Source organism: Chrysemys picta, chromosome 24, assembly GCF_011386835.1.
Source record: "Chrysemys picta bellii isolate R12L10 chromosome 24, ASM1138683v2, whole genome shotgun sequence".
Classification (NCBI taxonomy): domain Eukaryota; kingdom Metazoa; phylum Chordata; order Testudines; family Emydidae; genus Chrysemys; species Chrysemys picta.
The window spans coordinates 3422988-3562075 of record NC_088814.1 but is presented as its reverse complement, the minus strand read 5'-3'; the positions used below and the strand labels follow the sequence as shown (position 1 = coordinate 3562075).

Genomic DNA, 139088 nt, shown 5'->3' with positions numbered 1-139088 from the left:
ACTCCTCCCCCAAACCACCCTCTCCTCTGAGACAGAACTGTGGCAGCCCATTATAGCCCTGATGAGGACTTCCAGCCACGCAAGGAAATGAATGGAGGACTGCCAAATATAGGAAGTTCTGCCTATTAGTCTTCTGAGGCTGGGAACATGAATCAAGCACTAACTTCCTAGCAGTGGGATCCTGCCAGAAGTGCCAATACCTGCTCAGATTCAGATCGCACATGCTATCCAGAGATACATATACTCCTGGACACAATCCAACTGCCCCACTCTGGCATCTCCACTTAGGATATTAACAAGCAGACTCCCCACCCTGCACTGTTGGTTTAAGATATTGACTAGAAATACTCTCTTGTACTCAAGATATTGACCTCTGTTTAGAATCCAGAAAACGACAAAGAAAACTAGTTTCTTCTTAACAAGATACTTTCTCCTTCTCCAGGGCCTTTAATCCAGGGGCCTCAAGCTTCCAGAGCAATAAGTCTTGCAACCTCCCTTATTTAAGTGTTATTAAGCTATTTTAGAGCAGGGGAAAGTGAGAGAAGTAACCTGCCTGAGGTTACACAGCTGGGTTAGTGGCAGATCTAGGAACTAAACCTAGGTATCCTCTTTCCCAGACGCAGATCACTAGACCAACTTCTCTTTACTTATGATAGTGACTAGTTAGTCCCTTCCTCTTGGGATAGGTTCAGATCTAGCTCCAGGTGAACAGTGAATGGAAATTATCGCCATCCGATGGCTGTTTCGTGGCTTGTGTGAATGAATTTGGGGGCCTCAGCTAGGGATTATCTGAGAAAGAGGGTGTTTGTGGAAAATTGTAATGAAAACCATTTTTTTTCCATTTAACTTTTTCATGGTAAATTTAATCTATTTGGTAAAAAAACAAAAACACTTTTTTATTTGGAAATGCCACCATGGTGCCTCATGGGAGTTGTGATTTGCGTGCCTCATGCTCCCCTTTTGCTCTGCGGGCTAGACTTCATGGCTGGACTACATCTCCCATGTGGCCTACATTTCCCATGATGCATCACGGTCTCCTCTCCTGATCCACTGAGAGATGGGGTTGGGCACCCTCTGTGCAGTGGGTCCGAACCAAACTGTGCTGTGGTTCCCTGATGGATGGTGTGGCATTTTGAGGGAATCTTCCGCCTTCTGTATGAGGCAAGGATTCCCTCCCAGAGAAGATTTGAATTGACAACATCTCCTGCAGTGATGCTCTCCCAAGTTCCACCCTCAAACCAAATTCTGCTCATAGCTAAGTTCATGGAGGACAAGTCCATTAATGGCTATTAGCCAAGATGGTCAGGGACATAACCCCATGCTCCAGGTGCCCCTAAACCTCTGACTGATAGAAGCTGGGACTGGACAACAGGGATAGCTCACTCAAAATTGCCCTGTTCTGTTCATTCCCTCTGAAGCATCTGAAACTGGCCACTGTCAGAGACAGGATACTGTGTTAGATGGACCATTGGTCTGACCCAGCATGGCCATTGTTATGTTCTTTCTCTCATAACCCAAACTCCAGTCACTTTACTTCCAGCTCTGCATAGTCTCACTGTCTCTCTCCTTTCTCACATACCTAGATCAGCAGCAAAATGGTTAACAATGTTCACATGAAGTTATCATTAATGATCATTAGTTTTCAGAGTTAAAGGACACGGTTGAGGGCAGTTCACGCTATCGTTTCAGGCTGTCTACAGACTCAGGCACAGATCACTGTGGCTGCGCGCTCTGAGCTCAGCACCCTTATAAAGACGAGCAGGAGGCCAGAATTTCCAGGAGGGTTCTACCCCCACAATCAGGGCAGCTTTTCAAGGCAGGTGAGCCTCTACTTTGGCACAGAAAGATGCGGTCGGCTATTCAAACTGCACAGAACCCAACCACTCCTGCTGAAAGCCCTCTTGAAAACCCACCTGCTTGTTTAGGCGCCTGGAGAGTTGCACCCTTTTGGAGATTTGTCCCTAAATCCCAGAACCCCTGGGTAGCGGCTAATGCCCACCTCCCAATTCCCTTGATCTGGAGGGAGTTTCCCTGCTATGGAGTGGTTCTTAGAGCAGTTTGCAAGCCTGCCTTCTCCTAGGAGAGATTTTCCAATGTGTACACCTCAATCAACCCTTTTATTTTTTTGCTCTCGTCCTTTTTCTTGACATCTCTATTTACTCGGATCTGTCCCAGAGCAGCCCAGGCGGAGACCAAACAAAAAGAGGCCAAGAGGAAAAGTGAAATCCGAATGACCCTGCAGCAACAGGACAGCGAGAAGTGCTTTCCCAGGACTCAGGAGGCACACAATGGTCTTGGCATGCTACAAGGAGTGAGACTGCCTAGCCACTCCCAAGGGAGTTGGAATCCAGCTCGGGGGCGCGCGGCACGTCCCCGCCTCCCAGAGGAGGAAGTGCTGTGCACGAATAAAGTTGTGGATCTGGGAGTGCAAAGGAAGGGAAACCCACCCAAACTTTCTGGGAAGACCTCTCTCTGCAAGAAGCCATGGGTTGCTGTCTGCAATGAAAAAGATGATCCTTCCCAGCAGCTGGTGCTTCTGCATGGGGCTGTTTTTAGCCTCTTCCTTGCCAGGCTGTTGGAGCACAGAAGGTGGGTCAGATTTGAAAAAGAGAGAGAGAAAAGCAAGCTTGTGTGGGACGTTAGGAAAGAGAAACTTCAGATCAGGGAGAGAGATCTTAGGATGTGGGCGAAGAAAACTCCAAACAAGCACACACAGCCCCGGAAAAGAAAGGGGGGAGGGGGTGCAAACCCAAAACAAAAAACTTTGTCTGAAGTTTTGTGTAACTTGCATAAAGAAAGAGAGCTGACCTAGTTTAACAATCTTAGTGTCGTTACTCAAAGATCTACCGAGAACGCAGAAATTAATCATTCCACCCAGCAGAATGAGGTGTGAGGGGGAGTGGGGAGGGGAGTTTGTTAATTACTTTCGCGAGCATGACATTGACTGGGTCCCATGAGTCCTGGTTTAGCAAGGATTTAGCTGGAGCTTTCAGAGCAGGGCTGCCACTTCAGTGGGGAGCGTGTTTCTAGATGTTGTCGTTTTGTGTTGTTTTACACACGCAGGGAAAGGGACCTTTCCCAGGGACCATTACACCATCCAGACGTGACTAGAGAGGCAGAGAACTGCGGTTGCATCAGGAGCGTAGGGAGGGGGAGACTTGGCTGTTTTTTAAAATGGTTTCTTTCATTCCCTGTTCTCGTTGTTGCTGCTACAAGGAAAGAGTGGGTTTCAAACATAGGATCCATGGAGTTTGCTTAATAGTACAAAAGCAATCCCAGGCAGACCCTGAAGTTGCCTGCAGAGATCTGGAGTGAGTTGTATATCTAAGCACTGCGTTGTAAGGGAACAGAGTTACCCATCTGATTGTTGTGTACAGTAGTAGATGGCTGGATCAGACTTTACTCACTCTGAGATGTTGGATGAACTCTACGGGCTGAATTTTTCTCTTTATTTGCGTTTTGCTCTGTGTGCGAAATCACCTTTAAGGATGAATTTGAGTCCAGTAATAGTTTACCTGGGCAATTATTTTATAGCTCACTCACAAATTAAATAGTCTGGAAAGGAATTTATGTTAGGAATTTCAGAGGCTAGGATTCGAACCAATTTTTGTGATGGGGCTGGTTGAAGTGAATGCTTGTTTGGCGTGTTTCAAAATGTACAATGAGGAAATAAGTGAGGCCAAAAAGATTTTAGCCTTTTTGATTTATGCAGAAGGCAAGTTGTTTATTGAAAATGTTACCACCTCATCCATCTTGTCTGCTGTTTACAGTGTCGAGCTGTTTATTGTATTTGAATCCTGGGGGGTTGCAGCTTTATTGATGCAGTTACATTTTGTAGTTCATTGACTGTTGGGCAAGAGGACAGACAGGAAATTCTAGGTGCTGATTCCCAAGGGAGTTATCCAGTATGTCAGATTTAGGTAAATAATCCATAGCACCTTATGCACAAACCCAAATATTTACTAACTAGTAGTGTTTGTTTTCTGATGTCTTAGCTGAGTATGAATTGGACCTGCAAATTGGGCAGGTCTATGTTAAACCCATATCTAGGCCCTAGGGTCCCTGTAATACACTATATTTAGTGATAAGAGCTCCTGGGTAATGTGGCCCTCAGAGAACTGTATCTTATAAAGGACCTCTCATCCTGAAGTGCTTCAGAGACTTTACATATACAGGAGTAACTTCACTCACAAGATGAGATGCAGCCAGTTCTGGGGTGGAACACATCAGCTGCCTAACGGCACAGAGCAATACTATCCAACAGTTTGAGGGAGAAAGTGAAGGGGGAAACTCCTTCTATTGAATCTGCAGGAGTGAAGGGGGATATACAGTGGCAGAATGTATTTACTCAGATTGGAATTGGCAAAGACAGCCAGATTAACCCCCCCCTACTCCCAAGGGGAGAAAATCCCACAGGATCTTTAATTACTTTAGTTGATATTTCAGCCAAAAAACAGCACCAGTGTCCCCCTTACTGCCATGGTGGGACATTGGTTCAGAAAGATCATCACCTACTGACTTGGGAGCACTGCTTGGGTTTTCCTGTGGGCTTGTGTGTATCTGTCTGTCCCATATACATTCCATCTAGGCCCAACCCTGCTAAGCTGGTGAGATCCAAGCAGCAAGTGGGCACTGAATTCTGAAGCGCCTTTTCCAGTTCACATGCCAATAAGGTGCTTTGTGTTTGTCGGTATCAGAATATCTGAAAAAATGTTGAAGTTAATTGTTCTCCCTAATTTCCCAGGAAAGAGAACCTGTTCCTGGGAATGGGGACATCCTGGCAGGGCCTGAGTAACAATGTTCCAAAATAAATAGTGATGACACCCCGACATTAAAAAGAGTCACTGGGGATTGTTCACTTCTATATCCTAGTTTTGGGCTGCAGGGCTTTACAGGTGTGCATGCCCCAATCCCGCAAACACAGAAGCCCGTGCATAACTCGACACACATGTGCCTTCCCATTAACGTCAATGGGATGATTCATGTAGGTCAAGTTACACACATGCTCGAGTGTTTGCAGGACTCGCGCCTGTCAGGACTTGGTCCACTGGGTTACAGAGTCACTGTTGGTTACGGTAGAATTACCTTTGGACACTAAGAGAACCTGAGTCTGATAACATTTAGGGCACAAGGTCAGGCCCGTCTGTTTACACAACGGGTGATTTGCAAGGTTTATGTGCAGCTTTTCCCTGGGGTGAGTCTGTGTGTGTGTTGTTTGCGGATGTTTTGCGCGTGGTCCTGGAATCGGTGCATCTAAAAATCTAACTAAATTAACTATCTCCACCGTACTGGTCAGGCTATGGAATCGTCCAGGTTAGCAGTGGGCATAGCCCTGTTAAATCGCATCCTCCCCGCAGGTTCAGGATTGTTCTGTGGGTCTGTTCTCCCTGCTTATGCAGTCCTCCAGGTTTAAGCATCTGTAGAGATGGAGCATCCAGACTCTTCCTTAAGATCCGGTCCCACAGCCTAATGGATCCCTCCATTAGGAATCTTTACCCGTAGAGTCATCTCTTCAATTCACTCTCTCCAGACGCTGCTTAGATTTTTTTTTTTTAAATGGTGGCTGTTATTTTAATGTAGATAATAAATAATAGCACCGCCAGGCCCCACCTTAGATCAGGACCCCATTGTGCTTGGCGAGGCATAGCCCTAGAGTAAGACACAATCCCTGACCGAAGGGCTGATGCCAGGGATCACAGAATGTGCTCTGCTTTGTACCCCTCTGCAGACCTCTAGTGATAGGCCCATTTCACTCGAGGCGAAGTCCTGCGCCTGTGCCACTGGGTCCCGGGGTGATAGCACCCCTGTTTCTCCCCAGGGCTCCTGGAGCAGGAGGCTTCTCTCTCAGGAGCTGTGTAACCAGCTAATGTTTGCAGCCACACAGTTCAGCCTTTTCAAAACAAAGTATTACAGTATTTATTACTCAACAGGAACACAGTAGGGAGAGAATTGGGTTAAAACAACAAAGGCCAACACGCATGAACCTTACCTCCACTTCGTTCTTTCCTTGAAGGTTTGGGCAAGTTGCACTCAGCCCAGACACCCCTCCACCTGGCCTGGGAGAGCCAGACAGCTCACTCAGCATCCTCTCTGTGCATCTCTGTTAGAGATTCACCTCCTGCTCCTGCTGCCCACTCACCACCCTTCCTCTCTAGGCGGGGGGATTTTAATGGTTTAGCGTCCCTTTGATCCTAGGCTTGGGCCTGGGAAAACTAAATCTGCTAGCCGAGCTGGAGACAGGCAGATGGGCATTTCCCAATTAATAACGCCCCCATTTCCTCTGTCCCCACCATTGCTCCCTGGAAGACCCTTGGTATTCTCTCTGGAGGTACCTTCTCTCCATCATTGTTTAGTTTCCTGTCTGTTTCCCTTCCTCTGATTTAATGCCATGCGATCAGGGAAGATAATATTAAGCAGGTAAACTGAGGCACGCATAATTATTAATAGAAACAATACAGGAATCTCCCACGATCTCCACAGCGGGTCAATAGAATATAGAGGCTTTCATTGCTAAGTGGCCTGTTTGAATCCAGGCCAGTAGCAGTTACAATCTGATGGCTTTTTCAGTGGCAAATGTGTGATGAGTTTGTGACACCTCAGTCCAGTTTGCAGTGGAGACGTGTTAGCAGGGATTGAAAGCTAGACTCCCTGCTCTGCTGAAGAATTGTTCCCTCCAGGTCAGGTTTGAGAGTTGTTAGCAGAGTTTGATGCATGTTTGTGTGGGGAGCTCTCCCCACTGCTGCCCTGCTCTGTGGTTAAACAGAGGCTTTCTGTCTCCCAGGTTTTTAAACAGGTTCTGTGCACACGAGGCATTTAACAGCAGGATAAACAAGAGGCCCTTAGCCTCCCAGTGAAATGTCCAGTGCTGACTGAATGAGGAGCCTTTAATGATTGATAATTGACTAACCTTGCTGGGCGCCTGGGCGGTCTCACATTCCTATGCAACTTTAACAACCTGCACCCAACCCTCCTCCTTTGGCACCCGGCTCCCTTCAGATTCACTGCCAGGGGCGCAAAGCACAGCTGGGGAGACAGGAGACCGCCCCATCCCCCCACCTCCACCACTGCCCTCAGGCCAGCCTGGTGAAGCGGGAGGTAGCAGAGAAGGAGGGCGGGGAAAGGGACAATCTTCCTGTAATGGATGCCTGGATCTCAGCTTGGGACCTGGTCAAGGACGTTGCATCTCAGGCTGTGTAGGTGGGATGCACTCTCCCTGGAGTGCGCGTTGTACTTCTCCGTCCCCTGGTATGTGGGAGCATAGTCAGAGCATTGATTCCACCTCCTGAAACAGCAGGCTACATCCCCCCCTCCCCTCAGAGAGGACAGAGCAAGTAGGACAGGGCTCGGCATCTTCCTTTTCTAGTTTAACCGCTGGCTGGCCAGCCCTGGAGGCCAACGCTTCTTACCCTATCCCCAGAACGAGGACAGCCCAGAAACCAGCAGGGCGCCCTTTCCACGCCTTCCCTCCCTACACAGCATCCCCGCAACCTGTCTTGTGCCTGACCCCCAAGGGGAGTCTGGTCTCTCCACCTGCTTAGTCCTTGGCGGAGGCTACCACTAAAGGGATCCCCAGGTGCCGAGTGTGATGTTTCTCTGTGCTGTTCGGTTTCTTCAGTCCAGAAGCTGAGACTATCCTAAGAGAGTCAGGCACTCAGTGCCCACTGAATTTCCCTTAGGAAATGCCTCCCTCCCATAGGCTCCTTTGAACAACCCGCCCCTGGTTAACAAATGGCTGTAGAGGCAGGATGGGCCCAGCGGGTAGGCCACTAATCCGGGATTTAGGAGACTCGGGTTTAAGTCCCTGCTCTGTCACTGCACCCTGCATGACCCTCGGCAAGTCAGTTAACCTCTCCATGCCTTAGTTTCCCCATCTGCACAGTGGGGATAAGTACCTTGCCTCATGTGGCTGTGTGAGGATAAATGCAAAGATTGTGAGGTGTTCAGATGGGGTTCCTACCGTCAGATAAATAGAGTCAAAGGCACATTACAATGTACAAATCGTGTGGCTAGGCTATTGATTTTATATGGATCCGGACGGAGATAAAAGCTGCCCTGTCTTATTCTTAGGAGCACATGCAACAGCTTTGAAAAGAGAGGCCATGAAACTAAAGCCAGCCACTGCCCCACCAGCAGTCCCCCCACAAACCTCAGCTCCCTTTCCAGCATGGCACTGACCCTCTTCCAAAAGGCAGAGTAAACCGACTGGCCTTGCCTCATGCCAGGAGGGTCAACAGACCCTGCGGGGAGGGAAAGGAGAGGATTGGAGATGGGAGGGTGAGACTTGGAAGCCAAAGCTCATGGATTTTGGAAGCCCGATTCCATTTAATTGTTACTGGGCATCCAAATTCAGCTTTGGGAAACCTCCCCGGTAAAATGTACTCGTGCTCCTGGGGCCAGGTGGTGGTTGGTACAAGGCCAGCAGCTCCCACTGAACCCTTGTGAAAATCTGGCCCTGGCTGCAGGTGCTGGGCCCTTCTGGCCTTTGCCCCACCGAAAGCCCCACCTCAGCTGCCGCAGTTCATTGTTCTCTGGAATCCTACACCAATCTCTTGATTATCAGGTGGATTTAGACCTTGAGCTTTGGCTGCAGGTGATCGCTTGTTTTTGCTTTCTTGCCGTCTCTGGGAGATGGGACCCTTCCCCTCGAATGATTCCCCTTTACGTACTCTGTCCTGCTTTATGCACTGGGCACGCGCTTGGATCTGTTCTGGTCAAACGATGGTCCCCAGGACTGTTTGGTTGAATCCTCTAGGAAACAACACATACCTTCGAGAGCTCCACCTCCCTCTGCATAGCACCCGTGCTGCTCGAAGGGGAGAAATCCAAAAGGGAGTCCCACATCATGCTGCCCTCCGTGCGCTCAGTGGCGGGGTCGGGAAACTGGGGAACCCCTGTGATGGTGCAGGGCTGAGCCAGGAAGCTCACAAGGACGGATCAGCTCAGCCCTGGCATTAATGATTCTCTTTCCCTCTGGGGGATTCCTCTCTGTGCTAGCCTCGCATGAAATACAAATCTGCCCTGGCCCAGCTTGTTCGGACGGTGACCTTTAAACTCCTGCCACAGCAGGGATCCCCCACACTTGGTCCTCTCCTGAGCCTCTCTGAGTCCCAGCAGCAGCTGTTAAATGCCTGCTGGGCCCTGGGAAATGCAGCCAGTGGGGAGGGGCAGGGGCTACTCTGAGTAGTGGGGTGGGTAAGGAATGGATGGGGACAGGAAATGGGGGGGCCCAGCTAATGGGGCTGGAGATACCTGTATCGATGGATATGTGTTTGGTGCAGTGGTTCCACAGAGCGGCAGCCACCCTGGGGAGGGCTAGAGGGACTGAACCGAAGGGGTCAGACACCCTTCGGCTCACCAGAGTGCAGTCGCTGCTCCCGTCGGAGTCAGGTACTGCCCCAGAGCGCTGGCAGGGCAAGGTGACATTAGCAGCTGCACTCTGGCAGGCCGGAGGGGATGGCAGTGACGCCGCAGAGGTTGGCAGGAGGAAGGGGCAGAGGACACCGAGGAAGCTGAGACCAGGTTTAGCATGAGAGAAAGCTGCAGACAATGACATCCAGTTTAGGAGCCCGGGAGCTGGACAGCAGGTTGGAGCCCCCCAAGGGGATCAAGGAGACGGCTCCAAACTCAGCCCCCGGCTCAGCCCCTTTGTGCCAGGCCCGAACTCCTCGCCTTTTGACATTTAGCACAAACCTTTGCTGCCCATTTCCCGGGACAAGGGACCGCTCAGGAGAAGGCTGCGCAGACAGGTCCTGTGACCCAGAGCAGGCGGGAGGCGGCTGGCTTTACGCACGAGGCATGCCGTTGCTGGGCAGCTGCTTGGCCCCAGGCGAGCTGTCAGTCAGGCCGCATGGGGAGCCATCTGTTTGCTGTCCCAGCCCACAGGCCGAAGGCTGGGGAGGGTTGGTAATTTACTACTGCGGAGGTGGGGTAGGAACAAGGAGAGTTAGGAACCTCTCCCTGAAGTAACAGTGTGTCTGTGACAAAGAGAGAGGAGGCAAAACGGATCAGGTGTTTCCAACCTGGATTTAAAGTCCCCAAGCCTGCAGGCTTCCCAGCCCAGCCCAGGACAAATCCCTTATCCCTGCTGCTCAGTCACGTAGCCGACGCTGCCCGAGCTTTTCAGGAATCTGACAAATGGAATCCCGGCTCCCGTGATCTGTGGCGAGCAGCCAGTGAGCTTCTGCTGTAGGGTCACCGGGCCAAATGCCAGCACTGCTCTCCGGGGTGCATGACAAGGCAGTTTGCTTTTACTGTGAGGGACTTGGGGGGCACAGAGTGAACCTCAAAGGCTCAACAGCTGCTGCCCCTTTCCTTCCTGCCCACCCCCACCTCAGTAGCTGACAGAGAAATGTTTGCTCTCCCTCCTATTTTTTCCCATAATTCTGCATCCTTGAGAACAGCAGAATTAAACAAATCTACAAGGCTACTGAATGGGAGGTGAGAGCAAGGGGGGCTGGGGAGTGAGTCCGGACTCCTGGGTTCTGTTCCCAGGTCTGGGAGAGGGAAGTGTTTCCTACTGATTAGAGTGGGGCATCAGAACTCCTGGGTTCTATTTCTGGCTCTCCCCATGACCTCTTGTGTGACTTTGGGTCAGTCACGTCATCATTCTGTGCCTCAGTTTCCCTACCTGCCAAATGGTATAACTTCCTTATTCAGGACTTGACGACCCCCTGCTGCGCATACCTTAATTTAAGCTTAAATTCGTTAAAATGGGGATAATCAGCCTGGCGTCTGGGAGTGTGGACAAAGTTTGTTCATGTGCACGGGGCTTTGATCTGTACACATGAAAGGCAAAGGGACATGAATATAAAATTCCCCAGTGATCAGTCCTGGGGCTCGATACTCCAGCTAGTGGAAAGACTGGGGGGAGGGCAGGGGATACCAACCAAGCTGATTGAAGGGAAAGGACCAGGCTTGGGCGAACTAGTCTCTGTCCCTTAGTTTTCACTCCCTGCTCTTCCCATCCGATCCCCTGGATTTGCCAGCCTAGATGCTCTCCTGGGGAATCAGGCATGCGTCCATTTTACCTATGCAAAGTCACCACTTGCCTACACAGTCCAGACTGGGTGGGGTTAGGGGCGGGGTACTGTTTACAGACCCACTGGTGCAACAATAGATGTCGGGGGGAGGGATGCTGGGCTAGCTGCAAACCACCCCCCAGGAGACCAAGGGGGACAGATCCTGAGTGAAGACCCTCTGGATAACAGAGGTAGCACAGGGGCAGTGTGGTCCAGGGGTTATTGATTCCCAGCCATCTTGCTTCGGAGGCACAGTAGCCCCGTCTCTCGTGGCTGGGAATGGCCCAGGCTGTTTGCTGGCTGTTAATTTGAATCTGCCCTCTGCCCAAGCGCCAGATAAGAGCTCCAGAGTCAGGCCTCCCATTCAGCTGGGCCACATAGGCCTGAGGCCTACCACCGCCGGTTGCTAGGAGACTGGCTACCGACATCCAGAGAATGCCTGGCTGCCGGGAGTTGACTTTATTATAGGCCCTCGCGGGCCATTGTCCCCTGTAGAGACCCCGCTGCGGACTGAATGCTGGGAATGAGATGTCCTTAGCACGCCTGCCTCTTTGGGGGGGCGGATGGGAGAAGCCGAGGAGGAATGACGCGGTAGTGCCACCCCCCCGCCATTGTGGGGGCCAATGGCGAGGGTTGTCAGTTTTGGTTGGATGTATTCCTGGAGATTTCATCACGACTTAATCTTTAATTCCTGGAGACTCCAGGTCAACCCTCCCAAGGATATCCAGCAACTCAGCTGCTTCCCCAAGGGGAGACGCATGCCGCCAAAGGAGTTTTTCCTCTGTACTATCCTGATGGGCCACCCACCCAGCTGAGCCTAAGGGAAGACCCTGTTCCTCCAGTGCTTTCGTGTAGCCCATTGGTCAGTGCGTAGTACAGCCCCTCCCCGTGCCTGATCCACAGAGGATCTGTCTTGCTCAAACTTAGCTCTGGAGGTTCCCCAGGTCAATCGGCGGGGTGTTGGCCAAGATGGCGGCTGTCATAGAAGTGGGACCATATCCTGGATTTGAGCTGGAAGTATGGCGGGGGGTCAGGCTCAGAGGGGGACCAGTAACACACATGCACCTGTGGGTTACACCAGCATCTCTATGGGAATTGGGTCTCTCAGACCCCATCCCTTCAGGAATGCTCCTCTCATAGATATTGACCCATCAAACCCTAGTCTGGACAAGGAGGAAGATCTCCATGCTGCTTCCTCCCTTGAGATCACCATCCTCTTGTTACTCAGCCCCTCCCCTCTCTAAGATCTGATCCTTTCTCCAGTTCCTTGGGCAGAGTTCCCCCAAGTCCCCGAAGGGACTTGTCTGTCTGTCTGCAGCCCAGCAATGCAGGGCAGTTGCCTCTTGCTCTAGGGATGGTGCCCATCTTGGCCAACACACTGGGATTGAACTGGTGGCCTCCACTAGTGCATTGTGCTGCCCCGTGGACCAGATGTGTCTAGGAAAACATCCCACATTCCAGGACTTCAAACGGGACTTGGCTCTGAGTTTCTGGTGCCTGATTGTCTGTGTGTTTGTTGTATGCAGGCCCTGGCTCATCTTTCAGAAGTAAAATGCTCAATATTGCTTATCCTGTTGCAGCTATTTTACCCCAGTTTGGTTTTGATCACTTATAAATGTTGGGGCCCAAAATGGACATGGTGAAGAATCTTGGCTTGCCCTCCAGGTGGCACGCACTGCCCTGGGCAAGCAGAGTCAGGGCGATGGCCTGTCAAGCCCCCAGGCCTTCCCTGGCGGCCTGCGCCACCCTGGGCGAGCCGACAGCAGGCAGCTCGCAGCGTATGGTGACAGCTGCAGCAGTTGCAGGAGGCAGGGCTGGGGGAAGGCTGCGTCAGGGCAGGCGAGGCGGAGGTGTGTCGGGGCGGGGAAGCTTGGCTCCACAACATTGCGTCAGTCCTTTGCCTTTTTAAACACGCCCAACCTGAAAAAGCTGTTCCGTCAAAAACTGCAACAGCCCGGGGGTGACCTGCCGCCGCCGTCAATCGGGAGACAGGGTGAGGCAGAGCCTTGGTCGTACTGCTCTGCGAGGAGTCTGTGGTAGCGACTGGGGCCTCAGGTGGGAGCACTTGTGTCCCTGAGCCACCAGGTCCTGTGTTTCTGTCCCAATCCAGGGATTAGCATTGTCTAGAAATCGCCCTGCTCTAGCTCAACCCCAAGGTATGGGCTGGAGGCAGGAATTGCCAGGGCCAGTTTTCTGCAGGGGGTCAGGATGGGCCCTTCTGGTTTTAAACTCTGTGAATCTGCCCAAACCAAAGGGGCACCAAGGCCTCTGGTATCCTACGACCACAGCTCAGCAGAAGGAATGAAGAGCCCCAGCCTAGAGACTTATCTCCAGGTTGACCGTTCCCTCACGGGCGGCCCAGATGCAACAGACACCCTCCTGGCTGACACAATGGGGACTGAACTGGAAACCGCCCACCCTAAAAACAGGAATTGCTACAGCTAAAGCTAAAGATTCATAGCTGTCTAGGGGGAGGTTGTAACAACACATCTCATATCACTCATATCACTCCCTCAGGCATGAGTTGCTTGGGCAGAAACTGGGGTACAAGGGTCTCCCCTGTTCCCAGAGCGTCCCAGCAGGGAAAGCCACAGGTGGGGTTTCAGGGAGGGATAAAGACACACCCCTGTTTCTCTCCCTAAATGATCGACTGAATAGCTTAAAATATTGGCCTCCATGCGCAGCACGCCTTAAACCTGGGCCCAGAGCTGACCCCTTCCTAGGCTGCAGCCCTGTCTGGTGAGGGGAATGTTTTGTCTTAGGATAAATGCTAACAAGGGGGTAACTAGTAATTGCAGTGGTGTGTGAACGCTAGACAGCCTATTGGCCTTCATATCTTCCCCCCATCAACCCCAAGAACCAGACTGACTTGCTGCTACCGACGTTGCTCAGCACAGCGGGTGCAGAGACAGAGATGCTGGGGCGAGCACATTAATGGCCTAAGGGCTGTTTGCTGACCCCAGTGCAATGAGTTTGTTGGGTCTCTGCTGAGTTCCTATCGGGCAAACATCCACCTCACACAAAACCCACCACTTGGGATTAATTGACCTATGGCCTCTGTTACTGGAGCTCCTCACAGTCTTTTAATGTATTTGTCCTCACACCCCCGTGAGGCAAGGCCGTGCTATTATTCCCATTTTATAGATGGGGAAATGGAGGCAAGGAGAGGGTAAGTGACTTGCCCATGGTGACATAGGGAATCGAGGCCTGATCTCCTGAGGCCCAGACTAGAATCCTAACCACAGCATCAAGTTTCCCCTCATTTCATACAGTGGTGATAGAGATTGTCCCAACGCCCTTCGTCTTCCAGCTCCCCTCCTCCAGTGATCAGCGCAACCTCAGCTGGGGATGTCGGGCAACCGGGTGGGTGTGTATTAAAAGCTGATGTGTATGCTCAGTGACCCGAACCAGAACTCACAACCCTTTGGGGTCTGATCCTTATGGTTTGGGCCCATCTCTGCCATTGCCATTCCTCGGAGAAGCAACTGTTACTAGTTTTGTTTGTCTGGGGTGGGCTCTGACCAGCAGCTCTCTTCACAATTGGGTCTTTTTTTTCACCCCACTTGGACTCTAGGAGAAAATCCCACATCCCTCTAGCTCCCCCAGCCCCCTCACTGCACACTTAGCGCCAGCCACTGACACAGGGATTTGAGAGCCACCTGTGACATCAGAGTGAGCCACGGGAGTGAGTGTTTCTATGCTCTGAGGGACTGTGGGTGTCCCTCTCTGGATGTGATTAGAAATGGAGCCCTCGCGTGCCCCTCCGGTCCGGTGGCATCTTCCGGAACTGCCTGGGTTTTTTAAACCAGCGTCTGCTGGCTGGGCTTGGGTTACAAAACCCATGTCTCTGATTTCATGAGCTGCAGTTGGACAGAACTTGGGTTTAACTGCTTCAGTGCCTGGCGTGTGTGTGTGTGTGTGGGGCGGGAGTTAAGAGGGATTTGTGCAAAAATAATGTACCTCTGATACTGCACCGGGCACAGCCATATCCCGGGCACGACTGCCCCTCCAGCGCTGTGTGCTGCAATGCCCCATCCGCCAATGGCCCTCCATGCACAGCTTCCCCTCCAGTGCTGCAGCATGCCTGCCTGGGGGAAAACCTGCTCCTCCATAGCTTCCCCTTGCACCCCATCAAAGTGCAGCCGTTGTAATGGAGCACTGGCTATTTAGCAGAACTCTGGCAGCAAGGGGGTTAAAGTTACGTCGGCCGCTGCCTGTCTGCATTCACCCAGGTATCTGCACTTGTGTTGGAAAGAGAGGGGCCATAGGAACCATTCTACTGCCAACCTCCTCCCTCACGGACCAGGTTTGGAAGCCCTTCAGAAGTTCTGATAAATGCTTCAAAGTTTGGATACTTCTCCAAACACTCCAGGCTTGTGTCTGCAAAATCCAGGTGGAGACTAGGTAGGACAGATTCTGCACCAGTTTTGGTTCCTATCAGGCGACACTCTCCTGCCTCCCAGTATTTCAATGGCACGAGCTTGGAGACAGCCTGGAAGCAGGTGGAGAGCGAACACAACGGCCTCCCAAAGCGTTTCAACTTCCGTGGGAAGTTGGGGGTTCAGTTTGAGTCAGTGCGCCCGGTGGTTTCAATCCACATACGAGCCCCACTCTTGATTATCCAACTCCAACCAACCATCAGCATGGCTGTAATGATTGTTTATCAGGAGGCTTGCAGAGTCAATTTCCCGCCAAGGAGGCTTATCTGATCAAATGCCAGAGCGCCAGTGGCAGCGATCCCAGCTGGTGGGAGCCAGCCGCCTTTTCTCCCTGCCGGATGGCTGATCATGGCATTGCTTTCCCTGGGTGTCTGTCTGCAGGGAGGGACCGTGGGAGGGGAATACAGTACATGCAGCGCACGATGCTCTTCCTTTCTGCTGGCCAATCAGAAAAATGAGGTCTTGGATCACCTGCCCTAAGATGTGTTGTATAAGTGGTATTTCATTTGCTGGGTGCGCATTGGGGATCCAATAGGGGCAATGCTATAGGGGGATGTTGGGTGAGGCAACCAAAGCCAGCGTGAGAGTTCTCTTCCCACTGGCGTGTGGTCAGGTTTGTAGATGCAGCACCCTTGACTGGCGTTCGTTCTGCCCATGCCAACGCATCTTATGCTTGTAGGTGTAACCCATGCCCACGCGGTGTGATGCTCTGTCTCCCTCTAGTGGTGTCTGGGCAGGCAGACGCTCAAGCTAAGATCCGGCGGTCCCTTATCTGATCCCCGCAGCCGACAAACCACCAACGGGGATTGTGTTACATAGAACTGCAGCTCCCTGAACAAGTGTGAACAATAGGCCAGGACCCTTGCGCCAGAGGCTTGGAATTGGAGTCTGTATCCAGATCCCAGTTTTTCCCATGTTTGAGTTTTGGTAATAGAGAGAGGGGCTAGTTATTTAGTTAGGATCTGAAACCCCGCCCCAAAAGCGGGGTACCTTGTATTGGCAGGGTGTGGGGGCGCTGTTTAGTTCTATCTTTAGACTGTGAGCTCTCTGGGGAAGGGACTTTCTCTTGCTCTGTCTGTGCAGCACCTCGCACGATGGGGCCCTCATCTCGGCTGAGGCGTTACCCCAATACATGTACCAGTCTCACTGTTGAACCCCAAGCTGGTTTTGATGGTCTTGTTCTGACTCTGACTGAACCTCCTGCAGTAAGGGAAACTCACGGGGCTGATAAGTGTGTTCCGGGGCAAACAAGAGGTTTGCACAAACACTTGTGAGTCCAGACTCCTCGTTTGACTGGGATCGCACGGTGCACCGATCGCAGAGTCGTGAGTAGAGCCAGGAAATCCTGTACAAAGGCTCCTGCCACTCACCGGACTCTGCTGTCCACCCATCTGAGTCCCACCGGTCATGCAAGCCCAGTAGAGCCAGAATCACGTGTTGGTTTTCCAACGACCTCCAGCCGCCTGGAGCAACTGCCCCACAGCAGCGCTGTGCTTTTATCCCGGTTTGGAGTGTAGATCTGAACAGGGAACAAAGTCGAGGTGCAGGGTTCCTACCCTGGGCTCTTCTGGAGCCTGTTTCACCCCAAAAGACCTAGCTCCAAACCCGCTAACCTTGGAGGTATAGTGCCATAGGAGTAACACTCTCCAGTCCCTTCAGACATTCCGCTCAGCGCAACACCCGCGAGGACTGGATAGTCGGGCCTGTTCGGAATAGCTTGCTTGTTTGTCACCCTGTCTCTTTCCTTTCTCCCCCCTGCCTTCTAGGGGGCTCTTCTAGGGAGCACAGGATAGGAACTTACTCGGAATTGGAAGGCGGTTTGCTAAGGCCTTTTAGTTTGAACGCGTGCACACGCTTGGTCACACCTGCTGCTCTGGAGACCAAGCCAGAAGGAGGTGGAGATGCTGCGTGGGTTGGTGTTATTGTGTGTTTCTTCTCTCACAGGGCTGATTTCCTAGCCCAGCCCCAGCCAGCTCCACCCCAGCCCCGTTCCAGAGGAGACAGTAAAGCCGAGAGCTTTGAAGCCAGCGTAACTGGGTTACGTAATGCCCGGGGCCCTTGGAAACCTGGCTGGCATCCAGGCCGCAGCGGTTCGGGGTGCCCACCCCGTGCTGGCTGTGTGAATCAGGACTGTTCCATTTGGGGCAGCCGGGATTTTAGGAAACGTGGCGCAGAGGTGCCGAGCTGATGCCAATCCAGGGGTATGTGCACCTGTCCCTTAGCTGCGATTGAGGGGTAGCAATAGTGTGGCGCAACCCATCCTAACCTCCGCTTACCATCCTGGGGGGGGGGGACCCCATGGCATATAAACAAGGCGCATGACAGGAGCCGGGGATGGATACTCTGGGGTCGGAGGGGACGGCTCTAAACCAAGTGGTTCCCTGTGCCCCTGGGAGGAGCCATGGAGGCCCATCAGATGCTCTGTCCTCAGTTACCCTCAGTGGAGCAAAGGGCTCATGCCCACCAGTGATTCAAGCAGCAACATGGAAACATCCCCCCAGAAACAAACCCCCCACCCCGCCCCAGCCTGGGAAAGTGAAACTGACTCATCTGCCTGGACAGCCCCCGCAGGGCCAGGAGCAAAAGAGCAAGGCCAGCGGACAAGCAGCGTGGCTGGGGAACGGGAACTAGGGTTCTTTGAACCGAACACTTCAGTCTGACTCGCCTGGGAGGTTGTTCGGACCAGTGTGGTCTGGGGTGAAGGGGACGGGGGGGGGAATGAGACAGGACTCCTGGGAAGGGCGGGGTGTTAGTGGTTGGAGCTGAGGACTCGGAGGCCGGCTTTCTGGCTCTGAGAAGGGCGTGTGATCTCCTTGCTAAAACACAGGAGTGGGAACCAGGGCTCCTGAGTTTCTGTTCTCCAGCTGACTGGGTGACTTGGGGCGAGTGCCGAATTTCTCCCTCTGTGAAGTGGGGCGGACGGGACTCCCCTGCCCAGGGAGGGAGAAGAGTCACCCAGCATTCCTTACTGGTTGGAAGGCTTTGTGCGGAAGGCGCTTTGAGGGCATCCAGATAAAACTCTCCCTGCTGGAGTTCCATGTTGACAGCTTCTGTCTAATTAATTGACAGGAGCCTTTTGTTAGCTGATCACAATGGTGGGGGTGAGAGGTCCTGACACGCAGAAGCCATCAATCCATTTGGCCTCCCACCGGGGCCTCCCCCAGAGGAGCTTTTATCTGAGGCAGTGAGGGGGCTGAGAACGGGGGCTGGGACCAAACAAATTGCTCATTTACAGGGTTGTGGCTAAACCCCATTGTTCTGCCTTGTGGTGGGGAGAAGTCATACAGGAAGCCCATAGGAAGCTGTTGAAAGCCCTCCCGAGATAAATGGATGTTACTTTAGTCCATGGCATTTCCTGTGGAAAGTGACACTTCCTAAACACGTCCGGCGTCCAGACCGTGTGGGGAGTGAGTCCGTGACCGGAGGGTATTAACGCCAGCCTCACTACGCTTCCAGAAGTTGGGGGCGGGGGGGGAAATCCTGAACAGTCCCCACAGCTGAGGGGGTTTAAACTTGGCTTGGATACGGAGCCTCAGTGGCCAACCTGGTGGGCGTCTCTGCCTCTCTGTCAGATTTCTAGAGTTCAGCAGGGTTTGTCACAAACACGGGCACCGCGCACGGCTGTGCGACGCTCCTCACAATCCTCCTGCAACTTCGAACCTGCTCTGCATCCGCCCCAACCACGTCAAGATAAAAATAAACCCGGCACTTCGCCCGGATGCTCCATTGCACCGATTCCCATCGGACCCTTCCTCTCTGCCTGGCACAAGACCTACGCACCATCAACTGTTTCTCGAATCTCTGCTTTAAACGCAGCTTGACCCTGGCAAATGCTAGCAAAAGGATTTTTTTGGGGGTGGGAGTTGCTTGTAAATTTCTTTTTTGTAATCTCTCCCTCGGGGTTTCTGCAAGGCTTTAGACAGCCGCTGCCTGATTTACAACCACTCAGCAGTGGTTGGGTGTATGGGAAACCTTTGAAATGGATAAAGGGAACCTGCCTACGATGGGCAGAGTCTGCCCAAAGGGGGCTTCAGGAGGCAATAGAGAAGTCTGGGGATTTGCAGGCGGCTGTGTTTAAAAACCCCACTCCAGGCGCTTTTACCTGTTGAGACTTGAGTTCAGGGCCCTGTGTTTTCCTTGCAGCCACTGATGTGTAATAATCCCCTGGGGGTTTCTTCTGTGTATTTACGCTAGCATCTAGGGGGCGTAGCTGATTGGGGCTGAAGTGGCAGGTGCTGCTCCCACATGTGCCAACGGAATCCCAGCCCCAGGAATTTACGATCTAACTAGACCAGCCGGGAAGGCGCGTTGCTCCCATTTTACAGGTGGGGAACTGAGGCCCAGAGGCACACAATGGCTGGACTTGCTACAGAGCTCAGCAAGCCCTTTGGAAAACCTGCCGTTCTTTAGCTGCCTAAATGGCATCTGAGCTCCGCTGCAAATCTGGCCCCATAGGCGTGAGAACTAGGGGCCAGGCCCCCCTTCCTCCTTCTTGCCCTGCAGAAGGGCCAAGCGCCTGCTAGCTCTCCAGTCACAGCTCTGTGCCTGGGGGAAATGCCTGCAGAGTAAGGGGTGGGTGGGGGCTGGGCCCCGTTTAGCTGAACGCCCACAGCTGGGGTGGAGCAGCCTTTGGAGAAACGGTGCCGAGCATCTCTCTGAATGGCATCCATCGTCTCTGCCTCGTCCAGAGCTCTGACCACCACCCTTGCCCAGCCTCACCGGCTCTTCCTTTCCACCCCCCTGCAGTCTGCACGGGCACTGACATGAAGTTGCTGCATCCCTCCAGCCCAGAAAACCACTACGCCACCCTCAGCCGCCTCTACCAGAACTGCCAGGTGGTGCAGGGCAACCTGGAGATCACCTACCTGGGGCCAGACGCCGACATGTCCTTCCTCAAGGTGAGCAACTCGGCGGGGATGGGGGGAACCCTGACCCTGAGCTCAGCATCCTCCCTTCCACATCATACAGTGGGATGGGTAGATCTCCGGCTCTTCCCACAGAAAGTCTTCTCCATCTTCCCAGTGCTTGCTGCGTTCCCCTGGGCGCTCTGACCCCAGATAAGTGGCTGACCCTGAAGTGGGCTCTGCCAAGGTTGGCCCGTAGTTGTGGGCAGAGACGTGGGTGTTGCCCGTTAGCTCAGGCAGTAGCAGCTCCTGTGTTTAGCTCCAGGGCTCATAGGTTCTGCTCCCACTGACGGCCCAGCCTCAGCCGGATGGGTGCCCAGCCTCCCCCTGACCCTGCTCTCTGCCCCTCTAGGATATCAAGGAGGTCCAGGGCTACGTGCTGATTGCGCAGAACCAAGTGAGCCGCGTGCAGCTGGAGAACCTCCGCATCATCCGGGGCACCCAGCTCTACGAGGAGAAATACGCGCTGGCCGTTCTCGCCAACGCCGACCCCACCGGGACGGTGGGGCTGCAGGAGCTGGGCATGAGGCATCTGACAGGTGGGGAGGCTGGCCCCGGAGCCAATTGGGGGGCCCGGGCTCATCCCAGTGAACACTCAGAATTAGGGGGGATGCACCAGGGACCTGTTTAGAAGAGCTGATTGTCACTGGACCACTGTGCCAGAGCAAAGCAGTGGCCCATCTAGTGTAATATCTCTACTTTGTTGGACCAGTGATCCCCGTAGCCTGGTATCCAGGCCTCCATGCTGTGCCCGATCAGACCCCTGGTCCATGTGGTCCGGCATCCCCCTCACTGCACCGGATCAGACCCCTGGTCCATGTGGTCTGGCATCCCCCTCACTGCACCGGATCAGACCCCTGGTCCATGTGGTCCGGCATCCCCCTCACTGCACCGGATCAGACCCCTGGTCCATGTGGTCCGGCATCCCCCTCACTGCACCGGATCAGACTAGTGCCTGGTAATCCTGACCTCCCTGCCACACCAGTTCAGACCAGTAGGCCCAACCAGTCACACATCCCCCTTTCTCTGAGCGTGGCCAGTACCAGATACACAAGGCTCCTAGCGATGCAGTAGCCCAGCATTGGGGTTGGTGGGGGGAGATTCTTCCTGGCCCCCGTTAGAGCTGACTGATGCCCTGGAGCATGAGGGTCGACTGCCCTCACCGGTCGTGCTGCTGCAGATGCAGTTGTCAAGGTCAAAGGCCTTTCTGAGCATCCCTCAGCGCTTTGCCTGGCTAATGTCATTTCAAATAAGCTTGCGGCCCCCTCGACTGGGGGCTGGATTCCTCAGCCGCCAGGAGAATGTCACGTGGCTGGGTCATGGGGGAGCACCAGGGATCGCCGGGCTGGGACATCTGCTGGCCCGTGTCTCCCAGTCTCCCTCAGTGGCCGCGCGGGTGGGAAGCCCGTAGCTGTCCCTTCTGCTCTGCTTACTGTCCTGTTCTCCCCCCACTCCAGAGATCCTGAAGGGCGGGGTGCACATCGAGGGCAACCCCCAGCTGTGTTTCCAGGAGACCATCTTGTGGGGCGACATCTTCCACAAACACAACGACCTGGCCCAGCACCAGCAGATCAACAGCAGCAGGGAGAGGACGTGTACGTGCCCGGGTGGGGTCTCTCCGCGTGCGACCCGGCTCCCAGGGAGGGAGGGACCGTCCGCCTCCTTGGCGGGGCTGACAAGATGTCAGATCTGGCCTGTCCCATCTAGTGCCGGCCCACGGGCGAGTTCATTGGGCTCCGGCTCTGGAGAGGAGATGTGGGACTGTCCTGTGCCGGATGCCAGGAGTGGGGCCTGGTACAAGGGGCAGAGCCTCTACACCCTTCAGGAACCAAGCCTGCCCTCCCTCCCCCCCTCCGCCCCCGAGCCTGGCACACCCCAATAGACTGGTTTATGACTCTCCCAGGCTTGACACTCAGCCACTCCCGCGTCTGCCCCACAGTCCTTTGCTCCAGACTGGCCTGTCCAAGGGGGACAGGGGTGTGGTGCCTCAAGCCAGTCGTGGAGCGAGGGAGGTGGGGAATAGCAGCTGCTGCAGGGGCCTCCACCCCGGCTGGCTGCTCGAGGAGCCTGGGGAGGGGGTTTCCATGGGCAGGGGGGCGAGGCAGAGTCTCGGGCCTCCTCTAACGGCTTCGGTCTTCTCTCCATCCTGCCCAGGTGCTGACTGCCGACGCTTCTGTTCCCAAGGGCACTGCTGGGGGGAAGGGCCGCAGTACTGCCAGACACGTGAGCACCGGGCACGGGGGGGGAGTGCTGGACTCAGGTTTCTGCCCATGACCTGCAGTGGCACACGGGGCCAGCTCGCCCTCCATGCAGATAGGGCCCGGACCCTGCAAAGCCTGGCTGGGGGGGGGGGAGGGGGGCACCGTGCTATGGTGCCGGCTGTGTCGCCGGGAGGTGAAGCGAGCGTGTTGGTGCCCAGGAGAACTGTGTGGCTTTCTAACCGCCCCCCGAGCGAGGGGTGGGGCAGGTGCCGGGGGAGGATGGCAAAGGTGTGGCTGGGCGGATGGTGGAGATGCACGTTGGGGAAACGCAGGCTGTGGCTGGGGGGATGGGGAAAGGAGGCACAGACATTGGAGTGGGGCGGGATGAGGGGGAAATGGATCCATTGAACAGGAGAGATTTCAGGAAGCGCAGAGCCCCTGCCCTGGGAAAACCCCTGCGTGCTGGGGTGGGGGCAGTTGTTTGCTGTGGCCATCTGGGTTCCTGGCTCCGAGAGTTCCCAGCAGAGCTCCCCAGATGCCAAGAGCCTGTCACGCGGCCATAGCCAAACCTCCAGGTCCTCATGGTTCCTCCCCACTTCTCTCTCTGCCCCAGTGACCCAAAGCATCTGCGACGGGTGCCCCAGGTGCAAGGGCACGAAGCCCACGGACTGCTGCCATGAGCAGTGCGCGGCGGGCTGCACCGGGCCCAAGCACTCGGACTGCCTGGTGAGCGCCAGTGGGTGTGAGCGTGGCCAGGGGGTCAGCACAGTGGATGGGGTGGGTCAAGGGTTGGGGTGGGGGTTAGCGTGGTGGGAGTGGGAGGGTGGCAGGTGGGGGCATGGAGGGGGTAGGCACGGTGGGGATGGCTGGATCGGTGCAGAGAGGCTCACGTGGGGGATGGAATGGGGAGGTTGGTTGGAGCTGGTGGAGTTGGCATAGAGAGGGTTAGGGATTGGTGCGGAGGGGTGTCCTAGCTGCTCACTCTCTGGGCTGGCTCGCTCCCCCCCAGGCCTGCCTGCACGTCAACCGCAGCGGGATCTGCGAGCTGCACTGCCCGCCCCTCTTCATCTACAACTCGGACATCTTCCAGTCGGTGCCCAACCGGGACGGGCGCTACACCTTCGGAGCCAGCTGTGTCAGGAAGTGCCCCTGTAAGCACCCCTTCCTCCGGGGAGATCCCGGGGGGTGGGCTCTGTGGGGTGTCCCACTTCCTGCCAGCTGCGTATGCTGGGCTTTGGTCTTGCACCCCAGCCCTGTGGAGAGACCCCCAGGGCAACCCCCCCAGGGCTCCGTTTGCAAAGTGCCCCCTGCTGGCAGGGCAGGACGGTCGGAGGGGCTTCTATTGACGTTTGCCTGGCGCTTCCCAAAGTCGGGTCTGGCTCCTAGGGGGCCACAAACTCCCAGAGCTCCAAGGCCCATAGCACTCCCCCCACACACTCCAAAAACCCCACCACACACCATGCAATTCCCGTTAACCGGGCAGCCACATTGCAAACTAAGTCCTTCGTGTTGGAATGCAGCAGCCGAGGGGTTAATGGGGAGGGAGCTGAAGCAACGGGGCTTTGTCCTTAGCTGCAGGCAGTGGGGGTGGGGCCATTTCCCCCCCCCACCCAGGGTCAGAGTCTGGGGTCCGAGCGTTGTGACCAAAGTGAAGCCCCCAGATCGGACCCGGGCTCTGCGTGAGCTGGGCAGACTCGTGTATCTCGTCACTGTAGCCTCTGGGTGCCTCCCGCTCCTCGGTGCCATTTATCCCCCCGGCGAAGAGAGACCGAACCCCAGAGGGGTGAAGGGATTTGCCCAAGGTCCCACAGGCAGTCGGTGGCAGAGCAGGGAATCGACGGCACGTCTCCTGAGTCACAGGCTAATGCCCTAACCACGGGGCCATCTTTCCGCTCCATGTCTCCCCTTCCCACAGACAATTACCTGGCCACGGAGGTGGGCTCCTGCACGCTGGTGTGTCCCCAGGACAACCAGGAGGTGAGCACGGACAGCGTGCAGAAGTGCGAGAAGTGCAGCAAGCCCTGCCCGGAAGGTAACGTTCCCCCATCCCCTGTGCCCTGCCCTGGGGAGCCCCTCTCCTCTCCCGGAGGGACCAGGGGAGGCACATCCGGCAGTGTGGGATTCTCTGGATTTGAGGAGAGGGAGCCGCATGAAGGTCTGGGGGGCTGGAAGGGTGTCTCTGTACTGAGGCTCGATGGGTGGAATGGAAGCACATGGGTGGTCGGCGCAGGGTTATTCCACACCAGGGTTCCCTCTCAGCCCCTGCCCTGCTCTCTCCTAGGCTGCTACGGGCTGGGTGTGGATTTCTTGAAGGGCGTCCGAGCCGTCAACGCCTCCAACATCCAGCACTTTGCCCACTGCACCAAGATCTTTGGCAGCCTGGCCTTCCTGCCCGAGACCTTCATGGGGTGAGTAGCGGTGCCCGGTGCCCCCATCTCCGCTGCCGTTGTCCAGCCCAGGCAAGCTCAGCACAGCTCCTGCTGGCTCGCCCTGGGGGAGCTACTGGCTCTGTGGGTGGGAGGGCCCAGCTCTGGACTCAGATGTCCTGGGTGAAGGAGGTGCGTGTGTGGCATGTCGGAGCACTGTGTGGGGGCACCAGGAGCTGGCTAACTCCTGCTCAGCTATCTGGCCACTAGGGGAGTCTCTGCTCCAAAGCCCAAGCCCTTAATGCATGAGCCAAAGGGGAATCACCATTAGCAGTGTAGGGCCTATGCCACACAGTTGAATGGTTCTGATTCTCTCCAGGAGGGGGCAGCAGTGCACACACCAGCCAGTCCATTACAGTCCTGTCTAGATCGGGCCTTTTTGGAAACTGATACCTCCCTTGGGCCTTAGTCGTGCAGGCCCGAGGCGAGTGTGCACGTGAGCGGGTCACGGAGCGTGAAGCGGGTGTGAGCGGGGGCTTCCCCCCGGAGCGTCCGTTTACTCTTCCAAAATCTCCAGCTGGGCCTTGCAGATATTGTAGCCCATCAGGCCGGGCAGCCCCTGTGACTGCATGGCCGCAGGGCAGCCACCGCCTCCCGTGTCCGTGGTCCCAAGGGCTTACGCCTCTAAGGATCCCCCTCCCCGACCGTGTTCCTTCTCCAACAGGGATCCCGCCACCAACACTGCCCCCTTGGAGCCGGAGCAGCTCAAGAGCTTTAGGAGCCTGGAGGAGCTGACAGGTGGGTGAGGGACTGCTCAGCGCCCGGGCTCACTCATCCCCGTCTCCTGCCAGTGCCCACCGAGAGCGGGATGCAGCCTCCATCTGTGATGTGCCAACGACTCCTGTTTCCATGTCGCTCGCTGGCAAAGTCGCTGGATGGGGCTCGGCAGCCCCCCAGGGTGGGGCTTTGGCTAAAGGTCACACACTGCTGCCCTGGAAATTTAAGCCACCTTGTTTAGCCTGGGGGGGACACGCCATAGGAGGCGGGCCTGGGCCCTGCACCTATCAGTCACCGAGGAGTTTGGGAGACCGACCCACCACCAGCTGGTGGGAGGCCGCTGCTCGCATGAATAAGGACGCGCCTTCCTGCTCCATTTCACAGGCTTCTTATACATCGAGTCCTGGCCAGAGACCTTCCCAGACCTGAGCATCTTCCAGAACCTCCGGATCATCCGAGGCCGAGTGCTTCACAAGTGAGCGTGCACAGGCAGGGACGCGGGGTGGGGAGGAACAGGCCCTCGGACGGGGTCCGGAGAACGGATGGGCCTCGCAAGCCAGTTGGGGATGTGCCCAGTTCTCTTGGTCACAGGAGGGGGAGTGGTACTAGCCAGCTGTCCTCTGATCTTCCCCAAGGGCAGTGGTGATGGGGCCTTTCAGGATGGAAGCCTAGAGACGAACCCAGTGGCTGGGATTTGGCAGATGTGGAATGAGCTTGGTGTATCTCAGCCCAGAGGCCAGCTCACAAAAGCCACCCTCAGGGTTTGTGGTTCAGAGGGAGCACATGGGAGGATGTGACCCAGTTCCAGAGCCCCCTAGAGTGTGGGGCTGGCAGGGACCCTCTGACTCCTGCTTCGTTGTCCTACCCCTCCTGGCTCACCCCGTGCCTGTCGACGTCTCTCTGCAGCGGTGCCTACTCCCTGACGCTGCAGAACCTGTCCATCGTCTCGCTGGGCCTGCGCTCCCTGCAGGAGATCAGCAGCGGGATGGTGCTGGTCCACCAGAACCCCAACCTCTGCTTCCTCCAGAAGGTGCCCTGGAAAGCCATCTTCAGGAACCGGCGCCAGACGCTGTTCCAGACTGACAACAAGCCGGTGAAGCAGTGTGGTAAGGGGTGGGGGCCTCTGCCAGGGCTCTGTCCGGCTCTCTGCCCCACCCAGGGACTCCTCCTATGCCCAACTCACCTGGGCTTTGAGTGGCACTGCCATGTTAGATGGGTGCCGATGGGTGCTCTCTGCTGGCTGGTGCACAGCCCCCCAGTGCCACATGGTACCATGTGTCCCTGGCTGTCACTCTGACACCAAATGCCGTGCTGACATCCACGGCGGGCCTGTGCCCGGTGGAGGCTGCGTTCCCCCCGGGAAAGGCCTTTGGTCTGGCTGCCACAGGGGACGGCGGGGACAGGCTGGGTTCCAAGTGCTAACTGTGGCATCCTCCCCCCAGAGAGTGAGGGGCTGGTGTGCTTCCGCCTCTGTGCCAAGGGGCAGTGCTGGGGGCCGGGCCCGACGCAGTGCGTGGCCTGCGAGCAGTTCCTGCGCGGGCAGGAGTGCGTGGAGTCCTGCAACCTTCTGGACGGGTAAGCGGGGATCTGAGCGGCTGGGCTCGCTGCGTGTCTGTGCCCAGCAAGCCTCCTGGGGGGGGATCCGGGTGAGAGGGAGAAGGGGGAGGCTTTGGTACTGTGGCTGGATGCGATGGGGGCAGAGGATGCCACCAAGTCCCTGGGCCATCCGCCCAGCCGTGGCCAGGCCCCTTCTCCTTTGGCACGGATAGCGTGGCCCTGCTTGGGTTTGGGGTGAGGATAGAGGAGGGGAGGAAAGTCCCTGGGTATCTCCCCTAGGGAGGATCTTGCTAATCAGGGTGCAGCGGGGCGGGAGATGGGGTGCTGGAGCTGCTGCCCAGCGGCCTGTGCCTGGTGGGAGCAGGGGGCAGGTTAGGAGCCACCCCCAACCTGCCCCCCCGCCCCATCATACCCTCCCTCTCTGGCGTGGGGATGGGGCCCAGATCATGCAGGGTCTTGAGTGGCAGCCAGGTCCTTTACCAATGCAGGGAACGACCCTGCTGGGCACTGCCCCGATCCCAGCCCCGCCCACAATGCGGTGCCGTGGGGAAGGACGCGGGCGAGCTCTGGCATGGCTGTGAGAGGTCAGCCTATGGGACAGCGGGCAGAGCCTCCCACGTGAGGCACCACATTCCAGCCCTGAGTTTAGGGATCTGAAGCTGGGCCCCTGGTCGCAGAGGCGGCTGTGTCAGCCCTGGGGGGAAAGGGGGGAAGGGGCACGTCTCTGCTTTCCCACTGCTGCCTGCTCCTCGGCTGGGCTGGGCTGGGGCAGGGGCTGGGTCCTGCCCCATCAGCGGGCACCGCGGGGTGAGGGCAAAATGTGCCTTAGTGCAGCGACTGACTCAGGCTCTTTCTCCCGGCAGGGCCGTCCGGGAACACGTCAACGGGACCCGCTGCCTCTCCTGCCACCCCGAGTGCCTGTCCCAGAACGGCACGGAGACCTGCCACGGATCGGTGAGGAGCATGCCCGGGGGTGGGCAGACTGCGTGAAAGCCCCTTTAGGATGGGGGAGGGGATCTGCATTCCCAACCAGTTTCTACTATGGCTCAAGGCTTTGGGCTGACCCCGGATTAGTGGGTTCTTCATCCTCTCCCCCCCCAAATGCACACGGTGCTCACTCTGTATCCTTCCTGGCAGGAGGCGGACCAGTGCGTGGCCTGCGCCCATTACAGAGATGCCCAATACTGTGTGGAGAGGTGCCCGAGCGGGGTGAAGGCCGATTCCTCCTTTGTGCCCATCTGGAAGTATCCGGATGAACATGGCATCTGCCAACTGTGCCCCTCGAACTGCAGCCACTCGTGAGTCTGGGCGCTGGCTGGCACGGAGCATCGCTCTTTGCTTGCAGCATTCAGCGCATCCCAAGGGCCAAGTCTGGCCTAGGAGGGGACAGCAAAGTGGGGCGAAGCGGGTGGGGATGGGCAGAGGTTTGCAGGTGGGGGAAAACCGGCATTGGGGGCCCATGGGACACAGCCCGGCAGGATGCCCTACTGCTTGGCAGTGAAACCAAGGCTGTGGGAGGATTTTCTATGGCGCGTCTGCCTCCCGTCGAGTAACAAAGCAACATCTCTGGGTCCTTCCCCAGGTGCACGATCCGGGATGAAGACGGCTGCCCCATGGATCAGAAGCCGAGGTACTGCACCCCCATCTGCCCAGCCCCCTCTGTGCCAACTTCCCAGGCAGGCGGCACCCTGGGCAGTAGCCAGGGTCCACCTCTCCCTGGGGGGGAGCTGATGCCATCTGCCTTCTGCTCAGCATCTCCCTACCCCCTACGCACCTGCAGCCCCCTTGCGCTCTGCCAGGCACCACCCTCTGGCCAGGAAGCGCCAGAGGGGAATGCCTTCTGCCGCTGATTGGCAGGGGACCAGGCTTGGCCAATGGGGCCAGATGCTCTGTCCCCCTCGCAGCCTTCCCAGCCCCAGGGGCTGTTTCTAGGCAGACCATTTAACCACCCGGCCACCAAGGAGCCATGAGTCACGGCTTCCAAATGAGCCACCCGTGGGGGCTCGTTTCTGGAGAAGGCCCTGGATTTTACACCCTGCCCCCCATCAAACGTTCCTGTCCCCCGTTCCCCCATAGAGAGCCAATCCCGCAGGTTAGACTGGCCTCCACAGTGGAACCAGCCCATCCAGCAGCCTCCCCCTTTTCCCAGCCAGGTGACGTCCATCATAGCCGGCGTGGTTGGCGCCCTCCTGGCCCTGGTCTTGATCCTGATCATCGTCGTGTGCATCAAGCGGAAGCGGCAGCAGGAGCGGAAGCACGCCATGCGGCGCCTCCTGCAGGAGACCGAGGTACGGACGGCACCACAAGCCCAAGGACCTGCCCTGCACACTCAGGGAGGCTTCCAGTGGCACTCGTGGTGGTGCCCGGTAATGTGGCAAGGCCTCCCCGGGCACCTGAGTGGCCAGAGGATCCCAGATGAGCCAAGGGAGGCCCTGGGCAGGAGTGACTGGTGGGGAGAGGAGGTGGGGGGGTTACTGTGGAGGGATGGAGGATGTTGACCACCCTGGGTGTCCCTCATGACCGGTGCCCAGGTTGGGCCCATGCGAAGTGTGCAGGTGATTTAGAAAGGCAAGCGTGTGCTGTCCCCATACCCCACAGCCACTCCTCCTGCCATCCTCCAGTGGGGACAGCCCAGACGCTCCCCCTCCGCCCACAGGAGAGACAGCTGCCCCACGGTGAGCTCTGGGGCAAGGCCTGAAGGTGCCACGCAGAGGGGTCAATCCTGGGTTCTGAGTCTCCATGTCGCCTGGGGGCTGCAGCGGGGAGCCCGTGGGCCTGAGGCTCTCCAGCTCACGCCCTCGCTGACACAGGACCCTCCTCCCCACCCCTCGCAGCTGGTGGAGCCGCTGACGCCCAGCGGGGCCCTCCCCAATCAAGCCCAGATGCGGATCCTGAAGGAGACCGAGCTGAAGAAGGTGAAAGTGTTGGGCTCTGGGGCCTTCGGCACCGTGTATAAGGTGAGGCGGGGACAGGCGGAGCCGGGGGTGGGCAGCGGGTAACTGGGGCCAGGCTGCTGCTCCGCAGGACCTAGGAGAGGGATGGGGAGCTGGCTGGGGGTGAGGCAGCACTGAGAGACTCTAAAGGACACAGCTGGACAGCGTCTCTACCCTCCCTCCCGAGTGTCCGGCCCCACGGCTGCATCCTCGCTTGGAGCCCTCAGCCCTCCTTAGCGCTGCCTGTGCACCACCCATTCGAGCCGTGAGGTGCCGCCCCGGCGAGTGCCCTCACCATCCCTCCCTCCCCTCAGGGCATCTGGATCCCCGACGGCGAGAGCGTGAAGATCCCCGTGGCCATTAAAGTCTTGAGAGAGAACACGTCGCCCAAGGCCAACAAGGAGATCCTGGACGTGAGTGGGAGACGGGCGCTGTGGCGGGCACACCTGCCCTGGGGGCACACATGCCAGCACTGCGCAGGTGCAGAAGGGCACTGACCCAGTCTGCCAGGCTCAGCCGTGCCCCGGCCACCAGATGTGGCTTCGCTCAAAGTTACTGAGCTGCCGGGTCCCTCCTAGTCTGACACACGTTGGGTTTGCTCCCATCCGTGGCTGTAGGTAGCGGGTACAAACTCTCCGGCCCAGGGCACTTTCCCCGCTAAGCTACCAAAGTCGGTGCCTACGCGTATTACCCTGCCTCCATATGCCACTCCCGCCCCCAAACTGGGCCTGTGCATCCCAGCATGTCCATTTGCTGGAGAGGGACAGGCTGTCGTGTGACCCACTGTTGCAGAATCATTACTTGTGGCAGGGGGAGCAAGGGACCCATCTCGTCTGCCGTCATTTCCTTGCAGCTCTGCAATTTGATCTCCCCGCTGCAAGGCCCCAGACTTGGCTGGATCATGCTGTGGAAATCGAAACCCAGCTGGCAGGAGCAGCTGGGCAGGGCCACGAGACTGCCCCATGGACCCACACGTGGCCTTTCTGTGGTGCAGGGGGGTGGGAAGCCAGCTCTCGGGTCTGGGCTCCTGGCAGGATCTCCCCTGTGATGCCCAAGTCGAGTCCTGCCGGGGTTGATTTTGCTCTAAGCCAGTTTCTCTCCTCCCCAGGAGGCCTATGTGATGGCAGGCGTGGGCAGCCCCTACGTCTCCCGCCTTCTGGGCATCTGCCTCACCTCCACGGTGCAGCTGGTCACCCAGCTCATGCCCTACGGCTGCCTGCTGGACTATGTGCGGGAGAACAAGGACCGCATCGGCTCCCAGGACCTGCTCAACTGGTGTGTGCAGATCGCAAAGGTAGGAGGAGCCCCAGGGTTGGGTGAGGGGGTTCAGGTGCTGCTCTCCTGCCAGAGAGGCCGGGGGGACGACCAGCATCAGGCGCCTTCCTGCCACCCACAAATCACAGGTTCACATTCCAGCAGGGCCGACTCCGCCGTCCCACTGGGGAGAATTCCCAGGCTCTTTGGGCCCTGGGGTCCCCTCTGCTCTGCGGGGGTGTTAAAGACCCCGTGGCCAGGCTTGTAAGCATGGAGCTGGGAAGGGGATTGCCGCAGGAGCCTGAGGCCAAAAACCTCTCCTTGAAATTGCACAGTGTGCTGGTCGTTCACGCTGCCCCCCACTCCCCAGAGGTGGCTGCATTAGCCCTGTAGGCGCATCGTTCGTCAAGCCCGTTTGGCTCTTTCAGGCTGAAAGGTGCTGCGCAAACATAGGAAGCGATCAATATCAAAGCCCAGCTGCTGTTTCCTACCCCACCCATGATACACGGCCACAGCAGCGGCTTCGCCAGCTCTAGGGCCGTAGGGGGCAGGCTGCTTCCAGCACACGGGGGTAGTATACAAGCGGAGGATGGCCAGCCATAAATGAAGGGGGAGTATTGATTAGCGATTAGAGCAGGTGGGTGGGCATCAGGACCCCTGTGTTCTGTACCCGGCTATGCCACTAACTCACTGGATGGCCTTAGGCAAGTCTCTTTCCTGCTCTGTGCCTCAGCTTCCCCATCTATAAAATGGGGCTAATGTCTGTAAAGTGCTTTCAGATCTTCTGAGGCGCAGAGCACTACTAGCGGGGGGAGGGGTGGAGGGGGTGTGGCTCAAACCAGCTGGGTCCCGAGAACTCCACCATGGGGCTGAGGTGCTCCATGCTGGTTCCTCCCCCCCTCTCCCCCCCCCCCAAGGGGATGAGCTACCTGGAGGACGTGCGGCTGGTGCACCGGGACCTGGCTGCTCGCAACGTCCTGGTGAAAAGCCCCAACCACGTGAAAATCACGGACTTCGGCCTGGCCCGGCTGCTGGACATCGATGAAACAGAGTACCACGCGGACGGGGGGAAGGTGAGCCAGGTGGGGGGGTACCAGGGAACTGGACTGGGAGAAGCCAGCGGCACTGGGGCGGGGCCCAGACCCCAACCCTTTACTCAGAGACACCCTGTGCCACACTTCCCCACAGCAATGGCTCCCTGGCATCACGTGGCAACCATGAGCTGCCAGTGCTGGCCGGGCTGAGAGCCTCCTGCATTAACTCCATCCCATCCCACCCCCCAGCAAGGGGCAGCTAACCAAACCAGGGCCATGTCAGGGCCCCCCTGGGGTGCACAGATTTGGGAGGGGCCGTCACTGTAATGTATTACTTGGGTGCTAACGCCTGCGGCCTCTTTGCCATTCGGTGTCCCTCTAATCGGTCATCAGAAGCAGCGAGTGAGCCGAGCGTCTGGCTGTGCTGGATGAGGGGGATGCTGACTCCATGCACCGTTCCAGCTCATTCTGCAATTCAGAGGCCTGGCAGCAAACTGACGCACCCACAAGCCCTTGTAGGTCCAGTCTTGTCCATCTGGACAGGCCAGGTCAGGGGTACACCTTGCAGTCAAAACCCTGCTGGAATTAGCCTGGTACATGTCTGAGCTGCGTTCAGTGGCCGTACGCCATTGGTTCTCAAACGTTTGTACTGGTGATCCCCATCACACAGCAAGCCTCTGAGTGCGACCCCTCCCCCTTATACATTAAAAACACTTTTTTATATTTAACCCCATCATAAATGCTGGAGGTGAAGCGGGGTTTGGGTGGAGGTTGACAGCTTGCGAGCCCCCAGTTTGAGAAGCCCTGCCGTACACGGACCTAGCAGCTCTCTGCTACCTCCCTCCTGGCATCGGGTCCTGCCGGACATTTTGCTGTTGAGTGCCGACAAGGCCTGTGATGGATGGCCGAGCTCTTGGCTGAGACTGGTTCAAAACCTCAAATTCTTAGCACAAAATCTAAATCCAAAATATTTTGGCCCAACCCCGAAATTCCTCCATTCCTAAATGCGACCGTGGGCCTCACAGCAGCTATAATTTGGGTCCCTACAGCATCCATTCTCCGCTATGCACCAGGCTCTTCCCATGATGCACCATGTTCCCGCACCCAGAGGGGACTGGTGTATCATGGGTGATGTAGTCTGATTAGGGAGCCTGGCCCATATCTGCAGGCAGCTCTTAGTACCCGTCCTGTTTCTCCCTGCTCCTGAACACATGACAAGGCAAGGATGAAATGAACAGGTTCAGTCTGCTCTGTGTTTTTCCGGCCCCAGGTTCCCATCAAGTGGATGGCTCTGGAGTCCATCCTGCGCAGGAGATTCACGCACCAGAGCGACGTCTGGAGCTACGGTACGTTGCGTTGTCTCGGGGATCCCTAGCTGCAAGGGACATGGGATGAAAGTCCCATTGCTCCTGGTCCTGAAGAGCCTGTCTTTCCAGGAGTGACCGTCTGGGAGCTGATGACCTTTGGTGCCAAGCCGTACGACGGGATCCCGGCCCGAGAGATCCCCGACCTCCTGGAGAAGGGAGAGCGGCTGCCCCAGCCTCCCATCTGCACCATCGACGTCTACATGATCATGGTGAAATGTACGGAGGACCCTAACCGTCACGGGCATCCGCTAGCCACCCCCCACCATTCTCCACTTCTGGGTTGTACTGGCGGGAGGCAAGTTTGGGTCTTGGAGGCTCAGAAGAAAAGGCTCCAGAGTTCAGAGGATGGGGTTCCTCTTGCTACTACGTAACCGAGGCTTGCGGGTGAATTTGTTGGGTAAAGACCCTGGGGCCTAGCCTCTGGGATGGGTAATAGCCAGCTCTGTTCAACCAGTCCCAGAGGGCAGGGCGTCTTTGCAGGAAAGGCCAACATTTGGCTTGTGTCATGGGCGGGTGAGCTCGGCTACCTTCTGGGCACAGGGACTGGGGCTTTGCCTACTCTAATTGGGACAGAGGGTAAATAGGCGAGATGGACCCCACCACACGCTAAAAAGTCCTTCAAGCCAGCCTTGGTGGTGCAGCCTCCTGGGGTCGAGGTGACGTTCAGGCATGTGTTCCGAGGAGAGCGTCACAAGTAAGGGCTGGGAGGTGTCTCTTCACCAGGCCCCTAGCACTAGTCCCTGCTCCTGTATCGGTGAGCACAGTCTCACACGTGCGGCACGTGCCTTGGGCTCACTGGCACCTTGCTCTCTGCCCGAAGGTTGGATGATCGACTCGGAGTGTCGCCCCAGGTTCCGGGAGCTGGTCACAGAGTTCTCCCGTATGGCGAGGGACCCACAGCGCTTTGTGGTCATCCAGGTACGTGGAAACAGCTTAGGTCACTACAAAGCTCTTGGCAGGGAGCAGGGGGTGTCTCTGTCTCTCAGTGAGAGGCCCGGGCAGCAGCCATCTCCCTCCCCACCGCTTGGTTCCCAAAACCTTTCAGTCTTTGGCCTGCTGTGGGGGCACCAGTAGGGGACTCGCACCCCAACCCAGACAGTAAGTGTGCTGGCTTCACCCACCCCATTCAGCTCCTCAGCAAGTCCAGGACTTGGGATTCTTCTCTGCCAGCTGGGAAGCTAAAGTGGGGTGTAGGGCAGGGAACTACAAGCCAGCACTCCTGGGTTCTATCCCTGACTCTGATTCACTGGGCGGCCTCTGGCGAGTCACGTTGCTGTAGGTCACGTTCCCCTGCTGTAGCGGCAGGATAATGCTGACCTACTCCCAGGGGCATAGGGAGAATGAACGTCCATCCCGTGCTTGGGGATCTTGTGATGGAACATGCCAGAGAAGCACAAAGAATAGTTCCAACCTTCAAGGGACGTCCTTTTGGGGCCGTTAATCACCCCTGCACAGAAGGACTGGCAGCTCAAGGGCTAATTTCCCAACAGTATTGTCCTGCCTGCCCACTTGCCCTGGAGTTGTGATCCCATCCTGGGGAGTCCTTGGTGCTTTGTAGAGCATGAGAACGAGGTGAAATGCCCTAAACTCCCCTCCTCTGCCCCCCCATAGAATGACGACATGATGGGGCCAGCCAGTCCCATAGACAGCACCTTCTACCGTGCCCTGCTGGAAGAGGAGGACATGCAGGACTTGGTGGACGCTGAGGAGTACCTGGTCCCTCACCAGGGTTTCTTCAATGCAGACCCCTCCGCCAGCTACCGCAGCCGGATCCCTTCCACCAGGGTAAGCGCAGCGCACTCTGCCGCGGGGCCTTCACTTATCCAGACCGGGCTGCGGGCGGGTGAGAATTCACAAGGTGAGAGCAGGTCAGGACTGCCTGGGAGAACGGCAAGTGCTGCGGAGGGGGGCGCTGGTGACCCAGGAACTGCCTTCCCTCTAGGCTGGCTCTGACCCCAGCCGGCCCGGCTGCTAATGCTGCCTTCATTCACCTGAGGGGTAAAAGCCACTCCTCTCCCTGGGGCTTGTTGGGTACCTGAATCCCAGCTTCACCAGAGGAGGGTCCTCAGCACTCATCCCCCCCCGCTTTGTTCTCCTCCCACTCCCTAGAGCACCACAGAGACCCAGGTGGACGCGGAGGAGGCAGAGGACTCGGCCCACTACCCGTACCTGGGCCCGGCTCTCTTGGAGCAGTCGGAGGGCCCCACTCCCGACACATTTGACAGGGACTCCGTGGCGAGCAAAGCCCTTCAGAGCCCGCCCGCGCTGGAGGCCAGCACCCTCCAGCGGTACAGCGAGGACCCCACCAGCGTCTCAAGTGACAAGAACGAGGGGCCGGAAGCGGAGAGTCACATCAGCCCGGCCTCCTGCAGCATAGCTCCAGGTATGGAGGTCGGGCCCAGCCCTCCACTGCGGAAACTGCCCTTTTCTGGCCAGGGACTAAGCTGAGCATCAACAGGGGAGGTGTTCTTAGGGCAAATGCACAGAACTGGGACTCAGCTGATGGGCATCCCTACCCAGCGCTGCCACCAACACACTGGGTGACCTCAGGCAAGTCCCCTGCCCCTCTCTGCCTCAGTTTCCCCCTCTGAAATGAGGATAGCTGGCTCTCAGGAGCTTTCGAGACCAAATTCATGAATACTTGGAAAGTGCTGTCTATCTCCAGTATTTCCATCAGAGTGAGCGACGGCCATGTAATTATCCTCACAACCCCCTGGGAGGCACAGATGGGGAACTGAGGCACAGAGAACTAAGTGACTTGCCCAAGGTCTCAGGGCAAGGGGGGAGGTGTGATGGAGCAGGAAATTGACCCTGTGTCTCCGACCGCTCAGGCCAGTCCCCTAAGCACTGGTTCAGCTGTTCTTTGGGAGCTCAGCAAAGGGCAGAGCATTAGACAGAAACACTCCAGCCTCAAGCAATTTCTGATCGTGGCCTAAGGAAGGAGTAGGAGAGAGCATGATACAGGGCGGTTGTGATTTTAAAGACCGTGCCAACTGGGTGGAACCATCCAGCACTAGATAAGCGGCTCCTGCGGCTCAACGTCGGTCACTCCAACCCCACAGCCCCGGCCTGAGACTCTTGCAAAGATGCCTGCGCCCTGCGCTAGAGATGCTGTGTTGGCGTCGCCTACATTTTTGTTGCTTTATAGCTTTGGAGTTAGGCCATTTGTCTGAGTTTCCAGGCTGGGCCCGGAGGGGGGATGTTGGGGGGGAGGGGAAAGGAGGGCACTAAAACGAGCTGTTCTGCAGGTTCCACTGGGGGAAAAAAGTGATGAAAAGGTAAAACAATGAAAAACGGGGCAGACGGAGCATGAGCTTAGGAAGACTGGCAGCAAGGGAGATAGTCAAAGTATAAAATCTCACCTCCCGAACCACTAAGGGACCCACCCACCCACCGAAATCTAAAGCATGTGAACCTCCAGGAGGAACCATTTAGTGTCACACAGCTGGGAGCAAGAGGATGAAATGAAGCAAGGGCAAATTCAGACTGAACAGCAGGGGAAGTTTGATCTGTCCAGAATACAGGACTTTCCAGACAATTTGAGCCACCCAGCCCCCTGGCCTGTCTAAGGGTAATGGCCAGTAGAGGAAGCTGCAAAGGAAAGCAGAATAAAGCTACCTGGTTGTGGGAAAGTGGTGGAATGATTTAAAAGCTAGGCTTTGCAAAGTACTAAGAGTGAACGGGCCGGAGTAGTCCTGTGTCATCCCCAGGGCTCCAAGCTGCGTGGGGCGTTGGGAAAGGAGGCCCAGTTTCTGTGATTCATGAGACGTTTTGTCTCCCATTTGTAGAGTACGTGAACCAGATGGAGGATTGCCTCTCGCCTAGCAAGCACCAAAGATCCCAGGTGTCCACGCTTGAGAAGCCAAAGGGACACCTGGGAAAGAACGGGCTAATCAAGGAACCAAAGAACCCTTTCCAAGGCAGCTTCACCAATGCAGTGGAGAATCCGGAGTACCTGACCCCACACAACCTTTCCTTGGCGAGTGCTTTCACACAGGCCTTTGACAACCCTTACTACTGGAACCAGGACCCTTCCAAAGTCAACCCTGCTGAACCGGTCTCCACAACCAATGGCTTCACCACGACTCCGACTGCCGAGAATCCAGAGTACCTCGGCCTCACTGTGTCCATCACGCCGCCCAAGGACACATCAGATTAACAGCCGGGCCTGGTCAGCAGAGGAAGCTATTTCAGCCAAGGCAGCTTGGATATGTATCAGTGTATGAATGGTAACAATTCATCTATGCGGCGTGCGGGACTCCTGTAATGAAGAATAGCACCAAGGCCCGTAACTACTGCTCAAAGGCAGCTCTGCCAGTCCTCTTCAAACTAGATCTGGTTGAAGCTTGGAGATGACCTGGAAGGACTGAACAGGGCTGGTCCACGTCTCGTTCCAGCGAGCATGTAGGGACTGAGCACCGCTTTCAACAAGCCGGTCCTTCATTTATCTATGCAACCGGATTCATTTTGACAAATACCTTTGGTGTCTATGGAAAACATGGGACCTACGGGGTCTCTTCCATCTCCACCTTCTCTGTGCAGGGATTGTCAGACCCCTCCACTTCCACGTGCCAACCAATGGGCCGCTTGGCTTAAAAAAGCCAGAACCGGGACAATGGTGGGGTTGAAATTCAAGGGCTTTAATCGGAGTGATTCTGACTGACTGGCAAAATGTGAAACGAAGCCTACAAGGGTGGCAAACCACTGGCATCTCTTTTCCTTGCTCAGTCATTAACAGAAAGGGTGGGGGACAGGCCTTCATTCCCCTGGGGTACCGATAAGGCTGGATGTGCTCTCACAGCCTGAAGGGGGTGACCAGTAATGTTTTTTTAAGACACCCATGGAAAAGCTTTAACAGGACAAGGTTGAAAAGTGGTGGAGGATCGGAGCTGACTGCAACAGTGAGCAGCCCTTCCCTGCCCCTAAACAATTCAGAGCTGCTCATGCCGACAGAACTAGGGTGAAGCATGCAGCAGGCACTGTAGTTCAGAGCGTTCTCTGTAATAAGTAATCCAGAGCAGCAAGGGAGGAGGTATGACCAGACCACTATTAGCACAGGTACTGGCCAAGGACAGGACAGCTCAGCTGTCCGATTCAGCACCCATGCTGAAGAACAGGATGGGAACGAGAGACAAGGAACGGAGATCAGGGTACCGGTCCGTTCCCGTTGTGTCCAGCAGCGACAGCAACCTACTTAACAGACCTTCATTCCAACTGCCCATGGAGCTGGGAACCAGGCCTCTGTCCAAGCTCTGTGAAACGTGGGGGGTGGAGACAGGTATTGCTTTGCCACGATACAACCTCTCACACCATGAGATCACCCACTGAGCTGGCCACCCTTGCTTTGACTTCCTGTTTTAAGACAATGAACTAAAAGACAGGAGCACAGCCTGTTCCCACTGGAGTGGCACTGTCCACACAAATGTGATGGCTTCCTCATCACTCTACCTGTATTTATTTTTTTTAAATCGGCAGTCACTCATTGCCCCTCCAAATTATTCAAGAGGGCCACATATTACACTAAATAGCAATAATCCACTTCCAAAACTGGCTTGGGTCTTCCAGTGTGGCAATCCCGCAGAGAGACTTCCGTGAAAGCCTCAATCTCTCCCTCTATCCGTTTAGGTTTACATTGGTTTGTCATGCAATGCCCTAGATAACATTCAACAGAGGGTCCTGTGGCACCTTTAAGACTAACAGAAGTATTGGGAGCATAAGTTTGAGGTTCTTGCATCTGAAGAAGTGAGGTTCTTACCCACAAAAGCTTATGCTCCCAATACTTCTGTTAGTCTTAAAGGTGCCACAGGACCCTCTGTTGCTTTTTACAGATTCAGACTAACACGGCTACCCCTCTGATACTAGATAACATTCAAACCCTCCACCTGTGCTTCAGTTCAAACCTTCCCAGACCTACATGTGCAAGAGAGAAGTTTGCTCTTACAAAACTTCTCAGGGGGATGAGTTGACTTGTGATAAGACATCCCCAGATCCTGTTTTAAAATGTTGGTTTTATGCGTTGTACGAGGTGACTGATGGATTGTTTTTAATCATCTGTATCAAAACTATTTGTATATTTGATTGTACATTGTTTTTCTACTCTATTTGTCTGAAGTGTTTTTCCCCCCAGAGTGCACATCCCCTTTCGACTCTGAGGCAGATGTGTTTGCTGTTTACTTCAGCAAACATTAGAAGTAGGAATATTGAGCATTCAGCATCCACAGGAGATTGTAACACCTAGCACTGCTGTAGCATCCTCCTGTGCAGGGGAGCAAAGGGATGTAACCCTGTTACCTACCCCTCAGGGGTGGGATCTAGCTTAAATCATTTGTTATATAGGCTGGAAAACTGAGGCAGATACATGGCAAAGGCCTACTTTAAAATCTGTTTGATGTTAAACGATGATTACGATAATTCAATTCAATTTAGCCATCTGATGGGGAGAAAGGAGATCTGAAGCCTCCAGTCCCTGCCAGTCTTCATTCAGAGATGACTAATGTCTCCTACTAAGAGGGCAGGTTCACCTGCATTACCTGAAAAGACCTCCACCTTTCTGACTCACTGCTGGAAAAAGTGAAGGTAACCAACAGCATTTCTCAACCTGGAATCTTTCAATGAATGGTTTGATTAGAATTGGCCAACTGCTCCGTTTAACCTTGATTATAAACTCCTCAGGGCCAATGAGGTGCTTAGATATCGTGGTGGGGAGCACAGTAGAACAACAAAGATAGAACAGAAATGTTTATTCTCTCTGAACCAGCATTTCTGAGCCTGATAGCCAGTCAAACTAGACACCATCCTCATTAAGATGGAAAACATACCAAAGGGGAGAGTAAAGTCATTTTTTTCTGGCCACTAAAGCAAAATCTACCTGAGAAGAAATACTTCTGCCCAATTTGCTGAACTAGGAATCCTATGCAGGTCTCCAGCCAAGCTATCTGAGGGAGACAGTCTCAAATTTCTTTGCCAATGTTGTTTTCACTAGAGAGAAAGAGGATTTTGTGATATATGGCCCATCGTGTCAGCTCTGTCTTCTGTATATTCCAGCAGCCGTTATGCTTTGAGCCAAGGAGCTTGTTAGCTGTGACATTAACACATCTGAGCTGTTCACCTTCTATCTTTTAACTCATTTGCTTTTATAACCAGGGAACCTCTACTGGCATTGAAATACTCAGAGCCTAACCTTCCTGTGTATGCACAATTTCTAAACACTAATGTAGGGCTGGTCTACACTAGAAAATTAGGTTGGTTTAACAACGTCGGTCAGGGTGTTAAGCCGACCCAAGTCTCTGTGTAGACAGTGCTGCTTCCTCTTGGAGAGCTGGATTACCTAAAACGATGGGACAACTCCTCCCGTCAGCGTAGGTAGTGTCTACACTGAAGCACGCAAGTGTACACTTAGAGTGTAGACAAGGCCTAATCCTTCCACCCACAAGGAAAATCTCCTTTGAGTATCTGCTGCAAAAACAGCGCGGTTGTACGTTGAGATAGCAAACGATGTAAAATGCTAGTGAAGACAAAGGCAGAGGGAGTTTTTACCTGTATGGAGCTAGACCAGGTCAACCCCAGGGGGTCCTGGGATTGACCTCATCTAGCTGTATACAGGTAACAAATTCCCTATGCCTTTTGTCTCCCCTAGGATTTCACATCATTCGCTATCTCAATGCGCAAACACACACGTTTTGTTGGCAGCGAAGACAGCTTTATTTTAGGAAGAGAGAACCTGAGGCAAAAGACCAAGGGACTGCCTTGAATGCAGATGCACAGATGAAACGCACAAGTGCTAATTATTCATCTAGCATAAGGCACTCACAAGCGCAAATGTAACTGTTTTCTCTGAACGAAAGGTACGTACCTTTCTAATCAAATGGGTTGCAACCCACAAGCGACACATTTTGGGCAACCCAGAGTTCCAGATGACTGAAATCCATAAACAATATTCACCCTGAGCGCTACTGTCACCACAGCTAGAGTTTCAAAGCTTTCATAGCCAAGTGCACTGTATCCCTATCTTATAACACAGCGATAATCTCCCCGGTCATTTATACTCCCTGACAAATTAAAAAGAAGCAAGGTTTTACTGTGATTTTATTTACTACTGGCTATTTTTTTTAATACACAGTCTATAATAAATAGAATTACCCCCCTTAAAGCATAAATTAGACACTGGGTAGCCAGAATTTCATTGGCACTGCCAGGTCCTTATCTTTAACACCAGCATTCTCTTAAGTCACTTAGCACTTTATCCTTTAGCTCATTCACCCCCTTGGCATTCAGTGTCAAAGGGCAAAGTCATGACAATAGAAAGTGAAAATTGGGTGTTAAACAGGAGGGGTGGGGTGGAGGGGGAAGTTTTCTGCAGGGAGCAGATGGGCAATTAGAAGTCAGTCACTAATTATGGTTCTCGCAGGAGGAGAGGAAATAAGAAAGGGATTTTACTATCCAAAAACTGATGTCTAATTGATCCTGCTTTAGCACTGGTTTAAACAGTGACAAGGGTTTTTTTTAAATGATTAACAATACTATTTAGCATTTAAGAACAATTCAGTTCTTCTCTAAAACCTTCTGATCCAAATCACCAGGTCTTCATAACCACTGTGGTCAGTTCTCTGCCCCAAAACACTGACTCTCTCATTTCCATATCACCACAGTGCTAAGCAAAACAGGCAGAGCTTTCTCAGTGCACTTAGAACTCCTGGTCTCTCATAGACTCCACCCAACCTACCAGGATTTTAAAGGAAGGTGGCAGCAAGCCAATTAGTTGCCCTTGTATGTGCTACAGAAATAGGAGAAACAGGGACATTTATGGAGTGAGTGGAAGAGGGGTAGAAAATGATGGCGTGGGGACGCTCTCCTCCTCCTTGGGGCTTGGGTGGCTGTCTGGGATTAGATGGCATGCACAAAGTAGTACCAAAGTTTAGTCATTCCTACCCAACAGCAAGTTAGCTCTCAGCTAACCCATCCCTGGTCCCAAGTCACCTGATGTGATGCCATTCCCCACAAGCCTCTTTGTACAGCAATGTTAGCGATTCAGGTTACCTTGATGTCTCTTCCACACATGACGCTGCCTGGCCATAGAGTAAGATAATTAAGCCAGAAGGCAGAGAGGAGCAAAGCAGCAAGGTAATGAGATTTAAGAGTGGATGGGCAGAGTTGAAGGTGATCAGAACAGAAGGCCTGTAGTGACGAGGAGGGTGCTGCCGGGGCTACAGGATGACACAGGGGGGACGGCTGTTGGTGATTTTTTCTAGCGGTTCCCCATTTCTGGCTCTTCTTATTGCTTCAATGAGCTAGAGAACAAGAGACAGAATGGAAAGGCATTAATCCCTCCATCAAAGATTCTCCCACAGGTCTCTAATGGAGAAGATTAACTGAGCCCTCTCCACACGGATGGGCCAAGATCGCAGAAGCTCAGCCTGAAAGAGTTTCAAGGGCCGGACTTTCCGAAGATGCTATGCACTCCCCTTCTGAAAAATCAAGATACCTTAAAAGGTGTCTCAAGCCAGGCATCCAAAATCACTACTCGTTTTTGAAAACGCTGGCCAGCGTTTCTAAGCTAAGTAATATTAGAGGCAGGCAACAGTTTGTGGTTTAAGCGGCATTAAAGCATTTTGGGCAACCCAGAGTTCAGGATGGTGTCTGAATTCTTGTTACAGGCAGCAGGGTTCTGATTGTAATAACATGCCCTTCAGCTTGAAACGTGCCTTGATACACTGTCAGGAGAGTAGCAAAGCCCTAGGATGATGAAATGCCTTTGAAAAGCATGTCACTTCCAAAAATAGAAAGCTTCTCGGTCAGAAGGGGGTTGTTGTAACAGGAGCGTCCCTATAGGCACATTCCACACAGGCTGATGCAAGGGTCAAGCTGGGATCTGGATACTTACATCCTTCTCATAAGGAAAGCCACCATTCTCTAGTTTGGAGAAGACAAGCTGCCCATTGATTTCAATTTCAAAGGTACCTTAAAAACAGTAAACACAACCGAGCTGTAACAATCCACAGACACTTCCAAACTACATTTTTAATTCACTGATCAGTCCCACAGGATCACTTACTCAAGGCTGAAGATCAGGGCATTCAGTCAGTTTAAGCATACAGACAGCAAACAAGGAATAACATCTCTAACTGAAGCTATGTTATAAGCCTATGCTAGGCCTGTCTTAAAATACGTGCTTTTAATCCAAGGATCTCAAAGAGCTGCATAAAATGTCCTACACCTCACCATGAGGTCAGGAACTATTATCCTTGCTTTACAGAAGAGGAAAACAAGCCACGTGACTTGACCCTGGTCACCCAAAAGGCATGACATTCAGATACAGAACCTAGGAATCCTGCTGTATTCGATTACACAGCTTCAAATTTGCAGTGAAGGATCAGTTTCCTTGTGCAATAATATCCCAACATCCTCGTACAACTGAACCAACCTGAATAATGTTAAGTATCCTCTCCCCCATTAAGATTACTGCCCACATCACTTGGTCTGAGGCAGTGACCTTATCAGACACAATGTGCTAAGCAGGGACAGACTGGACTGGGTCGTATGCATGTGTGGTGCAGAGTCCCTTGTGATAAGACAAGACAGGTCTGTAGTGTAGCAAACACAAAGGTGATTCTTCATATGCACAGAGCTGTGTCCTGCCCAGGGCCCTAGAAGATGCAGATTCCAGCGGGTCGCTGGTGAAAGGGCTTTCCATAGCCATGAATCTCAATCAAAAAAGCCCTGCCCCACCCAGGCTCCTGATGGTTTCAAACTGAGATCCAGCACTCGCTGCATTCCTGTTGACTCCTATATTCTCAGTTGGCTGCAGAAAGAGGTAGTTCTTGTGGTTAGCAGATCCTGGCCCAATGAGTTACATATCCAATAGGAAAACCATGTGTATGGCACCAAAGCTGTCTCCTCTCTTCTCCCACTTACTTTTAACCCCTTTCACCCTTGAATTATTTGCCAACACACAAGACGTGTCACCTAGGTGCCCTTTAGAGGACAAAGCTTTGAGGCTGCAAGGTTGGCATGGTAGCACCTAAGTACTTACGAAAGTTTGGTGGAAAATCCTACCTTTCCCCCCGAGCCTGGATTCAATTTCTATATCTGGGTACTCTTCTTTCACTGCACTTGCCAATTCCAGGTATGTGGACTCAAACCCACAGGGCTCACTGATAAGAAAGGAAGAAAAACAGATGGTCGGAAAAGGCACACACAGGGTAAAGCTTTGGAGATGCGACTGGAGATGCTGAGAGGCTAACACGGGGGAAGACGAATTTCAGTGCCATTGCTATGCAGAGCAGAGATCTAGTGGGAGCTGAACGGCAGAGCAACATGCAAAGAGGTTGGAATGGATATGGGGCATCCCCCAAAGACCATCACCCCATCATATTCCCACTGAACCCCACATCCCCCTATGCATCCATTACACTACAGTCCCCGCTCTGTGAACTGCCAATAACTCCCATCTGCCTAATTTAGCCCACCACTAAACACTCCCCCACCATATTCCCTCCATGACAAGATCCCCTCTGCAGCCCACACAACCCCCAATGCTCCCAAGAGCCCACACAGCCCCCCAACGCTCCCAACAGCCCCCTAGAGCCCACACAGCCCCCAACGCTCCCAACAGCCCCCTAGAGCCCACACAGCCCCCCAACGCTCCCAACAGCCCCCACTGCTCCCAACAGCCCCCTAGAGCCCACACAGCCCCCGCTGCTCCCAACAGCCCCCTAGAGCCCACAGCCCCCGCTGCTCCCAACAGCCCCCTAGAGCCCACACAGCCCCCTAGAGCCCACACAGCCCCCGCTGCTCCCAACAGCCCCCTAGAGCCCACACAGCCCCCCAACGCTCCCAACAGCCCCCTAGAGCCCACACAGCCCCCAACGCTCCCAACAGCCCCCTAGAGCCCACACAGCCCCCCAACGCTCCCAACAGCCCCCACTGCTCCCAACAGCCCCCTAGAGCCCACACAGCCCCCCAACGCTCCCAACAGCCCCCTAGAGCCCACACAGCCCCCGCTGCTCCCAACAGCCCCCTAGAGCCCACAGCCCCCGCTGCTCCCAACAGCCCCCTAGAGCCCACACAGCCCCCCAACGCTCCCAACAGCCCCCACTGCTCCCAACAGCCCCCTAGAGCCCACACAGCCCCCAACAGCCCCCACAACCCCCGCTGCTCCCAACAGCCCCCTAGAGCCCACACAGCCCCCCAACGCTCCCAACAGCCCCCTAGAGCCCACACAGCTCCCAACAGCCCCCTAGAGCCCACACAGCCCCCCAACGCTCCCAACAGCCCCCACTGCTCCCAACAGCCCCCTAGAGCCCACACAGCCCCCGCTGCTCCCAACAGCCCCCTAGAGCCCACACAGCCCCCTAGAGCCCCGTATCCCCGGGGCCGGGCTCTCACCAATACTCCACCACGATGCGGACCCCGGCGGGCGCCGCCGGCTCCGACCCTTCGCTCATCGCGGCCCCACAGCCAGCGGCCCCGGCTCCTCCCCGCTCAGCGCTTCCGGGTTCCCTGGTCACGTGCAGGAGGCGCTTCCGGGATCCGCCTCTCCCTCCGCCGGCCCCGCGCTCTAGCGGCCTCTGGAGGCGGGGCGGGGAACTGCAGCCGTCGCGACGCGCGCCTGCGGGGCGGGGCGAGCCCCCCCCCCCCCCCCCCACGGGGCTCGCCCCGCCCCCAGCCCCCGCAGGGGGCCCGCGGGGTCCGATCCCCCCACCCAGGGGCGCCCCCCCCGGACTGACTCCCCCCTCCCGCCTAGACACATCTGTCTCTTGTTTGTTTTGGGGAGACCCCCCCACACCCCAACCCCTTGCCTCAACCCACAGCCCCCGCCCACATTCCCAATCCCTCGGCCCCACCCCCCAGCTTGGAGACCCCTCCTGCACCCCCAACCCCTCCTCCCCAGCCCCACCCCAGAGCCCGCACCCCAGCCAGAGCCCTCACCCCCTCCTGCACCCCAACCCCCTGCTCCACCCTAGAGCCCCCTCCTGCACCCCCAACCCCTCCTTCCCAGCCCCACCCCAGAGCCCGCACCCCCAGCCAGAGCCCTCACCCCCTCCTGCACCCCAACCCCCTGCTCCACCCTAGAGGCCCCTCCTGCACCCCCAACCCCTCCTTCCCAGCCCCACCCCAGAGCCCGCACCCCCAGCCAGAGCCCTCACCCCCTCCTGCACCCCAACCCCCTGCTCCACCCTAGAGACCCCTCCTGCACCCCTAACCCCTCCTCCCCAGCCCCACCCCAGAGCCTGCACCACAGCCAGAGCCCTCACCCCCTCCTGCACCCCAACCCCCTGCTCCACCCTAGAGCCCCCTCCTGGACCCCTAACCCCTCCTCCCCAGCCCCACCCCAGAGCCCGCACCCCCCTCCTGCACCCCAACCCCCTGCTCCAGCCCAGAGCCCCCTCCCACACCTTGAACCCCTCATTTCTGGCCCCACCCCAGAGCCCACACCCCCAGCCAGAGACCTCACCCCCTCCCGCACCCCAACCCCCTGCCCCAGCCCAGTGAAAGTCAGTGAGAGTGGGGGAGAGCGAGCCACTGAGGGAGGGGGAATGTAGTGAGTAGGGGGCGGGGCCTCAGGGAAGAGGCGGTGAAGGGGGCGAGGCCTTGGGGAAGGGGCGGGGCTAGGATGTTCGGTTTTGTGCGATTAGAAAGTTGGCAACCATACCAAATTGTCCCGTCTTTTCAAGAACCATTTTTTCCATGACAAACTTTCACCCACTTGTAGCCCCTCCGGTAGGGACGTGCACTGGCGTGAGTGCGTCCACCTCAGGACATCCATCTGAATTTCCCTAATGCATACAAGCCCCAGGAAATATTTTGCTACCTCCAGCAATGACATTAGCCTGGCCATTGGTTGCGATTTTACAGTATTTGGTGGTTTTTCTTCAAGTCCCAGCTCCTAGAGTCAACTGATACTGCGAGAATCTCAGCTTTCAGTTAAAAAAAAAAAGAGTATGTTTCTAGCCCCCGTGGCTGTGGAGAGCAGCTAAACATGGCCCCTAAAGGCCACGCTGCTGGAAGAGAGATTAAACAACACCCAAAGTTGTTTTGTTTTAAATCTCGTGCTTTTTAAACCAATCTCATCATCTCTGGGGGCCTGATTCAGGATCCTGGAATCTGTCAGGTCGGCGATACCACCACAAGCTCATCTGTCACATCAGGACAGAGATTGGGGACAGGGGGCTAGGGGACATCACTGCAGATGACGCAGGGATCCTACTCACACCCCAAACCCCACACAAATGAAACACTCCCAGATGTCACAGAGCTGCACTTAGTTTATTTCTCCTCTTTCCTTTCAGTGATTTGATACCTTCACTTCATAGTTTACTTCTCAGCCAATCCAGACCCCCCATTTGCTTAGGGAACCAGGGTGGCAGAGGTCTCTTTGCCAGCTCTCCCTCTCCCTGCTCTAATTGCACACCCGGAGAGGCTCATAGTCCTGCTCGGTCAGCACCAGGCCGGGGCAGAAGAAAGGGTGCAACGGCTCCTGGAAGTTGCCCCGGAGGGTGCAGATCTCTGCCATGGACTCGGCGTCATAAAACCCAACCCTGCCACTCTCATAGTCCAGGCAAATGCCCACCTTCGTGGGGCTGGAATCCAGGGTCAGGAGGGCTGGGGGTGAGGACAGGGCATAGTAACGGTTGCCTGATATCTTCCGAAGGGCCCAGTACCCATTTTCAGGGTTGAGATCTTCCGTTGCCTTGCGGTTGACACAGTGGCTGGCTACCCCAATCACCCAGTTGCTTTTGCCCCCAACGCTCACCTCCCAGTAGTGCCTGCCTGAGTGGAAATCCTGAGAGCAGAGGACATAAAGACATGGCTCAAAGCGCTGGGGGCTCTCCAGGACAGCCTGGGTGCAGGGTCCCAGTTTTGCCGATTTCAGGTCCTCAGAGAGCTGCAGGTGCGAATGGGCTGTCTTAGGGTCCAGGGTGAGGCACTCCAGTGCAGACTGCATCACATACCCCAGCATCCTTCTGCAAACCACGTACGTCAGAGAAGGGCTGGAGAGGACCGTGGGCCTAAAGTGTCTCAGCTCCTTGTGGTGCCTGGTCAGTTCTGTCTTTAGATGATCCACCTGGCTATCAGCCATACCCATTAGGTGCCCATCATGGTCCTCCACCTCACTCAGGTAATCCATTAGCTCCAGAACACAAGCTGCCCTCTTGGTGATCTCCGTCACCCTGGCCTCCAGGCCGCTGAGTACCTGCTTCTCTTCTTGGCCAATCTTGGCCATCACAGATCGCTCCTCAGCATACAGGAAGCTGTGCATCTTCCGGAAGTCCTCCATCACCTCCTCCTGAAGGGACTGCAGGTCACTCTGAGTAGCCTGGATCCTTTTCTTGTAGGAGCAACGGAGCTTTTCCACACCCTCCTGAGCTTCCAGGAAGTTACAGACCACGTCTTCCATTTCTTTGCCACCACTCTGCTCCACTGGGTGCCTCTGAGGAGCCTGCATGGCAGAGCCACTGCCCTCCTTCCCTCTGCTGCTTCAGCTGCACTGATGGGAATTTAGCGGTGGTGTTTCCCCACAACTGGATCTGCCAGCACTCCAGCAGGGTTGCACTTCCTCAAGACAACAGCTGTCCGAGCTGCACAGGAAGCAACGTACTGCAAAGCCCAGCCCCACTGGCGCTGGGACAAGTCCTGGTTCCCAGTTCTTCCCTGCAAAGAGCTTAAGTTTCAGTTTCCCCTGAATGCAGTGGGAGGAGCCCAGTCAGGTACTTCTTGCTTGTGAAATCTGCTGGTGTTTGCCAAAGGCTGGCGACCTCTCCCTATCTACAGTACAAAGTTTGTTGTGGAATAAAGGCTGAGTTTGAAATGCCCACCAGGCCTGCCATCTGAGCACATCTGGATTCTCTTACTGTGACATTCTATACCACGGGGAGTGCCCTGTAACCCCCCTAGTCCTCATTTATATATAATTGTGATCTTGCATATAAAGCAGGCTGTGTGAGGTATCAGGGGAAAGGTTACGATCGGCTGAAACCTATTGTTCCATCTAAATATGTATATCATCAATTCATGAGGTTATGAGAATGTCCTGTATGGTTTTCACTAAAATATGCTGTGGGTTTGGGAGGTACCCAGATACTAGCTCTCCAGAGACAATGACAAGGGAGGTAACCCACTGAACAGAAATCACCAGCCATTGTCCAGCAAGGGAGCTACAATGCAATGACTCACCTGCATAAGGCCACATCAGTGGAATTCCTCAACCTTGCCTGGCCCACAAGCAAGGCCCACAAGACGTGCCCGAACTTGTGTTCTCCAAGCACGTGAACTAAGATCATAAAACAGAACACATTGGCACTGGCCACATGCTGGACCTTTCTCCTGCCCCCCACCTATGCCGCAAGCTACAAAGATACTGAGAAGACTGAAGACTGCAACAGAGGAGACTGGCCCAGGTTTAAGGGACAAACCTGTATATTAAGGACTGCAATATCCAGTGGGTGAGAAAAACTGCTTAATCTAGATGTTGCCCAGTTTAACAGGGTTGAGAGTTTAGACTGCGTGTGCTTATATTTTATTTATTTTGGCAACTAACTCTGACTTTTTGCCTATCCCATATAATCACTTAAAATCTACCTTTTTGGGGGGCAATAAACTTCTTGTACTATTTATCTTTACCAGTGAGTTTGTATGAAGTGTGTGGCAAACCTGCTCAGGTTTTCCGAAGGCTGGTGTATATCCACTTTCCATTGATGAAGTGGTGAACCAATTAATAAATTTGCACTGCTTGTCTTGAGCAGTGCAGGTCGGTATATTCCTGAGATACAGGGCTGGGAGCTGGGGGGATTTGGCTGGTGCCTTTCTCTGTGTGTTTCATGAGTGGCTCTGGCAGCATTCATGCCATCTAGCTGGGTGTGGAGCTCCACATGCGGTTGTTCTGAGTGATCCCAGCGCCTGACGGGGTTTGCTGCTGTCACTAGCAAAGCATTGTGAAAAACAGCCAAGGGTGAAGCATTAAGGGGACATAGAGGACCGACGGTCCCAGGCTGCATCCCGGGGATCCCCGTCACACTCACCTCTCTCTCACCCTAATGCCTCCTGTTCTGTGGGTGCGTGAAATCTCCACAGCAAGGCAGCATCGAGGCCAGATTTATTTTGCACTAAACATAGGTTCTGCTGGGTGTGGGACGAAGCTGCCTCAAATAGCAATTGTGCACAATGCAAAAGGCGGAAGGTAAGGAGGAATCCAGCTAAACTTTTAAAACCAGCGGCCAGGGGCAGATTCTTCAAGCCACAGGCTGCCTCCGCTGGCCTGCCGTTTGCCTCTGGAGTAGGTGGAGTTGTGTTACAACAGGCCGAAGATACCCTGCTCTGTGCAGATGGTCTCCACACCCATACAGGGTGTGGAGACAGTGACATTGTCCAAAGGTGCATAGATCTGAAAGCCAGAAGGGACCGTTTGATCATCTCGTCTGACCCCTGCATAAGAGAGGCCAGAGAATTTCACCCAGTTACCCCTAAACTGAGCCCAATCATTTGGCTAAACACCTTCCAGAAAGGCATCCAGTGTGGAATTGGAAGTGCCATGGGATGGAGAATCCACCCCTCTCTCGCCCTGCAGGTTGGTAAATCTGTGGTGGCACCTGGAATTGCAGATCCAGCTCTGAGATTATAAAGCCAGAGGAGAGAAAACAGCAAATCAGTGGCCCTGGTGTTTCTCACCCATGGCACCAGAGGCAGCAGAGCTTGTCAGGGACGGGGCTGGAACAATTTGTATGGTGCGGCTGCTGAAAGCCACTGAACAAAACCCTAACCCCTGTACATGGCGGGAGCCCCGCATTCGGTTGCTACTCTTACTTGAAACCAGAGGGTGCTGCTGTACCCCGCAGTCCCCCCCATGCTCCCAGGCCCAGGCCCCAGATTTTACACCTCACTTGAGCAGGTGGAGGGACGGGAAGTGTCAAGGGAGGCCTTGCCCCTCCCCGAGAGTGAGGGGAATGAGCTATGCTGCTGGCCCACTGCACTTGGGTTTCACCATGATCTCCAGGGTTTAGATCAACCCTACGTGAGACCTTGATCTGCTGGTCCCTGGGTCTATCCTGAGCCAGGATCAGCATCCTGCAAAGCCAAGGTATAAACCAGTGAGCACCCCCCGAGCTTACCCCAGCTCCCCCGCACCCTGTGTCAGCACAATGGCTGGAGGGGGCCACCCCACTGGAGTGCAGCTGCCCTTGGTATAAATGAAAGCCCCACGCAGGACAGGGTGAGGTACCAGAGGAGAGTGGTGATGCCATTAACCCTTTCCTTGCCACAGCGTTCTGTAGAAGGCAGCGCTGGCAGGCAATATGTTCGGCAGCAGGCTGAAGGTGCCAGGAGGCCCTTGGGTCCAGGGTGCTGAAAAAACCAGGCTGACACTGATTGGTAGCCCCACATGCAAGCAGCAGGGTGCCCTATGGTGCCTCCCTGCCCCCACTGCTCTTCAATGTGCCACTTCCAGTCCGCGGCAGAGTCCAGGGTTTCCTGCCAGCGAGGAATACCTGAGTGCTTACGTCCTGCCTCCCTTCGCCCTCCGGCGGACAGAAATAGCTCATGACATGGCTTGGCACCAGGTGGAGTCTGCGGATCCGGGGGTAAGTGCTGCTCCACACGTCAGCACATGGGAATTCCAGCGTGCAACAGAACAACTGGCTTCTCCTTTATTCTGGTTGTGAAGGGAGAAGGAAGGGAGCCCAAGGGCAGGCAGGTGCGGAGGGCGGCGAGCCGGAGCGGGGGGAGGTCCCGGCTCAGCGCTGGTCTTGTCACTATTTGAAACATCCAGCCCTGTCATCACACAAGTGTGAAGTGTACGGGGCCCTCGCTGCGGCTGCGTGTGTGCAGGGCTGGAAGGGAGCTGCCCGCTCGGCTGCCAGCTGAGTCATTTCGGAACTGGGACTGGAGCTGGGCGGATGGCAGTAAAGCCTGGGCCCCCGGAGCCCGCCCTTGTTAATGGGGCCGTTTGCCAATTAAAGAGGGGAAGAGGAAAGGAGGGGGGAGGCAGCCTGTGAAAGCCACGTGGAGGGCATTGGGATTTAGCCCAAGAGCTGCAGGAACGGGGTGGGGGAACCCTGGGAAGGCGTCGGGTGGAAGCCACGGAAGAGCATTGGCTCCGGGAGAGATGAATCGGGTTATGCAAGACAGCAGGCTGCTCCACTGGAAGAAGGCCGTGGGGGTGGTCTTCTGCTGCGCCTGTCTCGGCAAGCGGAGCCCCCCAGGGAAGGCGCAGGCGTACCCTGAGCAGAATAGGACACTCAGCCTGACCTCCCACCGCAAGGTAATTGCTCCCTCCCCAAGGGGCCATCTCCTCTCTGCAGCGCAGAGTCCCACCTGCTCCTAGACACTCACAACACCACAGGGGCAGCGCAAAGGACAGCCTTGGGAGCTTCTGGGCCTGCTGCCTGCCGGCCTGGGGACCCAGCCCTGCCAGCGTGTAAGCCAGCGTGTAAATCTTTTGCATGTGCACATGGCTGTGCATGCATGCACAAATATGTGTGCCTGGGCGTGCGCACGGATGCATGTGCCCGTGTGGAGGTGCACGCATGCACTAATGTGTGTGCGTGCATGTATGCATGCAAATATGTACACACTTGTGTACATCCTTATGCACCCACACAGCGACTGGCACGTGAAGGTGCAGAGGTGTGGGCTGAGCCCTGGGCTGGGAGCCAGGAGTTCTAATCCCACCTCGGACACCTGCGTTGGGCAAATCTTCTCTGTGCCTCAGTTTCTCCACTTGTACAATGGAGGGATGTGGGGATCAAGTGGTTCACACGGGCCCAGTCTGTCCCTGAATTCAGGACAGTTGCTCGAAAGTTCTTTGTAGCTCGATGGGGCCATAGACTAAGTGCGTGTGTGCACGGGCCTGCCCACACCACAGCAGTTCTAGCGCCACATCAGCAGGGCTCTCACAGCTCCAGCCAGTTCCTGGTGTCATCAGTAGCACCCTCTCCTCCCTTCTCCATGGAGTCCAGCGGGAGCAGGATCTCCACGGCAAGGCACTGGCTACGCAGCCTCAGCAGGTCCGTGTGGAGACTAGTTAGCAGCCACCAGCGGTGCTGGCACACCAGGATGCAAGCCCAGATTCAGCATAGCAACAATCCCCACCTCAGAACCAAATCTCAAACCCTCTCCAGCTCCCTGCCCCTCCGGAGGCGGCTGGAGCCCCTTGAATTTAGCCCCACCTCCCATCACAAGAGGCGGCTCCTTCATGAGCTCCCAGAATTCAGACGCAGGTGTCCCAGGCATAATGTCAGCCCAGCTCCCAGCCCCCTGGCCTCCTTCCAGCCTCTCTGCATCCCTTCCTCCTCGCCTCTCCCTCTGCTGCCTGCCATGGGATCCACTGTCTGGCCCCTCCAGGGTTGTCGCCTCTGGCCGTCTCGCCCAGTGGTGCGTTGGTCCCACACGGCTGCGGCTTTGGGCAGACGCCTGGAGTCCCTCGCACTCTGGGGCAGAACTCACGGGTGTGTGTACACGGACGGGGGTTCAGTGCATGGAGGAGGGGCAACAGGCGTGCATGGTGCTGAGGGGAACGGCTAGGCATAGGGTTGTTGTCCTGGCTGCTAGCGGGAGCGCTGTGGCCTGCTCTTGTTTGGCCCAGGAACATGGGGCCCCAGGCTGTAGGAGCTGGGACCCAGAGATGCGTGGGAGTGGGTCTGCACAGGGCCCAGAGGCGGCCTGTGGAGTACAGACATCCCGGGGAGGCTCTGGCCAGGCCTGCCCTCCGCCTGGCAGGGCCGGTGGTAACGGCACATTGTGCTGCTGATTTACTGACCTCTGTCAGGGGTTTCTCAGAGCTGCCCAGTGCAGCAGATCAGCCGCGGAGCCGAAGCCGGTAACCCAGGCTCCCTTTCTCTCTCCTGCCCCGTGCCCACCTATGGCATCGACCCTCGCTGCCAGCTCACTCCGCTGCGGCAGCAGGCTGCTGCCGTCCTCCTCACCCGGCGCCCTTGTCCATGGTCTCTGATGGCCCTGCGCCCTCCCCTCCAGGCATCAAAGAGCCGCCGTCCTAGGCCCGGTCCAGAGAGCAGCCCAGAGCCCATTCCCACAAGCCACACCGACCACGGGGGCCAAAGCCGGCGGCAGGCCCCACATTACCAAGCCCCAGCTCCCCCCGGTCCCCGCATGGTCCAGCCGGATTGCTGATGACCAGGGGGACTGCGCGATTGCTGCCAGCAGACCCACGTGGAGGGGGTGTCTACCCCACAGAAACAAGGGGTTTTATCTCAGGTTAAAGCAGCAGTGAGGATGCGGCACTGCAGTTTTGAATCGGGATTAGCAGCTTGTTCAACCCCAGGCTGCCCTCCGGGCTTTAACCTGAGCTGACAGCGTCTGCTCTGCTATTTTAACCAGTGTTAAGAACACCCCTCTTTTTCCAGTGTAGACAAACCCACAGAGCCCCTGCTCCTGGGCATGACGGGGGACAATACAACGCAAAGCCAGCCAAACATGGCTGCTCTCGGAGCCGGCGGACTCGGGCTAAGAAGCCCATGTGGCCCCGTCTCGCAGGCCCCTTAGCGGGAGTGGGTGGGGCGGGGAAGAGAGGCGAAAGAACAGCCTCGGTCTGATGCACTGCGGCCCCTGCTCGCCAGGCCTGGCCCATGGCTGCTCCCGGCCCCGGGGGATTGGCGCTCCATGCTGCTGTGTCCTGTCGGGTTTTTCCCCGGGTGGCCGGGCTTGTGAAGGCGCCTGAAAATGCTGCTATCCTGAACATTCCTGGAAAGCAGTTTTCTGTTCCTGGAAACCTAAGCTCAGCCTCTGTGGTGCGCGGGGATGGGAGGCGGCAGCAGCCAAGCCAGCGCTGTAATTGTACAACTATAAACGGCTTTTTCTTTCCTCGGGATGCCAGGACTGACTTTCCCTGCTGGACAGAGCAGGCTGGCAGGCACCAGCCTCCAAAGCAACCCAGATCTCACTGCTGCTTTGCCAGCGGGACCATTCGCCTGGGAGTCTTGGGAGAGTAAAATGTCTCCTGTCAATCCAAACCACTGGGGCCCTTGGGGGAGGAGGACTGTAGTGATGGAGGAACCCCACTCTGATCAATTTGGGGTGACCCCTGCCCCCTTCTGGGGATTGTAGGAAACCTCCTCATTCATCATCACTGCTCCAATCCAGCCTCAGTCCTGATTGTGCCCCCATCTACTGGTCCAGCCAGGTCTCTTCTGCTTGGGCAGGACTTTGGGACAGGGAGAGAGTCATAGATTTCCTCTCATTTCAGCCTGTTTGAATCCCGCCTGGATGCCAGCACCGCTCGGATGCACATGGCACTGCTTTTTAGAGCATGTGATGTTTGGTCGGGGTAATTGGACAGTCAGTGAAATTAGAAGGCAGCAAATTTAAAACTGATTTAAGGAAATACTTTTTCAGATGAAGTATGATTAGCCGGTGGGACTCCCTGCCACATGATATCAATGAGCTTAGCAGGATTTAAAAAAGGGACTGGGCACTTACATAGAGAACAAGTATATCCAGCATTAGAACAGAAAGGAGTAAAAATAACCAGGAGGAAACTTTGAATGGGAAATAAACCTGCTGGCTTCAGGGTCCAAGACACCCTCTAACTCATTGGTTCTCAAACTTTTTTTTACTGGTGACCCCTTTCACATTGCAAGCCTCTGAGTGCGACCCCCCCTTATAAATTAAAAACACATTTTTATATATTTAACACCATTATAAATGCTGGAGGCAAAGCGGGGTTTGGGGTGGAGGCTAACAGCTCGCGACCCCCCCCCGTGTAATAACCTTGCAACCCTCTGAGGGGTCCAGACCCCCAGTTTGAGGACCCCTGCTCTAACTGATGGGGGTTATTCCATAAGTGACCACTGGGGGGGTTCTCACTCCTGATGTTGGGCCCTGTTGGAGCCGGGATACTGAATTAACCGGACCCTGGTCTGATCCAGTCTGACAAACCCCGTTCTGCAAATTAACTCCATGCAAGAGCCCGGCTCCAAGTGGCAACCCTGGCTCTGAAATTCCTCCTCCCAAATATTAAGTTAGCCCTGGTGAAACTAAAGGCTCCCTGGAGACTGGGGGGCCTTAATTATCCACAGAACTTCCTCCAGGCCCTGCCCTGGGCTCATTTGAACCTTGACCTCTCTACTGAGACTCTCCAGTAGGCGGGTGACAAGGACTGGGATGCGGACGCCGGCCCACCTGGGAACGGAGCTGAACCCTGCCGCAGCTCATGTCATGCTGACCACCGAGGAACTTTTTACTCCACCTCCCCATGCCTGATTCTCAGGGACTTTCCGCCCCCCTCTGAAAGGACCTATACACCCCTCTTCTCCCTTAGCATCAGGCTGGCTAATCTAGTCAGGTTCTTATCCCGCCCCCATCACCGGTACCTGAGCACCCTCCACCTGTGCATGAAGCGACACGGCTAACATCCGTCCCATGTGGTTCCTTCGCTTTTCCCCGCTGCCTGGGGGTGGCTTGGGCCTGGCATGGCTTGTTTGGGCAGGCTTTGGGTGGGGAACGTCCATGCTGCTCTGTGCAGAGATCAGCGAGTGCAGCTCACAGAGGAGTGCCTGCTGCACCGGGAGCCGAAGGCGGGGAGATCTGGGATGGCTCTTGGCTCCCACGGGAGTTTGTTCCAGTCTGAGACTGGCCCCCAAGAAAGCTCTGCTGCCTGCACAGACAAGCTCCTACCGGCCTTCTCGCCAGCGCCCTGGGCCCTTAGGTAGGACACCTGGGTGCAGGCCCTGTTTGGCCTCTTGCTCTGCTGAGCTGGGAGTGGAGGCAGCTGTCTCCTTGCAGAGCAGAGAACCTTATGTTGTTCTACAGCACTCTCTGGTGGACTTTCCTGACAGTGTCAGACGTCTGCCAGGGGGCTTCAAGCCCACAGGGAAGCAGAGATGAGGTGACACTTGTAGCGTGGGTGGGTGGGATGTTCGGACAGGGACCCTAGCCTGGGAACAGGCAGTCACAAATCATTGGGTCATTAACCCCGAGTTCCTAGCCCTACAAGTCTGTGTGAATTGGCCTCTATAAAAGTCAGGGCTGGTACTCACAGACAGTTAACGACCACAGTCCCTTGCTAGGCAGGCAGGTAAATACCCTCAGCCCCAGTTTAAAAATGGGGAAACTGAGGCACAAAGGCGTAGGGGAAGAGATTTGCCCAAGATCCACATCAGAAAGTCAGTGATGGGGCCAGGAATGGAACCAATCTCTCCCCACCTGATGGCTGCAGGGTTAACATACAAGGAGGAGGCATGACAGGGAAACCAACCTGAGACCCACAGCTAAAGAGACCACCTTATGGACCCCACAGCCTTCCCAGTGCCTTTTATCAGCTGCCTACTAAAACCAGCTGACTGACTTTAAAGAAAGAAAGAAAATCCAGCTCCTCCCCCCTGGACGCTCTTGGTGCTTTTCCTAATCAGAGGGGTTTGCTCCTGCGTTCTTCGCCAAGCTATTCTCTCCCCATCGCTACTTTTCGCCCCACCTCCCCAGAGGTGGCTGCATCTTCACTTGTTCTGTATACAACCTGTGATGCGGACTGTGATTTTTCGCAGTGAAAGGCACTGCACAAATATTAACATTTAGGTTCCAATCTGGTCCCCAGCAGGGAACAAACGTGAGATTTTGCAGGATTAGCTAAAACCTTATTAGCTTCCTAGGAAAAACTCACAGAGTTAAATTAACTCATTGCTTAAAATGGAATTTATTATAGGCTGACTTTACTGCTCCTTTTTGCTCTGGCTGGGGGCCTGCATGCTGGATGGAGTATAATCTAGTGAGAGCAGGTGACTAGGAACCAGGACTCCTAGGATCTATTCCCAGCTATGTGAGGGAGTGTTGCCAAGTGAGGTGGAAGGTCACAGGTTTGGCTGGCAGAATTTCTGCCGTTCCCAGGTCTGCCACTAACTCACTTTGTGGCCACACGCAAGTCACTTCAGTGTGCCGTGCCTCAGTTTACCCCGCTACAAAGTGAAGATACTGATCTCAGCCTCAAAGGATGGGCAGGCTTTGAGGCTGGATTCATTCACGGTCAATAAGCAAGATGAGATTCTCTGATTAAAGATATTCGTTGGTGGTTAAAACACGTGTCCTCGCTGGGGGTCTAGAAAGACGTGTGCTCCAGCTCACAGCAGAAAACGCAGGGGGCACCTCAAGAGCTTGTGGGTGCTGGTAGGGGGTGTGTGTGGGGGGGGGTTGCTGCGCAAAGGATCCCTCTTCTTCAGTCTCTCTTTCCCCTTCTGCACAAAGCCAGCAGCAGCAGCGAGCTATAGCTGGGAAATTACAGTAAAGCAAGAGCCCAGATAAGGCTCCCAGCTGGGGCCGGTGGTTTGGAACAGAAATGGTCATAACTGCTAGGAGAGGACAAGAGGACGCGGAAGGGGAGCGCTAGGAAGTGGGCACCATGGGCGAGGTAGGGTGGGCTCATTGCCCCCAACGGATGGGGGATTCTAGTCTCTCACTTTACTGCTAATTCTCTTTGTGGGGGGCTGGTCAGTGAGTCCCTCAGGCCCACCCTTGGGGGTCCTGGCACTGATTTCAGGGTCATTGCTGTTTATAGATGATTGGCACCAGGGAGGGAAAAGGGGGGTCACATACAATGCCATAGCCAACACCATGGCTGAGGGCTGGGGGGGAGCCAGAGCCTTTCACCGGCAGGGCCTGGTGGGATGCAGTGACGGTCTAAGAGCAATGCCCAGACACCATGGTGATGGGTGCAGTATAAGAATCTAGACAGCCAGAGGGGGGCCTCCACTCAGTTCCCATGGCGCTCCCCCGTCGCTGGCACTAACCACTCCCCTCACTGGTAGTGAAGCTGAGAGCTGCATGGGCCATAGAGAAGCTCTGGGCTCATGAGGGTTGGGGGAGCTGTTCGCACCGCTGTTCGCACTTGGTGGTTCTCCCTCTGGGTGCCCGGTGTTCTCCCAGCGCCCCGGGTGCGGCTGTGTGTGCTGGGACTGAGGGACCCTTCCTGTCCTCTCCCACAGGAGAATGTGGAGCTGGGGATGTCGGGGCGCAGGATTTGGGCCTGGATCCGAGGGAGATCGCTCCGCCTCGCCGCTCAGAGCCAGGGGAAAGGTAGGGAACGCCCCGCCGCACGTGGCCAGGGCCGGATTTCCAATTAGGCACAGTAGGCACGTGCCTCGGGGCACCTAAAAGTTAAAAGTGGGTTAAAAGTTTAATTTTTTTATGGAAAATACAGAAGTCAGCTATAGGCGGAGGGGGGGGGGGCGCTGAAATGGCGCCTAGGGCGTAAATCCAGCCCTGCATGTGGCTTGTGACAAACCCACAGGAGCCGAGAGACCCTCCCGCGAAACAGGGTCCCAAGGAGCCTCACAACCCCGCCGCGTGGCAGCTCACCATCACCTTCCCTGCCCCACACGGGGAAACGGGGCTGGGGATAGAACCCAGGTGTCCTGGCTCCCTGCCCTGGGCTCTAGCCCCAGCCCCCCACAAGCGCTGTGTTCTCCCTGGAGTGCACCGGACGCTGCCCCCTGCCATCCCCGCCGGCCAGCCCAGCTCCTGGCCCAGGGCACTGCAATCCCACAGCCTGGCCAGGCGACTCTGCCCCATCCGTGAGGGACTGTTGCTAAGAGACGGCTCAGGAGCGTTTCAAACAGCGCTGAGGCAGAGGCCGTCCTCGGAGAGCTGCTGGTTGGGGGCAGCGCCGGGGTCCGAAACTCCAAGAACGTGAAAAGGTGCCTACAGGCCTAGTGATAATCCACAGCGAGAGGGACAGAGCTACCCAGAGAAATATCTGTCTCTACGCCCCTGGCCACACCAATCCACTCAAGTGATTGATTTCTAAGGCTCCCAGCGTGCCAGTCACCACCATCTTACTGTTCTGACGCCAACAGCCACAATCTCTCATCGCTCACGTTTCGACGGCTTCGGTCTCTTCCGTCCCCGTGGGTCCCAAAGCCCTTTGCACCCACGGGAATCGCTTGGCCTACCAGTGGGCTGGTGGGGGGACAAGACAGCTGTTCAACCGCGCACTGTCGCAGTGAGGACGTGAGGACAAACAGATCGGGGTGAGGTACCTTGGCAGAGCTGGGTAGATAGGGGAAGCAGGAGGACAGGACAGCTGTGTGCATGTATCTGGGAAGGAGCGCAGCATGCAGGGGCTGCTTGCACCGCGATCGGATTAAACTCCGTCGAACCTGGTGCAGCCACTCTGCCCAGCCAAGGCTGCAGCGACAGGGGACGGAGGGGAACTTTGGTCACCCCATCGCACTCCCTGCTGGGGACCCCGCTTTCCAACGCCCAGTTAGTGATCTAATCCAGCCCCCCTGCTGGGCGCAGGCCTCTGTCGAGTCCGGTGCCACCTGGCGGGAAGTCTGTGTGATTGCAACCCTTGGGTAAAAGAAAGAGGAGGCTGTTTATAGACAGGAATCACGTCTGACACTAACCCCGGGCCACAGATGGCTTCACGGCCATCAGTGCACTGCCCGCCACTGCCATGCAGACCAGCAGGACAATGGTTAGAGGCAGAACCCAGAACCTCTTGCTCCACAGCTCCAGCCTCCTCCCACGGGTGCTAAAGGAGCACACCAGTGCGGCTGCACGGGAGACCCCCGTGGAGTGAGTGCGGAGCTGGGCTGTCCTGGGTTCTAATCCCAGCTCAGGACTGAGAGCCAGGACTCCTGGGTTCTATTCCCAACTCTGTGACGTGGGACACGCCTCTTCTGCCTCAGTTTCCCCACCTGTGAAAGGGGGATCAATGTCCTGACTCCACTCCCAGCGAGAGGGGCCGGGGGTTAACATGTGCAAAGCTCTTTGGGATCATCGGAGGGGCGGGGGAGCAGGCCAAAGGCAGCCTGGGCGAATGGGAGAGGCAGAATGAATGAGGGATGGGGAGTTTACAGGGCTTGTTCCCTTCCCCTCCTGGTGGGAGCCCCAACACCCTCAGGGGAGGGGGAAGCTGCAGCAGATGCTGGATTGCAGCTGATTTATTGAGCAGAGGGGTCTGCTTGAGTTCTGGGAGTATTACACTAGTGCTTAGAGACTGCTGGGTGGAGCAGCTACATGGGACAGTCCCTTCCCCCAAAGAGCTAACTAAGCAAGAAGATCATTATCCCCCTTTCAATGGGGGAGGGGGGGAAACTGAGGCACTGAGCGGGGACATGACTCGCCCAAGGTCTCACAAGGCATCTGGAGCAGAACGAGGAATTGAACCGAGGTTTCCAGAGTCCCAGCCTCGGGCTGTAACCCGCAGCAGGACGTCCGAGGGCCAAGCCTGGGATGCCGACTCAGCACCTGGCAGGCGGCACTGGCTGGTCAGGCTGATTGACTAATTCCTTCCCACCCTGCATCTTCTCAGCAAGCCATTTCTCAGCCTGGTGGAGTAGCCTCAACCCCAACCGACGATGAGGGTGGAGGGGGGGGGTGGAACGCACCCACACGGGCTGGGTTTAGCTGATCTCTGGGGCTTGCGTCCAGGGGAAGGGGGCAGACGTTGAGGTAAGGCAGGTGCCCTGGGTATGGTCACTGGGCTGGGCAGAACGGCCAGTGCTGGGAGAGTCCCAAACTGGCTGAATGTAGGGCTGACTGTTTCTCGGAAGAAGGGATGGTGGTTTGTGGTTAAGGGCCAGCACTGAGCCTCCAGACTCCAGGCTCTATTCCTAGCTAGCTCTGGAAAGTCAGCGGTTCCTAGCACATCGGAGCAGGGGACTGTGAGTCCAGGACTTCTAGGATTTCTGACTTAGCTACAGCTTCTCTGTGGCCAAGTCACCTGGCCTGGGAAGTAGGACACCTGGGTTCTATTGCCAGTTCTCTGTGCTAGGTCCCTTATTGTTAATTATTTGAATTGAGGTTGCAGCTAGGAGCCCCGGTAATGGGACAGGTGCATATCCGTGCCTCGGTTTCCTTATCTATAAAATAATGAACAGCATGACCCTCCCCTCTTTCCCAGCAGAAGGCAGAATAATGCTTGTAAAGTGCTAAGAGATCCTGCCACAGAAGAGTCAATTATTACCTCTAGACTAGAGGCTCTGCTCTCCTGCCGAAGGGGGAAAGTACCGCCAGCTGCTGTCGTTAGGCCACTGGTCTCGCCTAAGCACTGCTTTCCAGGCTATGCTTCTCCCCAGCAGGGCGTTGGCGCAGAGAGCCGAGAGATTGCTCGCTTGAGGCTGTGTGTGCTGGCAGATCGCCCAGGGAGGGTTAGTATGCTGTCCTCGGTGCTCCGGACAGGGGCTTCGTTGGAAGGGACGTTCCGGACTCAGAAAGGGGCGTCAGCGTGGACCCATCTGCGCAGGGACCAGCGAGGCATCCTGACCTACTCCCCACACTCGAAAGGGCAGCACTGAGCAACTGCCCCAGTGCAATATGGGCAACTCCCCCCTCCTCTCCTGGCTCAGGCTTCTGCAGGAGCAGGGTGCCAGGCCTCATGGTGCTGCAGGAGCAGCAGTACCAGGCGGGATGGAGCAGCGCTTGGAGCCAGCATGGCTGCGGGGGACAGGACTCTGCGTTAGGTTCCTGCCAGGAAATCCGGCTGCTAGAGTCCAGCTCCGTATCCACTGGGTGCCACGATTTGTGGAGCGTTTTGTCGAGGGAGCTGGCCAGCTCGGAGTGCTCTGAGCCCTCTTGTCGCCAGGGGTCTAGACACCAGCTCCCCATGCCCCTCAGAATGGGTTTAATGGATGATTGTTTATTATTCGTGTTGCAGCAGCACACGGAGTATCCAGCTGCATAGCCAGGCACTGCACAGATGCCCAGGGTGAGACAGTCCCTGTCCCAAACTGCGGACGGTCTGAACAGACCAGGCAGACACAGGGCGGGAGGGGAAACTGAGGCACTGACTTCTGCATTGTCATGGATTGTCCAGGCATTGCACAGAATTAACAGACAAAGCCCGAGTCCCTGTCCCCATTTTGCTGTCCTGATCCCCAGTGCAGGGGAAACCGAGGCACAGAGTAGAAAAGTGACTTGCCTGAGGCAAGATTGAGGGGGGCAAAGCCAGGATCAGCACTGAACACCCCGACGGGCTTAGCCCGCAGAGCTGGGGCCAGGTGTTGGGCAACAGACACGCAGGGGATGGGGCCTCCTCTCCCCCGCCCAATGAAGGACGACGGCTGCTTCAACAGCATCCCCTGTCCCCACCCAAGCCCTCTCCTCCAGCTGCAGAGGGAGAAGTGAGGAATGTGTGCTGCAAAGCCATGGGTGAGTGGGTGGGGGTCTTTTTTAGCTCTGACGTCTCCCCATCCGTCACAGTTGTTTCTTCCACGGCCGGGGTTGAGAGAGGACGGCGCGGGGGAGGGCACTGATTGTGTTTTGAATTTTGAACATTAATCCCTGCACGTTGCACAAGAGTCTGGTGGAAAATGCTGTCCCAGCACTTTGTCAGGATTTACAACTCTGCTGCTGCTGCTGGCTGGGCACACACAAAAAATCTCTCTGTTAAGAGCACCAGCTACCTGGAGGGGGCACCACTGCAGCAGCAAAGGCACCTGGGCAGGAGCATGTGTGGGCCCAAACAGGCCGTCGGCATGCAAGCCAATATGATGTGTGCCCACAATGCACGCTCACCGTGCGCCAGTGTACACCACACATACTCAGACCTGCACTCTGCACAGTCATCCTGCACAAGACTATAGCAGGGCTCAGAAAAGAACTAGATAAGTTCATGCAGGATAGGTCCATCAGGTGTCCCTGGCCTCTGTTTGCCAGAAGCTGGGAATGGGCGACAGGGGATGGATCACTTGATGATTCCCTGTTCTGTTCATTCCCTCTGGGGCACTGGGCGTTGTCTGCTGTCAGAGACAGGACACTGGGCTAGATGGACCATTGGTCTGACTGCTCTTAATCGTCTTATGTACCAACCTGCAATACGCAGCCAACCCTGAACTCAGACATGGACTACGCACACCCACCACTGAGGACGTGGGCAGTCATGCCCAGTGGTTAGAGCAGAAGTCAGCAATCAGAGCCAATGGTTAGGACTGGGTTAGCTAGAGTAAGGCAAGGCTGGATTGAAGGCAGGAGCAGGGCTGCAGGCACTGTCACAGCCAGGGGCGGCTCCAGGCACCAGCGCACCAAGCATGTGCCTGGGGCGGCAAGCCGCGGGGGGCGGCCTGCCGGTTGCTGTGGGGGGCGGCAGTCAGGGAGCCTTCGGCGGAATGCCTGCGGGAGGTGCCAGCCAGCCCAGACGTTAGTCAGGCACAGCTGGAAGACGAATATGAACAGTCACAGAACAGAATGCCCGCGGCTTCGGCGGTAATTCGGCGGCGGCGGCTATGCCGAAGCCGCGGGACCGGTGGACCTCCTGCAGGCATGCTGCCGAATCCACGTTACCAGCGGCCCTCCCGTGCTGCTGAAAGCCACCTGCCTGCCGTGCTTTGGACGTCCAAAAACATAGAGCTGCCCCGATCACAGCCGTGAATAAATTATTCCAGCAGGTGAAGCAAGCAGTGACCTGTGTCTGCTGCTGGCTTAAGAACAGTTCGCTGACTCTCCCAACCAGTCAGGCAGCTTATAGACCAGCTACCCTGGTTAGATCGCCTGAGTCAGCCACTGCAGTAGGCCCCTGATTCCTGACCCTGCACACAAACATGTGCTATGCACAGTCACTGTGCACATAGCTGCACTATGCACAACCACCGTGTGCAAAGCTGCGCCATGCACCTACGCGGTACACAAGCGCACACTGTGCATACACCCAAGCACAAGTACCTGTGCCACAGATGGGCAGATAAGCTCAGCAGGACAAAGCCCAACACCGCGCTGTCAGGTCACGCAGGGGACTCCCAGCCCCTTTGCTGTGCAAAGGGATCAGCCCGGACCCCGGAAGGGGGCTGTGTATGGAGAGGGACACCCCTGGAGGCAGTACAGAGGCCCGACACACAAGGCAACCCTTGCCCCTGCCCTGAGATTTCCCCCACTGATAACAAGTTGGAGCCTGCACTTAGGGGCAGCTCTATTCTGTGACTGTTCAAATTCGTCTTCCAGCTGTGCCTGACTAACGTCTGGGCTGGCTGGCACCTCCCAGCCCTCTCTCCGTACCCAGGCAGGGTAATAAACACCCTGGAGTGTGCTAGGCCCGGACACGGCTGCTCTCGTTCTGCCCGTTTCCCCGGTGAGCCCTGAACGGTGCAGGTCAGACATATGTTGCTCTTGGCCAGGGGCCAGGCAGTGACAGGGCCCTCTGTGAGTTATGAAATCTATAATGAGAGTACTGAGTAACAGGCTGCCGGCCCCGCCTGGCACCCGCCCGCGAGTTCAAAGGGGCACGGAGAGTCCCGGACAGGGGAAAGACAGATCAGACCAAGAGAATGGCGCACAGGGGGTACTGGACACAACAGAGCCTCCATTGCGTGGGGCTCCCAGAGTTGGAGCGGCAGGAGGGCAGTGGGTTGAGATCGAGGGGCAGGCAGAGTTGTTATGGGGGGAAGCCCAGGGCTGGAATAGCCAGGGGGCTGCGGGCTGGCGTTGAGGGGCATCAGCCAGCCACGTGAGGGAATATTGCAGAGCATCTGTCCACGCTAGGCCTGGCCTTCTTTGTCTTTCCTCGTCACCCCGCAAGCGCCCCTGGACCCAGGAGACTCCAGATTTGCCGACCACCTTGGAATCCCTGGAACTGCCCCTTGTAAGCAGGTGCCGCTCCAGGCCTGGGTGGGTGCCTGGCATCTCAAGTCCTGGCAGGTGGCACACGCCCCTGGGGTCGGGGCGCTGCGTTGGGGAGGGGTGGCATGGAAAGACATTCGCCTGCCTGGGGGACTCGAGGACACAGACCCCCCCAGGGAAGCTGCAGAGCTGGAGGGGGTTGGCAGTAAAGCTGCTTCCACATCCAGGGCTGCTCTAAGGGTCGGTCCATAAAGCCAGGGAAAGGCCTAGGATGGGGGACCCACCTCAACGCATCCCCACCGACAGGCTGTGCCTCTCCCCAGCTCCCCTTACACCCGCCAATCAGTCAGGAGGGGTTCATAATGCCGGGGGCGGGGGAGGAGTGCTCTTAGACGCACCCAGCCGGGCAGGGAGGGGGAGGCACTAACCACGCCGGCTGCCATAGGGCATGGGCACCCTGCCCCAGCACAATGGGCCCATTGATTCGGGGCAGGGCGAGGAGGTGCAGGAGTCTCGTCTGGGCCAGGGAGGGGCCCGTCGGCACCTGGCTGGTGCCAGGGAACATTCCTGCCAGCGAGGGCGACGGGGCTTGGAGCAGGGTCGATTCTGTGCAATGCGGAAGCCTGATGCGCCCCAGAGGTGGTTTGCAGGCCCGGCTCGTCCTTCGGGACGTCGGAGCCCCAATGCCTGTGTTTGGTGAGGGGCAACAGCCTGGATTTATGTTCCTTGGTGACCGGGCAGAGCCTGCCCTGGGTGGGATCCAGAACGGGGCCCGTTTCTTGGCCAGGGTGAATGGCCCCAAAAGGGGAGACTTCGGGTGGGCGGGGAGGGAGAGCAAACATGGCAGCGGCTCGGAGCAATGGGCCTTCCGGGGGGTACTGCTCCCCTTCCTCCCACCCAACCCCCCCTGCCCCGGCTGCTCAGGGCAGCTTGCGGCCCCCGAAATGCCCGCAAAGGGTCGAGAGGCAGGTTGGCACCCCCAGAGGGCAGGGCCTGCCGCAGAGAGGTCTGTTCCCCGGGGGGCACACACAGCCTGCTAAGAAAGTCCTGAAGAATTAAGCCTGTGACGGGGGAGAGGGGGAGACTGGCCCAAGGTCACACAGGGCGAACCCCGCTCTCCTGGCTGCTAGCCACTAGGTCAGCCTCCCTCTCCAGGGCTGTGGTGATCACAGGCTCTTTCACGGCCTCACGGGCTGAGTGAAACCACGGCTCTGTCTCCCTCCTGGTCCAGCATTCCCCTGTTCCCCTGAGGTTGGGACAAAGCCTGATGCAAACAGCGGGACCATGGGGTGCGTGGGGATAGTTGGCATCTCCTAGTTCCCGGCTATGCCGAATCCTAGAGGCTCGGCTAAGGAGAAGGGGCCGGGCATGTGCGTGTGCACGGGGGGAGTTATCAACAAAGCTACTGAGTTACAAAGTTAATAGCAAAGCAGGCAGCCGCAGCGGGGCCCTGCACCTGCCACGGGGCCTTTTGTTGATCCTGCTGGGCCGGTGAAGCTGTTTTTCCTCTCCCCGGCGTGATGTCAAGCAGGGGGCGTGTGCTGCCAGCCGCCAGCGAGGCAGGTAGATAAAGGATTAGAGCGAAACAGGAATCCCCAGTTTTTCCGTCAAGCCAGCAGAGACGGAGTGTCTCCCCACCTCTGGGGCCAGGTAAGCGGCTGGTTTGCTCCCCCCACACACTAGTCTGGACGCGGGGCACGGTTTGTAACGCGGGGGCGAGGGCAGGTGTGTGACCCCATGCTCCTCCGGCCGGCAGGGCTCTGGGGCAATATCCCTAGTTTCAGACTAACGCGCTTTCTCTTCCGCCATGGCTCTTCTCTCGCTTCGTCGGTTCTTTGTTCCACCCTCCCCTTCCTCGCCTTCTTCCTTCCTCCATTCCTACCTTTCTTCCCTTCATTTCTCTCCCCCATCCCGCTTTTCCCACCTGCTCCTGCCGCTCCGGCCCAGCCAAGTGAGATGGGAACCGGGCAGAGGAGACGCCCTCGGGGCAGGAGAGCCGGGGCCCGTGCGGTGCCTTGCTCCTGGGGTGTCTGCAGAGGCAGGTGATAGGTGGGAACGGGACCCCCGTCGGCCATCGGGAAGGGAGTAGCCACAGGAAGGGATTCCCGGGGAGCACCTGTTTCTGGCTGCAGCAACTGCAGGGCAGACCCTAACGAAGCCAGGGCCTCCAGCGACGTGGTCACCTAGGGAACAAACTCTTCCCTGCAGGGCCAGGAGACTGATCGTGAGTCTCGGGAGCGAACCTGGAAGCCCGGAGTCCAGCACCTGACTGTGTGCTGGGTTTATTATCTCAGCGGCTGAGGGGGCCCCCCCCGGCCTCTGTCTTTGTGCTCCATCGATCGTCTCCAGCTGCCTGGGTTACGCGCGGATCTGGCACCTCCGCGATGTGGGACTTGCTCCAGGATGCTGGAAAGTGCTTGCAGGGGCAGGCGATGGTCAGGCCGTATTAGGGGTACCCAGGGCAAACAGGCACCATTGACGCTAGCGAGCGCTGACCTGATGCCACGGTGATGGGCAGGGGGTAAGGACCTAGTTAGGCCCGACTAGGAAATACAATAGAGTAGGATGGGAGGAGGCTTCTAGCGGGAGCGGCTTCTCCCCAGGAATATCCCAGGGGGCCAGGTTACCAAGGAGAACGGCGATGGCTGGAGGACCTTTCTGAGGGCCAGATTTTGAGCTCACAAAGAGGAAGGGCACAGAAGCCGGGGGACGAGGGAAGCCCTTCTTTACTCCTGCCCCAAGCTGGGTCTCTCGTTACCCTGCTGAGAGACAGGGCAACGGACGAGCGAGACATGGCACACATGGAAGCCCTCTACAGTGTAGCCAGTGGGGGCCAGCCGAGCCAGCCCGCCTGGGACCGTGACTGAGCCCTGCTGGGACAAATGTGCTTTGGCCTCTTCCCGGGTCATTTCCTCTGCTGCGGAGCCTGTGTCCAAGGACGTCAGCAAAGGGCCCACATCCTTCCTGCATCCCAGCAGGGCTTTGTCCCCAAAGCCAATCATCCCTGTCCCTCCCATTAACCCTTCGAGTGCTGCCCGCCCACTTGGGGACCGCTCAGGGACGGCAGGACCCTACGTACATGTCCGTGCCCCACCCCACCCCGCCCCCGAGGTCCGTGAACCGGAGTCTGGCTATCCACTCGGCTGCCAAGCGAAGAGTTCTGCTCCTGCTGAGGTGGGGAGACTTCCCGGCCTCTCCCAGCCAGTGCCCTTCAGTCCTGTGGTCGAAATCACACCGACCCCTGCTGGGCCATGTGGCCTGGCACGGCTTGGAAGTTGCTTGCACATGAAATGCAGGCCGACAGCCTTTCTATGAGACGCTTTAATGGCTGAGCTGGGAGGTGGCGGGCAGGTGAGGGCGTAGGTTACTGATTAAAGCCCTTGGTTTGTGTTTGCTGGGGGGGCCGGCAGTGCTGGATGGTCTCTCAGCGGGTGGCAGGGACAGAACATCCAATGAATTAAGCTCCGGGGCACCCGTCTTCCCCACCCGCAGCCCATCAGCTCAGCCAGGCACGGCTGTCCTGAGCTCACCAGCAGGTCTGCAGAGCACTGGGGCATTCAGGGCAGGGATGAAAGAAGCAGCGCGTCCGTGAGCCAAGAAATGCTGCGCTCTGGCTGGTTGTTGCTGGTGCTTTGTCAACCATCACTAAGGCCTGTACGGGCAGGCTGGGCGGCTGCTCTAGTCGTGTTTAAACTTTAAACAGCTTTCATGGGCACGGTTGGATTTTAAAAGGTTCGAAATCCAAGAGCCTGGGAGGTTCTAAAAGGACCAAGCTCCTTGAGCCCATGAAGTTATTGATATATAACTGTGTTTTGATAAATGCCAGCCGTGCACAAAGCGCTCCAAGTCATGGGGCCAGAGCATCGGCCAATGTAAACTGGCCTGCACCCATCGCACTCTGCTGATTTAGACAAGCTGAGAATTCGGCCTGTTGTCCCTGCCCCAAAGTGCTGACAGTCCAAAAGAAAGTTCTTAAGGGTTCTAAAATCCAGAACCCACCGAGGTTTAAGGCGGTCTCCATTGTAGAACCCAGGAAGTTCTAAATGGTTCTCAGTTTGAAAACCCACAAAGTTCAAAAAGTTTGAAGTTCTAGAGCCTGTACTATCCTGAGAGATTCTTTGTTTTGGTTAGAAACTTAGAAAGTCAAAGAACCCGCCCGTGTAAGGCACATACTCTAGAACCCAGGATGTTGTCAGTGGTTGGTTGGGGGCTTCCCACCTGTCCAGTTCTGTGCTCTCAGCCATCTCAGTCTTGGAACCCCTGTTTCCCTGGGAGGTCCCGGGGGCAGCGTCTTACAGGAGGTGGTTGTGATAATGGGCTGAGTTTCAGGCATGGCATCCAGGTTGCTTGGAGCATCAGACAGTGTTTCTCTGTGAGGTTAAGGAAGCGCCTTCGTGCTTTGGTTTGGCTTCGTTTGATTCCAATATACCAGTACATTTCCCCACTTCGAGCCCTCCCATCAGATTCTCCATTTGCAGAGCTCTGATCCGTCACCGTCTTTCCGCCTTGTCGTTTTGTCAAGGATAAGCTGTTTCCACACCGGGATGCCGCTCTATAATCTGCACTTGCCCGTTGCAGCAAGAGTCTGGGGAGGATGCCGACTCGAGGGCCGTCTTCTCAAACTATTTGGATCAGGTGTCTCTACCCATTTTTGTGGCCCCTGTCTCTCCTTCTTGTTTGTGGACAGCTTGGAATTCACAGAATTCATGAATCTGAAGATTTGTGATGATCAGCGCAAATCGTCACGAGCTCGCTGGGTTTCAGGGGAGATGTAAAACTGAGGTCCCACCCACTTGTGGCCATATAATTTTGCTCATGCTTCGCATTATAGGCCTGTATTCTAGCCCAATTCCAGCTCTGCCTCCTTAAATTCTCCTTCATGTTTCAACTGGATGCGGCAATCGTCACTTCAACTCTTGTGTAGCGTAGCGGCGACTGTTAAAACAGCTGCTGTGTTTCACCCTAGAGGTGGCTGCATTCAATGGAAAGTGAGCGGAATCCTGCACTTAGAAAACCAGGCTCAAACCTCAGTTTGGCTTGCGTTAAATCCACAGTAAGTGGGGGCCACTCTAGCTTTCCACCGGCGAAACCGAGCTCTGAACCTAGTTTTTTGGAAAGCCGCTTCGCAACGTCAGGCCTTGAAATTGCTCCCCCCTCCAGCGGCACGTGTGAACTTTCCAAGCACAAACACCTTGGGAAGTTGCTCTTGACAGAGCATGAGCCTGGGACCTTGACCAGAGACAGATAATGGACTCTGAGCTTCCTGCCCTACCAGGCAGGCAGCGACCTGCAAAGGGCTGGGGAGAGACAAATATGCCCCCCTCCCTGGGGACTGTAAATAATAAATGAATGATTAAACCCTGAGATCAATAAGCCTCTCGCCTTGGCCTGTTGAACAAATTAAACTTTAAATGGGGCTGCTTTCTCCAGGACGTGCTGTTGTTGGCCGTGTACAGATTTCATCAGGGTTGGTTTTTTTAGAGAGGGGTGTGTGTGCGTGCAGGTGCGTGCGTGTGGTCGGTCTGTGTGTGCGCATGTGTCGGTGTGCTAATGGTCTGTGTGTGGGTGTGTGTCTGTATGGGTCTCCTTTTATTTATGCATCTCTCTCTCTCTGTGTGGGAGGGTGTGGGTATGTGTTTTGCATCCTAGCCAGTGGCTTTGCCGTTAGCCAGGAAGTTGTTTTCCAGGAGTAGGCTCCCAGGCAGAGAGCAGAATACGTAGTTTGCAAATGTAGGAGTGGGCGGCAAGTGGCCCAACTTCCTGCTACACTTTATGCCTGGGCCTCTCAGCTGCCCTTTGTAGAGGTGATCGGAGATCAAAGAAACAGACTTTTCGATGGAGTATTCGGGTACCTGGCTTTCCGAGGTGCAGTTGAGATTCTGGAAGCATTGATGTCTCCGAGTGTCTATCCGTTTGCAGTGTTGTTGTAGCCATGTTGGTCCCAGGATGTTAGACAGACAAGAGATATTACCTCACCCACCTTATCTGTCTGTCTATCTATGCTCTTTACAGAGTGCTTCTTCTGGTGGTGTCTCTCCCAGGTCGGCACCCGCCTCCTTTCACCGGAACACATTCGGTTACTTCAACCCTGTTTTGCCAGGTTGGAGAGTGACATCCTTGCCCCACCCCCATGAGCATCACGTAAAGTAACGCTTTGGGGCAGGTCCCCTGGGTGAGGGGTGGAAGGAATCGGGCCTGGGACTCGGCAGGCAGACCCTACGAATCCGCATCCACATTAAAAGGGAATTAAATGGTCTACACTTAAAACTTGGGTCAGCGCCTAGCAACCCCCTGACCGACACAGCTGGGCCGCCTTAATCCCCAGGGTAGACGCTGCTATGGGGGCAGAAGAATGTTTCCGTTGATGTAACTAGAATCGTTCTGGGAGGTGATGTTCCTCCACCGATAGAAGACCCCTTCTGCCGGTGTAGGTGGCGTCTACACTATGGGGTTATGCCGCCATAGCAACGCCAGCAGAGCTGTGCCGATATAGTCTCCGGAGTGTAGACACAATGTAAGTGGCTGCATTCAGCTCTGCATGCACAGCAGGGCTTATGGTGTCTTCAGAGCGCTGGAACCATGGGCCCCCAGCCTCCCCATTTTGAACCTGTAACCAAAGAACCAGCTGGTTAATTTCAGCCCTTCGCTGGTTTTGTTTGGCATGGTGGCTCAGCACAACTTCAGGCCCCAGGAATTTATTTCATGGTAAGAAGTCCCGGGCCACCAGGACACTGTCATGCTTCAGGTTACAAACCCCTCACCCAACTGGGGGCCAGGAAGGAAATGTCCCCTGTTGGACTGTATGGATCAGGGAGGAGCATTATTGTGCAGGGTTGGACTTCTGTGATCTGTGGGACCTCATCCTCCTCTCTCACCGCAGTTTGATGCTGGCCTAGCTCTGTTGGTCAATGGAGTTATTCCTGTTTATACCCGTGTGAGAGAACTTGTATTCCCCTGTGTCCATGCAATACATTGGTACAATGGTTGCTCTAACACTTAGAAAGGACCAGATCCGGCATTGTGTAAAGGATAAAAGCAGGATCAGGACCTGAGAGGTGACAAAGAACATCGGCTGAGGCAGCAAAGTGTTACCAAAAGTCCTTGTGCCGGTGCTTATGTCAAAACAAGAAACGGGTAGAGGAATGAAGAGCCAAAGTTACTGGGAGACGGCAAAGCTGTAAATTGCTGGAGACCAATGATGACGGGCTGCTGACCTTGAGGCTTTTGGGGGCTTGGTGCTCGTTATAAGTAGTAACTTCTCCTGGGCTATACAGTACATACTGGGCAGGTGCATTCTTGGTATTTCCATGTGTGCCATGTTTAGATGAGGAAGATAGGTCATATTTTAGAAAAAATGTTAACTAGGGAGGATGCTGGGGGTCCTCGCAACCAGCCACCAGGTTCTTAAAGGCGTTAACCCTTTTCTACACTCCTGCATAAAACTGTATAGCAGACATGCCGTTGGACACGAGCTATTTTTCTACCTAGCTACAGGGTGTCTGTCACGGAGGCACTGGAGCATCGGTGCAAGCAATACTGCATTCCTACTCGCACCCCGTGTGAGGCAGGGCAGGTCTATTGTCCCCGGTTACACACAGGAAACTGAGATGCAAAGAGACTAAAGGCCACGTGGTTATAGGTATTTAGGCACCTGCTGGGGAGCCTCTCTGCATCTTTAGGTACCTAAATACCTTAGGAATCTGGTCCTAAGTGGCTTGCCCACAGGGTCACACAGGATGTCTGTGGCAGAGACAGGGCACTGAATCCAATTCTCCAGCTCTTTAACCGCTAAATTACCCTTCCTCCCTGTAGCCTTTGCTATGTCTCTAGTGCACTGATCTGAGCCCAAGCCCCCCTTTCTGTGCACACATAAATCAGTCTGACAGGTCAGCGAGCACTCAGCACCCAGGTCCTCAGACCCTGCTGGGGGCTGGGTCATCAGAGCCCGAGTCCCACTGCGACTTGGGTCCCTGCCCTATCATTGTGCAGTGTGGACGCCTTAGCGCGGCTGTAAGTCCCAGGTCCAGCAATTGTAAACCCAGGTTTAAAATGCAATGTTAACGCTCAAGCGCGGGCTTGGAATTACCTGGATTCACAATGCAGTGTAAACATAGGGTCATTCCTCAGCTTTGGGGTCATTGTTTTAGCCCTCAGCAGGACTCTAGTCTCATATGACACTAGGGTTGTATCGTCGCTGGTAGCTACTGGATTGGCAGTCTAGTCAACAGTCAAACTTTAGACTCAAACATTTCCTGTACACTTGTGCAAATCCCTTAGAAGTTTGTGTAAACAACTAATAAAACTGAAGCAGTTTACGTGATTGGCTCACACTCACATAACATTTTTATTATAAACATCTTGAAAGTACCTGTGATTATGGCACCCAGGTGCTGATAGACATCTGGGGTGGGGTTTTCAAAAGCCCCTTAAGTGACTTAGGAGCACAAGTCTCATTGCAGGTCAATAAGGCTTGTGCTTCTAAATCACTTAAGCTGTTTTGAAAATCATATCTGTAAAGTGTAATACAGTTAATGTATCAGGTATTTCGGGCGTGGAAGAGTTAAAATGCTGTGTGGTGTTTCATGCACGATGCTATGTGTGATATGCAACAGAGGGTCCTGTGGCACCTTTGAGACTAACAGAAGTATTGGGAGCATAAGCTTTCGTGGGTAAGAACCTCACTTCTTCAGATGCAAGATGTGTGATATGACATCAGAGAAACTTAGCTACCTTGCTTTGCGCTTCTATCGCAGTTTCATCCCTGAAAATTACAGTGCTTAACAATCCAGGGTCAGTATCTTCACCTGCATTTTACAGCTGGGGAAAATGAGTTAGAGAGAAGGGAGGGGACTCACCCAGTGTGCCAGAGGCAGAGGCCTGTCTAGAGCCCAGGAGTCCTGACCACCAGTCTTAGGGTGACCAGACAGCAAATGTGAAAAATCGGGACCGCGGGGCAGGGGGGGTTAATAGGAGCCTATATAAGAAAAAGACCCCAAAATCGGGACTGTCCCTATAAAATCGGGACATCTGGTCATCCTAAGCAGTCTCCTGCTCCAAGCGTATATGTATGCTGTATCCAGACCTGTAGATGCGTCTATGGGGAGAATGTTTTTCCCTCTGTGGAAATTCTGCTGCGTTTGCAGCCTCTGGCTCCTCAGAGGACTTTAACCCCAGGGCTCTGTCTGCCTCTCGGCCCCTCGTGGGTTCTGTTCTAATCCAGCTCATACGTTTCTCTCGCGCTGCAGTACGGTATGTGCTAGCGGGGAGGTTTACGAAGCAGCTGCTGTGCTGGGCTGAGTTCCACACACAGATGCGTCTCCACGCATCCCCCTAATCTTCTAAACATGCCCCCGTGTGACTCTAGTCTGGCTCCAGGATTCCTTCCTTTTCCCAGATCCCCCCAGTGCCACAATCAGGGCAGAGAGTAGATTCCAGGCGCCTGCCATGAACCTCAGCCTCGGGATGTTTCATGCTTTGCTGGGCGCTGCCAGCATGCAGGGCGCTGCACAAACGGGCAGCCCCTTCTCCAGGGACGTGAGGATCTAGCGCAGGGACAGACCCACTGGACCACATTCAGAACCAGCATAAACAGGCAAAGCCCTGATCCCTCATTGCCCTAGCTAGGGGGCCGCTGGGCGCAGGAGCGGTGAGGTGGGGTGGGGAACGGCCAGAGATTATCTGCACTCTGCTGGTCCTCTACCCCTGGCAAAGCCCCATAGAAGCCTTGAAACAAGGGCACAATTCAGGGCTGGCCGAGCCAGCCCAGAGAACCTGCAGACCCTGCAGAGGAGAGCTGGCATCTCTGTTTACAAGTGCCTGCTGTTCCTCATCAAACTGAAGTTGCTTTTTTGCGACCTTGGGACTTCCCAGAAACGCACTCGACCGTAGAAAAGGGTTCTTAAACCGGAGCCAAGGAATCAAGCCAATTGGATTACATCCCTCAGCAGGTTTATTACCGTGGCAGCTACAGGATTTGTTCCAGCCGGAGCTAATGGCTGGGCTTGGGCGTCTCCCTCCTGAGTCTGAGCCGGCGGCTGTTCATTTTCACCTGCATCCATGCGGCATGAGGCGCTATCTGAATAAGCCTGGCACCTACCAGGATACAATCGCGAGAGGTATCGATCCTCATGCAGCAGGGCACAAAGCGACGGCTAGTTACAGGGGTCAGGAAGGAACCTGCCCTCCTGGGACAGTATTGCAGAGCTCGGTGTGCTGCATGTGGGTGGAAGGAAAACTGCACCTTCCTCTGACTCATCCAGCTTTAGTCACCATCTGAGGCAAGTTACTGGACCAGCTGGGCCCACTGGTCTGCCTGGCTGTGGCAGATCAGGTGTGATGCAGGGCTAGATGGGCAGCAGGGAACAGGGGATAGCAGACTGGATGGAGCCAGTGGGCTCACCCAGCACTCCAGATTAGGGGGATGATGCTGGGCCAGATGGACTTCTGGACTGATAGTCCCTTTGATTTCTCTCATTCACCCCTTAGTCCTGTGCCGCGTGAAGCAGTATGGCCTTGTGTAGCCGGGTTCTCCCCCTTGACAAAGGCTCAGGACCACACAGCGCCCTCGTTATGACCCAGTGTCTGAACGTCCCAGCCAGCTGGATGTCCCAGATACCAAGGGGGTGAGCTGTAGTAGGGAAGGGCCAGCAGTTCATCATGCTGGGGAGGTCCAGCTGCAGAACTGGTTTATCCAGAAGCAGGGAGGCGTATGGGCTGCGGGGTAGGGGGAAGAGGTGATCAGCTCCAGTAGGCTGTGTTAAGCAGTGTCCTACCTGCACTGCATGTACCGCTCATGTGCTATGCAAAAATCTCCAAGCACACTCAGGCTGGTACTTTGCTGGTGGTTCCAGGGGGAATCCACTCCTGAGCAGAGGGGTCTAAGCACCACCTAAATATTGGAGGCAAAACCCATTGCTCTGCCTTGGGGAGGTTTTATGATCAATTAGTTTAAATCCATAGAATTTGTTGCCTACTAAAGGATCCCACGTTTAGCAGATTGATTGTGATTGGGAATCATGTCCTCTTTTCCCCAAATGCAGCCACCTTTGGAGTAGAAGGTCACAGCTGTTTGTAACAGCTCACAGCAACACTATATAACAGGTGCAGTCAGAACACGAAGGAGAATTTTGCACCCCGTTGAATCTCTGGGGTGGAATGTAGGTCAGCAGAACCCAGTTACCCTAGACTGGAATTTTGCCAGGATACTGAGGTGAACACCTGGATTCCAGTACAAGGTACAACAGGATTTAATCACTACAAGGGCCTCAGATTTGCATCACATCCATGTGATGGGGACAACGGGGAAAATGTTCACAAGCGCCCGAATGATTTAGGATTGAAGGCCCCTGGACTTTCAGTGCTGAAGGCCATGCCTTCCTCGCTTACTGGAGAGTCACCCTGTGCCTGCGTGCGAAGAGTGCCGTTTTCCAGATCGCCAGCACGCTTTCTCCCACAGGATCAGCACAAGCACAAACCCAGTATAATACTGCTTAGCTTGGACCTCAGCGGCAAGCATAATAAACAGTTGTAAAATTAGCTGGCTCCCAAGCCCTTGTGCTGAGCCTGTGTATGGGGCTAAGTCATATCCACTGTGTGCTGATTCCCCCCTCTCTGGGCAGGTTCCATTTGGGCCCTATGTTGATACAATTAATAACTTGGCACCTGTCTCATCTTTAGGCACCAAAGTACCTTTAAAATCTGACCCTCAATCCTTACTGGACAGGGTCCATTCCCGGCGGGTGCAGAAATCCTAGCCAGGATTTACTGATGATCTTGCCAGGGAAAAAGTTTTCTCCCAGGACGCCTAGGAGCCAGGCATGGGGAGGGCACCTGCTACCTGTGAGCTTGCTGCAAAGTCAGGGGCGGATCCCTTTTCCCACTGGGAAGGGGCTCTGGATGCAGGCTAGCAACTGGAGTGGGATCGCTGGACCCAGTCCAGCACCGGCGACTGACGCTGCTTGGAGGGTGTTAGATGAATGGGGGACTCCTGCCACCAGCTGAGTGGTTCCACCTCTCGGTGGTTCCCAGTCCCCCAGCCCCTACAGAGGGAGCACCGCACCCCATTTCCTGTAGGTGCCCTAGGGATCAAGGTGGGGCCCTGCAGCCATCCCTAGTGCACCCTGCTCTGACATGGTGGCTCCTTTGAAACCAGACAGCAAAGGGGGAGATCGGTCACTCCCTCCCTTCACACCTCCCGTCCCATTCCCTCCCCAACACTCCTCTTCTGTCCAAGGCAAGTCAAAGGCCTGGGATTTGCCACCCACTGCCCATTACACTCCCCTGCCCCCTCCCCCTGGGCAGCGGGAGCAAATGCCTGGCGTGGTTGGGTGGGTTGTGGTCCCACGCCCAGTGTCTCGGTGGTGCCTGGCAGTGCCCGTTGCGCAATCCGCCTGGCGATCGCTGCTTTGTTTTGCAGTTTGTCTGGGGTGGGTGGATGTTTTCGAGCGGGATATAAAAGGCAGGAAGCTGTGAGGGTGAATCACAGCTCAGGGCCCGCCTTAAAGGAACCCTGCCTCATTCCCTTCGGGCCAGGGTGGCTTGAGTCAGAGCAGTGCGGGGGAGGGAAGGAAACAGCAAGAAGTTGCCAAGCTGAGAATCCAGGTGCCCCCTTCCCGTGCCCACATCTGATGCTCCCTCCTCCTTCCGGCCCAGACCCCCTGCTGGATGGACAACATTGCTGTGGCTGGAGATGTTGGTGTCGGGAGGGCTCTTACCAGCCTAACATTGCAGGGGGGGTGCCAGGGTGGCAGGGGAAGTGTCCTTTGCCGCTCCCCCACCCCCCCGTCATGCCCATGGAGCCGCAGACGCCTCAACTTTAATACTTCAGTGATTTTAATGACGTTCTCCCAGGCCCATAAAACCTGTTTGTGTAGTGACACTGGGCAGAGGGGGGGCTGTTTATCTCCCCAAAACTGCGTCAGCTGCAGCCGCAGCCAGAATTAGTTGGGCTTGTTGTGCCTTCCCTTCCGTGCCCCCGGCAACGGGGTGTGAGCAGAGCTAGCTTGTAGACAGCATCCCCCCAGCGCAGTGCGAGAAGGGTTAACTCAGGGGCCAGAGGCCGGCTTATGTGCGGCCACCCCCCGCCCTTGGAGTCCCCTACTATCCCCACTGGAGATTATCCTGCCCTGGAGAGACAACGGGGCTGACTGTGGTGGTGCAGGCCCCCAGACTCATAGCAGGCCTGGGCTGCTGGATGACAGCATCCGGCTACCACTCACCGGAGCAGGGATCCAAACTGGTGACGGGCTCTGTGACCCACAGCCAGCCCCCTGGAGCCATTCGGTCCCCATGGAGAGCTAGAGGGCAAGTCTGCTCTGGCAGGCAGGACACTGGCTTGAGCACTGGGGTCGATTCTCAGCTCTGTTACAGACTCCCGGGACAAGTCACTTGGCCACTCTGTTTCTCAGTACCCCACCTGTACTCTGGGGATAAAGCCCTCCCCTGCGGCACAGGGTGCTGTGATGAAAGGCCGCACAAAACCCACCAAACACCCTATTCTCTCTCCTGTCATCTCTCTGAGTGGGGCAGGCTAGCTCCTGCTGATCACGCCTCCCTTGTCTTTACTCCCCTGGCACCACGCTCTGGCTTCACCTGCCCTGGGAGCCAGGAGAGGTCACGTAGGTAATTAGCAACCGAAGATGCCAGCGATCCTGTTTCCTCCGGATCGATCCCTCCAGCGCAGGGCCCTGCGAATTATTGCAAGCATCCCCGGGTCGGTCGGCAGTGCTGAGACACCAGGGAGTGCTGTGGGTGGGAGAGGGAGTCCCCTCTCGCAGGGGGCACAGCCTGCAAACAGGGGTCCCGGGGTGTGAGGGAAAGAAGAGGAGGCGGCTGAGCTGATAGGAGCAGCGGTGTCATGGGAGCCTGGAACGGGTCGCGTCCTGCTCTCAGCTGGGTTGGCATGAATCCTGTGAAGTCAGGGGAGTAACAGAGATCAGAATCTGGCCCCGGAGCCCACAGGACTGGCCTCATTATCCAACCCACCCAGTGTCTGTTTCACACTCCTGCTCACCGGGGCCGGGCCTAGTGGAGAATCCGGCTGCCCCAGCTTGTCTGACTCCATCACAACTTCTCCAGCTCAACCCCGCGTCTCACCACAGCGCCCGGACCCAGACGGAAGGAGGCAGACGCAACATCACAGCAACACAGACAAATCCAGAAAGCTGCTTTTCTAACCTATCCGTGGCTCTTTGGAGCCCAGCCACCACGGTGATGGGCACCTTAGGAAAACTGAGAGTCATCAGGCCAGCTGGAAGGGCCTGGCAGCAGCCCAGGAGTGGCCAGTGGGGATCATCTGGACATCGCAGTCCAGGCTGCTAGCCAGTTTGACCACTGGCCCCTTCAGCAACCAACTAGATGGAGCATGTTGTGTATTTGGTTGCCCCCAAGGACATAACAGAGCAGCTAACTGGCTGCCTCTGCGTCTGTGGGTCAGCCTGGGCAGAGGCGCCCGGTCCGGAGCTGGTAGGCTGGGCCATGCCCACCCCAGTAGCAGAGTGTGTGGGCAATGCCTGCCCTGACCTCCGCAGCCAACACAAACCTCTGGGCAAGGTGGAAAGGGACCCAGTACAGAGGAAACACGAATGCTGCCTCCGACCTGGCTCTAGATCCCACCAGCCTCTAGCCAGGCCGCCTGCAAACAAGCGCATGGAAGAGGTCTGCAGTGGGAAGGGCGGGGCTGTGTTGTGTCACCTGCCCACATGCTGACTCATCCCTTCGTTGTGGATCAAGGGAAAACCATGGGCCAAGGGAGCTGCCAAGGGCAGGCTTGGGAGCCGGTGCCCCGTGGAGGCCAGCTGCCGGATTGTGGCCAAAGGGGCCAGATGCCAGCACCCCCTGCCTCTGATTCTGGCTTTGCAGTTCTTCCTTCTGACGCCCGGCACATTGGGGTGTAGCCAGATGGGCTCTAGCTCGTGCCAGCAGTGTAGCTGCTCTTGCCGAAACGCAGACAACTGGAGAGCTGAGCCTGGTGCAGCCTGCAGGGTGAGTCAGTGATTGACACCCAGCATGGGCTGCCAGACTGGGAGATTGGCACCTGTAAAAATCTGGTCCAGGCTGCCCGAGAAAGCAGGCACGGAGCAGGCGAGACGGAAGGGTAACCGCTCACGCTCAGAGGGGACACTGGTCAGTTTCTGGAGGTGCCAGGGAGCATGACACCCGTCCTCAGCAAATGTTTCTTTAGGCTAAACCAAATTTGGTGCTGATGGGCTGAGATGGCAGCAACTCCACGTGCAACCAGCCGAGTGACACGTGCGTGAGACTGGTGCACGCTTAGTGCGAGTGCACGGAGTCCATGTGCAATTAGCCGACTGACTTGTGCAATCGGGATAACTGTGCCCAGAAGACCTGCCTGATTGCTTAAAATTCCTGGCCAAGGCCCCAGGTGCACCCACCGAGCCTGCTGGGACAGCACCGAAGGCGGTGGAAGGTTCCTGAACAAGCCACCTTGCCCATGTGGCTCAGCAGGGCCTCTTACCACTGGACTTCTCCAGCCCTTGCCTGCTAGACCCCGTCCCACTATCTTGGTTCAACACAGGCCTCTGGCCAAGCCGGCCTCCTCTGGGACCATCATTCTACCCGAGTCATCTGACCCAGTTCAATAAGGGGGCTGTTGGATGTGGCCCGGGGCTGTGGTGATAGCAGGGGAGAGGTTGCACCCCTTCGCACCGCAGGGATGAGCTAACAGGAATCCAGCCCCAGTTCAGGGCACACTCCAGGGCCGGGAGGGGTTCTGGCAGGTTTGGGTACTTCGTGCTTTGCCGCAGATGGGGCTTTCTCTTTGTTAGGGCCAGAATCTGCTCTGAGCCACGCCGGCGCCCAGCCAGAGGGACCCCACTGACTAGAGTAGCCGGTGGTAATGTAAGTTGCAGCTTTCAGAGCGATGAAGTGTCAGCTTGGCTCTTTGGGGCGCAGGCACCGTGGGGACGGGGCGATCGCTGCCCTGCCCAGTGCCGCCGATTCTGCACCCAGGTCACAGATGGTCACCTGGGGGTGGGAGGTTGGAGAGAGGGAATCCCCCACTGTTTGGCTGGTGCCCGGGTGCTTCCTGCCAGCTGCCTCTCCCTGGTGTCGCTAGGTGCCCAACCTTCCTATGGGCGCTTAGGCCTCATTCGCCAGCGTGGCCCGTTCCTGCCGCAGGGCAGCGCTCTTTGCCCCAGGCTGGAGGAGAGGGGCATGCGCCTCAGTGCAGCTCCCCGTGGCAGGAGATCCAGCGGCAGCGCGGGGTGTGGGTGAAGGTACATCCAGCCCTCTTCTGTGTGGAGCAGGGGTGCCCCCTCCCCAAACGGCCCAGCGGGACCCAGGCTATGGCTGAGTCTGGCGCGCGGCATGGCGGGCAGGGAAGGCGCAGTGGTTGGAAGGAAGTCACAGAGGCAGGAGTAACCATCCCAGTCTCCTCTCTTCTCTCTGCAGATAATGCCATGGACCTGGCAGCGCTGCGGAACGACCTGCCCACCACCTTGGACAACCTGTACCAGGGCCACCTGGAGCAGGACCGACCCCGGAGCCTGCCCAATGGCCATGCCTTCCCCACCGGCGAGCAGGACAAGGCCGGGCTGCTGGCCGGCGGCGACATGAAGCGCTCACAGCCACTGGTCATCCAAGTCAACAGGTTGGGAGCAGGGCATTGTGGGAAACTCCATCTTTCCCTCAACAACAGGGTCCCATGATTTTCCCAGCAGTGTGTCTGGCCTGCCCACTCGGGTGGGGCGGAGAGCGAGTGTCTCGGTCCCCTTGTGGAGCTGTGATTCCCTCACCACCATTAGCCCCCAAGCCACATGGTCCTGGAAGGTTGATCATGTTAAAGCACAAGACTGGGAGTCAGGACTCCTGGGCTCTAGTCCCAACTCTGCCACTGACTGGCTGTGTGACCTTGGGTGAGTCTCTTCCCCTCTTCATACCTCAGTTTCCTCCTCTGCAAAATGGAGGCTTGTGCCACAACCCTCCCCCACCGGGAGGGAGGGGAGCATCAGCTAGTGGAGGGATCCAGCAGGAGGAGACAGGGGTGCAGCCTGCAAGGAGGGTGTGCTTGTTACAAGGCAACCAAATCACTCCACATGAACAGAAAAGACACCAGAATCTCCCAGCCCCCGGGCTTGGGCCTCGCCCCGGCACTGGCCCCCGACCGTCCCATACACCTTTACTTCCCAAGAAGTCAATGTACAGCCCCTGTGTGGCATTAACCCCCTACTCACTGGGATCCGGTAGTGCTGCAGCCCCTGGGATGGGGAAATGGACGTTTGTGGAGGCACCTTCCCCGCCTTTGAGCCTGGATGAACAGCACTAGGGAGAGCCAAGGGGTTTAGGGTTAATTATTAACTTGCCCGCCCGCCTCTAGTGCTCGGAGTCCCTTTAAGAGCAGAGTGAAATCACCACGCTGCTGCTGCTGCCTGGGGTGCAGGGCCGGCTCTAGCGTTTTTGACGCCCCAAGCAGCAAAAAAATAAATAAATAAATCCGCGATCACGATCGGCGGCAGCTCTACCACCACTTCATTCTACAGCGGCAATTCGACGGCAGGTCCTTCGCTCCCCTCTTCGTTGGCCGCCCCAGGCACCTGCTTGCTATGCTGGTGCCTGGAGCCAGTCCTGCTGGGGTGGGGGGTAGCTTTTGTTGGCACAGCCGTCAATCCCTGGGGAGGGGCGTTTGCCTTCAGGCTCTGGCTACTTTGGGCCCGATCCTCCGCCCTTTGTGCTGTTGTTTGCATCGGAAGGTTGTGTGACTCATGTGATCTCAGGGTGGCTCACATGTCTCTTACATGGGGGTCTGTGTGGCTCCCATGGGTTTGCTTTACCCTCTAACTGGGCCAAACACCGTGCTGCGCAGGGCAGGGCCGTGGCAGGCTGGGCGTGGAGAGCCAGGCCCCTGCACCGTCCGCGCCCTCACCCCAAACCTCTCCTTTCTGGCAGGAAGCTGAAGGAGGAGGAGCCGCGAGCCTCGTCGCTGCCGTCCATCCCCAACCCCTTCCCCGAGCTCTGCAGCCCCTCCAAGTCGCCCATCCTCAGCAGCCCCTCGGCAGGGCAAGGCCCGCAGCACGAAAGCGGCCCCCACGTAAGTGCACCTGATCAGAGGCTGGGAGGGCACGGCAGCTCCTGGACGGGTTTGCTGCGTTGGCCACAGCGGTGGTTGGACACATGGGGAATGATTGGGCCTGCGTGCCAGGACACCTGGGTTCTCTCCCTAGTTCTGGCAGGGGGCGGAGTCTAGTGGTTGGGGCAGTGGGGTTGGGTGTCAGGACTCCTGGGTCCTATTCCCAGCTCTGCCGCTGACCTGCTGTTTGACCCTGGGTGGGTCATTTCCCCCATCGTGTTACTCAAGTACCAATGGTGCTAGTGCCCCATTGAACTCCCGAGCTGGGTCAGTCTGGGATGTGCAGGGCAGCTGGGCATGACGGGGCTTGACGAGGCAGGCAGTTGGTTTCCATAGGGATGGTCGGCATGGATCCCGGTGTGTTTCGACCCGCAAGCTTGTAATTATAGGTGGGACAGTTTCCAGGCACCCTTGGAAACCTTCCAGCACTTCCCACCTGACACCTCCCCAGGCAATCACCTGCCTCCTAGCTGGGTCCAGCACAACCGCTTAACCCCTGGTGTGCCGAACAATGCACCCTGAAAACATCAGGCACCCCAACACGGTGTGGCCCGCCCAGTGCCCCCGCCCCTGCTGGAGACCTGGATCAGTGCCCCCTTGTGCAGAGACTTTGATGGGCTGGTACTGGGGGCGGGGAAAAGGACTGGCAGCCCCACGTGGGAGATGGGTCCTGTAACATTGTGGCACGGGATAATGAAATTCACTGATGCCACTCAACCAGGAGCAGTGAGGGCTGGGAAATAACCCCGAGAGAGAGACTGGATGGTTACTATTATTTAACCTCTGTGTCACTGTAGTGGTTAGCGATCAGGGCCCCACCGGGCTGAGTGCTGTATAAACCATCCCTGCCCCAAAGACCCCCCCCGTCAAGCCAGGTGGATGAGACGGGTTGGAGCAGCCCAGGAGAGCCAGGGAACAGTTGGGAAATGCAGCAGGTTCTCGGCGGGAGCAGATGAGCTGAACCACAAGGGAGGGAAGTGGCTGCTCTTTCTAGGCTCAATTCCCTTTCCCTGGCAAATCTGCTTGGCTTTGCTCTCTGATCCCCGGAACTTGTTCTTCTCAAGATCTGGACCAATCTTGGTCACTGAAGATTTCACGGCACCTTTCGCGAGAAGCCAGGGTGTTAACTCCCGGCTTTCTGGCCAAATCCCAATTTGGAAATCTCCATTCCCCCTTGCTAAACTCCCCCTACAGATCAGTACCTTTCTTCACTCCCTGCCCTAAAGTATTAGGCAGTGTTGCTGAGGCCTTGCTCAAAGTGCTGACATGTTCCACCCCAGAAGTGGCTGCATTTCAACAGGTTGGGACAGCGGACTCTATTTCTTCTATGTGAACAAAGTGCTTTGGGATCCTTTTGGATGAGAAGCCCTGTAGACATGTCAGTCTCTGGCCATGTGTCGGTCTTTGGCTGTTCCTTCAGGTTCGGAGGGACAACTGGACATAGCACAGGGACTCTGTGGGTTTTGATGCTGGCAGCTACCCCGGGTGGGGTGGGCAGAGTGGGATTATGTGTCTGCCCCTGGAAGAGTCGCTGGACGTCTCTTGGAGGTCTGTGTGTCTCGACGTGCTCAGATCTCGCAGCCAATTTACTGACTCACCGGCAAGGAATAAGATTACAATTAAGGGCTTTGGAGAATAATAACTATAAAGGTTCCCTTGCCTTTCATCTGGGGCGTGGGTGCTGCTGGGTGAGCAGGAGGGGGCACTGGAGTGCTCTAATCCCCGGGGGATTTGATCACAGTCAGGAGGAGCAGTGGTGGGGCGAGAAGCAGACGGCCAGTGGGAGGGGATCGCATAGCCACGGACGGGTCACTTTCCCACAGGGTCACCCTGGTGCCGGCCCCGTCCCTTCCCATTGCCCCCAGGGGTGTTGTCTCCTCTAGGGAGCATCTCACCTGCCCGCAGTGCAGGTCGCAGGTGTCAGGGTGGTTCTGGGGAGCCCTTGGGCCCCCTCCCCTGGAAACTCAACGAGCCTTAAATCAACCCACGGCTGCCGCAAGACCCGAATCTTCCCTGGGACGGTGATGGGGTCGGCAGCGTCCCAGCGCCACGGGGTCGGGGTTTGGGGCTCGGGTGCGGCCCTTCGCCCCCAGGGCTGGGTTAGAGGGTGGGAGCTGGTGTCCCTCCGACACACACTGGGAGGTCCTGCTGAGAGGCCAGTGCAGCCATCCCGACAGGCTGTGGAGGCCACAAGCCAGTGGGACGGAGACCTGCAGCATGAGGTGACAGTCTCCTCCCACCATCAGCAGCTCAGAGGCTTCAGTACAATCCCAGCTGGGCAGCGCCCTCCCCCCAAGATGAGTCCTACCACACAGGGGCCTTGCTGGCCTGACTGTAAATCGATCCCCTTTTGGCAGCACCCCTTCCCCCCCCCCGGTATTTCATCCCCCCCCCCAGCTCCAATAGCCCTGGGAGACCAGTCAGGGCCATTCCCAGGAAGCCCACGTCACTGTTACCATTGCAACCCTCTGCCAAGGACAGGCTGCCCCCGGGCTGTGAGCTCGGGGGCAGATGGTTCCCAAGGCCTCTCCGGCAGAGGGGACGAGCAAGCAGGACCCTTGTTCCCTGGGGTCGGCAGCCTCGGAGCAGCCAGAGCCCAAGAAGCCAAGTGCCTTTGGCTTTGATTTGGCCTGGCTGCTGGATGAGGAACCTCTGGAAATTCAGCACTTCCCGGAGGGAAGCAGATGAGCCATCATCGGAGGGAAGGAAGGAGAGGCGGGCATGGGATGTTCATGGGTTTTCTACCCCTTGCTTCTCTCTGGGCCAGAAAGCTCCAGTGGTGCCGGGTGGGTAATGCCCATGGCAGGCCGCGCAGGGGCCGTCGGGGGGCACAGAGCAAAGGGTCCGTGGCACACGTAGCCAAAACACGTCCTGGAGACAGCAGGGATCAGCGCCTGGACTGGTTCATGCCAGGCAACGGCCGCTGGATAGAGATAAAAGGAGCCACCCAGCGGGTGTCACGCGGGGCCAGCCCAGGAACTGCTTTATTGCAGCCCTAACGGCCGTCTGCCCCCTCCGTGTGCAGACGCTCAGGGGGTGGCTGGCGTCTGCAAGGAGCAACTCAGGTGGCTGGTAGAGAGCAGCCAACCATAGAAAGAGCCTTCCCCCCCCCCCCCCCCCGCCCCTAGCAGGTAGAACCAGCTGGGGAGAGAGGAGAAAGGTACTGAAGGAAACCTGAACCCTCCCTGCAAAGGTCACAAACTTCATGGCACATGGGAAGGGGGAGCCTGTGGCTTCAGGACAGTGGCTGGCAGCCTCCCTAGCCACCCATGGCCTGGGCTGCCTCCTGCCCCTCCCCGCTGGGGTCTGGGTGTTCAGAGCAGGGCAGCTCCCTGTCGCCCTGCCCCCTTGCATGGTCATTTGCACCAGTGCAGAGTTGGGCGCGCTCCCATGAGAGCTTTGCACTGGCGTTACTGACGACACAAGGCCCAGGGCAGCAGGGTTGGGCCCAACGGAAAAGCTGACGGGTTAGTCGGGCTCATCCAGAAGTCAACGGAACCCATATGGGTCCCTCGGCCCCGATTCCTAAATCAATTCAAGCAGATTCTAAAAGGGTTACTGCGCAGAGAGACGAGGGATGTTAACAATCCTAATCCTTTGCCCACGGGGAGATCTCAGACATTCACACAGTCCCCCAGCCAGGCAGGAAGGGATTGAATCTGAATTGCTCCACCTGCCGCTGACATTCAGCCACCTCTGGGGTGGGATGCAGCAGGTGGTGAACAGCAACGCCACAGAACGGGGCAGGAAGTGAAAGCGAATCCTATCGCCAGCTGCAACTGTAGGGCAGGATTTGAAGGAGGCGAGTGCAGTTTGTCTAGAATACCAGCGTTAACACCTCATCAGAGTATTTTTTAAGGGGGGGAAATGTGAGAAAACTGGAGAGGCAGCATGATTTAAGGGGCAGGATACCAGCCTGGGAGTTAAGTAGCCTGCGTGCTGTTCCCTTAGCTGCTTTGTGACCTGTGCCTCAGTTTCCCCTCCCACTCTTTCTTAGTTCTCTTGCAGTGGTGCCCAGGGGCCCCAGTCACAGAGCAAGGTCCAATGGTGCTAGGTGCAGTACAAACGCAGAACGAAAAGACGGTCCCTGCCCCGAAGAGCTTACAGGGTGACAAGCTCTTTGGGGAGCGCCTGTCTCTTCCCCGGTGTCTGCGCAGGCTGGGCAAGTATCTGTGCAGTGTATCTGTGTACCTGTGCCGTGCCCAGGGAACAGGCACAATGGGCCGGCTCTGCAAAGGGCATTGTTAGACGTATGGCCCAGTTCAGCAGGTGCGTAGCCCCCTCTGGTGGGTTAACTGGGGACTAGCAGGGAGGATTTGGTTTCAGCCTAGCCCCAGGTGCTGCTGCGCTTTGATTTCGTTGTAAATTCCTTGTGGGCAGGGTCCGGCCATGCTGCTGCTTCCTGCCAGGATCCCCTGGAGACGGACGGTCTAACAGGGATGGGAATGGGAGGCTGGACATCCGGGTTCAACTCCTGGCTCTCTCCCAGGCTTGCTTGCGTGATCGTGGCCACCTCACTTTGCCTCCATTTCCCTGCTGGGGGCAATGCTCCAGCTCCCTCTAGGTGGGGGGGGGGGGCTGTTTGGGTTCAGTGCTGGGGGGCACCCCTTCCCCCCCGCTCCCAGGAGACAGCCCTGTGAAAGGGCTGTACGGCTAGAAACTCAATGAGCTTGTTACGTTCATAAAAGCTCCCCCCACCCGACCCCTAGCTGACTCACGACACACCTCAATTTGCAACCAAGTACTGTAATGAGCATGGACATTACAACGGAGCCAGGAATAGAACCCAGGAGTCCTGTACCCCTAGTACCTGCTCTAGCCCCTAGATAACGCTCCCTCTGTGGCAGTGACACAAAAGGAGGTTAAGGCTACCTGGCAACCGGGTCGCTGGGCAACCCACATCCCTGGCACCACTTCCCCAGGCGCTGGGAGCAGAGGGACTCTGAAGCTACCTGCTCACTTACTGAGGGAGCCTGGGAGCCAGGGGGCGCTCACAGCCAGAGGGGGGAGTTGCTGGGGGGTTTCATAGCTGAACTGAGGCCAGTGAACTGCAAGAGGGATTTGGGCTCCCGGGGGTCAAACCTCCCTGTGCCAAAGGGTCAGTGCTTGAGAACTGCTCTATAACCCGGCCTCACGGGAGGGAGACAGAGAGAGCTGGTGTCGGGGAGCTCTGGCTTGGATGCGGGGAGGGTCCAAACCGTGCAGGGATCAATCCTGGGACCTTTTGCTCCAAAAGCACAGCCCGCTAGCCCTTGAATTAAAGAAGCAGCGCAGTTAGTTGGCTGCAGTAGAAGGTTCTTATCCTCTGCATGGAGCGGTGACAGCCAGCCAGCCTGGAGCACTTCATTCCACCCTGAAACCGCCGCTGAGATATTAACTCTCCTGCTTAGGTCTTACTCCGATCTCTTAGCTATTAGAGACCAAGATGAGACCCACCATGGGGGGTGGCAGATTACCCCACTGCTCCTGCAGGGTTCTAACCCCTTCCTCAGAATCGTCTGGTGCTGGGCCCTGTCAGGACATTGGGCTAGATGGATTCCGGGGCTGATCCTGGCTGGCAGTTCCTGTATGATCCCACAGTGCAAACACCCCAAAACTGGTCTTGGGGGACAATTGCTCTGGCCAGCAGGGGAGCAGGCGCGGAGACAGGCTTGTTTGCTGTCGCCCAGCTACCCTGCACACATCACTGCCTCCCCTTGGGAGGGTGATAAACCTCAGCCCAACTTGGGTTTGTCCTTGGGGCTGGCTATCTGGCTCTCCACACGCCGCCCTGTCCTCCACCACAGAGAGCATTGACCCAGCCCCTCGTGCATTCAGAACAGAGACGTGAGGAAGGGAGGGAGCCCAGGGAGTGTCCAGACTGAGGGGGCAGGGCTGTGGGAGAGGGGAATGAACCTGGCCTGGCCTCTGCCCCACAGGTGGTAAAGGTCTTCAGCGAAGATGGCACCTGCCGCTCGCTGGAGGTCACGGCAGGCGCCACGGCCCGCCACGTCTGCGAGATGCTGGTGCAAAAGACTCACGCCCTCCACGACGACAGCTGGTCCTTGGTGGAGCGCCATCAGCACTTGGCTCTAGGTGAGGAGGCACGTACACCCCCAGGGGAGCCTTGCACGGCTGGCTTTGTGCACATGGCCACCAGTGTGTGTATGCAACTAGGAGCTTGGGGGGAGACGTGTAAAGCTGGTTCTGGGCACGTGTGTCCACTAATGCCCAAATGCAAACACAGCTTTTGGGGAGGTTCATGCTGCCAGGTCTGTGCGTGCAACTGCAGGCTTGGCTGAGAGCAGCGGAGGGACTATTAGCCCCCAAAGCACAAGCTCCTACCACTTGTGCTAAGAGAGCAACTTGCTGAGCTGGGGCAGCGACGAGCTGCTGTAGTCTCTGAGGCTGGCCGCTAGAAGGAGACAGGCTGACCCAAGCTAAGCCAGCGTGCTGTGGTGCATGATGGCTGGCAGGGCTCTTCCCAGACCCTGTGGCTTTCTCCTCCACAGAGCGGTGCCTGGAAGACCATGAGTCGGTGGTGGAGGTCCAGGCCACCTGGCCCATTGGGGGAGACAGCAGATTTGTCTTCCGGAAGAACTTTGCCAAGTACGAGCTGTTTAAAAGCTCACCGGTAAGTGTCTGCTGACCTTGCTACTGGGCGACCCAGCCCAGCATGACCTGGTGGGGGGTGGGGGGCGACCGGCCTTATATGTCTTGGACTCCAGTGGGCAGGACCCAGGCAGCATCCCAGGCACAGAACAGCCCTGCCTGGATAGAAGCCAATCCCGGACACACACTGACCTGACCAGAGGGGACCTGGTGGGGCTCAGAGGAAGAATCCCCGAAGCTGCTGGGAGATCTGGCTGCCTTCCCTTCTCCTGAACCCCCAGGGTCCCGGAGCTGCCCAGCTGGGAATGAGCTTTGAATATGCTAAAGCAACTGGACTAAGCATCTACCCCTTACTGCCAGGAGATTAATTCCAGCACCACCCGGCATTAATTGGACAGCTGCCCAGGGCACCAGGAGGTCATCCTTACACAAGCTCACTGGTCCTGATCCCAGGGGAGCCAGTCCTGGTCCCCGGCCAGACGCGGGGGGCTGCTATGGTCCAGAGCCCTTCTGGTGCACTTGTGCTTGCCCCAGAGTCCCCGCTAACCATCTTCTCTCTCTCTGATCCCAGCAGTCCCTGTTCCCCGAGGTGATGGTCTCCAGCTGCTTGGATGCCAACAAGGGCATGTCCCACTCGGAGCTCATCCAGGTATGCACTGCCAGCCTGCCCTCCTGGCACTCATCGCCGGAGCCCAGTTCTGACTCCAGGCCACATGGTTTGAAGCAGGAAAGTGACCCTGGGGACTGTCCATAAGCACCGCCCACAAGCAGCTTCGCCCTATAAACAGGCATAGCACGAGCCTGCAATGGGGTGGGGAGAAAGCGAATGCACCTGGGATAAACCTGCCCTGCAGCCTGTTAGTCAGAGAGCTTAATGCTTGAGCTGGAGGCCTGATAGCCTCAACCTTTGGGGCCAGTTCAGTGTCATCTCTTCCTTCCCACGCTCTCCCCGACCCCTCCTCTCCTGCAGAACTTCCTCAATTCCGGCAGCTGCCCAGAGATCCAGGGCTTCCTGCACCTGAAGGAGGTGGGGCGCAAGGTCTGGAAGAGGTTTTACTTCTCCCTCCGCCGCTCAGGGCTTTACTACTCCACAAAGGGCACATCTAAGGTGAGACTGAGCCCACCTGGGCAGATTTGACCCTCCCCTTCCAACAGGTTGCCCCAGCACCACTAGGGGGCACCGCAGGAGGGGTGGGGCTGAAGACATCCTATGACCGATGGGTTTCCTATAGAAGTGGCTAGTTCTTAGTTACTTTGGATGGAGTGATCTGAACTGTGCCCTCTATGAGTCACAAGTGGGGCTTGAATCCTGAATAGTTAGCTCAAAGCACAGGACGTACCTCCCTTGGACTAAAGGAATAGCTCCCTTAGCTGGTAGCAGTAGTAGGCTCTTATCCCAATATGAAGTGCTACATGCCCTATTGATGCTACACATACCGTCACCCATGTGCATGTTGTGTAGGGCTCTGTCCCCCTCTAGTGGTGGCTGGGCCACACACGCATATTGATGAGCCTGATGCAGCCCTTGCTAAGGGAGCGGGAGCTTTTCGCTCAGGCACCAGAGGCCCCTCTAATTCAATCCAAAGGTTCCTGGTTCAGTTCCCCTGCTGAGAACCTGCCCAGCAGACTGCGGTTACAGAATGAGCATGCACTGAGCTATTAAAGCAGAAGTGATTTTTAAAACCCTTCCTTGACCTTTGATGCCATTTAAATCTGCCCTTCATTCCCTCGAGCCAGTTATGATCAGTGTTTATTATGGGTATTCCACAGGCCTGGTCAGCATGGGGGCCCCGTTTTGCTAGGTGCTGTACAAATGCGTGGGGAGACCCAAAGAGCTTAGAGACCGATCGGTTTCCCTACCTCTGGCCAGTCAGTTTCCCTTTCTGGTGTTCATGCTCTAGGGCCACGGTGGCTCCTGGGTTTGAGTCCCCTGTGCCATGTGCTTGGGTCACTGCGGCGTCTGGAGTCTGGTCTCTCCGGCCCTTCAGGGTGCTGGACGGGAAGTGTCCTGGTCCCTGGTCCCCCTGCCCCATGACTGCCTCCCCTAATACAGCACATGCTCTTCCTTCCTCTCCTCCCCCAGGACCCACGGCACCTACAGTATTTTGCTGACCTCAACGAGTCCAATGTCTACTTCATCACACAAGGGAAAAAGCACTACGGCACGCCCACCGAGTTCAGCTTCTGCATCAAGGTGAGGGAGGTCAAGGGATTTCAAGGCGGTATGGCTGCCACCTGGCACCCTAGAGGCCTCAGCGGTGGGTGAAGCAACCCCTGCCCAAACAGGGCCAAATCCATCCCTGCTGTAAACCCAGCAGAAGTGAGGAGGGTTACACCAGGGGCCCAGTGTGCAAAGTCCTTTTGATTGCTCTTGAGGTGGAAGGGACTGGAGAAACACCAGCGGCAACCATTAAGGCCGTGTGGTTAGCACAAAGGAGGGCTGGGTGTCAGGACTCCTGGGTTCGCTTGCCAGATTTGATTGGAGTGTAGAGCAGAGGGAACCCAGGACTCCTGGGCTCTGTTCCCAGCAATCAAAGGAGATTGGGGTCTAGTGGTTGGAGGGGCGGGGAAACTGGAACTCAGGACTCCTGGGTTTTTTTCCCAGCTCTCCCAGAGACTTATTGGGGCTAGTCCATGCCTCGCTCCCCTCCTCCCCTAAAACAGGGCTAACAACTTGGGGGGCTTGGTTAGCGCCCGGGGAGCTCTGTGCCGTCCTCTTCCGGCTGGCGCTGGAGACGGCCTCTTGCGGTTACCGTTGTTGCTCTGCTCTGCAGCCCTACAAGGTGCGCAGCGGCATGAAGGGCCTCAAGCTATTCTGCAGCGAGGACGAGCAGAGCCGCACCTGCTGGATGGCCGCCTTCCGCCTCTTTAAGGTAAGAGCCTCCCGCCGGCCCCTGCACCTTGCTGCCAGCCCACTGGCAGGCTAGAGCAGACAGCGACACCTGCTGGCGGAAGCGGGGACTGCACTTCGGTTCTGTTTCCTGGGGGAGCTCAGCACCTCTTGGGCTGGTGAGGTTAGTGCTGCTTCTTAGCACCCCCCCTCTTGGCTCTGATGCTGCCGATGCTAACGACGGCTGCTTCCTTCCCAGTATGGCGTGCAGCTCTACAGGAACTACCAGCAGTCCCAGGCCAGACGCAGCCACCAGTCTTGGATCAGCACCACGCCCCTGGTAAGCGCCTCGCCTGAGCCGCCTGGAGAAGCTTCCTTTGCAGCGTCTCCACGGGACACCGTCCCCATTTTCCCCGGGCTGGCTCAGCGGGTTGCGTTGGCTCAGTGGATTCCAAATTGGAGTGTACTGGGGAGGCCCCATTCCCACATTCTCCCTACATCCTTCCTCACTGACATGCTCACCGAACGGGTAGAGCCCGGGTTGGAAAGGATCTGGACAGGCGGCAGCTGTTCACTGCCCTCGTTGCTCCAGGCCGATGTTCTCCTGTGTCGACACCTCCGGATCTCCTGTTAGCACAGCAGAAGATGCTGTTTCTTCCTCCCGCCGCTGGGGGTGTGGTGAATGCCTTCAGCCTAGAGAGCTGGTTGAAAAATGAGGATTTTTCCTTGGAAAGGGGTGGCAGTGCATCATGGGAGGCCCTGGTGAGGGTGCATCCTGGGAGATGTAGTCCAGTTGAGGAGCCTGGCCCATAGAGAAGAATGGCAACACGGGCCAACTGAACTACAGCTCCCATGAGGCACCGTAGCAGCCTTTCCAAATCAAACCTTTTTGGGCTTGGGGGAGTTTGTTTTTCAGAAATTGCACATTTTGTGAAAAATGTGTTTCATCAAAATCCCAATTTCCCATCAAAAAAACAGTTTCAATGGGAAATTTTCGACTAGCCCTTCCCTGGGCTCCTCCACCTCTCCCAGGGCGTGGGAGCGGTGCCAGCCAAGCTGCCCAGCAAGGCCTGGTGCTGTTGTTCAAACAGAACTAAAGGCGAGATGGCCTCAGACAGCGCCCTCTAGAGGAGGAGCCTGTCAGCACTGGGTGTCCAAGGGAGGACAAGGATACTGGTGTCTGACCAGATGTAGCCCTTTTGGGGGTTACATATCAGGTTCTGTCTGCACTGCTCACCTGACAATATCTCCCTGAGGGCGACCTCTCTGGAGGGCATCTATCGGACCCGGTCACTGGAGAGCGTCAGTCCAAAGTGACATTCCCTGCAGGACCTATGCAGATGATGGGGCAGTTAGTTGAGGCAGAGGCTGGGTGGTACCCAGCGATGTAGCTGGCCAGGAAATGTTTCCTTTAAAATACCCAGGGATCCATGGACCACGGCGGGATTTTATCATGCCCATAATGGAGCTTTGATTTTTAAGTCCATTTCATGCTGGGGAAAGGTGCCCGATGAAGAGCCCTGTTTATGCCCTGAACTGCTACAGCTCAACACTGAGAGGCCCCCAGACCCCTCGCTGACGGGACTCAGGACTGACACAATGGGACCCTCTCAAAGCTGCTTACAGGGCCCTGAACTGTAGAGCTGCAAGCGGTGTTCCTGTCCGACCGCTCCCGTCTTCCAGTACAGGGTCCCCCTTCCCCACCCCCGTTGCTGCGTCTCTCCTCAGCTGCTGTTTCATCCCACAGAGGAGCATGTCTGACAACACCTTGGTGGCCATGGATTTCTCGGGGTGCACAGGCCGGGTGATTGAGAACCCCAACGAGGCGCTGACGGTGGCCCTGGAAGAGGCTCAGTCGTGGAGGGTGAGTCCATGCTTCCATGCGGAGCTAGAAGTCAGAGGCCGGGCAGGGAAGCGGGCTGTGGCTGGAGGCGGTGTTCAGGCCAGGCATCTTCATCAAGCTGTCCAAGCAGCTTCCAGCGGGTGGCTTATCTGCCCAGAGAGCTGCACCGGGTTAGCTTAAACAATTAAACTGTGATATGGGCTGGTGGATGCAGTGTTGTTGTAGACGTGTCGATCCCAGGATAGTAGAGAGACAAGGTGGGTGAGGTGATATCTTTTGTTGGACCAACTTCTGTTGGTGAGAGAGACGAGCTTCCAAGCTCCACAGAGCTCCTCCTCCGGTCTGGGAAAGGTGAGATCGTCTCAGCCCAGCTCCATCAGCGTCCAGTGGGATGCTCTGGTGAGTGTTTGGTGGCACAGTGCCATTGCACCAGATTGGAACGAGGCTACAGTAGCCCTCACATCGCAGCATCCCCCCGCTGCAGCCTGTGCTCTCGCCCTCTCTGGGTCTGTCCTATCCTTGCTCCCAGGTCATTCCCATCATTCGCCGCGGCGCTCATTTCTGGTTTGATTTTCCATGAAAGTAGCATTGCACTAAGGCCTAATAACAACACCCCATAGTAATGCCCTGCTCCTTGCTTTCCACGCCGCAGAAGAAGACGAGTCACCGCTACAGCCTGCCAACTCCCTGCCAGGGCTCCCCGCTCAGCACAGGTGAGTGGAGACCCCTCTATCCAGCTCCGGTAGGCTGAGGGTCACACAGGGAGAGGTCCTTCCCAAAGGAATTCTGGGCTTGATCGACGTAATGGTCTCAAGTTGCAGTGGGGGAGGTTTAGGTTGGATATTAGGAAAAACTTTTTCACTAGGAGGGTGGTGAAGTACTGGAATGGGTTCCCTAGGGAGGTGGTGGAATCTCCTTCCTTAGAGGTTTTTAAGGCCTGGCTTGACAAAGCCCTGACTGGGATGATTTAGTTGGGGTTGGTCCTGCTTTGAGCAGGGGGTTAGACTAGATGACCTCCTGAGGTCCCTTCCAACCCTGATATTCTGTGATTCTATGAAGGGAAACCAGAACCAGACGCTGAAGGGATACAATGAGCCCAATTCCTCTGAATCTCCTCACACCCAGCACACCAAGTGGGTGGGAAACACTAGCAGACCAGGGTGGTTGTGTCTTACACACATCCTGCACTGGTGCAGACGGAGACACAAAGTGGAGGGGAACTTGGATTGGGGCTTGTTCCAAAAGTGAATTTTGAGATTTAAAAAAAAAAAAAAAAAAGATTTTATAGAATCTAAAATGCCACCCTGGATATTCTTCTAACTTTGGTTATAAGGAAATCTGGAGACTGAATTGAAACCTTCCCCAGTATCTGATCTACATGGTGGATAAGGGCCTAATACTGCTGCCAGCCAAAGAATGGTCTTGTAGCTAAAGTGCTCAATGCAGACTCATGTTCAATTCCTGGCTCTGCCACAGACTCCCTGAGTGACCTTGGGCAAGTCATTTGATTTCTCCATATCTCAGTTTCCCCTCCTATCCTTTGTCTGTCTTGTCTATTTAGCCCGGGAGCCCTTTGGGACAGGGACTGTCTCTCTCTGTGTGTCTGTGCAGCACCCAGCACAACGGGGGCCTGATCTCAATTAGGGCCAGTGCTACTTTAATTTATTATTTATGTTAAGATAGCACCTAGGAGGCGCAGTCACAGACCAGGACCCCATGGTGCTAGGCACTGTACAGAGACAGAACAAAGAGACAGTCCCTGCCCCAAAGAGTTTGCCTTTTTTTCTCTTTCTTGCTCTCTCCAATGCCCCTTCAGTTTTGCAAACCCCGATATACCAACTTTCTCTGTGAAAGGGTTTGTAAGAGTCAGATCAAAAAAGCTTTTCTTCCTCCATTTTCTTTTCTTTTCTCTTCTCAGCCATCCATCGAACGCAGCCGTGGTTTCACGGGCGGATCTCAAGGGAAGACACACAGCGATTGATAATCCAGCAGGGATTAGTGGATGGGTACGGAAAGGCTTTGAACACTGATTATATGGCTTCTATTAACTCGGAGTAGGCATTAACTCAAGGGACTCCCTGCTGCAGGATGTCAGTAAGGCCAAATGCTTAGCAATGTTCCAAAGACACTTGGACAGCGATTTAATCCCCAGTCTCACAATATTTTCCTTAAAGTTTCCTTAAGGCATTTTCCTTAAAGCCCAGGCTTCTGGAGACATGTAATGACATGAAAAGCTCAGCTTTTTTTTTTTAAAGTGAGTTTCTAGCCATTGTGGTTGCAGAGAAAATGTGACCCCTACTACAGGCTCAAAACCAAGAAGGCAAATAAGAAACCCCCAATTTTTTTTAAATCATTATTTTTAAGATAAATCTCATGCTTTTTGGGGCCTGACTTGAGTTTTTGAATAATTGAGGTTGGCAGCACTGCTTTTGTGGATAAGATGAGCACCAGCAGCGACGCTAGAGAGGATAAAATAATAAAGCGTTTGATCTTAATGCTTCAGGGCACCCATCAGTTCTGGGGTCAGGAGGGAATGTTCCTCCTTGAGACAGGGCTGTGCAATTAGGCAGGATTTTATGCCTTCAAGTTATCCAGCACAGGCCACTGTCTGGGACAAGTTCATTGCCAGCTCTCACTGCAAAGGGTTACAGTACCCCTTGGTCATGGCATGAGTTTGGCTGCTTTCAACAGCATTCCATGTGCGGCTGTGTTGTTTTCAGCTGAACTGACTGAAAAGCTCAGATGCTGCTCTGGGCTCCCCCGGTGGACAGAAGAGGTTGAGTGGGCAGCAGCAGCGTGTTGGTAACAGCCTCCTCTCTTGTTTTGATTTTTTAGGGTGTTTTTGGTGCGGGAAAGCCAGCGGAACCCCAAGGGGTACGTCCTGTCCTTGTGCCACCTACAGAAAGTCAAGCACTATCTCATCCTGCCAGTAAGTGCCCCTCCCCGGCCCCAGCTACCACGGACTGTGCCCTCCCAGCAATATGGGTGGGGGTGCTTTATGAACTTGCTCAAGGAGCAAACCCATGGGGAGGAGATTCACATATAGGAATGGTGTGGAGCTACTCCAGCCCGGGCCCTTCTCAGCAGGGGGTGCTGTAGGGAGCTGTAGGGATAAGAGTGTTGGCTGTGGGGGGAGCTCCTGTATGCTCCAGCCCTGGCCTCTCCCAGCAGGGGGCGCTGTGGGGAGTGGGGCAGGAGCACTGGCTATGGGGAGCTCCCAGCCTCTCCCTGAGTGAGTCCCTGAAGAGAGACCTATAATAAGACAACTCTAACCTTGGGAACGCTCCCATTCCAGTCCCTCCAATGTCGCCTCCTGCCAGGAGAGGTCCCTGCAGCAATAGCGTAATAAGTTCGTAGGGAGCTGTTCCCAGCCTGCGCTGTCCAAGCATGGGTCAGGAGAGCTAAGCACACACCTTCCCACCCCATTTCTCTGCAGAGCGAGGAAGAGGGGCAGCTGTACTTTACCATGGACGATGGCCAGACGCGTTTTGCGGATCTCATCCAGCTGGTGGAGTTTCACCAAATCAACCGGGGCATTCTGCCCTGCAAGCTCAGACATTACTGCACCTGCGTCGCCTTGTGACAGGCCCCCGGTGGGCGGCAGGGCTCTGCGACGGGCCACGGCCAACGGGCCGCCAGCAGGACTAGGATCAACTCAAACTTCTGCCCCTCGCCCCACTTCGGCCAGGACAGCGGCGGCCGCGGGGGACGGACCTGGCTCGTGCTCCACCCACTGCTGGGGTGTCAGTCACCACTCAGCCCCGTCAAGTGAGCACCGGCCGGGTGAGAGGCCGGGATGGCACCCCCGGCGCCCAAGGAGCCCAAAGGACCGAAAATCACCGTTCCAAAGGGAGTCCTCGCCCTTGTGCTTCCACCAGCTCACAGCCTCGGCTCACTGCTGCCCCTCCCCCTGTACCCCCGCTCCCATCTCTCTCTGCCCCATATCCTTCTGTCCTGTAACCCTCCATGCCTGTATTCCCCTTCTCACCTGTATCCCTGCACCCCCAGCTCTGCCCCAATATGCTCTACCTGTTTTGATCCTAGAGTTTCTCCTCCCTCCCCACCAGCTACTCAGTGTTAATGGTTGTATTCTCAGTGCCCTTGGGAAGCCAAGCCGGGAGCTTGGGGATGGTCCCGTTTGGTATGTCCCAGCACTCTCCCTGCACCCTGGATGCTCTGTTCTGCGCCCTCCTCCTTGGGCCCCTGCAGCCTCTTGGCTGGGTTCGGCGCTCCTCATCCTTTGGGAAGATCTACCCACTCGTGCACTTTCTCCCCTGGGTTCCCACCTCTCTGGCCAGTGACCGCTAGGAGCCGAGCCTGGGGGGTGGCTTTCCTCTTCCGGTTTCCACTTCTTTCCGTCAGACCAGTGCCAGAGTGGCTCCTTCTAACCTAGACCACTGGCCTCCCCGGGGGTCGGAGTTCGGACCCTTCTGTGCACGGACTGAGGCCCACCTTTCTGCTCCCCATAGCAGCAACCTGCCTGAGGGCAGTCACCATTCCCCGGCCATGGAGAACTGTACGTCGGTGGCAGCGGACCCTGATAAGTAGTGCAGATCCCACGCACGTGCCCCCTGTGTGGGAGTGGCCACGTGTCCCTTTCTGAGCTGGTGGGTGAAGCCGGCAGGCCCGGTCACAGCAAGAAACAGTACCCAGCTGTATTTGTGCTGGCTGGGGTTAGCCACGGATTATCAGGCCGCATGGAGAGGCCCGGGTGGGGGAGAGGGGCGGACATCAATATTGATAGTAGATAACGTTCCGCCAACATGGCTGGCCTTGCTCCCAATCCTCCGGGAGGAAGTCCCTCCTTGGGAACGAGGCGGAGGGGCTGGCCAGGAGCTAGGGTGACTCATACAGAGATTCCTCTGCCATTTGCCTAGGGCCATGGGAATCAAGGTGCAGTTGGGTCCACTCAGGCTGAGCCATAGGCGGGGAAAGGGAGTCCAGGGTCATGCTTCGAGCTGGGCCTTGTTCAGATGCTGGGGGCTGGTCCCAAGCCCTGCTCTGGACATGGCGGGGGGGGGGAGAAAAGGGGGCTTCGGTGGCAGGTGTCAAGGGCGAGAGCAGACAAGTGAAAAAGCCACAATAAGGAAAGAGCTGGGCTTTTCCCTGTCCCTTCCTGTCAGCCCAAAGGGGCTTCCGCTCTCTGCAATGTAGGCTGCCATGACCCGTTGATGGGGCTGTGCACAGGTCTGGAAAGTCGGGGGCGGGAGGGGAGTATGTTTCTATCTCCGACTGCCTAGATGCCGACTGTCCTTCCAAACCCATCTCTGTGCGCTGCACCGTGCTGCAAACACTGAACTCAACACGCCAGAGACCCCCAAAGCCAGGACTGCCTGGGGTGCTACCAACCCCCATAGCCCCAAAGAGCCCTATGGGGGAGACAGATGTGACCCCCTCGGTGCGGAGCTCTGTCCCCTTCAGTGGTGGCTAGGCCACATACAAAGCCTGCTGTTGGCAGGGCTAACAGAGGTGGAGGTTTCAGCTCAGGCAGTAGTGACAGGTATTAAGATCCCCAGATTCACCTCCTGCTGCTGCTAACCCAGCCAGGGGTGCGGTGTTGCCATGTTAGAAGGATCCCGGGTTTTGCTAAGAGGACGGATCTATCTCTGTTGTAAATACCTGAGAGGCCAGTTGAACTGTGATGTGTTTTATACAAGTGGTAATAAATGTTATTTTTTCATATCCTTACTTTTATTTTGTACAAAAAAGAGAAAAATAACCCAAATTAGCACCAAGCCCTGTAAGAAGACAGATTTATCTCTATTTATATCTACTCCAAAATCTTCTCACTACAAATAAATCTCGTCTACTTCACACCTGGCTGCTCTGCTTTCCTTACGGCGATATGGTGGGGAGATGGGTCGGGGGAGTTTGGGATCCAGCCCCCTTCCCGCATTGGCGCTGACTTCTGATCTGCATGCAGCGTCAAACTCCGTGGGAAATTTCACGTAGGCCACAGCCAGGGAAGGGTTAAGCTGAAGAAGGGCTGGATCAAGAGAAAGGGGCCTGGAGGTGCGATCAGGAGCCAGGACTCCTGGGTTCTATGCTTGGCTCTCGGGATGACCTTGGGCAAAGTCACCCCCAGATAGGGCTGGAACTTGAGACCCAGGTTAAAGTCCCAGCTCTGCCCCAGACTCCTTGTGATCCTGGGCAAATCACCTCATCTCTCTGGGCCTCCGTTCCCCAATCTGTCCCATGGGGATGATGCTTTTCCTACCTCGCAGAGCAGGGGTTGTGAGGCTGAATCTATGGATGTCGGAGAGGGGCTCAGGTACGTTCAGCTCTCACTGCGCCCATTCGTTGCCATGCTCACTAACCAACTCCCTGCAGTTGCCTGCCAGCAGAAGGGCGGCTGTTCCCATGGGACCAACACAGCCCTGGTCTGCCGCCCTGAGAACCCAGGAATCAGCCCCCTGCAGCATTTCAGGCTGGTTCATGGCAATGCAAAACCAAGGAGGTTTGCAATGGCCTGAAGAGGGCTCTTTGCACCCGCTTGGCATGGCTCAGCCGAGAACCTTCCAGGTATTTTATCCGGAAGAACAGAAATCCACCCTCCCATCCCACCAAAGCACCCTGCTCCCACCTCACACAGTGCTGCCATTGTGCTAACTAACTGCCCTGCCTCTGACCCAGACCGTGACCTTCCTACACAGTGCTCACTTGGACAAGGGCCCAAATGCAAGGCATGCTGGGTAAGAGGTTTTTGCCTGCCGCCTTAGTCCAAGTGGCACTTTTTGTGCATCACGTGTGGTGGCAGCCAGACGAGATTAGCCAGGAATCATCGTGCAAATCCATCCTGAGATTAACAAGGCCCAGAAGATTACGGTCTTGGGCGCTGGCCAGTTAGGAGCCAGGCCATCCTTTATTAGGGGGGTGGAAGGAAGGTCGGAGCAGGATGTGAAGACAGATCTGGGAGCTGCCAAGACCCCTTGAGAACTTCCAGCCTGACAGCAACACTCTGAGTTCTCCTTCGGCAGGAGGATTTTGAGGGACCCCTGCTGCGCCTACCCGGCTCATCCAGACCAGACCTCCCCGGTGCCCCGCTTTTCCTGGGAACGGCATGGCTCCCAAGACGGTGCTGATAACGGGCTGCTCCTCCGGCATTGGCTTGGCCTTGGCTGTGAAAATGGCCCGGGACAAACAGAAGCGGTTCAAAGGTGAGCGCTTCCCACATGTGCCCAGGGTGTTGGGCACACGGGCATGAATGCCCAGGTTGTCCCCGGATGGAGCTGGTACGGCTGGGATCATGAGAGACCCACGACTCCCCTGCAGCTGGGAGGGGCTGTGCCTTCCCACCCCCACGCCCAGAACGGCAGAGTCCATCTCCCTGCCCCATGCCGCCAAGTCTTGAGCACTGCAGCAGGATAGGGAAAGAAGAGCTGACCAGCTCCCTCGCCTGTCCTGGGGCCTTTCTGTGCCGGCATGCAGCCGGCCTGTGGGTGCATTTGGTACCCAGCCTATTGGACACAGCCGGGAAGGGGTGAGGAACTAGGAACATGTTGCAGGAGTGGCGGGGCACAGGAGAAGTCTTTAAATATGAGGTGGTAAAATAAATAGTTTGCTCCAAAGGGAAAGAAATGGAGAGGGTGATGGGTCCTTCCCCTGCCCCTTTGCTCTGGGGCAGGGGCCCCAGCTTGGAACGCAAGTGGGACAAGACAAGGGAGTGGGAGTAGCTGCCTTCCTCCTACCTGCTCCCTCCCAGGATGGTTTGGGCACCTTAAATGTGATCCAGTGGCCGGGATCCCAGTAAGGAGAGGGGGCAGAATCTGACCCAGTGGCCTGCATCTGAGTGAGCGTGACTGCCATCTTCCTTTAGGGCATGGGGGGGAGGCTAACCCCGACTAGCTGGTCCATCTCCCCAGGTCGATACAGGCCCGAAGGCCTTTTCAGGAGGGAATGGCTGCATGGCCTGCCGCAGCCTTGGGCAAGAATGTGCTTGGGGCAATGAGACACAAGCCAAGTCTGGAGTCCCCTCCCTCCATCTGGGCCCATGATGCCAGAACACCTACTAGGAGCCGCATGGCCCATGAGGCCCTGCATTGAGCCGAGGGTACCACACCTCCTCTGAACCCCCTGCAGCCTCTGGGGTGCATGGCCCTGGGATTTGCCTTCGCGGGCTGCTCCCCAGGACCAACCCCTGCTGCAGTGAGAATAGCAGGAGAAGCTCGTCGTGTATTGCGGCCCCCTCTACACCCGCCCTCCCCGCCCCCAGCCCTGCAGCATCACCGGGGTCTGTCCAGCTTCAGCAAGCCCCAGTCCCTGCAACCGGCTGCTCTGTGTTACAGTCATTGCCACCATGAGGAACCTGGGCAAGAGGGGGTGCCTGGAAGCGGCCGCCGGCGTCACCCTCAACAAGACCCTGGAGATCAGGCAGTTGGACGTGTGCGACGAGCGATCCATCATCACCTGTATCAACAGCATCCCCAACCGGCACGTCGACATACTGAGTGAGGCCCCCTGCTTGCCTCTACCCAAGCCCCTGCTGCTGCCCCCTGCATGGGGCTCCCACCACATTTCTTCCCCTGATCCCCTGTGCTTATCTGCTCTTCCCATATATATCTGTGCTCCCCAATGCCCCTACAAGTCCTGACCTCCCCTACACAGATCTACCTAAAAAGGGGAACAAAGAGGACCTAGGGAATTACGGACCAGTCAGCCTAACTTCGATACCTGGAAAGATACTGGAACAAATTATTAAACAATCAATTTGGGAGCACCTAGAGCAGCGGTTTGTGGTCCACGGACCCCTGGGGGTGCGCAGACTATGTCTAAGATTTCCAGAAGGATCCACACCTCCATTTGAAATTGTTTAGGGATCCGCAAATGAAAAAAGGTTGATAACCCCTGCCTAGAGCAGTGCTTCTCAAACTATTGTACTGGTGACCCCTTTCACATAGCAAACCTCTAAGTGTGACCCCCCTTATAAATTAAAAACACTTGTTTATATATTTAACACCATTATAAATGCTGGAGGCAAAGCGGGGTTTGGGGTGGAGGCTGACAGCTCACGACCCCCCCATGTAATAATCTCATGACCCCCTGAGGGGTCCCAACCCCCAGTTTGAGAACCCCTGGCCTAGAGGTTAATAGGTTTATAAGCAATAGCCGGCATGGATTTGTCGAAAACAAATCGTGCCAAACCAACCCAATTTCCTTCTTTGACAGGGCTACTGACCTAGTGGATAGGGAAGAAGCAGTAGATGTGAAATATCTTGATTTTAGTCAGGCTTTTGACACAGTCCCACATGACAGTCTCATACGCAAACTAGGGAAATGTGGTCTAGATGAAATTACTATAAGGTGCGTGCATAACTGATTAAAAGATCATACTCAAAGAGTCGTTATCAGTGGTTTGCTGTGAAACTGGGAGGGTGTATCTAATGGGGTCTCGCATGGCCAGTCCTGGGTTTGCTACTATATTCAATATTTTAATTAATGACTTGGATAGTGGAGTGGGGAGTAGGCTTATAAAATTTGCAGACAACACCAAGCTGGAAGGGCTTGCTAGCACTTTGGAGGGCAGGATTAGAATTCAAAGTGACTTTGATAAATTGGAGAACTGGTCTGAAATCAATAAGATGAAATTCAATTAAAATAAGTGCAAAGTACTACACTGAGGAAGGTAAAATCAAATGCACAGCTACAAAATGGGGAATAACTGGCTAGGCGGTAGCTCCAGTGCACTCCGTCCAGAGGAGAGCAACAACAATGTTCAGAGGCCTGTGAGGAAAGGTTAAAAAACTGGGCATGTTTAGTCTAGAGAAAAGAACACCGAGGGGAGGACCTAAGAACAGTCTGCAAAGGGCTGTTAGAAAGGTGGGGATCAATTGTTTTCCGTGTCCACTGAAGGTGAGACAAGAAGTAATGGGCTTAACCTGCAGCAAAGGGGATTTAGGGGAAAATTTCTAACCATAAGGGTAGTTATGCTGTAGAACAGGCGTCCAAGGGAGGTTGAGGAACCCCCATTATTGGAGGTTTTTAAGAACAGTTTGGAGAAACGCCTGTCAGGGATGGTGTAGGTTCACTTGGTCACTGTCTCGGCACAGGGGGCTGGACTTCATGACTGCCCTTCCAGCCCTACATGTCTGTGATTTATGAGGTTCCCCTCTGCATATTCATTCTCCCTCTCACCCTTATATGCCATCCCCTGTATATATGTGTGTGTCCTCTTCTGGGCCCCTGGACTTCTCTGCATGTCCTTTTCTCCCCTATAGATGTCTGCTGTCCCCATGCACATCTCTTCTTTCCCTGTGCCCTATGCATGTCTGCCCTCCCCACTTCCGCTGCGCATCGTACAGGACCGTGACCTTTAACTCCGCTGGGGGGAAAGATGCTTTAGCAGCGCTCTCAGCCCTCGAACTGGGTCAGAGGCTGCCGGGAGTTTGGCTGGCACCGAGTCACGTCTTTAATCACAGGAGCCCTTGACCCATTTGCTGCTCCCGGCTTGCACAGATCACACCAAGGCTGATCTGTGAAAGTTATGTAGGTCAGCGACCCACGTGCCCGGGCTCCCTCTCTTGGGATTACGGAGCAATGTGGAGCCGCTGCCCAGTTGCCGCCTCTTGGACGGCTCTTGTGCTGCCCAGCCAGGGTTGTGGCTCACGCCTTCAGCAGGGCGAGGGAGTGGAGACACAGCAGGAACCAGGGTCTAATGTGGAAGTGGTGGCAGCTCATCTCAGTCACACCCACCTGGCCCATTAACTACAATGCCACTGGCCCAGTCAGAGCTGGGCTGGGAGCCGGATTGGGCCAGGTTCACACAGGGATTCTCCAGCCCGAGGAGCAGGCCTGGTTGTACACTCCAGATTGTGCTGCTTGCTAGACCCCTGGGGAAGCTAGTCTGCAATCATTCAGCACTGGGAAGGCAGGCATGTTAAAAGCCTGGAGCCCGTCCAGACTCACAAACAGAAAGATCTCTAGGGATGCAACCAGAATGTTGCTAACTAAGGAAGGGGCCCAGGTTACCTGCCTGGCCTTGAGGGAGGGCCAGCTGGGGTCAAATTTGAGTGAGTGGCACTGCGTCCTGGCTCGCTGGGTCGCAAAGCCACTCTCTTAAATTTGGCCAGGACGGCCCTCCATCGTCTGGTCAGTGGCCATAGGAGTGGAGGCCTGACTCCCCTTCCTTGTTGCACCCCTACCCCAAGGGGCTTGACAGTTGTTATGCGGGCCTGTAACCAGAGACTCACACCAACAGTGTGTCCAACTCTCGCAATCAGGAGTCTTACCACGTGTTTTCTTAAAGCCCCATCTCCTGGATTCACAGGATTAGATGAGCATCTCGGCTTTCAAAGTAAGGTCCCAGCCCTCGTGGCCACTGAGCACAGCATGAACCCGAAAGGGCTCAAAAACCCTGAAGAGGAAGAACCTAGAATTGATTTTTATTTTTAAAAACCCTCCTGATTTCGTGGGGCTTTATTTGTGATATTGTGCACTTGAGTTGGCAAAGCCGCACCAACGCGCCTGAAAGCAGGTGTCGGGCAATGAAATCCTAAGCTAAACCAAAATAACCCACTGAAACTGAGATCAGAGCAGCCACACAGGGGTTCGCACCAGTGCAAGCCTGTGTGCAGACACGGCCTGAGACTACATGTGGGCATCTAACGGTCAAGCCCGTGCAAACCAAGCTAACTCAATGCAAGAGGGCCCCATGGCGATGCTACCCTGCTTGTCCATATCTTGCAGTTAACAACGCCGGGGTGGGGATGATTGGACCCATCGAATGCCAGACCATCGAGGAGATGAAGGGTGTGATGGAGACCAACTTCTTTGGTGTGGTGAGGATGATCAAAGAGGTGCTGCCCGATATGAAGAGGAGGCGTAGCGGGCACATTGTGGTGATCAGCAGTGTCATGGGCCTGCAAGGTAGGTGAGGAATTTGCCCCCCCACCCCATGTGGCCCCATTGGCCTGACTGCAGCTGCCCCCCGCCCAAATACAGAAGTCAAACTACACCTATGTCTTCAGCTCTAATGGTAGCAAGTTTATGGTTTTAGTAGTGGAGTTCCCAGTTCAATTCCTGGTGTGTCATCCAAGATGGCAGCGACCACATAAGGATGCCAGTTTCTGTGTCTGTCTATCACTAAAAAGGACCTGATTTTTCCAGTTGTACTGTGGAGTTTTAATCTTCTATTTGATACATTACAGCTGTAAAGCGTTAATGTTGTTAAAGTTTTTGGAGCAGAGATCCAGTCTCCCTGCACTCATGCCTCCTGTTTCACCACAGTGTGAGACTCACGAGCCTAAGTGTCACTTATGAGTTAGATTTGTGCTATTTCATGTTTTTTCTCAAAGCCCCAACTCCTTAAGTCAAGTGATTAGGTGAAAAATCTCATAGACTGTGCTAGGTGCTGTACAAATACAGAGCAGAAAGTCAGTCCCTGCCCCAAGGAACTTACCATTTAAATTACTCACTTTTAAGAGTCTCGTCTGCCCCAAACTAGCGTTAAATTAATCCACCGCATTAGGTGGTAGAACCACAAAAAGGGATTTTTCTGAGAAGGCTGAGGGCTTGATGATCATGGGGTGGAAAGAAGTTTCTGTAGGTGACAGGCTCAGTTCCAGTTGTGTTGATCATTTAATACTGCTGAGATTTCAGTGTAGCGTTAACACAGGACAGGTGGCCTAGCCTCTTGGACAGGCATCTTTCTGGTTATTATTTAAATCAACATAAATACAGCCATCGAATCAGTCATTTTCAGGGTGGGGAATGGGTAGACCTGACATGGGAAGCTGGACGGATCAGGGATCCAAGCCCTTTGTTAGTGACTGGCTCCTCGTAAACAAGGAAGGGTGGAAGGAGGAATTCTGGGGAGGGAAAGGCCCATTGAGAGAGGCTACATTAAATGGGAAGGTCAGTCTGTAGGTTGGGATCATCTCCCGCTTGTCCCCCCACCAGAAGATGAAAGATGTTTGGAACCTGGTGCCAAACAGACAGCAAGCTCTTTGGTGGGGAGGGGGGGCCCACTCACGCCTCCGGAGCAAGAGCACCTGACGGCAGGGTCCCACGCAGGGACGTCACAGATGGTATTTGCTGCTACAGTCGGAACTCCTGGCCTGTCACCCAGCAACACCAGCACACCTGCGGGAGCCAGGGCTCAGCTGCGTGACATCAAAGGGATGAGAGGCGCAGCCTCCCCTCAGCCTGTGGTTTGTGAGGATTTGACTAACTCTCTCCGCTCCGAGGGGGCAGGCCAGGGGGAAAAGGTTTTATCGTCACACTCTCCGTCACCTAGCGCTGAGGCCGGCAGGCTAACATGGCCCCTTTACCCAGAGCAGAGGTCACAAGAAGGCAACTATTGGCAAGCCCCGAGAGCAGGCCAAAAGTCAGGCCCCTACACATCTCAGGCCAGAACCTCGGAACATGGGTACCGACATGGGTACATGGGTACCGACAATGACACCGATTTGCACCAGCTGGGGACCCGGCTGCTTTAGCTTGTAGAGAAAGTGGATTTTGTTTACGTGATAGTAACAGGGACAGCCACCTCCTGAGTGCCCCCTCAAGACCTGGGGGGTCTCTGTTGCACTCTGCCTCAGTTTCCCCTCCTGGAGTCCTCCATAACTCCCAAAAGGCATCTCGCTGTTCCATAATCTCTCTCCTCAGGGTCTGCTTTTATTGGCAAAAAGCTCAAAATAAACACACGCAAAATAGCTCCCCCCCCACCAGACTTATAAGTTGAATGCGGCCCCTACTCCCTGAGGTACTGTCTCAAAACTCCCCTGGTGTTTCGGGGTGCCTGCTGCAGGAGCCTTTGTCATTCTCTGAAACCTCTCTACAGCTTCCTCTGCCTTTGGCTTCAAGGCCCAAGCTCCTTTCTCCCTCCCCCCCCCCCCCCCCGGGTCTCAGAGAGGAGCCACCTGCTCACTGCTGCTCTGCTACAGCTTCCTTCCTGTCGCTTCTCCCTCTCTGGCTCTCTATACAGACCAGCTGCCTCGCTCAGGCCCCGTCAGGAGGCTGTTCGTGAGACACAGGTGGGCTGGACCTGGTTCCATTTACAGGGCCCAGTCCACCTGTGACTCTGATCTACAGCAGCCGCCACTGACCTGGCGGCTAAGCACAGGGCTGGGAATCAGGGCTCCTCCTGGATTCTGTTCCTAGGCCTGCGACCGAGCTGCTGGGTGACCTTGGGCCAGTCACGGCCTCGCTCCGTGCCTCAGTTTCCCCTCCCATCTTTTGTCTGTCTTTCGTATGCAAGCTTTTTGGAGCAGGGACTATCTCTTACTAGGTGTATGTGCACGACGGAGCCTTGATCTCAGTCACGGTGTCTACACATCCCTGGAACACCAATAAATTCATAACAGTGAAAAGGTAGGTACCTGGGCGATTTCAAGGCTATAGGCGTTGCTGTCCTATATCAGACTCTAGGTCCATCTAGCCCAGTCGCACGTCCCCACCAATGATCAGTGACAGCTGCTTCAGGCAAAGGGTGCAAAATCCCCCAATGATGGACAGGTCTGGAATAAGACCAGAGCATAGCGATGAGGCACAGCTGTTTATACAGAGGGATGCAGGCAGCATCTCGGCCTAGAGCAGGGAAACCCCGCTCAGTACCACTGTCATGTGACTGGAGCCAGTATCCACTGTTACAGACCCCCTGAGACTTTCCATGCTCCCGTTGCCATGGCGAGTCCATTTCTGCTTTAATTTGCAGCTTTCCATGTGTTACGTGCTCCGCTGAGTTAGCTGATTGCGGGGTTGTCTTGTTTTGGTTGGGTTTTTTTTTTTTTTCAGCTGTGGTGAGGCACTTTGTGGGTTTACAGTAAAGTCTGGGGGATAAAAATAACCATCCCGTATGAAGTACAAGTGTCAGGAAGCACTTCCTTATCGGCCTGATGCAAATCTAATTACAGAGGAGAATTATGCAGAGTCCACATGTGTTATCCTGCCTGTGACCTCTCTCTTCTTGGGACTTTACACACTGAATAAAGTCCAGTAAGGGCTTCTACTGGCTACACAAAAAGCTACATGCCCAAAAAAGACTCCTGACCAGCAGTGCCAATTCAGACATTTCTTGGGGGGGAAGGGGGCAGAATTCTGGTCTACCGGCTGGGACCCTGTTCCAGTCCCCGCTCATCTCCTCCTACCTCCGCCTTAAGGGACATGGGTCTCTCTCAGTCAGGGAGTCTCCCCTCTCTCTGACCCACCCAGTGCATGAGCCGGTGCTGTCAGCATTCACATTCTCAGCAGACTTCCCTGCACCCCGCGGTACAGGGACAGGCTCCCTATGTTCCAGGTCACTGCATCATTTGACCCATCCCTCACTCTGTGTTGTGACCACGCAGCCAGCGCGACGATCCGGACTGCTCCAGCAGCAGCCAGACTGATTTAGTACAGGGCCACTGCTTAAAAGTGGTCAGGTTGTGGCCCTCCCCCGGCTCCATGGCCTATGGAACTTTGAGCAAGTGCAAAAGCCTGGGGGGGTTCCTGCCCCCCCCCCCCCCACTCCCCATTTACCTCCTGCACCACTGATCCTGACCTCTTGATTGGTAACATTGTAATGAAATTGCTGGTATGCAGGTGTCACCACTATTCCCAGATGGAGGGATTCAGATCTGTTTGCTGTGTGCCATAGGCCCCATACTGCCAGGAGGTAAGGGAGAGTGCCCGTTAGCTCAGATGATGGAGAACTAAGGTTTTTGGAACAGGATGGCGTCAGTTCTGGCCCCGTTGCGGTGACGTTCTGACTGGCCACGCTGTGCAGCGTAGTGACCGATGTGTGGAGGCTCAGCATAAGAACGGAGACAGATCAGGGAACTGTCTCAATATTTAAGCTGAGGCTTGGTCTACACTACCCCCCCCTAATTCGAACTAAGGTACGCAACTTCAGCTACGTGAATAACGTAGCTGAAGTTCGAAGTACCTTATTTCGAATTAGTTCAAACTTACCTTGGTCCACACTCGGCAGGCAGGCTCCCCCGTCGACTCCGCGGTACTCCTCTCGGCGAGCTGGAGTACCGCAGTCGACGGCGAGCACTTCCGGGTTCGACTTATCGCGTCCAGACTAGACGCGATAAGTCGAACCCAGAAGTTCGATTTCCAGCCGTCGAACTTGCCGGTAAGTGTAGCCAAGGCCTGAGGCTTTCTCAGCGTTGGGTCAGATTTATCCCTCTTTCACAGGCTGGGAAGCTGGGGCACAGAGCTGCCGAGCGTCTCATTCCCAGGGCTGCATTGTAATTCAGGAGCAGAACCCAGGTTTCCCTAGTCTCAGTCCCGTGCTCCAACCACCAGACCACATGAGCCCCAGCACTTGGCTCCACGGACCCGAGTTGCAAGGGAATGAAAACGTCGGTGCTTGTCAGAGCAGGCTAATCAGGGCATTGCAGGCTGGTAATTAGCAGTTCTCAAGCTGCCCCTGAGGAGCTGAGAGAGCTGTATCTGCGCCGCACTCCATCTGGGTCTAACTCACCAATCAACAAGCCTGCACTGTGCCGGGCATTCAGTCCGATCCCTGGCGGTCTGCAATTCAAAGCCACTACCCTGCTTTGCATGACTGGTCAATGGGTCATCCCAGACGGCTTCCCATTAATAGCTACCCCGGTGTAGCTACTATTACCTGGTGTACACTGTATCCCTCCAACCCCTGCCCACAACCAGCTACTCACCACATCAGATCCAACTTGCAAGATACTCCTCTGTGGGTTCACGTAACTGACACACACCCGCTATGGTTCAGCTCTGTTCTCACGCCTCTCATCACTCTCTTGTTTCCAGGCATTATGTTCAATGACATCTACACAGCCTCCAAGTTTGCCGTGGAAGGATTCTGCGAAAGCCTCGTCATACAGGCGCTGAAGTTCAACATCTTGTGAGTTACGGGAATCAGCTTTACGATGTTCCAGACACAGCCGGGGCTCCAAATTAACTGTGCTGGTTCGTTCTCTGTTCTGAGGGTCTTAGCTTAAAACACCACACAGGTGTGGGGGGACATCCCTGGGGTGCAGGTGGTGCGGGCTCTACAGGAACAGACAGCTAGGATTAGCCTTCGTAATCATTAATACCTTTAAACAGGAAACAGACCCTGGAATATCCCCTGGGAATACAGCCCTGGGACTAACCGGAGACAACACAGTACCACTTTCAAATAGGAAACAGATCCCCTTAGGGGAATACACCCTTAGCATTCATTTGGCAAGCAACAGGGCTCCCGTGCACAGGTCTAAGGTCCTGTCTTGTGGGACATTCTTGACGAGTGCTCACAACTTGCAGCCAGCCTGCAGCTGCCACCCCCCTTTGCTCCGTACTGAGGGTATGAAATAATGACATTTTCAGGCTAGCAGAAAGCTAGGCGAGGCAGCTGCCATCCAGCCAGAACCAAGCCGCATGAATGCGCGTTGGCCTATTCATTATTTTATCTTAAATCTACAAGTGCTGGAGATATTCTGAGTCCCCCACGGCTCAGTGTGTGAAATAACCCCTGGGCATTCGCAGGGGAACCTTGCTGCCCAAACTTCCGTGTAGGCTTTTCTCACGGGAGTATACTGAGGCCTTTGTTCTGGGCTTGTGCTGAGATTCCTTGTCTGCGCAGATCAGGTTGGCTAGGGTGAGTTTTCCTCGGGGGTGACTGCTGCTTGGCCCTTAAAATACTGGCCAGTCCCCAGGGAGGTGTCATTTGGGAGCTAGCTAATTTCCAGAGTTCATCAGAGGCCACTACAGGGCATGCTGGGTTTGGATTCTTAGGAGAAGCAAATCCCAACCCCCCTGCCTTAGCCTAGTCTCCGTCCTAGTATGATCTGCCTCTGGCCTGTCTGGCAGGCTGGGAGTCACCAAGGGAAGGCGCGAGGAAGAGACAGGGCAGCAGAGTTGCCCGGGAGTGAGAGGCTGACCCCTCTAGTGCCTCATGCAGAGGTGAGGGGTAGCTTGGGGCATGGGAAGGAACTTGTGCTCAGCTGGTGGGAGCTGGTGAGGCTATTCTAGCCCTACCATTGCTCCTGGCAGAGCTCCTGTAATATGACCTGAGGGAGCAGAGAACCGGTGAGACATGAGCCCCAGAAAGCACTAGTGGGATCGGTCTGGGTTCTAAAGGCCGAGAGCGTGGCCAGCTTTCCTGTAACTAGTTCTGCAGTGAAGTTGCCCAGGAGACTGTGTCGTGGCGATCGTCCTGGCCTGTTTTGACGTCCTAACATCCGGTCAGTGCAAGACGAGGTGTCACAAGGCAACGTCGCTGAGGGAAGGAGCAACATCAGCGAATGAAGATGGGACGTCGCCACATAGGGATGTGTTGCTCCCCTTCGTTAACACAGCATCACTGGGCACTGTCACGGTACCATGCCGATGCAGCATCATGATGTCAGAGGGTGTGGTTACCTAGGAGACATTAACACAGGCTGGTCTGGCCTCCAGGGATGACATGGTAGGAGGTGCTGAGGCAGAATGATACCTTAACGCTGGGAGATCAGACTAAAGAATCACAGTGTACTCTTCTGGTCTTAAAATCTCCAGACCCATTGCATGCTGAACAGGGCTGTTATGCTTGCCTGTGTTTCCAGCATCAGCCTGATAGAGCCTGGCCCCGTGGTGACCGAGTTTGAGACGAAGGTCTATGAAGAGGCAGAGAATGCAGATTACTCCACGACAGACCCTGAGACGGCAGACATGTTCACTAACCTCTACCTGAAGAACTCCAAGGCGATTTTCTCCAGCCTTGGGCAGACTCCCAATGACATAGCAGAGGTAAAAGGACTCGCGGGTGTGCCCCCAAACACAGAGAGGAATGCCCTCTATCCTTGTTCATACATGCCCTATGCATCGCCCACACAGCAGCAGGCATAGAATAATAGAATCATAGCACTGGAAGGGACCTCGAGAGGTCATCTAGTCCAGTCCCCTGCACTCTTGGCAGGACTAAGTATTAGCTAGACCATCCCTGACAGGTGTTTGTCCAACCCAATCTCCACGTTTCCCCCCCCTGCAGACAGGTGGTGCCAGGAGACAGTCCGAGCCCTTGCCCCAGCAGTATGATGAGATGCTAAGTCTTAATATTGACACCAGGCAGCAGTACACCATAGCTGCAATCCATTCTGGGCTAGGGTGTCCCGATTTTACAGGGACAGTCCCGATATTTGGGACTTCTTTTAATATGGGCTCCTATTACCCCCCCACCCCCCGTCCCGATTTTTCACACTTGCTATCTGGTCACCCTATTCTGGGCAGGCAAGTGTGAGCTAAAGAGGGCTCCCTCAGCTTGCTCGGTCACTTGGAATAAGGAGGTCACTGTCACATGGACTGGAGCACCAGTGCCCTCCTGGAATGGATTCCGGGGGCCACAGTTCACCTGGCAGGTGGAACAATTTTTATAGTAGGGGTGCTGATGATGGAAACCATGTATTTGGTAAAAACAACGAGGAGTACTTGTGACACCTTAGAGACTAACACATTTATTTGGGCATAACCTTTCTTGGGCTTAAAACCCACTTCACCAGATGCATGGAGTGGAAAATACAGTAGGCAGGTATAAATACACTGTACATGAAAAGATGGGAGTTGCCTTACTAAGTGGGAGGTCAGTACTAACGAGACAATTCAATTAAGGTGGAAATGGGCTATTCTCAACAGTAGAATACCAAGGGAGGAAAAATCACTTTTGTAATGGTAATGAGGCCAATGTAATCAGGGTGGCCCATTTCAAACAGTTGACAAGAAGGTGTGAGTAACAGTATGGGGGAAATTATCTTTTGTAGTGATTCATCCACTCCCAGTCTTTATTCAGGCCTAATTTGATGGTGCCCAGTTTGCAAATTAATTCCAGTTCTGCAGTTTCTCGTTGGAGTCTGTTTTTTAAGTTTTGTTGTTGAAGAATTGCCACTTTTAAGTCTGTAATTGAGTGTCCAGGGAGACTGAAGTGTTCTCTGACTGTTTTTTTGAATGTTATAATTCTTGATGTCTGATTTGTGTCCATTAATTCTTTTGCGTAGAGACTGTCCGCTTTGGCCAATGTACATGGCAGAGAGGCATTGCTGGCACATGATGGCATACATCACATTGGTAGATGTGCAGGTGAAGGAGCCCCTGATGGTGTGGCTGATGTGATTAGGTCCTATGATGGTGTCCATTGAATAGATATGCAGACAGAGTTGGCAACGGGGATTGTTGCAGGGATAGGTTCCTGGGTTAGTGTTTTTGTTGTGTGGTGTGTGGTTGCTGGTGAGTATTTGCTTCAGGTTGGGGGGCTGTCTGTAAGCAAGGACTGGCCTGTCTCCCAAGGTCTCTGAGAGTGAGGGATCATCCTTCAGGATAGGTTGTAGATCCTTGATGATGCGCTGGAGAGGTTTTAGTTGGGGGCTGAAGGTGATGGCTAGTGGCGTTCTGTTACTTTATTTGTTGGGGCTGTCCTGTAGTAGGTGACTTCTGGGTACCCTTCTGGCTCTGTCAATCTGTTTCTTCACTTCACCAGCTAGGTATTGTAGTTTTAAGAATGTTTGATAGAGATCCTGTAGGAGTTTGTCTCTGTCTGAGGGATCGGAGCAAATGCGGTTGTATCTTAGACCTTGGCTGTAGACAATGGATCGTGTGATGTGGTCTGGATGGAAGCTGGAGGCATGTAGGTAAGTATAGCAGTCAGTAGGTTTACAGTATAGGGTGGTGTTTATGTGACCATCACTTATTTGCACTGTAGTGTCCAGAAAGTGAATTTGGTGTTTGTTATTACTACTTCAAGCCAGGGGGTGCAGCAGCATCCCTAGTTCCAGCACCACTACTGGCAGGCAAATTATTGGTTCTGCCTTCCTCACGCTCACCTGCCATGAACATCTGGATTCTGCTGCCCAACAGCTGACAGGCATCAGTTGCTCTAGTTACTTCCTGTTTCTAAACCCAGTAATTGAAAGCTGCAAATCCACTCTTCTCCCCTCTAGGCCAAGCTTCTCCAGAACCTCCTCACCAATCCCACTTAGCCTCCATTTAGCACTGCCACTATCTGGCCTCCTTTCCTTTTACACAAAGAACGTCATGTCCCGTTAGCTCATATTTCCTCCCTCTGTTTATATCTTCCGGCTCGTTTGCAAATTAATTAATCCCTCCCCCTCAACATTCACAAAATAATCCTCCCTAATCCCCACGTTATCCTGCCCCAAAGCCTCTTAGCATCTCTAAGCCACCAGGAGCCTGTTTAGATTGGCTCTCCCTCTTCACTAATCCCAGCGGGGCCTGCCTGGGTTTGTTTGGAAGGCACAAAGGGGGTCTCTGATTCCCTGCTACCAACGTGCAAAGTCCAGTGGGTCTTCCTGGCCCTGGTCTGCACTTGGTCACATGGCCCTCCGTAGCATCACCATGGGAGTAAGGCAGATTTAGGTTAGATATTAGGAAAATCTTTCTAACTCTCAGGGTAGTTAAGCTCTGGAATAGGCCTCCAAGGGAGGTTGTGGAATCCGTGCCACTGGAGGTTTTTAAGAACAAGTTAGGAAAATACTTGTTAGGGAGGGCCTAGATTTACTTGGTCCTGCCTCAGCACCGAGGGCTGGACCTGCTGGTCTCTTGAGGTCCCTTCTGGCCTGACATTTCTAGGGTTCTGTGTGACTCACCCCAGGCAGAGCAGCGGTCCAGGGAGCTGGGGGTGGGGTGGGGTCAGTTGGGAAGGGATTTAGTCTCCACAAGATGAGATTCATCAGTTTGAGGAGCTGTGTTTTGGGGTGGAACCCAGGATTTTTCCCCAGTAGGAACCCTGCCTGGGATGTCTCCCTTCGCCCACGCTCTTGCTCACTGGTGGATATGTGTCAGGCACTGAGTTGATTCATGGTGCTGCCTCCTACCCCATGATTCACAAATCCTTAGACAACACTTCCTCCCCCGCCCTGTGGGGAGATGATGCATAGGAAACGGGGGGGTTCCCCCTGTCAGATGAGACCGCTGCTCCATCAAGTCAGGTACACTGTAAACATCTGCCACTTGTCTAGTGGTTAAAGTGTAGGAGTGGATGCTAGGACTCCTGGGTTCTGTTCCCAGCTCTGACACTGACCCTCCGGTGACCTGGGGTGAGTCACTTCCCTTCCCCAAGCCTCAGTTTCCCCCCAGCACAAAGGGGATTGTAACATATTGGACCCGTTTGGGTATTGGACATAGAGGCAACTGACGAACCCAAGAGATTCAGTCAGAGACCTTTATTGTGTTTTCTCTGAGATCCCACCACCTGCGGCACAACCAGAGTCCCAGGGGGGCATCGCTCACTTAAAAGCACAGCCCGCTGCAGGGCTATGGGTGCTGACCTACCTCCCAGGGCATGGTGAGGCTGATGTTCACAGGGAGCTCTGGGATGGAGCTGCAAAGCATGATGCTGGTAAAGTATTATGTTGCTCCCGGCTTAGCTAAGGGCATCACAGAGCTCATGTGGGGCTGTCTCGGTTCCCTTGCAGCACACGCTGAGGGTGATCAGCGCCGCCAAGCCGCCCTTCCGCCACCAGACCAACCCCGTCTACACGCCCATGACGGCCCTGAAACACGCCGACCCCACTGGAGCCCTGATGACCGACACCTTCTACAAGATGGTCTTCAAGTATGACACGCTCATGCACATCAGCCTGAAGGCCATCAAGGTGATCCGATGGCAGGCCCGGAAGATGAGGCAGGGGGTGAAGATGCTTGGCTTCAGATAGGCCATGGGAACCAGGGTGGAGGGGTGGAGATTGGGCTCAGGTGCAGTAGGGCTGGAAAAAGGCTGGAGATACTCCATGAACAATGGGTTCAGTGGACATGTGCCCACTGAACCAGACACTAACCCAATATGGCTTCATTTTATAGGGTGCCCTTTGCACAAGCTGTACCCAAAAGAGCAGGGAGAAGGAGAAATGAAGAGGCATGGGCTATTGGCCGGGGGAAAGAGGTTGTAGCTGACAGCTAGCGGCAGCCAGGGGAGAAGGCTTTTGATGCAACAGGGATGAGCTTCTGTGGGAGGGACAGCTGCTAGGAAAACAGAGGAGGGAGGGGAGCAAAGAGGGGGCAGGGTCTCGATTCTCCTCTCAGAATCGATTTACACCACAGCCCACTGAGCTAATAGGACCCACTCCTGAAGGTACATTTGCAATCAGAATCAGTCAGCAAGGCAGGGCCGGGAGATGGCCTTTGCTTGCTTGTTACCAGCCTAGGCTGGATTTGAACCTGTGATCTAGAGGCACAAGAGAAGATTTTCCTTGTCCAACTAACGGCCCTGGGAACAGACTCGCACTCCCCCAAGTAATTTTAAATAGCAGCAAATAATAAGAGGGGCTGCTGCTTTAAAGGCAGGAGGGAAGTGCTTTTATTCTTGCAGCTGGGTGTGATATAAAGCCAAGAGCTGCCATGCAAGCTAGAGTCCTACTTGCCCACATCCAGTCCACACCCCATTGCTGTCCTCCAGCCAGTCCATGAGCACCAACAGATGTGTCAAACTGAGAGCATGGCACTCAGTCATAATACGTGGCTTTTGGGGCCAGGTGCATGAGTGGAAGATGCATTGATGGTTAAAAGAATCATAGGGAACTTGCGTGAACGATGCCCGATACCTGTGTAGCTGTAGGATTGCAGAAGTCCTTGCTCCGTCTCCCATCTCCAGCTTGATCTAAGTTACACGAACTTCCAGAGCCGCCTTTCAGGAAAACTTAACAAGACTTGGTGTCACCTCTTTGGAAGCCTTCCAGAAGGACTCCTCCAGTATGCATAAGAACATAAGAATGGCCAGATTGGGTCAGACCAAAGGTCCATCTAGCCCAGTGTCCTGTCTTCCGACGGTGGCCAATGTCAGGTGCCCCAGAGGGAATGAACAGAACAGGGACTCATCAAGTGATCCATCCCCTGTCGCCCATTCCCAGCTTCTGGCAAACAGAGGCTAGGGACACCATCCCTATCCATCTTGGCTAATAGCCATTGATGGACCTATCCTCCATGAACTTAACAAGTTCTTTTTTGAACCTAGTTGTAGTCTTGGCCTTCACAACATCCTCTGGCAAGGAGTTCTACAGGTTGACTGTGCATTGTGTGAAAAAAACACTTCCTTTTGTTTGTTTTAAACCTGATGCCTCAATTAGTGGTTCATGCTCATTAGTGGAGCAAACTCATGGCCCTGTAACAAAACCCATTGAAGTCAATGAGAGTCTTTCCCTTTACTTCAATGGTTTATTTTAATGCCAGGTCTGGGCATATCCTCTCTTGAAACACAAGAGACCTGCCCACAGATGGTTATTATTTGGTGTGGCTGGTTGCAATCCCTTTCTGCCCTAAAGAAAGTCTCCTTCCTGTAAGGTGACCATGTCACTGGTAATCTCAAAAGTGCAAGCACAATTGAGCTCTGAGTCCATGACATTCAGTGGCACATCCAAGTGTGAAACGTTGCAGTTGGGGAGATGCCATGCAAGGGATGCTGTGTCTGAGTATATATCATTCTTCCCCCTTGCACATTTCGTGTTGTTTGGCATGCTACCCACGATGGAAGAGAAGAGCCCACAAAGTGAAGGATGAACTATGGAATAAAACGCCTTCAGTTTTTACATCTTGTGTGGAAAAGTTTAGAGTGGAAGATGTAATTATCATGTATACATGTCTGGATACATCTGGATGATGGGTCTCTGTTTGCACACCAGATATCTTGGTTATGAAAGATAGATAGATAGATAGATAGTGGGGTGTGTATGGGGATAGATAGATAGATAGTAGATAGATAGATAGTGGGGTGTGTATGGGGATAGATAGATAGATAGTGGACTGTGTATGGAGATAGATAGATAGATCATGAAAGAGTAAAGAGAGACCATGAGATACTGTGCTTGGAACTATGGAACTGACTGTTCTGACTCTGTGGAGGACATAATCACTACTGAGAGAATCTTTCCCAGGGGGAAGGCTGTTCTTGTGACTAAGGCACCAGACTAGGTCTCAAAAGATGGGGGTTCACTTCCCAGCTCTGGTACTGACTCCCTGTGTTATCTAGGGCAAGTCACTTAATCTCTTTATGCTTCAGTTTTCCCCTCTGTAAAATGGGTATAAATTCTTTCATTTTTTTGTCTTGTCTATTTAGATTGCAAGCTCTTGGGTGCAGGGACTGTCTCCTACTATGTTAACGGGGGTTTTAGGAAATACTGGAATATAAAATATTCATTATACCGATTCCAAATCTTTAGAGGTTCCGATATTTATCTAAATCTTGTTCAAATGTATCCAAGGAGATAGAATTCCAAACAGAAATATCCTCAAACAGTTTTCCTTACTGTATTTCAGCATTTCCGACCCAAGGTAAAATAGGAAGCACCAAAGGGCTGGATTTTTTCCCCCTGGATGAAATAGTTACCTGAACTTTGCTGAAATACAGAGAAGTTTCCAGGATTGTGTTTCAAGTGGATTTTTATCACCAGGGGTTCATCCATCCATGCTAAAACCCAAGAGCTCAAATCTACCTAAACTCAATTGATAGGAGCACAGATCCCGCTGCAGTCCACAGCCCCCCAGTGCGTTCTACTAGTGCTCCGTTCCTGGCTCATGTGATGTTAAGCCGCCTGTACAATTTTTAGGACATTGTCAGTGCCAGCTATTGGTCATTGGCATTCACAGAAACCCCTGGCAGTGACTGGTGTGTGCACCTGCAGTGACATCCAGTGGTCAGTGCTAGTAATGCAGCAGTGTATTCTGTCTGGTGCCCTACATGGATGGGACAGAGAGGCCCAGCTGCGAGGGACTGCAGAGTCTTGGGATGAGGATATGAGAGAGGCTGGGAATGGTTGGATGGGAGAGGGAATGAGAAAGTGGCAGGTGAAGAAGAGCCTTAGAGCAGCTGAAGCATCACGACTGAGGAGTGGGAAACAGGGGCAGCTCCAGGCACCAACGGAGCAAGCGCAAGCCTGGGGCGTCAAGCTGTGGGGGCAGCCTGCCAGTCGCTCTGAGGGTGGCAGTCTGGCTGAATTCGGCGGCATGCCTGCGGGAGGTCCGCCGGTCCCGCGGCTTCGGCGGCGGGGACGCTGAAGGCACAGCACCAGCGGACCTCCCGCAGGCATGCCGCTGAAAGCCGCCTGACAGCCGTGCTTGGGGCAGCAAAAACATAGAGCTGCCCCGGTGGAAAATGGCAGAGGAGAGGGCTGTCGTGCCAGGACTGAGAGGTAACATTGTCAAGGGAAAGGGTGGTTATGTTCACAGCACACACACAGAGACATTAGATAAAAACATAAATGCTCTTGCTGGAATGCTGGAATGTAATGCTTCTTGAATTCTTAGAATTCAGAACAATAACACACAAGGACCCATAAACAGAGAGAAAACAGGCTGCTCCCTAAGGCAGTGAGGCATAACCCATTGTACTTTGCTTTAACCTGGCACTTTCCAGACTGACTCTGATCACACACTCTGCTGCTAAGCCCCCGCCCTAGCCTGCAATTGCAAACAGGACCAGGATCTCCCTGCACCCTTACTCAGCCCTTTTCTCCCCCGCGCTCTTAAAGTGATGGCTTACTATTCAAACACAGTCCTCAGTACACCCCAGGAGTGAGTGGGGATCCAAGGCCCTGGAACAACTGGGGTAGGGAAGAGTGGAGGCAGTTAGCTGAGTGAGACCTGCTAACGCTGGACACAGTCTGCGTGTATAGGAGGAAAATGAGCAGAAAGCAATGGGAGGGAGGAATGATGAGGCCAAAAGAAGCTAAGTGGCGCACGCGAGCTGATTTTCAGTGGCACTCTCACTGCCCGGGTCTTGGCCACCGGTCCGGGGGACTCTGCATTTTAATTTAATTTTAAATGAAGCTTCTTAAACATTTTAAAAACCTTATTTACTTTACATACAGCAATAGTTTAGTTATATATTATAGACTTATAGCAAGAGACCTTCTAAAAACGTTCAAATGTGTGACTGGCACGCGAAACCTTAAATGAGAGTGAATAAATGAAGACTCGGCACACCACTTCTAAAGGTTGCCGACCCCTGTCCTATACACTACAAAGGGGTCCTGCGTGAGGGATGGAGCTGGTGGGTGGGGAAGGAATCAGAGGCCAAATGTGGCAAGGCAGAGTGGGATCCTCCAGTTACTCAGAGTAAAGTGTCCCCGTGTTTCACCCATGTGTGTGTGTAAAGAACAGGGACACCGAAAGGCTGATACTGAAAACATTCCCTGGGCTGCAGAGGTTTTTGGAGGCCCAGGGCAAAATATGAAACAAGGGTGCAAAACATTGAGGGAAGATCGGGGGGCTTGGAGAGTGAGCCAACCCCACAATCACAGCTCCAGTCCCACAGGTCTGGCCCCAGCTCCCTGCGTTACAACCTGGCGCATGAGGTCCCAGTGCCACTCAGGTTTGGGGCCCCTCTCAAACAGGGGTCCCAGGGCAAGCTGCCTCTTTTGCCCATCCCTTCTGGGCAGTCCTGGCCCTTCAGATGTTACATATCCATTCTGTCTCACAAACCCTACATTCAGAGTAAGCTGCTTAGCCAGGATGATCTTTACAGAAGCCATGCATCCCAGTAATTTGAAGCTCACCCTTCGTTATAAGCCCAGTTTCTAACACCAACCACAACTTCTCCTAAATTAATCTGATCTTCTGAAAGGTTGCATGTTTCATCTCACAGCAGGGTCCATTTTTGCTGGGAAGTTTGGTTAACACAAATCAGACTGTCCTAAAGTGACAGTGCTTTGAAAACTTGGCTGTAGTTTGCTTTTTCAACATTTTTCCAATGCACTTTTGGTTCTGGTTCTCAATCCAGGTTGATTGGTCTGGGGACTCCACATTGACCTGCTGAGGACAAATGCCTTTGGGCGGGGGCACTAGTGGGGGATTTAAGAACATATAAAAATAGTTTTTAAGTGCATAAAGAGCGTCATCTATAAAGGTAAATGTTAGACTATGGGAGTGCAAGTCAGGAACCCAATTCCCAGCCCAGAGAGTGGGAGTCGGGTCTGGAGGTTAGCCCAAGGGGAACAGGACTCCTGGGTTCTATCCCTAGCTATGGGAGTGGAGTGCATTTAAGGAGAAGAGGAGGTCCCTACAGGATTAAGGACTCCTGGGTTCTATCCCTAGCTAGTGGAGTGCAGTCTTATGGTTACAGAGCGGGGAGTAGGCATCAGAACTTCTTGGTTCTACTCCCTGAGTTTGGATGGTCCTGTAGCTGTTCCATCCCTCACCTGTAAGATGGGGAGTTTTGTTATTTATATTTTGCAATAGCAGCTAGAGGCCTCGTTGTGGAAGGTGCTGTACATAATAAGAGAAAGTCACTGCATTGAAGAGCTTAGTTAGGCAAGAGGTTTGGAGAGGAAACAGAGGTGAAGTGGTTCACAAGATCACATGGCAGGTGGGTGGCAGTCCTAGGAAGAGAACCCAGTCCTTGCCAGGGCCCAGTCTAGTGGCCTGTCCACTGGGCAGTGCTGCCTCTCTACATTAGCCTGTTGCCCAGAGGGTGAGTCATTTGTAGCTGTAACAGGCTCTCAGGGCTTTGAGTGCCAAGTGCTGGGAAGAGTGGGAGTGCCTGGGGAAGGGGTAAGTCTGCCCGGCCTTGGGGAAGGGCCGCTCGAGCTCATTTTGGCAGAATCAAGTGATGGGCTGTGACCAGAGAGAGGGTTTCACTTCCCGCTCCCAGACAGAAATATCTCGAGCGACAGCCCTTATTAAAATCTGGAGTGATATTTTTAACCAGCACCGGGTGAAAAAGTACAGAGGCTTCCTTTGAAAGTGCACCCACTGTGACTTCGAGCTGGGAAGGGCTGAGCAGCTGTTCTGATGGTGGAAGAGGGTCTGGCCCCCCTGCCACTGCAGCTGCTGCCTGAACTTGTGCCACCGTGGGCTTCCTAGGGGCCAACTCTGAAATGAATCCAGTCAGCTGCCAGCCCAGCTCCCAGCGAATAGGTGCATCCCATTAGCACCTCTTTCGGCATTCATTCCCTCCTGCCTTCGCTACTGCAAATCCCTCAGTCCCCAGTTTCCTGCTGCCTTCCCATGCATACAGGAGGGGTGGGACATTGCCACCCTTACTCAAGTGACCTTTAGGGACCTAGTCCTCGGTGCCGCAGATGCTGCTCCCACTGAAGCCAGCAAAAGTCGCCCCACTGTCAAAGGCAAAACTCCCATTAACTTCAGCGTGGGCAGGTTTAATCTCCCCAGACTCACCCCATCTGACCTGCCGGCTCACTCTGCAGAGGGGAGATCCAGGCCCTGCCCAAGCGGCAGTTGAAACCGTGTGAGCAACACATGGGCTGCCTGCTCCTGTGAGGTGATAGGGACGTTGGCTCCCACGGACCTGGGCAGAGGTTTGGGGCTACCATGCATGACTTGCCCCTTGTGGCCTGGATTTTGAAAGTGCTGATCACTCAACAGCTCCCATTGGCTCCTGTGGGGCATGTGGGTGCTCAGCACCCTCTGACAGCGAGGCCGCTACCGGGGACCGGGCCAAGAAAAGGCAGACGTGACGGAGGAACCCGGAGGGACGGAGCTGCACCCCAGCCACCATCTTGGCCAACACCAGGAATCTCGACAACTAAAAGCATGAGCTGCTAGGGCTTGAGAACCAGCCTGCACGCCTTGTGCTGTAACAGACCCACATCCTCTGTGGGCTAGACACAGTGTGGGAATGCCTAATGCATGCTGACCAATGGGTTACAGTAACTCTTTTCTCCCTCAGAACTGCCCTGGCACGGTGCTGGGGTGGCCTTGTGTTGCCAGATCTTCTGAGCTGTCAGACCAGAGGCCTGGTGCTGGGCAGCTTCAGTTGTTATGGAGGGCTGCTGCTCTCCGCACAGCCGTGCAGGGCTGGGAATGCCGAGAGAGCTGCCTGCTGCAGCTGGGTGCCGGTTCTGGCTTGGGTGCTGTGAGGCAGATGGAAAGCTAAGATGGAGCTCAAGCCAGCCCGGATACTGGACTGATTATTCACTCTGTGGAGTTGTGTTAGCTCTGGGGTCCTGGCCAAACATCAGCCTAGGGAATTAAAACCCAACTGCAGATTCAACTGTGTGGGGGACTCTCCTTCACTTCCTGTCCTGCCCTGCTGCTTTGCGTGGCTAAACAGCTGGCCATCCCACCGACAAGTGCATTCCTCTGCACTGGCATGGCCGTGGAGACCTGCCGTGGGGCACACTAGGGCAGCTCCAGATTTGCCCTACCTTGTGACCCCCCCCCCGTGGGGCTTTACAGGGGAGCAGAATCGCTGCGCTATAGGTCTGCCTCAGCCACACACCCCTCCAATCTACCCCCAGCCCACAGGAGAATGCCTGAGGCTAGAACAGGGCCTGTCTATGACGCGGATATTCTTCAGTGAGGGCTTACACTTCCCTATAGTGCCATTTGCACCAGCCTAGCTGGCACGAACGAGCCATCATATACCATCCAGTCCGGCCCGAAGCGTTCCTTGCTCAGGTTTTGTTGCTCACTGGGGTGTGTCGTACTCCTCCAATGCAAGCGGCTGTCTATAGCTCCAGCAGCCGCTGTGCTACTGCTAGCATTATTCACTGGCTCTCTGTCCCACAGCCACCCTTTTGCAATGCTAGCCACCGTGTGGGCGCCCAGCGTGACTGAACTTTGAAGATGATATAAGAGAGAGAAACCACAGAAAGGTCCTGGATGATTAAACCCCAGGCACCATTTCTCAGAAGCAATTCTCAGCGTCCGCCATTCGGCTCCTGTGGCAACTGAGCCGTCTCCGAGGCTCGCTCTGAAATGAATGTGGAGGGAGCTGGGAGACAGTGTGAGAAAGCCTAAAAGTGCCCTTTCTCCTTTTCTAGATGACAAAGGCTGTCTGCCAGCGGGGCGGGCTCTGCACCGGCCTGGGAATTCATCTCGCAACTGAGACTCAGCCGATGAGGAGCTCTCTGTGTGTGCATTCACTGGATAGGGGTCAGGGGAATTAGGAAATGGAGGGGTATAGAGCCCCACAACAGGGGGCTAATATGGCCACCTGTAGGGCATCACTCTCCTTTTCTATCCACTGACACTTGGATCCATGAACCCTGTTCACCAGCCTTGTTTCCTTGGGCTCAGAACGCGGGAGTGGCCATCAGCTCCGTCACTGACTCGCTCCATGACCCTGGACAAGTCCCGTCCCTGCTCTGTGCCTCCGTTTCCCCCTCTGGAAATTGGGTTTAGGAATAGCTGCCTCCTGTGGAAGGGGAGGAGGATGAGCCAATCAGGCTCTGCAAAGGCCTGGGGTGAAAGTGCGACACATCATGAGATGTGTGAGGAGGGGAACATCACTGATACGACAGGCTGCATTCTAGGGAAAGGTCTATTTACAGTACTCATATGGGCCTTATCACCAGAGTATCCAAGTACCTCATAGACTGTAATGCATGTATCTTCACAACATCCCTGCAAGGCAGGGAAGGGCTGTTGTCCCCATGGTGCAGATGGGCAATGGAGTAATGGAGCGGCTTAGTGATTTGCCCAAGGTTACACAGGAAGTCTGTGGCAGAGCAGGGTCTAGAATGCAGGTCTGCCAAGTGTTAAACTAGTGTCCTAACCACTGGACAACCCTAGCTCAGTGCCTTGGGATGCTGCTCCCCTTCCCCTGTAAGGCCCTACAGGGGAGGCAGTATGGCCTAGTGGACAGAGCATTGGGCTGGGACTCAGAAGATCTGGGTGCTCTACTGCAGGCCTGCTGGGTGACCTTGGGCAAATTTCTTCCCCCTCTCTGGGCCTTAGTTTCCCCACCTGGGGATAATAATCATGACTTCCTTTGGGAGGGGGGGGGGGACTTTGAAATCTACAGATGAAAAACACTATATAAGAGGTAGGCATTGTTAATACCACAGGCTCTTTCTGTGCAATTAGTATTTGGCTTGAATTTAGGTAGAGATGGGGGGCGAACAAGCTCAAGAGCAGCTGCTGCTCCCCCTCCCCAGCACTGGCCCACTGAACATGGAGTCCCAGGATACATGCTGCTGCACGTTTGAGACCAGTCAACTCACCCAGGAGGCAGCTCTGTGGCTCCTTTCTTTCAGTTTTTTTTTTTCTAAGTCAATGTTCATCAGAAAAAGTAGTCAGGGGATGACTGCCTCCATCACCACGGCAACAGCAGCCGCACCTGCGGGACCCAGGGTTCAGATCAGTGACATCAAAGAGCCGAGTAGCTGCAGAGACGCAGCCTCCCCCCAGTCTGTGGTTTATGAGAATTTGACTAACTCTCTCCACTCTGAGGGGCAGGGGCGAAGGTGGGGGGTGGTTTAACACAGGGAAGAGAGAGAGACAGTGGGAACAATTGCTATTACAGAGTTGCTAACGCTGAGCGTTCAAAAACCGTGGATCAGGCCCTGTAAAAACCATTAGATTGGCTTAAAAATCATGCGTTTTTTTAATGCCTCCCCCCATATTTGGGGGTGTCTTTGCCATCTGGTGTTTGAGCACAAGGGTCGGGTTTTTGAACTTTGCCCTGTAACCACAAGAGCTAGAAACTGATCCTTTAAAAAAAATTAAAAGCTGAGATCGGCGGCTTTATGCAAAGCATCAAATACCATGATACGATCATGACATTACCATGTCTCTGTTGAGGCAGCCATGAAACCCCTGAGTGCAAAGAGCAGATGGGCTAGAGTAGATAGACCAGGGGTAGGCAACCTATGGCACACATGCCAAAGGCGGCACGCGAGCTGATTTTCAGTGGCACTCACACTGCCCAGGTCCTGGACACCGGTCCGGGGGGCTCTGCATTTTAATTTAATTTGAAATGAAGCTTCTTAAACATTTTTAAAACCTTATTTACTTGACATACAACAATAGTTTAGTTATATATTATAGACTTGTAGAAAGAGACCTTCTAAAAACGTTAAACTGTATGACTGGCACGCGAAACCTTAAATTAGAGTGAATAAATGAAGACTCGGCACACCACTGCTGAAAGGTTGCTGACTCCTTAGAGAGAGGATAATAACCTAATCTTGCTTTGTTGAAATGGTTGGCGACAAGCACAGTGAGGCATGAAGCTAGTTCACTTTGTGCACAAAGAGGGTACCGCTCCCAGGCTTTAATGGAATATGTGTAGACTAGGGGAGAAGCGGTCCCCAACTGCTGGCTGCCAGTTACCCTTCAATGCCTTTGATTCCACTGCTAGCAGCATGGGGCAGGCAGTGAACTTTCACGATCTCTGACTCTGCTGTGGGAGGAGACACTGGCAGTGTCCTGTCTGCAGCCCTCCCAGAAGTGGGAACTCAGACTACAGCAGTGCAGGGGAGGCTGCCATTTGTGAAAGGGGAGAGGCCCCCTCTGGAAATGAAAGCAATGAAAGGGGAGTGTGGGTTCTCTCTCCACCTCATGAATCATCACCAGCAATAGAGGCTGCACTTGGAGTGTGATGAGTGGAGCTGGAGAAAAAAGGTCAGGTTTCAAGAGGGGCCTAGTTCATTGTGAAACCAGGAAGCTGCTGAGGGATACAAGGTGGCCCCTGCGAAGATCTCTCCCCAACCACTCTGCCCGCCTACTGTACCTAGGGTGACCAGACAGCAAAAGTGAAAAATCGGGACTGGGGGTGGGGGGTTATAGGAGCCTATATAAGAAAAAGACCCAAAAATCAGGACTGTCCCTGTAAAATCGGGACATCTGGTCACCTTAACTGTACCTCTTATTGTTAACAATAGGCACTACTGTCCAAATTCAGCATTTGGGTGATGCTTCTGCAATCACATCGGATCCTGAGTGGCTGCATCTGCCCCAGGGACATTTGTCAGTGTTTTCCCACGGCGAATGCCGCGGGCCTGCCGAATGATTAGCACAGAGCACATAACTGTGCTGAGGAGCTAGATGGAATGGGATCCAGTGAATTCACCCCTGCGGTGCTAGTAGAAGTCAAAAGCTGCCAAGGCCTTGTTTTTGTCTTTAGAATAAGGGCATCTGACTCTGGGACAAGCACGCAAGCAGCAGATCTGATGAGCAAGAAAGAGCCATTTTTATACAGTCACTTTTCCCTGTTCTCCTAGGTGGAATCGTGCCTGGCTCTGTCCAAGCGGAACCATGGGTGAAATGCCAGTCTCATCAAAGTCAATGGTAAAACTCCCACTGGCTCAATGGGACTAGGGTTTCACTCCCGGAGTCCCAGTCACAGCAGGGGTCAAGGAGAAAGTGACACTCCGGGAAACCACTGCACGTGCTGAATGGGTAGATTATGGCAGGGGAGAGAGAGAGGGTTTTTTGCCTTCCCCTGAAACGTTAGGTGGATATCAGACTCGGTGTGCCTAATTTGGGATGGCGAATCTTATGTTTTCATGGGAGCACTTGTCCATTCTCTACTGGGGGAGTTTATTCTGCCTGTGATAGTCTAATCCAAGGTTTCTCAACCTGTGGGTCACGACCCAAAATTGGATCTCTAGAACACGTCAAAGGGCCATAGGGCTGCCTGGGCTCACCTACCCGCTCCGGGTGCTGTGACCTGGTGCAGCGGGTCATGCCACCACTCAGGTTTGGCCCAGCTGCCCAAGTGTCATGATGATGGGGGGGGCCTACTGGGCCAAATTTGAGGGAATGGTCGCAATGCCACTCACACAAATTTGGCCTGGCCAGCCGCCCCCCATCAGGGGGCCAAGCCCAGCCAGCCCTCCAGACAGGAGCTGGGAGGGAGCAGCCGATGTCACATTCTCTGGTAAGTATTGCCCCCACACAATGTACCCCGCCTGCAAGCTGGACAACACCCCATCTTCCATACCCTCCATCCTGCCCCCCAAGACTCCGAATGGGGACCCCAAGGTACATCTCCCACAGAGCCCCCTCTGTCATAGCACCCTTCCTGATCCCCAGCTCCCCAGATCTTCCCCCACTGCCACCCCAGACCCTTCTGCCCCCTGACTCCTTCCCCCAACCTCCCCATCTTACTTAGCCCAGGACCCCAAATCCCCCCACCCTTTTACCATCTGCCCGCCATGGACATTGGGGGTTGTGTGTTTTGGGGAACAATCAGCTCATTGTCCTTCCCCCAGACCCCTCTGTCCCCATAACCTCCCCTAGCCTCCTACTGTCCCCCCACACCCTGCTGCCCCCCCAAATTCCTTCCCCATCCACCTCCATAAACCCCAACTTCTTCCTCACTATACGCCCCAGGTGTCCCGATCTCCTCACTTCATCTCCAATCCCCCCTTACCCTCTGCCTCCCATGGGCCGGGGGGGGGGAGGGGGAAGGGCTTTGTAATATTAGGGGGTTGTCTCATCTCACTGCCCCTCTGTTCAGTTGCTGGAGAAGGATGTGCCCCAGCTGTTTACATCTGGAGGGAGCATTTGGAATCTTAGTTCTGAGATTCTCCCCCTCACGGAATCCTGCAGGGAGGGAGGGCATCAGGTCTGGGGGAGCGGGGGGTATCTCTGGGTCGTGACAGACCAGGCATCAAGATTTACAAATGGGTCCTGCACTCCAAATGGTTGAGAGCCACTGGTCTAATGGGTGTTTTCCCCTCTTGTGATCCTATCCGTGCCAGACGTTAGCATGGCCACCATCTTTCCTGCCTTCAGAACCCAAGAAAATCACTCCTTGGTCAGCCAGATAGGCAGAAGACATCCTCCAACCCCCCACTTCCAAAGGTGCTAATACACTCCCAGACCTTATTCGTTACAAATGGAGTGTCAACGAGGTTTTATGGTACACGAACCAGGCATTTCTCTTGTAATCTGAAGTGAAAATCGGTGGAAATCAAAGGTCACGACAATAACAGGGACCGTGCAGTGGGTGGGAAAGGTTTGCTCTGCTGGATCAGAGAAACCATCCGTCAGAATCTGCTTTCTTACCTCCAGTAGCTTCAAAGAAAGGGCCATCTGGAGAACAGGAAGTGTCCTAGCAACCTGGCAGTTACACCACCTGCACCTCATGCACCCTAGGGAGCATGGGGCCTGCTTGTGAATATTCCCCACTCTTGAGGAGTAGGCTGTGAAGGATCATGGGTCTCAGACCCAGGCCCATAGGTCCTGCTTAGGCTGGGGCCACATCAGCTCACTAGAATCAGTGGGAAAGGGGGCTAGCGGAGTTCTAGCTCACAAAGGACTCTGCCCACAAAGCTCCTGACTGGGGGAGACATCTGTGGTCTGGGCCAGGGGGCCCGATGGGTCTGGATTGGGGACCCATGGGGTTTGAGACTCGTTATCCCTCACATAAATCACCAAAGAAAAGGGGTGGGGAGGAGGTGAAGTCATGGGCCACAGCACTTGCTCTACCCCAGCCTGCACTAGTGGGAGCAACCTGCAGTTCCCTCCTTGCACACGCGTATGCAGCACTGAGAGAGATTTCCCTGTTTGAGGCACAATATCTCCAGCTCTCTACCATCCCCAAGCAGGGTTGTGGCATAAAAGGTATAATCTAGTCCTAACTTGCTGAATGGGTGTGTGCACAAACGTGTGTGTATGTGTGTGCACCGGGGTGCGTGTATGTGTATTTATATATATGGCTAGATCCGCAGATGATGTAAATGGAGCTATGCCAGTTTGCACCGGCTAAGTATCTGGTCGTAACATAAATCTTGGCGACAAAAATCATAAATTAACAGAATGCTTTGCATCTTCATAGGTTCTAAGGGAATATTGCTACCATCCATTCTGACCTCCCGTATAAGACAGGCTACAGAACTTCCCCAAAATAATTCCTGGAGCATATATTTTAGAAAAACATCCAATCTTGATTTTAAATGTGTCGATGAAGAATTCACCACTACCCTTGGAAATTTGTTGCAGTGATTATATTACCCTCACTGTTAAAAAATGTGCCTTATTTCCAGTCTGAATTTGTTGGGTCTCAATGTGCAGCCTATTGTATTATGTTATACCTTTGTTTGACAGACGGAAGAGGCCGTTATCAAATATTTGTTTCCCATGTAGGTACTTATAAATTGTGATCAAGTCACCCATTAACCTTCTGTTTGTTAAACTGAATACGTTGAGCTCCTTTAGTCTATTGCTATAAGGCAGGTTTTCTAATCCTTTAATCATTCTTATGGCTCTTCTGTGAACCCTCTCCAATTTATCAACATCCTTCTTGAATTATGGAAGTGGACCAGAAATGCATACTATATTTCAGTACTGGTTATACCAGTGTGTAATATCTATACCTTTACATTTAGCTGTATTGCATTGCATATTGTTTGCTTGTACCCACCTTACAAAGTGATCCAGATCTCCCTATATCGGTAACTGTCATCTGCAAACTTTATCTGTGGTGATTTTATGTTTTCTCCACAGCCATTTATAAATATGGTAAATAGTATAGGGCCAACAACCAGTCCCTGCCGGACCCCACTAGAAACACACCTGCTTGATGATTCCCCTTTATAATTACATTTTTAGACCAATTAATAAGCCAGTTTTTAATCCATTTAATGTGTGTCATGTTAATTTTATACTGTTCCCGTTTTCTAATCAAAATATTTTGCTGTACCAAGTCATATGGTCATATGATCAATGGCTCCATGTCTAGTTGGCAGCCGGTTTCAAGCGGAGTGCCCCAAGGGTTGGTCCTGGGGCTAGTTTTGTTTAATATCTTTATTAATGATCTGGAGGATGGTGTGGACTGCACTCTCAGCAAGATTGCAGATGACACTAAACTGGGAGGCATGGTAGATACGCTGGAGGGTAGGGATCAGATACAGAGGGACCTAGACAAATTAGAGGATTGGGCCAAAAAAAACCTGATGAGGTTCAACAAGGACAAGTGCAGAGTCCTGCACTTAGGACGGAAGAATCCTATGCACTGCTACAGACTAGGGACCGAATGGCTAGGTAGCAGTTTTGCAGAAAAGGACCTAGGGGTCACAGTGGACGAAAAGCTGGATATGAGTCAACAGTGTGCTCTTGTTGCCAAGAAGGCTAACGGCATTTTGGGCTGCATAAGTAGGGGCATTGCCAGCAGATCGAGGAACGTGATCATTCCCCTTTATTCGACATTGATGAGGCCTCATCTGGAGTACTGTGTCCAGTTTTGGGCCCCACATTACAAGAAGGATGTGGAAATATTGGAAAGAGTCCAGCGGAGGGCAACAAAAATGATTAGGGGTCTGGAGCATATGACTTATGAGGAGAGGCTGAGGGAACTGGGATTGTTTAGTCTCCAGAAGAGAAGAATGAGGGGGGGATTTGATAGCTGCTTTCAACTACCTTAAGGGAGGTCCCAAAGAGGATGGAGCTTGGCTGTTCTCAGTGGTGGTAGATGACAAAACAAGGAGCAATGGTCTCAAGTTGCAGTGGGGGAGGTCTAGGTTGGATATTAGGAAACACTATTTCACTAGGAGGGTGGTGAAGCACTGAATGTGTTACCTAGGGAGGTGGTGGAATCTCCTTCCTTGGAGGTTTTTAAAGCCCGGCTTGACAAAGCCCTGGTTGGGATGATTTAGTTGGGAATTGGTCCTGCTTTGAGCAGGGGGTTGGACTAGATGACCTCCTGAGGTCCCTTCCAACCCTGGTATTCTATGATTCTATGATATGCCTTACAGAAGTCTTCGTATATTACATCAATACTATTACCTTTATCAAGTACATTTGTTATCTCATCAAAATATATTAAGTTAGTCTGACAGGCTCTATTATTCATAAAGGCACATTGACTGGCATTAATTATTTTACCCTCCTTTAATTCTTTATTAATCGAGTCCCATAGAAGCTGGGCCATTATCTTTCCTGGGATCAATGTCAGACTGGCAGGCCTATAATTACTCAGGTCATCCTATTTACCCTTTTTAACTACTGGCACAACATTCACTTTCTTCCAGTCTTCTGGAACTTCCTCAGTGTTCCAAGAATTATTGAAAATCAACATTAATGGTCCAGCAAGCTCCTCGGCCAGCTCTTTTAAAATTCTTGTATGCAAGTTATCCGGACCTGCTGATTTAAAAATATCTAACTTTGAAATATTGATTTGCTTTAGCAAGCTAAAGTAGTGGTAGCTAGTATAGAAGTTTTAGCTTAGTAACTCTTGAAAGGAAAGTGTGTTCTTCTAAAAACAATTGTCTGCAGGGACTTTCCTTTCATTGGCGAGTCTGCGTGTTACAATTGTTAGTTACTGTTCTGCACTCTCGCTCCCCGGAGAATTTCACTAGCTGCACAGGTGCAATGGTTTGCTGATATGCAAATGGCAATACAAATATAACCTTCCTCTGATGGAATGTCTTTATGTTAGCCTCATGACAGCACATGGGCCAGGAAAAGGACAAAGAGAGCGATTCCCTTGAGGGCCTTGGTCTGATAACTTGTGAAGGTAAACTTCCTTCGCCAGGGTGCAGTTTGTCTGGTATGGACTCACTCTTGCCAGTGTGGTAACATGCATCTTTTATGCTTGACTGAATTGTTTTACATAGGGCTTGAAGTCAATGGGAGCATTCTCATAATTGCTACTCACTGTAAGAGTGGCATGGGCCTATGGTATGATTGATTGTGTCCAAGCATTCCTTTTAACTAAGGGCCAGCTTTTCCAAAATGCTCAGCAAGTTGGGTGCTGAGCTTTTTTGAAAATGTGGTCCTTATTTGGGTGCCACAATGGAAGCTGGGCTCTTTTAAATATCTGGGCCAATTGTGGATTCTGAAATTTGAAAATCTGGTCCTGTATGTGTAGTGGGGTTTTTTTTAATGTCTCCTAAATAGGGAACGATAACTTTTTGCATATCTATAATGTCTTTCATCCAAGCAGCTCAACATGCTTTACAAACATTCAAGGGTCCAATCCTGTTTGCAGTAAAGTCAGTGGGCGTTTCATAATCAACTTTAATGGAAACAGAAATAGCCTATAATTAAGCCTAGCAATTTACCTTTCTTGCTACACACCCCAGTGGGGTAGGTATTATTATACCCCTCTAACACAGTGATAAGGAAGCAAATTTTCCCAGGCCACATACAATTATAGCTTGAGAGGGAACTAATTTACAGTACATAAGCAGCTCAAACGACCTCCTTTGCTCAGCTGTAGATAGTGGCATATCATAGAATCATAGACTTCAATGGGCTTTTGACCAGGTCCTAAGAGAGCAGAAGAGGCAAGCAACATAAATTTACTTGAAGGAAGTAAATAATGTTTTGGTGTCCAAGGGCCTTGGAATGTACTGCTGCTAACTTCATTTGGAGGAGCTGGTGATAATTCAGAAATGGAGGATTAAAGGACTTTGATGAGGGACTGCATGGCTCAAGGGGTTGGTGATAGACTAGGAGACTTTTACCTTTAGGGTTCTGGTTCAGCTCCAGCCCAGGACATTAATGAGTGACCCAGTTACCATGTGATGACTATTCAGTAGCCCACATGGAATGAGTTTCCAGTGAGTAACTGTGAGTGTTTCACTAATTGGCCTTCTCACTGTCAGTCTCTGCAGAGACCAAGGACAGAACATCTGTCACCACTAGCCCTGTTACCTTCTGCAAAGTAGGGTAGAGACAGTCTTGCAAAAAGTATGAGCATATTAAAACGTTCAAATGATGCAATTTAATGCGGTGTACACTTTTTTAGGATTTTCATGCGTTATAAAGCATGTTTCAACACTACAGGGGAAATGAGTTCCTCCATGTTCTATCACAATTACAGTATATCAAAAGATAAGGATCTTTCTGTCATAACATCAACTGAACACCTTTATAAACCTTATGCTTAAAGTGTTTTTGGTTCCAGGCACATGAATATTTTTTTCCATTGTCAAAAGAATTATTTTTATTAAAAGAAAAGCCACAGTAAAGATACATTAAAATTAAAACACAGTTTGCTTCTTAACATTTTGTTCACCGTTCTAAACCTGTCAGTACTGCTACATTTCAAAAACTGGAAATTGTTTAAACAATTCTTTAAGGCTTAGTGTGAAAGTTTTGCAGCAAGGGGGAGGGAAATCATTTACAGTTTTTTAGGTTTTGCTGGGCGGTAGGAAGTAAGTAGGTGACTATAAAGAAAATGCATTGACTTTTCTCTCTTTTTTTAAGCTGGTCCAGTTTATTGTGGTGAAAAGTGTCAGGAGGGAATGAAATAAGTGTGAACAAGTGTGAAGTTGTTAAAACAGGTGCTAAAAAAGGGCCTGCTGGCTGTCATAGTATTAGCTTGAAACTCTACTTCTCCACAACTTGTTACCGAGGCTTCCCTCTAACTGATGTGCTCTAGCGAGCTAGGTGCAGCTCTGGTCATACAGAAACTCCTGAATACTTGAGCCTTCCACAGAACTCCTCGGTGGCATAGAAGACTAAAATAAGTGTTTGTTCTTAAAGCACTTTTTAAAAAGAATCTGGGAACTAAGGGCTGAATATAACCTTCACCCCACTGTTTTTTTGGTGCAGAAAGCACTAACAGTAGTAGAACTGACACAGTTCCACTTCCTGAGGTGGAGCAAGCCAAGGACTAGTTGTCATGCGGAACTCTATACCATGTGCTCACTACATAGTTCTATTCTACAGTGCCAGCAATACGGGAGGAGGTGCCAGGGGCATGGCAGGCACAGGACCGGACTAAATAATGGATCTACCACTACAAGAATCTACAGGCCTAAACATCACACACAGGGGCACAAGCTTTTACTACAGCCCTTACCTGTAATAGTGGCAACAGATTAGCCATCCAACCACTCCACACTACTGGACTGAGAGGGAGAATAGTCCTTTCCATTTTAGGTATTTCTATACTGCCCTGCACTCTAGTAGCCAAGTGCTTTTAAAGGCCTGTGCAATGCCTGTTTATTTAGGCTTTGCCTGAACAGTGTGAAGGTGAAAAGCCTTTGACCCTATAACAATGTAAAGTCACTTAAGTTCACCAGGCAGTATATGTAGATAAATGGAATTTCTATTCTTCAAATCAGCTGCTAACATTTACAGCATACTTTATTTTCCACTGGCAAATCAACTAGTGGGGTTCTTGCTTCCTGTGAACTATCTCCAAGGCCAACCTGGCTTCAGTAATATAGAGCCAAAAGGGAATGGAGATTCTTAATATACTGGGTGACAAACTAAGGGCCAAACTCTGCCTTCAGAAATATGCATACAAAAGTCCCAGAGAATTTGTTGGGAATTACTTGTGTGTATCCCAGGGCAGAATTTGGCCTGTTATCCATCTTTATGTGCCTATCCTTGATTTGCTTGGAACACAGGGAATGAACAATATAAATCCAAAAGGTCAAACAAGGGCTCCTTTTTTTATATATACACCTCTACCCCGATATAATGCAACCCAATATAACATGAATTCAGATATAACGCGGTAAAGTGCTCTGGGAGGGGGGGGGGGGGAAGGGCAGGGCTGCGCACTCCGGCGGATCAAAGCAAGTTTGATATAACGTGGTTTCACCTATAACGCGGTAAGATTTTTTGGCTCCCAAGGACAGCGTTATATTGAGGTAGAGGTGTATATAATATATACATTAACTAGAGTTGAATACTGGTATATTTTTTCCACAATAAGAAGAGTAGCCTAAATTATAGTTAAAACTCTACGTTTAACAGAATTATATTAATAAACTATTTAACATTCTGTTAACCATAGTCATTAAACTCATGCATAAGGGTATAACACATAACCTGCATATTGACCATAGGTTTAATCACAATTTCTTGATTTATAAATATGAAATATGATAGATTAAAGCTTAATAAGACAAATTCTCAACATTTGGAATCTGGGGGCTGCCTATCTGACTTAATTTGTCTTAATTAAATACAAAAATTTATTCAACATATAGAGCATTATTATTACTTGAGTTTTGTAGCATCTAAAAGCACCAATCAGGGATCAAGGCCCCATTATGCTAGGACTTTTACAAACACAGAATTGCATTACATCTATTTGTTATATCTGCTGAGACTTCTTTAGCAATTATAAATATTAGATATTCTTTGTGTAGGCCTGTCCTTCAAAAATTCAGTAAAATTATAAACAAAAAATAACATTTATTCCTTAATGAGACAATAAAATTTCAAAAACCACATCAATGTTTTGTATGTGTGCAATTTATCAGTTAGTACAACAAAGAATTGACTGAGACAAAGAAAACTGTTGATCAGGCTGCATTTCAGAAAAATGTCTATGCAAAATGTGTTTTCATACTGAAATCAACTGAACCAGCAGTGTTAAAATAGGCCAGTAGAACAAATTAGGCTAGCAACAGTTTGCAAAGGTTTTTCATTTTGCAGTTCAGGTAATTTTGCAAAGTCATCAATGGGTTTTTCAACTCTGGCGTTTGAACTCTTTGCTGCAGGGGTTGGCAAAATGTACCTTGCAAGCTAAATGTGACTCTCAGTATCCAGCGATGTGATCCACCTTCTTTCTGAGAAACAGACATGGCCCAAACAGACTACGTGCTTCACCATGCAATCTTTCCTTTTGATCCAGTGGAAGGTTGCTGAGATCAAGATGGAGCATTGCAAGATGGGATCTTTAGTGTCTGTGAGCTACCCCTCCAAATTAAAGATGAGGTAAGCTTCAATCTGCTCAATTTTATGCCAATTAGGGGGCAAATCCTGATTTAAATGGAAAGCAGCGGTGCTCGGCACTTTGCAGGAGTGGGCCTTATGTACTCCTCCAGCTTCAGTGCCAATATGTGATTAACGCAGTCCTGGGCCCAAGTGGGAGTAGTGCCAA

At 54.4% G+C, this 139088-nt stretch overlaps 4 protein-coding genes across 9 annotated transcripts; 3 read left to right on the top strand and 1 right to left on the bottom strand.

The window, feature by feature from the left end:
• The first annotated feature begins 2361 nt into the window (after window positions 1-2361).
• Window positions 2362-39951, top strand: ERBB2 (erb-b2 receptor tyrosine kinase 2). The gene is made up of 27 exons (XM_008162725.4): window positions 2362-2589; window positions 20204-20355; window positions 20714-20900; window positions 21819-21956; window positions 22516-22584; window positions 23176-23288; window positions 23572-23713; window positions 24478-24594; window positions 24844-24970; window positions 25653-25726; window positions 26090-26180; window positions 26612-26811; window positions 27148-27280; window positions 28126-28216; window positions 28400-28560; window positions 28845-28892; window positions 29412-29550; window positions 30097-30219; window positions 30510-30608; window positions 31304-31489; window positions 32367-32522; window positions 33754-33829; window positions 33920-34066; window positions 34671-34768; window positions 35462-35635; window positions 35960-36233; window positions 37639-39951. The coding sequence occupies exons 1-27, from the start codon at window positions 2502-2504 to the stop codon at window positions 38007-38009; spliced, it is 3774 nt and encodes a 1257-aa protein (XP_008160947.1). The 5' UTR covers window positions 2362-2501; the 3' UTR covers window positions 38010-39951.
• Window positions 39952-41918: 1967 nt separating this feature from the next.
• MIEN1 (migration and invasion enhancer 1) lies at window positions 41919-46394 on the bottom strand. The gene is made up of 4 exons (XM_065577613.1): window positions 46235-46394; window positions 44903-45000; window positions 43731-43807; window positions 41919-43137 (listed from the first exon to the last, which is right to left on the bottom strand). Exons 1-4 carry the CDS (start codon window positions 46291-46293, stop codon window positions 43054-43056), a joined length of 318 nt encoding a protein of 105 aa, XP_065433685.1. The 5' UTR covers window positions 46294-46394; the 3' UTR covers window positions 41919-43053.
• Window positions 46395-50273: 3879 nt separating this feature from the next.
• On the top strand, window positions 50274-101503 carry GRB7 (growth factor receptor bound protein 7). Of its 6 annotated transcripts, none has more exons than XM_065577611.1 (16): window positions 50274-50292; window positions 59770-59860; window positions 82751-82949; window positions 84245-84386; window positions 90344-90500; window positions 90917-91038; window positions 91588-91665; window positions 91987-92124; window positions 93100-93210; window positions 93791-93889; window positions 94106-94186; window positions 95594-95710; window positions 96342-96402; window positions 97608-97695; window positions 98525-98618; window positions 99126-101503. In XM_065577611.1, the coding sequence occupies exons 2-16, from the start codon at window positions 59788-59790 to the stop codon at window positions 99270-99272; spliced, it is 1707 nt and encodes a 568-aa protein (XP_065433683.1). In that variant the 5' UTR covers window positions 50274-50292; window positions 59770-59787; the 3' UTR covers window positions 99273-101503. The 6 variants fall into 6 exon arrangements, with proteins under 6 accessions (XP_065433683.1, XP_008160948.2, XP_065433682.1 ...); XM_008162726.4 differs by lacking the exon at window positions 50274-50292 and adding an exon at window positions 52413-53102; XM_065577610.1 differs by lacking the exon at window positions 50274-50292 and adding an exon at window positions 52541-53102 and having other exon boundaries at window positions 91591-91665.
• A 752-nt stretch (window positions 101504-102255) lies between these two features.
• Window positions 102256-118859, top strand: LOC101946488 (retinol dehydrogenase 8-like). Its single transcript, XM_005294196.4, has 6 exons — window positions 102256-102846; window positions 103975-104136; window positions 107372-107551; window positions 112400-112493; window positions 114175-114358; window positions 118033-118859. Exons 1-6 carry the CDS (start codon window positions 102750-102752, stop codon window positions 118270-118272), a joined length of 957 nt encoding a protein of 318 aa, XP_005294253.4. The 5' UTR covers window positions 102256-102749; the 3' UTR covers window positions 118273-118859.
• Window positions 118860-139088: the final 20229 nt, after the last annotated feature.

Coding starts and splice junctions, on each gene's coding strand:
- MIEN1 (XM_065577613.1), bottom strand. CDS start 46,293: ATGAGCGAAGGGTCGGAGCCGGCGGCGCCCGCCGGGGTCCGCATCGTG. Junction 45,001..46,234: donor CGCATCGTGGTGGAGTATTG/GTGAGAGCCCGG, acceptor CTTTCTTATCAG/TGAGCCCTGTGGGTTTGAGT. Junction 43,808..44,902: donor ATCCAGGCTCGGGGGGAAAG/GTAGGATTTTCC, acceptor ACTGTTTTTAAG/GTACCTTTGAAATTGAAATC.
- GRB7 (XM_008162726.4), top strand. CDS start 52,947: ATGAATCGGGTTATGCAAGACAGCAGGCTGCTCCACTGGAAGAAGGCC. Junction 82,950..84,244: donor CTGGTCATCCAAGTCAACAG/GTTGGGAGCAGG, acceptor CCTTTCTGGCAG/GAAGCTGAAGGAGGAGGAGC. Junction 92,125..93,099: donor CCACAAAGGGCACATCTAAG/GTGAGACTGAGC, acceptor CTCCTCCCCCAG/GACCCACGGCACCTACAGTA.
- LOC101946488 (XM_005294196.4), top strand. CDS start 102,750: ATGGCTCCCAAGACGGTGCTGATAACGGGCTGCTCCTCCGGCATTGGC. Junction 107,552..112,399: donor CAGTGTCATGGGCCTGCAAG/GTAGGTGAGGAA, acceptor TCTTGTTTCCAG/GCATTATGTTCAATGACATC. Junction 114,359..118,032: donor CTCCCAATGACATAGCAGAG/GTAAAAGGACTC, acceptor GTTCCCTTGCAG/CACACGCTGAGGGTGATCAG.
- ERBB2 (XM_008162725.4), top strand. CDS start 2,502: ATGAAAAAGATGATCCTTCCCAGCAGCTGGTGCTTCTGCATGGGGCTG. Junction 22,585..23,175: donor GCCGCAGTACTGCCAGACAC/GTGAGCACCGGG, acceptor TCTCTGCCCCAG/TGACCCAAAGCATCTGCGAC. Junction 26,812..27,147: donor CAAGCCGGTGAAGCAGTGTG/GTAAGGGGTGGG, acceptor TCCTCCCCCCAG/AGAGTGAGGGGCTGGTGTGC.